At 39.1% G+C, this 144,179-nt stretch overlaps 1 protein-coding gene across 9 annotated transcripts; it reads left to right on the top strand.

Moving 5' to 3' along the window:
- The first annotated feature begins 25,333 nt into the window (after positions 1-25,333).
- LOC101428600 (zinc finger protein 596-like) lies at positions 25,334-142,270 on the top strand. Of its 9 annotated transcripts, none has more exons than XM_071211877.1 (8): positions 25,369-25,458; positions 30,530-30,704; positions 46,828-46,892; positions 53,957-54,042; positions 56,544-56,670; positions 57,417-57,509; positions 58,033-58,124; positions 58,573-60,758. In XM_071211877.1, exons 4-8 carry the CDS (start codon positions 54,010-54,012, stop codon positions 60,067-60,069), a joined length of 1,842 nt encoding a protein of 613 aa, XP_071067978.1. In that variant the 5' UTR covers positions 25,369-25,458; positions 30,530-30,704; positions 46,828-46,892; positions 53,957-54,009; the 3' UTR covers positions 60,070-60,758. The 9 variants fall into 9 exon arrangements, with proteins under 9 accessions (XP_071067977.1, XP_071067982.1, XP_058143836.1 ...); XM_071211878.1 differs by lacking the exon at positions 30,530-30,704 and adding an exon at positions 27,346-27,418 and having other exon boundaries at positions 25,377-25,458; XM_071211876.1 differs by lacking the exon at positions 30,530-30,704 and having other exon boundaries at positions 25,334-25,458.
- Positions 142,271-144,179: the final 1,909 nt, after the last annotated feature.

Here is a 144,179-nt window from a genome sequence, read left to right as displayed (position 1 = left end):
AAATATTATTTTGTATGATTTCAATGTTTCTGAATTCATTGACCCTTTCTTTGTGGCCTAGCATATGGTCTATCTTGGAGAATGATCCATGTGTGCTTGAGAAAAATGTATATCCTGCCATATTTGGGTGTAATGATCTGTATATGTCTATTAGGTCCAGCTCCTCTAATATACTGTTCAAAGTTTTTATTTCTTTATTGATTTTCTTTTGAGATGTTTTGTCCAGGGTTGATAGTAGTGTATTAAAGTCTCCTGCTATAATTGTAGAGGCATCTATTCTTTCTCTTAGTTTTTCCAGTGTTTGCCTCACATATTTGGAGGCACCCTTGTTAGGAGCATAAATATTTATGATTGTTCATTCTTCTTGAAAGAGTATCCCTTTCACTAATATGTAGTATCCATCTTTGTCTCTCACAATTTTTTCACATTTAAAGTCTATTTTGTCTGATATTAATATAGATACTCATGCCTTTTTGGTTGTTGTTTGCTTGTAAGATTGTTTTCCAGCCATTCACTTTCAACCTCCTTGAATCCCTGGGTCTAAGATGTATTTCTTGTACACAGCATATAGATGGGTCTTATTTCCTCATCAAATATTCCAGTCTGAGTCTTTTGACATGTGAGTTTAATCCATTGACATTCAGTGTTATTAATTTCAAGGAATTATTGATGTTAGCCCTATTTTCTTTGGACTTGTGTTTGTCATATTTTGTCTCTTTTTTCATTCTCTTTTTGTCTTTTTTGTTGCTCTTACACTCTCCTCCAATTCTGCCTCTACTGTTTTTCTCTTTCTTCCTGCAGAACTCCCTTTAGAATTTCTTGAAGGGCAGGGTTCTTGTTAGCATATTCTTTTAGTTTCTATTTATCTGTGAGTATTTTGAACTCTCCATCATTTTTGAATGCTAGCTTAGCTGGGTAGAGTATTCTTGGTTGGAAATTTTTTTCTTTTAGTACCTTGACTATATTATATCACTGCCTTCTTGCCTCCATGGTTTCAGATGAGAAATCAGCAATTAATCTTATGGAGCCTCCCTTGTATGTGGTGGCTCTTTTTTCTCTTGCTGCTTTTAGAATTTTCTCTTTGTGTCGAGCATTGGATAATTTGACAAGTATATGTCTTGTGGTAGGCCTGTTGGGATTTATTTTGTTTGGAGTGCATTGTGCTTCCTGGACATGTACATCCATCTCTCAGTAGAATTGGGAAGTTTTCAGCCATTTTTTCCTCCAACACACCTTTTGTCCCCTTTCCATTCTCTTCTCCTTCTGGGATGCCTAAAATATGTATGTTTGTGCATTTTGCATTGTCTTTCAGGTCCTTAAGTCCCAGCTGGATTTTTTCTATCTTTTTATTTATCAGTTCTACTGCCTTTTTGATTTCAGATGTACTGTCTTCCATGTCACTAATACTCTCCTCTGCCTCTTCTAATCTGCTGCTATTTGTTGAGAGTGTATTTTTGATTTCTTGAACTGTGGTATTCATCACCATCATATCCATTATCTTTTTGCATATGTCTGCAATTTCCTCTCCAAGTGTTTTCTTCATATTGTTAATCTCTTCCTTTACTTCATTAAGTTGGTCTTTAATATATGTTTTGAGATCTTTAATTACTTGTCCAATGTTCTACTCCTCTTCCTGGTTTTTAGTTTGTTCATTTGATTCGGCCATGTTTTTGTGGTTATTGGTTTGTTTTGTAGTTTTTTGTTGCTGTCTGGTCATCATTTTATCTTGACAGGTTTAATCAGTTCCTTGGCTTCTTTGTCTAGTCTTGGGTCTTAATTAGTTGTTGTTCATGTTTGTTATGTCTTCTCTTTGTCACTTTCTTCTTACTCTATTTTCTTGTTGCTGGCTAAGTTCACTTTGAAGGAGAATATTAGGGCCAGGGAAAGCAAAATGAGTAAGAAAAGAAAATGTATAGAGTAGTATTGGTAATAAATGTTAACAGAGCAACAATGTGAGATCTGGGAGAATGGATATTAGACTCATGTAAGTTGTGTCAATTTATAGCAGTAAGTAGACTACTTATAATGAGAGAGTCAAGTGAATATGGGGAGGATTATAGTATGAATTAAAAGGCCAGCATTTTCACGAGAGAGAGAAAGAGAAAAGAAAGATAATAATATCAAGAATGGATAAAAGACAGAAAACAGAACAAAAATATTAGAAATAAAAAGTCAGACAGTGTGGGGGCCAAAGAAAGGGAGGTGGAATATAAGAGAGACAGTAGATGATGTAGGATAGAAAGATGTAGGGGAAAGGGTGCGGTCACCCCTCGGGCTGAAGTGTGGTTTGCTGGCCTGGCAGGGGAGCGGCCGCGGTAGGCCTAATTCCGCTGCCCCCATAATAGGGTGGTTGGTCGGGCCCACCGCCACCCCTGAAGGAAGCTCGGCATGGGCGCAGAGTGCCCTCGGGTCTCCCCTTCTCGGCAGCCATGCTTCCGCGGCCACCCCTCCTCCCAGATGGCGCCGCCCGATGCCTTGTGGGGCGGCACCCTTCTTCTTCCTTCTCCCTGCACAGGCGCAGGGCAGAAAATTCCAGTCTGCCCTTTTCCCCTCCCCCGACAGCAGCAACAGCCAGGTGTGGGCGGAAAAATCCAGCCCGCCCTTTTCCCTTCCCCAGACAGCAGCAACAGCCAGGCGTGGGCGGAAAAATCCAGCCCGCCCTTTTCCCTTCCCCCGACAGCAGCAACAGCCAGGCGTGGGCGGGAAACTCAAGTCTGCCCTCCACCCCAGCAACAGCAGCCACCAATCCCTAAACCCTGCCCCTTCCCCCAGCAACAGCGACAGCCAATCCCTAACCACCACCCCTCCCCCATCCAGTACCGCCCACTGACCTTTTGCCGGCAACCAATCAGAACAGGGCGTGGCTTTGACCAATCAGCCTTCCCCAGCCCCTATAAAACTGTTGCCTCTCCCTCAGTAAAGTGGACTTGCGTGTTTACCTTGTCTCCGCGGTAGTTCTTCTGCTGTGCGCCCTCCAGTCCTGAGAGCCCCCGACAAGGGCCTGGCCTCCCTTGTCCCCAGTTCGTCGCCTGCTTCTCCGGGTGACCCCTTCGTCACCGGCTTCTCCGGGCGACCCCTTCGTCGCCGGCTTCGCCGGGCGACCCCATCAGCCGAACCGTGCAACCCCTTGTGAGACCGATCCCTCGTCTGCTGCCGGACCGACCCCTCGTCCCAAGTGGGACCGACCCCTCATCCCAAGCGGGACCGACCCCTCGTCCAGAGCTGGACCGACCCCTCATCCGCAGCCAGACCCCACCTCTACCGACCGAGCAAGCCGCCGCAAAAGGGGATAGTGTAGGTCGCTAAAATCAATACACACAGAAAAGCAGAAATGGAGGAAGAGGAAACACAGCAAATGTGAAGTGCTCTCTGCAGCACGTGTTATATAAAAATAAAATAAAAAAGAGGAAAAGATTGAAAAGAAAAAAAAGAGAAGAGAAAAAAGGGGGACAAAGAAAAGGGGGAAAACAAGCAAGAAAAAGAAAAAGAGAAAAAAAACCTAAATAAATGAAAAAGAACCTTGGGGGATAAAATGGGAGAAAAGTTCAGGAGACAATGCAATATTAGCAACCACGACAAAAAGAAACAAACAAAAAACCAACGTTTCAAGCTAGGAATCCTCTTTGAAGTTAAATAATATACTTAGGGATCTGACCTTCCCCCTTTCTCCCTTCCTCACTTCTCTCTCCCAGGGCAGCAGGAAAGCTGCCTGAGAGGTCCAGTAGCAGATTCAAGTAGGTCCTTGTTGAGCCAACTCAACACAGAAGACTATGATTCTTTATTTCCAGTGTGAGAGCACCTACACCTCACCAGAAACCACAAATATGCTACTGGAAGCTTGGATAGCACCTCCTACAGTCCCTCCCCCTTGGGTGTGCTATGGGAGTTCTAATTGATTTTCTGACTCCACCTTCTCCCAGACCAAGTTTCCTATCCCAAGACGTTTAGGTTAATTGGGCTTTCTCAGAAGATTCGCCACTCCTTTCTTCCCAGACTCTACCCAAGTCAGCTGTACATTCCTCCAAGCTCCAGGAAAGAGAGGGGGGGGAGAGCAGAGAGAGAGAAAGAGAGAGAGAGAGAGAGAGAGAGAGAGAGAGAGAGAGAGAGAGAGAGAGAGAGAGAGAGAGAGAGAGAGAGAGAGAGAGAAACAACACTAAACATGGGGTGCTAGGGTAATCAAGGACCTCAGATGGACCTCAGGGCATGGTGGATTCAGGGATGGGAAGTCTGTGATATTGCAGACTCAAGGTGTGTGAGTTTCTGGAGTGTGGGCTACCAGGGTTTAGAGGACAGACCTGGGAACCACACATCTAGTTAACATGGGACCTGGGAACACCGCAGCACAACAAAGCCTTCAGGGATTACCACAGCTGGGCCCCCAGCCCTAGGGGGAGGGGTCCTGCCCACAACTTCTGATCTCTGTGTCAGAAACCCAAAATTCCACCTCTCACAAGAATCTCTTCTGCCAGTGTCTCACCAAATCGACATCCAGACACTTCCTGCCCTGCAAGCCTCTGAAACAGCCCACTCAGGGTTTGGGAACACCCCAGCACAACAAAGATCCTAGGGATTACCACGGCTGGGCTGCCAGCCCTAGGGGGAGGAGCTCCACCCACAAACTCTGACCTCCTTGTCAGAAACCCAAAATTCCACTTCTCGCAAGAATCTCCTCCTTCACTGTCTCACCAAATCGACATCCAGACACCTCCCACTCCACAAGCCCCCAAAACAGCCAGCTTAGGGCTTGGGAACACCCTAATCAACAAAGCCTTCAGGAATCACTGCTGCTGGGATGCCAGCCCCAGGGAGATGTGTCCTTCCCACAACCTCTGACCTCCATGCAAGAGACTAATAAGTCTACCTCTTGCAAGAATGTCTGTCACTGTCCCACCAAATCGACATCCAGACACCTCCTGCCCTGCAAACACTCAAAACAGTCCGGTCCAGCAGGACTCTGACCCTACTCAGCTGCTTCTTTGCAGAAGAGATTATGAGGTGCGCTCACTCAGATGCCATCTTGCCCCACCTCCAGCCTTCTTGTAGAATTTGAAGGCAATGTTGGACCAAGTTGCTGACAGGCAAATATCTATTAAACCAGGGGCTTTGTGGGTGCAGAGCTAACAAACTTGATGCTGCTGTAATTTGACCAGAGCCAGAACCTAATTAGTAGAATTCGAGCCCCAACTAATGGCAGCTGAATGTCAAATCTCCGAACAGTCCAATGTTTTGCTCAGATATGTGATGAGGGGTACTCTGTTGCAAAAAGGTTTTAAATCATATGGCCAAATTTGGGAGCATGGAGCTAATAACATGTCAGTTTGTTTAGTGATTAAAATATTTGTGCCTGATATTGGAGCTGCAGAAGTCACCTGTAGTCAGCTCCTCCAATTTGTCCAATTCCTATCGGCTATTTGCCTCAATTGTTCGTTCAACTGGAGATAGTCAAGCCAGCAAGGTATTTGTACAACAGGGCTTGTATTAGCCAAATTTGATGGCATCTGGCTCTCAGCATTTGACATTTTTGTTTGAAAGAATGGCTTATTTGGAGGATTTGAGCCTCTGGATTACAAATCAAGGAAAACACCAAGAACAATAACAACAACAACAAAAAGTCAACAAAATTGTGTAGGTCTCCATTCAATAGGCTTTTTCTTGGTTTATCCTGCTTCCCTTCTTGGCATGAATTATTACCAATAATAACATTACAAATAAAAATATTTCTAATATTGTCTGGTTTCATCATGCTGGGAGAGGGTTTTTGCTTCACATTATTTTCCAATATGATTATCTTTTACCAAATGGAGTTGATAATCTCCCTTCTTGGTGGCACATACTTTATGTAAATAGTCCTGGAGCACTAATTTAAATTTACTGAAGGATATTCATAGGGAACGAGTGATCATCCATCTCACATATGCTGAAAAAGTGGAGCATTCCCAGGTGGTGTGAATTTAGGTTTAAATGTGTCCTATAACAAATAGTCCCATAATAGATCCTGGACTATAAAATAATCTGCCCGTAATGGGCCCAGGAGAGTATCTGTTTCAATGTGTTCTCCAGTCCTGATGGGTTAGAGGTAAAATAGAAAATCCATTTTCATGAGGAAAGATATGTAATGGTCACATGTATACAGGATCCTCATAAACATGAAAATGAGACATGCCCCTTTTAAGTATATAAAAGAGCAATGGAAATGTTTGTAAAAACTATTAAGTGATGTGAGTCTTCCCAGAGGTTTAGAATTAAAAGAAATTAAAATTTTGGCAAAAGTGAAACCCAGGCAAGAAGAATCAATGGTGAGAGTTCTGGGAAAATGGCACCAGAGTAGCTCATACAGGGTGCAGCTCTCATAAAAAAAAAAATAGGGAGAAAGCATAGACATCCTCCCAGAGAGCTAGTTTGGGGACCTGGAGGAAAAAAGAATGCCACCTTCATCACTGAAGAGAACTGGGGATGGAGAAATTAAGGGCCCAAAAGGAAAACTGAGCTGACACCGCAGCTGGGAATCACACCCATCCCCCACCCTCAGGGAGAACAAGCTCCATAAAACCTGCAGCTAAGTAGCCAATAGAGAGGGAAAAGGACATATTTTTCCCAGGGAAAGTGAGGGTGTGGCAGAGGCCTGACTGGTTTCTGTTAAGGGAGTTTAACCAATACAAGTTGGTTTTGAGTCTATGGTACAGAAGTAAAAGGAAATGGAAGGATTCATTACAGTGGAAAGACTTGACAAAGAGCACCATCTGATGGCTACCCAGGAAAGTGAAGACAGACAGGCTTTGTTGCCCCTGATTCTTTCCCAGTCACTTTGATCTATTCTATGCCACATTATTGGATCCCTGACCCTGTTTTGATAACTTAAACTGGGAAAATTTAAAGTTTTAGAAAAAATTGAACCAGAAATCAAAAAAGAGCTGTGGAAAAGAAAACACTAGGCAAGAGAAGCAAATTGATGAACAGAGAAAGATCACCAAAATGATTAGATGCCTAGATATCAACAACAACAAAATAAAAAACATACAAAGAGGAATATATGGCCAAGCAAGGAAACAAACCAAGAATCAAGATGAGACACAGGAGTAAAAATAACCAGTGATGTTAACACAAATCTCCTTAATCAATTCCAGAAGTTGAAGGAAGATATGACAAATGAGATGAAGATATTAAAATGACACTGTTAGGTGCATAAATGTTTATTATTGTTCTTTCTTCTTGAAAGATTATCCCCCCTTTTTTTTTTTAAAAAAAGATGATCCCTTTTACTAATATGTAGTGTCCATCTTTGTCTCTCACAAGAGTTTTGTATTTAAAGTCTAATTTTGTCTGATATTAGCCTTTTTTGTTTTTGTTTGCTCATAAGATTGTTTTCCAGGCATTCACTTTCAACCTCCTTGAATCTCTGGATCTAAGGTGAGTTTCTTGTAGGCAGCATAGAGATGGGTCATATTTCCTTATCCATTGTGCCTATCTGTGTCTCTTGACAGGTGAGTTTAATCCATTGACATTCAGTGTATTACTTCCGAGGAATTATTTACATTAGCCATATTTTCTTTGGATTTCTGTATTGCATATTTTGTTTTTATTTCTCTTTTTGTCTTTTTTTTAAGATTTATTTTTTTATTTCTTTCCCCTTCCCTCCCCCCCGCCCTGAATTGTCTGCTCTCTGTGTCCATTCTCTGTGTGTTCTTCTGTGACCACTTCTATCCTTAATCAGTGGCACCAGGAATCTGCATTTCTTTTTGTTGTGTCATCTTGTTGTGTATGCTCTGTGTGTGTGCAGCACCATTCTTGGGCAGGCTGCACTTTCTTTCATGCTGGGCAGCTCTCCTTACGGGGTGCACTCCTTATGCATGGGGCTCCCCTATGCGGGGGACACCCCTGCGTGGCATGGCACTCCTTGAGTGCATCAGCACTGCTCATGGGCCAGCTCCACATGGGTCAAGAAGGCCCAGGGTTTGAACTGTGGACCTCCCATGTGGAAGGCGGATGCCCTATCCATTGGGCCAAGTCTGCTTCCCTCTCTTTTTGTCTTTTAGTTGTTGTTTTTACACTCTCCTCCAACTCTGTCTGTCCTGTTTTATTCCTTCCTCCTGCAGAACTCTCTTTAGTAATTCTTGAAGGACAGGTTTCTAATTGGCTTACTCTATTAGTTTCTGTTTATTCATGAATATTTTGAAATCTCCAACATTTTTGAATGACAGCTTTGCTGGATAGAGTATTCTTGGCTGAAAATTTTTTCTTTTAGTACCTTGACTATGTCATATGACTGCATTCTTGCCTCCATGGTTTCAGATAAGAAATCAGCACTTAATCTTATTGAGCTTCCCTTGTATGTGATGGTTCTCTTTTCTTTTGCTGCCTTCAGTATTTTCTCTTTGCCTTGAGCATTGGAAAATTTGACAAGCATATGTCTTGGGCTAGGGCTGTTGGGATTTATGCTATTTGGGGTGTGTTGTGCTTCCTAGACATGTACATCCATCTCCCTCAATAGGTTTGGGAAGTTTTCAGCCATTATTTCCTCCAACACCCCTTCTGTCCCCTTTCCCTTCTCTTCTCATTCTGGCGTGCCTATAATACGTATGTTTGTGCATTTTGTGTTGTCATTCAAATCTCCATGCATTTTTTCTCTCTTTTCATCTATCAATTCTACTATTTGTTTGATTTCAATGTACTGTTTTCCAAATCACTAATTCTTTCCTCTGCCTCTTCAAATCTGATGTTATTTGCTGGGAGGGTATTTTTATTTCTTTGATTGTGCCATTCATCATCATCATATCTGTTATCTTTTTGTTTATATTTACAATTTCTTTAGTATGCTCTCCAAGTATTTTGATATCCTAATCTCTTCCTTCACTTCATTAAGTTGGACCATGATATTTGTTTGGAGAGCTTTGATCAGTTGTTCGATGTTTTGCTCCACTTCCTGGTGTTTAGCTTGTTCATTGGATTGGGCCATGTCTTCCTGATTATTGGTATGGTTTGTAATTTTTTGTTGCTGTCTGGTCATCATTTTATGTTGATGGTTTGTTCAGTTGATTATCTTCTGTGTCTAGTCTTGGGTTTTATTAAGTGCTGTTTTTTGTGCATGTGTTAAAACTTCCTTTTGATACTTTGCTCTTTATTTTCTATTTCTTTGTTGTTGTCTAAGTTCCTTAGACTTATCAAAAAAGATTAGGGCCAGGGAAAGCAAAGGAGGTAAGAAAAGAAAAAGTATAATAGTAGTATTGATAGTAAATGGTAGCAGAGGAACCATATACGACCTAAGTGAATGAATATTAAAATCATGTAAGCTCTGTAGAGTTACAGGAATAAAAAGTGGAATTCCTACAATGAGAATGGAAACTGAATATGGAGAATAATACAGTGTGAATTAAAAAACCAGTGTGGTCAGGAGAGATGGAAAGAGAAAAGAAAGGACAATAACGTAAAGAGTGAATAAAAGATAGAAAACAGAGTAGAGGAGTTAGAAATAAAAAGCCAGAAATTTGGTGGCTAAACAAAGAGTGGTAGAAGTAAGAGCAACAACAGAAGATGGAAGATAGAAAAATGTAAATGAAAGGAGATAGTGTTGGTAGCCAAAATCAGTACACACAGAAAACTGAGGGAGTGTTGAATTCCCACTGGAGGAGCCCTGCACAAGGGAAAAGTGAAGTGAAGAAGGATGATCCAATGATGATCCCTTGATGCTGATGAGCCTATCATTATGCACCTGTGTACTTAAGATTTCTAGGTGGCCTAGAGCTGCTGTGTGCCTATGAGTTACCTACTGGGAGCCTCAATGTAGCTCAAATGTGGTCACTTTCTAAGCCAAACTCAGCATATAAATACATTACTTTCCCACCTGTTTGTGATATGACTCCCTGGGATGAGCCTCCCTGGCACTGAGAGATTACTACCAATCACCAGTTGGTAATGCAATGAGAAAAAGACCTGGAGTACGAGGGGTAAATGGTAAAGACAAATGAGTTTATTTGGCTAAGAGACTTCAAAATGAGTCAGGAGGTCATCAGAGGGGCCACATTTATGTCTCAGCAGGATCCCAGAGATAGCCAAAGTAGATACAATCCACGGTAGTTCTGCTCCTGAGGGCTACAGAGACACACAGGTTCTACAGTCATGGCAGATGACTCTGGAGTTCAGTGCCTTGCCAGTGGGCCCTACTTTGGAATTTGTGCTCCTGAGTGTGAAGGAGTTGGACTGAGAAGAGACTTCTCTACACATGCCTCCTCTGTCACATTTACTGAACTTGTGGTTGTCACTGGAGTTGGTGTATGCTCACCATACATCATTCATGCTTGAATCTCTGGACTGTGGAAATACCAGCAGGGCCCTGAGGCTCAGCAGAGTTGCAACACCAACTCTCTTGTTTGATGGACTTACCCAGGTTTGCAGAGAGGGAGGTGAGGATAGTCAACCACTACACCAGGGAACCAAGAGTGTTCTCAATTCCAAGCAAGAGAATCACTTCCATCAGCCATATGGGCCCTGAGCCCCCTCTCAATTTAGAAGTAGAGTGGACATCCTGAGGGTCCTCAGGATGGAGGAAGAAAATATGAATTAGAGTGAACTTCCTGGCATTCTATTATAGAACTATTGTGACTCTAGCAATGGAAGAAATTCCATCACTGATGTGGGACAGTGGCCATGGGAGTTGCTGGGGGCAGGGAGAGGGAAGAAGAGGTGTGATATGAGGGGATTTGGGGGACTTGAATTTGTCTTGAATGGTATTGCGGGTCCGATGCAGGACATTATATATCCTGCTATAGCCCACTGAATGGACTGGGAAGAGTGTAAACTACAATGTAAAGTATAATCCATGTGGTGTAGCAGTGCTCCAAAATATATTCACCAAATGCAAAGAATGTGGCACACTGATGAAAGAAGTTGTTGACGTGGGAGGAGTGGGGGTGGGAAGTCAAGACTATGGAAAACTCATGTTTTGTAATGTAACATTTTGTGTGTTATATGTATCTTTTTAAAAAAGAAAAAAGGAAAGGAATTTTGAGCCAAAAAAAAAAAAAAGACACTGTGTGAGCATAAGGAACAATTTGAAAGCCTGTAAAGAAAAGTACATAACTTATAGAAATGAAAGACACAGTAGAATAGATAAAAAACACATTAATGTTATATAATAGCAGATTTTATTTGGTTGAGGACAGAATTAGTGAAATAGATGACAGAGCATCTGAACTTTAAAAGACAGAAGAACAGAAAGTGAAAAGAATGGAAAATATTTAACAGGGTTTCCAGGAATTGTATGATAGCATGAAACACACAAACAAATGCATTATAGGATTCCAAGAAGAAGAGAACAGAAAAGGGGCAGAAAGAATTTTTAAGGAAATAATGGCTGACAATTTTCCAAGCCTTATGCAAGACATGAATATCAATATTTCAGAATAAAAACACACCTTAAACAGAATAAATCTGAATATATTTAATCTGAGACATATTTTATTTAGAATTGAAAATGCAAGAAATAAAGAGAGGTTTCTTAGAGCAGCAAGAGAAAGGCAATTTATCACTTACATGGAAACCTCATTAAGTCTAAGTGCTGATGTTTCCTCAGAAACAATGGAGGTAAGGAAACAGTGGCACAATATTTTTAAGGTACTGAAAGAAAAATCTTCCAGCCAAGAATTCTGTCTCCAGCAAAACCATCCTTAAGAAATAATTTAAAGCCTTCACAGACAAAGAAAATCTGAGAGTATGTCACCAAGAGACTGGTTCTACAAAACATTCTGCAGTGTATGTTACAGCCTGAAAGGAAACAACAAGGGTGAGAGACTTGGAGAAGAGTTTAGTAATGAAGATAATAAATAAGGGTCACTGGAAGGGTTAAAAAGACAGAAAATAGTAAGATATGACAACAGAAATCCAAGGGATGAAATGGACAAGATAAGTAAAGCTTTATAGTAATATTGAATGTTAAGGTACTGAACTCCTCAATCAAAAGACATAGAATGACAGAATGGATTAAAAATATGAGCCATCTGTTTGTTAACTACAAGGGGCTCACTTTATTTATTTTTAGTTTTTTAAAGAGGTACTGGGGATTGAACCCAGAACCTCATACTTGGGAAACAGGCACTCACCCACTGAGCTATACCCACTCCCGCAAAGATTCACTTTAAATACAAGGACACAATCGGCCTGGAAGTGAAAGTTTAGAAAGAGCTTTTCCATGCAACTAATAATCAAAAAAGATCTGGAGTAATGACATTAATATCAAACAAAATAGATTCTAAATGAAAAACTGTTATAATGGATGAAGAAGATAGCTATATATTAATAAATGGGAAATGTAAAGAAGAATAAATAACAGTAATAAATATTTATGCACCTAACTGTTCACCAAAGTACATGAGGCAAACACTGGCAAACCTGGAGGGAGAAATTGGTGTTTCTACTTTCAGAATTGAATAAAACACTTGGATAGAGAATAAATAAGGAAAAAGAGAGCTTGAATAATATGTTAAATGAAATAGATCTAACATACATTTATAGAACATTACAAAGCAACATGATATACATTCTTCTCAAGTTCTCATTAGCCTTTCTCCAGGACAGAATTTTTGTTGGGACATGAATCAGATCTCAATAAGTTTAAAAAGATTGAAATTAAAGAAAGAGCTGTCTCTGAGCATAATGGAATTAAGCTGGAAATTAATAATAAGTTGAAAAAAAGGAAAATTCACTAATACATTTAGATTAAACAGTACACTCCTAAATAATCAGTGATTCAAAGAAGAAATTGCAAGCAAAGTCAGTAAATATCTCAAGATGAGTTAAAACAGAGACATAATATATAAAAACTTATGACAGGGAAGCAGAAGTAGTTCATACAACTGGGCTCCTGCCTACCACATGGGAGGTCATTGTTTCAGATCCCCATGCCTCCTAAGGAAGACAATGACCTGGCATGATAGGTGGGCATGGCAAGCTGACATAACAAGAGATATAAGAAGAAAAAACATGATGAGAGACACAAAAAAGCAGCGAGCAGATGTTCCTGGTGCCTCCTAAAGAACACAGTGAGCTGATGTGATGGGAAGGCATGGTGAGCTAATACAACAAGATGATGCTACATGAAATATGGGGAGGAAAAGTAGAATAAGAGACACAACAAAGCAGGGAGTAGATGTGGCTCCAGCAATTAAGCACCTCCCTCCCACAGCAGAGGTCCCGGGTTTGGCTCCCAGTGCCTCCTTTAGAATCAAGGAAGATGAACAGGCACAGTAAATGAAAAACAACAAGGGGACCAGGAGAAATAAGTAAATTAAGTAAATTTAAAAAAAACTTATAACAGGGGAGCAGATGCAGCCCAATTGTATGAGTATCTGCTTCCCATGTATGAGGCCCTGAGTTCAATCCCCTGTACCTCCTAAAACAATTATAGCAGTGCTCACAATGAAATTTATATCCTTCAATGTTTATGTTAAAAAGAAGAAAGAGCTAAAATTAAAGACATAACTGTACATTTGGTGGAACTAGAAAAAGAGCTGCAAACCAACCCAAAAGCAAGTAGAAGAAAAGAAACAATAAAGATTAGAGCATGAATAAATAAAATGGCTAATAAAAATAGACAAAAGATAGAATCAACAGAACCAAAAGATGGTTCTTGGAGAAGATTAGCTAGTTTAAACAAAGGAAAAAGAGACAATGCAAATAAATAAAATTAGAAATGAGATGGGGGCATTAATGCTGCCTGAGCAGAAATTAAAACATCAAAAAAGGGTAATATTAACTGTATGCAAACAAACTTTGTGGGAAACAAAGGCATGGGGGTCTTGCAGGAAGAGACATGCTGTTTCCATGGCTATGCTTTTAACATAGGAATGCAGCAATTAACCCTTTCAGGTCAACAGGACAAAGCTGTATGGGGCAAGGAGAAATATGGCAAACACACTTTGCAGTTTGAAAGGAATACTAAATCTTCATACTCTGAGATAACTTCTTTAATTTATGAGTATTGTTAATGTGTAGCTACACTGCTTGTTATCATGATAACTTGACTATATATAACGCCACTTGTAGATAATAAAGTTGGCTGAGGAGTCTCTACTGGCAGATCCCCTGATCCCATCTCTCTCTCTCTCTTTCTCTTTGTTTCATTCTCCCTTTCTCTGTTTCATTCCTGATACCCTTTGGGCCCAAATCTCCAACATCTGGTGCCCAATGGGGGCCCCAAAGAAGTGTCTTCCAAAACAGTATCAGGAACTGTGGAAATGACTCTTATGATGGTCATGAATGACGTCCAAAGAAGTTTGACTCAAGTCTTTTTGGTATGTAATATTTCCACAGATCATCAGGGTAAGCAAATGGGATGTGTGGAAGAATATTCACAAGTGTTAAAAACCTTGTTGAAAACTACTGGGCTGCCTGTAAAAAGCTGTGAGTTACTAGAATTGTTTGCTTTAATGCAAAAGCATTGTTGGTTTCAGCCTCAGGAGCATAATGTTTTAAATTTGAAACAGTGGAGACGTGTAATGAAAACTTTATGAAGAGCATATCAAAAAAGGGAATTCATTCTATTATCAGTATGGGCCTTATGCCACAAGATAGTGGCAACTTTAGATCCTTTGCAGTCTGAAGAAGGAGAGAAAGATGAAACTACTATATTTTCTAAGGCCATAAGTAAATTTGAAATAAAAGAAAGTAAATTTGAACATGAACAGGAGCTTGAGGTGAATGGGGAGCTGTCAGCTTTCCCCCCTCATCCTGATACTAACCCTTTCATCAACAAAAGCTCAATGAAGTGTCTTAATGAAATATCTTCTATGTATTCAGTACAACTCTCTGCACCTACTGAATTACCTTCTGTTACTAAGCCTAAGTTAGAAATGTTTTCAGATGTTGCTGATGCTTTGCCTTATGTTAATAAGATTGTTGTTCCTAATCCAACTCCACAAACACCTTTGATGCAATGCTTATTGCAGGTATCTAGAGATATCTGCAATATTATCTGCTTTCCTGTTAACAATACATGTGATACCACCAGATATAAATAATCCACAGGGGGTGTTGAGTTTCATCCTGAGCCAATACCTTTTAAACTATTGAAAGATTTAAAACAGGCAAAAATACTAAATAAAGTCCTTGTTAGTGAAATCAGACTTGTAAGAAACCTTTCTTTTAAAGTGTTAACTAAGATAAGGAAACTATTCTGGCAGCAACTCTGCAAAACCCTGCTGTCTACATGACAATGTAGCTGTGGGCTAGTGGGGGTTAATAGAATTAAGCTGCTGGAAAAGGAGTAAAACATGGCAACACTGGTGTTGTTTTGTTTCCATGCTAATTCTGATTGGGCCTATTTAACCAAACTAATAAAATTAGTACAAAATTTTTTATCAATATGCTAAAAGGAATTTTCAGTTTTAAATCAATAGTTTACTCCTGAACTTCAAGTCTCAGTGTAGTCTTAAAGAGTGATAATTCAAAAAAATGTGTGTTAACGGTCTGTCTAAACTACTAAAAAAGAGCTTAATTGCATTTATGCCACTCAAGTTATCTTAACTGATTGCTGATAACTAAAAAAATGTTTCCAAGAACAAGCTTGCATGTTACAGGCAACATGGATTCCAGAAGAAATCTTAAAAACAGTAAAATCTAAGATGTGAAATGATGGAGAATTTAAAAACAGCTATACTGAAAAAGTAAGAAAGTAAGAATTATGAGTCAATTGTAAACAGTATGCTTCTGTTGGTGTGTTGTAATTGTTCTGTGTTTGTCTCTTTGTTCAATGTCAGTGTATTTTTTGATACCTCCAGATGGTGATATAAATTAATAAATAAAAATTTCTAAAAGAGCTCTATTCAAATGACCAAAAATTAAATAAGTGCTTACATTAATACATAAGTTTAAATGTTAATAAGTTCTCTACAATGATAAAAATTGTAAGTCTTGATTAACAAAATTACTATGTCTTTTCATAAAAAATAGTTCTTGCCTAGATTGAAATGAATAGTTCATTTTTTCTTCACAGGATAAAATGAAGGATGTAAAACTTAAATGAATATTAAAGAAGGTTAAAAGTTTGTAGGAATGCTGACTGAAATTTAATAAGTTTTTTCAAAAAGGTGTGCTTTGTCCTAAAATAGGACAGCGAATTCTAAACTCATGGAACTTAAATGCATATGGGAAGTTGTAGAAGATACTGTGGTAACTTTATTTTTTTAAAAATTTTTTAAGATTTATTTATTTATTTCTCTCCCTGCCCCCCACCCTGGTTGTCTGTTCTTTGTGTTTATTTGCTGCATCTTCTTTTTTTTTTTTTTTTTTAATTTTTTTATTTTTTATTGACTTTGTAATAATATTACATTAAAAATATATATGTGAGGTCCCATTCAACCCCACCCCCCCACCCCCCCTCTCCCCCCCCCCAACAACACTCGTTCCCATCATCATGACACATCCATTGGATTTGGTAAGTACATCTTTGGGCACCTCTGCACCTCATATACATTGGTTCACATCATGGCCCATACTCTCCCCCATTCCATCCAGTGGGCCCTGTGAGGATTTACAATGTCCGGTGATTACCTCTGAAGCACCATCCAGGGCAGCTCCATGTCCCGAAGACACCTCCACCTCTCATCTCTTCCTGCCTTTCCCCATACCCTTTGTCCATTATGTCCACTTTTCCCAATCCAATGCCACCTCTTCTATACTATACTTTCAGGGATCATTTCTATAGTTGTTGCTGCATCTTCTTTGTCTGCTTCTGTTGTCATCAGCAGCATGGGAATCTGTGTTTCTTTTCATTGTGTCATCTTGTTGTGTCAGCTCTCGGTGTGTGTGGTGCCATTCCTGGGCAGGCTGCACTTTCTTTTGTGCTGGGTGTCTCTCCTTATGGGGCACATTCCTTGAGCATGGGGCTCCCTTACACAGGGGACACCCTTGTGTGGCACGGCACTCCTGCACACATCAGCACTGTGCATCGGCCAGCTCCACATGGGTCAAGGAGGCCCGGGGTTTGAACCGGAGACCTCCCATGTGGTAGATGGGTGCCCTAACCACTGGGCCAAGTCCCGCCACCCCCTGTGGTAACTTTAAATAAGGGAATGTGTTCTGTGAGGGTAAAATTTGCCTTAAAATAATATAATTATAGTCTATATGGTTATAAATAATTATAAGAAGTTTAATGAAGCATTATTTAAATTAAGGTATTTAAATGGCTAATTCCAAAAAGTCATTATTAAACAAAACCTGAACTGATAATAATAATAAAAGGTAATTTTATAACAGGAAAACTTGTCAACAGCCAGCCTCCCCTGCCAACTTGCTTCTGAAAGACTGTTTCTGGTATTGCATGCTACTAAGTATTTAAAGTGAAGAAAAGTTCATTATTAACAAGCTTGTTTAGTGTTGATGGTAATTATATGTTGTAAGAAGTTTGCTTTGTAACTTATGTATGTGGGATGTATAAAATGTGTTTTTACTATTAATAAAACAGAAAATAATTTTGTCTTAAAATAAAATAATTGGTTACTAAGAAAAAGTAAAATGTGGGACTAAACCTGAATAAATACAGAAAGTGTAAATGGTTTGTGAAAAAGTAATTTTTATAGGTTAAAGTTAAATAAAATTTTATGGGTCTGTCTATAAAGATTTAAAAGGTTTAGTATCAAGTAGTACTAATGCAAAGTTAAAATTTTGTTCTTTCTCAAAGTCTCTCAAATCATTAGTCTGTTTTAGTAAAAGCTTATGAAAAGTTTTTATCCTGAATAATCAGTATACAAAGAAAGCCTGTTTTATCACAATAGCTTCTTGTGCTTTAACCTCATTTCCTCAGTGTTTGAAGAGGAAAAGGTCTTATCTCTTTTAAAGGAACATAACGTTCAAACATGCTTTCTCAAAATCAAATTCTGAAAAGTAGCCTTTTATTTTAAACTAATTACAAGAGATTTGTTCTTTTACCTTGAAAGAAAAATTAAAGTAAAAGTTGGGTTCATTTAATATGTTTTAAGTTGAATGGAAGGTGTTTAAAAGTGTTATAAAATTAACAAGTTTTTTTAACCCTCTGTTAATTAATGTTGTATGAGTAAAAGATTCAAATGAATCCTTAAGAGTGTATAAATTTACCAGTATTTCAGCATAATATTAAACAGAAGTACAATGTGGTTAATTATGGTTTTAATTATTATAAATAGATATGTGTCACATAAACAACCTCTTATCATAAATAAAAGTAACAACACTGTAGTATGCAGCAGTCCCAAATATTGCTAATTTTTTGCAAGTTAATGTCCAGCTGTTTAGCTATCACTTTGTTTTAAAACTTGCTAAGACTTTCTTTAGTGTCTTCTTAGACAGGTCAAGCCAGTCTGCATTCCTCTATCTGTGGAAAACCCAACAATGGACTTTTGCAGTGCTTCCCCAAGGTTGTGTGCAGAGCCCAACCATCTTACCTGCCCTGGTGGCAAAGAATCTAGCTGCATAGATGATATCTTTGTCTAAAACCCTGTTGATGACATTACATTAGCAAGTAATCCATTTTGGGAATTAAAAGAAACATCAGAGACAACAGTATCTTATCTTAAGAGCCTGAACTAGGCAAACAATTGGGACATGCTGCAAAGTCCCTTCTGCTCTATCAAATTCTTAAATGTTGTTTGGTTAGGTAAAGCAAAACTATATGTTCAGCTGTAATTGATAAGTACATTTTCTCATGTTAGCAGAATTTGTAATATTGCTAAAATACTAAAAATCTTTCATCCTTCATTTAGCACAAATATTAAAACCATTGTATGTATTAATTGGGAAAAGTCACTCATGGAAGTAGGAAAACCTCCAGCAGGCTGCTTTGAATAATAATAAAAGGGAGGTAAATTGTGGACATTAACTTAGCCTGTGAATTGGATGTGGCAAGCACCAATATTGGCTTTGAGTGGGATTTGTGGCAAAGGCAAAATTCTAAACAGGTACCCCTTGGTTTTTAATCACATTTCTGGAAAGAGGCAAAAAGTACAATATAAAAAAGCAATTGTGTGCAGTATGGGAGGTCCTGCTAAAAGTGAAAGACTTAACCCAATAGTGTCTGGTCACTCTGAAGACTGCCATCCCTATCCAGGGGTGGATTGCAAATACTAAAAAGCAAGACAGAAATGATGGTCTGTTGTAAATCACCCTCAGATCTATGAAAAAACATCCAGAATACCTGCTAGTAGTAACATGACTGTCTGTCATGTACCTGTCCATGCCACTAACATACCTTTTAGGACTGTTGATGCAGGTGCCTTTGTGAAGATCCAGGGCCCTACCAATGAAACCTGAGAAAAGGCAGAGTGGTTCCACCAGAAAGGTGAACATCATGGGTACCAAACCTTGTGGTGCCTAGCCCAGCAGTGCTGGCTGCCTGTCACTTGCCAGCAGCTCATGGACTTCACCCATGAGTGTCCATTGTGCTTACTTCAATGACTGTGACATTGGTCCCCTCCTGCTCTTGGGAGGGATGAGGTATGCTTTCACTGCTGCAGACACTGCACTGGGACTCTTACAACAAGACAGTTACTATTTTCTGACTAGAAAATGAATTCTCACAACAATGAACTAAGTTTAAATTCAACATTGAGTTGTGGCCCCAGGTCCAATAAAGATGCTAACAGTGAGACCAACAAAGGCATTGAAATTTATGAGTTAAAGTTCCAGGTGTCCCAAAACCCCAAATGGGGGAGTAACAATAATTTGTCACTGCTTATGCCTCAAACTATACAAAATGGGGAAAACTGAAGTCATTTTTTATCGAGTACTGGCCTATATAGCCTTGACTAGATGGAACGCTGTCTGGTCAGCATGAAAATTGTTTGTAATGTGGAGACATTTGAATTTTGTTATGGCCTGCTCCCTAGCATTGCCAGTGCTACAGCTTTAATAACAAGCAGCCTTGAAAATTAACATAGATAATTACTGCTTTGTAATTTCTAATAAATACAATGCGGGAATATGGCCAGAAGTTAAAATACTTCACTGAGACCTGTGGCAATTGCTGTCACGTATCACATTAACTTTACAAATCCTGGAACTGTGAATTTGCAGCCTGTGTCTGCCTATGAACTTTGGGCCTGTGTGCCCTCTCCTTATGCTATTGTGGCAGGAACTGTTAACATTACAAAGGAAAAGGGATACTGGCCCCTTGGATTGATGACACCCATACTCATAATTATACAAAAGAATTTGTGAAAAATATTTCTTGGATTTCCCCCTACATATGAATGGCTGGAAAACAAATATAAGACAGGACAGCATTTGACCCTTAATCAAACATATCATCTTAAAACCTGTGTTAAAGATCCATTTGTTTTCATAACTGGTAAGATAACTATTAAGAATGACTCACTGTTTTATGAAACTGGTGATGAAAATGGTGCCTTGTATGCATGTTTATCAGAAAGTGTGTTGCAAGATGGAGAAACAATAGTGATGGCCAGAAGAAGAAAAGGCATCTGGATACCTGTGAGAATGATGTGGATTTGGCAGTCATCTCCTGAAAGTCAGTTATTGCTACACATGGCACAAGAATTCTTGAAACAGATTAGATGCTTTATTGGACTGCTTATTATAAGCATTTGGGACTAATTGGAATCATTACAGCTGCTTCTACTGCTGTGGTAGCTTTACATGAAACAGCATAAACATAGCAATATGTACGTGATTGGCATAAGAATGCTAGTGATTTGTGGCATAGCCAAGAACACATTGATGAACAGTTGGATAATCAGGTTAATGATTTAGAATTGGCTGTTTTGCATATTGGAGATCAATTGTAAAATTTAAACTTGTTAAGAGGATTGAAATGTGATTGGAATAAAAGCAACGTTTGTATTACTCCTCTTGCCTATAATTCATCAGATATAGTATGGGAAAAAAATAAATCATCTGTTAGGCCATAAAAGTAATATCTCTCTGGAAATAATTGAATTACAAAGAAAAATATTAGAGATGTCTCATAAACAAATTCATGTAGCAAATGATAAGGATATTTTTTTCAGACATAATTTCACATATTACAAAGTTTAATCCAGTTAATTGGTAGGAATCACAGCATTTCCTGTCAGCTTTAGGAATAGGGCTAATCATATTTGTCCTGTTGCTCATAATTTTCACCTGTGCCAGGCAGTGCTTTTGAAGACAATTGCAAAGCATAGCATCTATGGGACATGCAAATAATCTGGTGCTGACAAAAGCACTTCAGTAACTTCCCCTAGTTGAAGAGCTTGGCTGGTAGTCAATGATGGGTAAGACTTTTAAGAGAAGAACAACCTAAGACAGGCACAGCCACCTTGACTAAAACAAAAAGGGGAAAATGTGGGAAACAAAGGCATGGTGGTCTTGCAGGAAGAGACATGCTGTTTCCATGGCTACACTATTAACATAGGAATGCAGCAATTAAGCCTCTTGGGTTAACAGGACAAAACTGTCCGGGGCAGGGAGAAATATGAGCAAACACACTTTGCAGTTTGAAAGGAATACTAAATCTTTGTACTCTGAGTTAAGTTCTTTAATTTATGAGTATTGTTAATGTGTAGTTACACTGCTTGTTATCAAAATAGCTTGAATATATATAATGCCATTTGTAGATAATAAAGTTGTCTGAGGAGTCTCTACTTGCAGACCCCCTGTTCCCAACTCTCTCTTTCTTTCTTTCTCTTCATTTCATTCTCTCTCTCTTTGTTTCATTCCCAATACCCTTTGGGCCCAAATCTCAAACAAAACTTGATGAAGTTCATGAGATGGATGAATTCCTAGAAATCCATGAACAACCCACACTAACCATAGAAGAAATCAAAGACCTCAACAAGCCAATCACAAGTAAAACAAATGTAACAGTCATCAGAAATGCCCCCAAAATGAAAGGCCCAAGACCAGTTGGCTTCACAGTGAATTCTGCTAAGCATTCAAAGATGATCTAAGACCGATATTTCTCAACCTCTTCCAAAAGTTGAGCAGGAAGGAACACTATCAAACTCTCTCTCTGAAGCCATCCCCTCAATACTAAAGCCAGACAGAGATATTATGAAAAAAATTACAGACAAATATCTCTAATGAATATAGGTGCAAAAATCTTCCAAAAATACTTCCTGACCAAATTAAAAAATACATTAAAATTATGCATCATAATCATATATTTTTTTGAGGTACTGGTGCCAGGGATTAAATGTAGGACCCTGTATATGAGAAACCAGCACTTAACCTCTGAGTCATGTTGGCTTCCCTGAGTTAGTTTTTTTAAAATTTTTTGCTTGTTTGTATTACTTTTAGGAGGTACTGGGAACTAAACATGTGGGATGCAGAGGCTCAACCATTAGACCAACATCCACTCCCTGATCATATGGGTTTTATAGCAGGTATGCAAGGATGGTTCAGTGTAAGAAAATCAGTGTATTACACCTCATTAATAAATTGAAGATAAAAAAAATTACTTGATTATCTCAATTGAGCTGAAAAGACTTTTCACAAAACACATCACTTCTTGATAAAAACTCTCTGAAACATAGCAATAAAAGGGATCTTTATCAACAGGATAAAGGCCATATATGAAAAAAACCAAGACATACATGGTAGTGAATGGTGAAAGATCATTTTTTTCCCAATGAGACGGAAAAAACAAGGATGTCCACTATTTCTGCTGTTAATCAATATTGTGCCAGATGTTCTAACTAGAGCAATTATGCAAGAAAACAAACAAAAGTCACCCAAATAGGAAAGGAAGAAGTAAAATGTTCACTGGTCCCTGATGATATGGTCCTATCTTAGAATATCCTGAAAAATCCACCACAAAATTACTAGAACTAATAGACATTTTTAGCAAAGTGGCAGAATAAAAGATTAATATGCAAAAATATTATACACTACTAAAGAACAAACTGAGGAGGAAAGTAGGAAAAAAATTCCATTTACAAGAGTGACTAAAAGAATCAAATACTTAGGAATGACCAATCAAAGACATAAAGGGTCTGTATTCAAAGAACTACAAAACACTTTTAAAAGAAACCAAGGAAGTCTTCAATAAATTGAACAACATTCCATGTTCATGTGTTGGAAGACTAAACATCACTAAGATGTCAATTTTACACAAACTGAACTATAGATTTAATGCAATGCTGATACAAGTTCAAAAGTCTTTTTTTGTAAAATTGGAAAAGCCAATTATCAAATTTATCTGGAAGGACATGGGCCCCTGAATAACCAAACCTATCTTAAACTAGAAGAATGAAGTTGAAGAACTCTCTCTTTCTGACTCTAAAGCATATTATTTACCTAAAGTGGTAAAAAACAGCATGTACTGGTATAATGATAGATTGATGGGATCAAATCAAGAGTTCCAAAATAGACCCTCATATCTATGGTCAAGTGCTTTTTGACAAGGCTGTGAAACAAACCCAGCTGAATCAGAACAGCCTATTCAACAAATGGTGCTGGGAAAACTGGATACTCATATGACAAAGGAAAGGATTCGTATCTTAAGCCTTATACAAAAATTATCTCAAAATAGGTCAAGGACCTAAATGTAAAAACTAGAACCATAAATCACCTAGTAGAAAATGTAGAGAAACAACTTTTAGATCTTGTGGTAAGTGGTGGTTTCTTGGCTCTTACACCCAAAACACAAGCAATGAAATAAAAAATAGATTTAAAGGATTTAAGACTTCCTCAAAATTAAACATTTTTGCATTTCAAACATTTTTTCAAGAAGGTTAAAAGGCAGCATATTCAATGGGAGAAAAACCAACAAGGATTTTATTTCCATGTTTTATAAATAGATCACAGAAGTCAATGACCATAAAACAACCAAATTTAAAAATGGGCAAAAGAATTGAATAGACATTTTTTCCAAAGAAGAAATACAGATGGCCAAAAGAGCACATGAAAAAATGTTCAACATCACTAATTATTAGAGAAATGATGAAAACTGCAATGTAATAGTGTTTCATACCATACAGAATGGCCATTATTAAAAAGATAGAGAATTACAAGTGCATGAGAGGATGTGGAGAAATATGAACACTCCTTCACTGTTGATGCCAATGTAAATGCTGTTGCCTCTGTGGGCAATGATTTGGTGGTCCCTCAGGAAGCTAAATATAGAACTACTCTATGATCCAGCAATCCTACAACTAGGAATATATACAGAAGGACTGAAAGAAAGAATGCTAACAGATATTTGCACATCCATATTCATAGTGGCATTACTCACAATTGCTAAAAGATGGAAACAGCTTAAATGCCCATGAAACAATGAATGGATAAACAAAACGTGGCATAAACTTGCAAGATAATACTCTTCACTTGTAAGAAGAAATGAAATCAGGATGCATTTGCCAACAAGGATTAACCTTGAGTGAAATAAGGCAGAAACAAAAAGATGAATATTGTATGTTCTCACTGATATGGACTAAATACTATTAGTAAGTTTATGTAATTACAGTACAGAGTACAGGTGAGTAGGAGATAAAATGCTAGCTAAGAAAGAGGAGGTGATATGAAATGTATGTAAAATGTTTAATAAAGTCAGTTGTGAATATGTTGCAATGGAGAGAGTTGAAAGTAGCACATCATTATGACTATTACATACACTGCTTATTTATAACTTGTGATTGTAGTTGAAAGATGTAGTCTAGGGAGGTCAATGTTAATTGAAAGACAGCTAGAGGATAGTCTACATAGTGATTTTGGTGGTAGATGAGGATTCTGTTAAAAAGTATAAATACAAGAATATTCTTCAACTACAAGATGTTAAGAATTTGGTGATAAATAAGAAAAATACAACCAATGTAGACTATAATTACCAATAATATTGTGATATTTTTGTAGGAAAGGCAAAGAAGGTACTATATCAATGCTAAAAGTTAAAAAAAAATGAGTTCAGTTTTATGAGAAGTGAATATGATTAAACTTTTTTTTCTTCATTTCCTTCATTAAGAAGGAGATGTAGATAATGTCATTTAACCAATCTCTGCGCATTTATGTATCTTTCTGAACACTGGAGAAATAACTGAGTTTGCTTTTAGGATTAAATATGATAAATGTGACCGGACAGAAATTTTTAGATTAATGTTTTCATAATTAGTTAAGCCGCCTTTGCATATTATTTTATTTTTGGAAGTTGAGATAAAGTCAGAAAAAATCAATGAGGGAATAGATGTAGCTCAAGTGGTTGATTTCCTGTTTCCCATGTATGAGGCCCTGGATTCAAAATAAAAACAAAATAAAAAAATGAAATAAACCAACTCTCATTGGAGAGTGGATGTAACTCAGTGGGTGAATTACCGCTTCCCACGGAAGAGGTCCTGAGTTCAATCTCTGGTACCTCTTGAGGAAAAAAAACAGTGGTGGCGGGGTGACGTCATCAACCAGCGCCGGAAGCCATACCCTGAAAACACCTCCGCGATCCTCAGGAGGATGGTAGAGACTGGAGAGGGGCTCCACAAACGAAGAATTGAAGAAAGAGAAAAGTATCAGGTGGGAAACTTCTATCCGGGACCCACTGGTCCTCTTCGCTTCCCTCTGAATGGGGGCCCTGCAAAGCTTCTGGGTTCTGCAGCAAGCAGCCTGGACCCCTCTCACTGGGGAAACGGGTTTTCGAGGAATGAACAGCAGTGAGTTGGGACCCCGTGCATATCCAGGCACAGAGACCCAGTGCTGAAAACAATTTGCTGCGGGGTGCTGGAAGCAAAAGGGCCCCCATTTTAGGGGTTTGGGGAATAAAATCTCAGCAGATTGGCTGTGGCTGAGCGGCGCAGTCACCCATCCAGTTTCTGCCGGTTGAATTCCCTAAATGTAGAATGGACCTTTCCGAAGGTCCCACCTTTCTGCGAGGACGCTGTCCGAGTATCCGAGGCAGGATAACCTGGCAGGGAAGAAACTTTAGGCAGAAAAGCCTCACACAGAGAAATGGAGAGGGAGGATTAAACTGAATTCCTGCTAGACTGGAGAGTTCCAGAAATGAAAAGTGTAAGGAAAATGGGGGACTGAGTGAGGAAGAGACTTTAAACAAATCATAGGAGCAGGGGACAAAATTCTACACAGAAACAAAAGGAACAGATCAAGATTCCTGAAGAAGTAAGAGAGGAAAAACTGGCAAGTTATGGCAGGCTGTTATGTTGTACTGGGGAAAGGAGGGCTTACAAGAGATAGGAATTAAGTTAAGCTTCAGTTTGCTGATGTAGGGCTTAGCATAAAGGTCTCCATCTAGGGTCTGCTTAATTTCTTTAACTTACCCCGGTTTGATCTGGCTGTCAGCCATTGAGAGTTGTGATAAAAATTTAAGGTGTTGAACCCATTTTCACTTACTGCCTAAGGCCTTGGGGTGATATTTGCTAGTTGTTTTCATGTTGGGCTCATAGATGATCATGATGTCAATTTAAACATGATCATAATTTTTAGGTCATCCCAGACATAAAGAAATCATTTGCTGGGTCACAAGTGGTTGGTGACACACATTCAAATCTTTGGGAAAGCAGTCCACCAGGGAGATTATAATGAATACTATGAGTGATAAAAGGTCCAAATGCCCACCTCACAGTATATGCCTAAGCCCAGTTCCCATGTTTTGACCCAAATGAAATCAAAGTGATCAAAAGAAAGGCCTTACCCATTTAAATCATGTAGTGCATTTAATTATTTCATTCCGTTTTACCTTAACTTCCATAGAAGTATGTACCCAAATACAACAGGTGGTGTTGGCAATGACAAAAATGCTTCTTTGTTCAGCTAATCAATAACAAGTAATAAGTAACAGATCTAAAGACTTGTTGTGCAGCTATAGCTTTAGCAGTAGATTCAGTAATTTCTCCTATTGTGATTCTAATCCTGTTTTCATTTGTGTTAGCCCCAAGGCAAGACAGCAGCAATCTGCCCAAAGATCCAAACGCAGAATCATTACCTCCCTGGGTAAATTCTCTTTCCCCTGAGACTGTAGCTTGAAGGGAATAGTCCAATGAGAAGTTTCAGATTTATTATAAATTCCTAAAGGACTGTGAGGTGACCAAATGCATATTGCCCAGGCATTTTATCAACTATAAAGGTAATTTACAACCCAGTCAACTATCTGATAACATTTCCAAAATAAAAATATTGCCTGGGGAAATGAATGTGGCTGAAGTGATCAGGCTCCCATCTATCATATAGGAGGTCCAGCGTTTGATTCTCAGGGCTACCTGTTGAAAGGCAAGCCGGCCATAATAGTGACCTGGCCAGAGTGGAGTGCTGAGAGCTGGCCCATACAGAGAGCTGGCCCAGCAAGATGATGCAACAGAAAGAGGCACAGAGGAGAGACAATACGAGATGCAGCAGAACAGGGAACTGAGTTTGCACAAGAGTTTGAGCACATCTCTCCTTCTCTGGAAGGTCCCAGGATCAATTCCCAGTGCCACCTAAAGAGAAGACAAGCAGACATAGAAGAACACACAGAGAGCAGACAGTGAGTGCAAGGCAATGGGGTGGGGAGAAATGAATAGATAAAATCTTAGAAAAAAATTTTTAAAAGTTATTGCCTGGCAGTGATGTAGGCTATGGGTGGGAGGCTCTTTGTCTCTTCAGAGATAACCTAAGTTGTCTGTGACTTGTGAGTGTGAGACAGTAAGAGGCTGCAGTCCTGCCCTTGGTGACCATGGCAACGACTCCAGTCCCAGGAAACAGTTTATCAATGCAAACTCTGTAGACTTTGAATATTCAGGGGAAATGCAAACCAAATGTGCGAAAAGCTTATCTGGAATATATGAAGTCTATGCTAAAAGCTTACCTAGGGTGTGGAAGATATATATGCTAATTCAAGCCTATTGAGAACTGAAAGAAAAGAACCATTTAGGCTTTCCTCTCTCTATATAAAGGACTCAAAAATCTTGTTCAGGGCTTGGGTTTGCAACAGAAAGTTCCTGAGTCTGGCCAGCTATCAATTAACCATTTTTCCTTCTCAAAATTATTCCTGAGTCCTGGCCTTTCTATACGCAAATAATTGAACCTCTCTCAAATTCTACAACAGCAGAACAATGTAAATACAGTCAATGTGATGTTGTTTGTAGATTTATTAGTAGGAATACTATCACTTGTCCTTAGTATCCAAGGGTCTGTCTTATTGAGACTATGAATGAAAAGCTTACCAAAATTTATTTGTATTGTGAATATTTTGCAGATCCAATAACCTAAACCTGAAAGTGGACATGCATTGTTAATTTAACTTGTAGTTTGTGGAAGTATATGGACTATTATGGCAAGTTTTCCAAACTCTTCTATGATATCTTTAAAATTCTCTTAATCAGTTGTGTCTATTGTGTGGTTTACACTGAGCAAAACCAGGTTCTTTCCTTCCAATACACTTTAAAGGCCAATTCCTGAGACAGTGGGTTTCCAAGTGAGAAAGTTTATTTGCTAAGCAAGCAAAGCGATCATTGGTCTAGCAAGGGCCCAAAAATCTGCCTCCTTGATTTTGAGGAGTTTAGGGATTTTATGGTTTCAAACAGGGGAGGGTGGAGTGGTTATAATCACAGTAGTAAATACACACAAACCTATTTTTCAAATAACCATAAACAAAAGTAAGATCAGACTGGAATAACCATCACGATAGTATGTGTACACAAGGGTGTGCCTCATTTGAAATAACCGTAAAGAAAGGTGAGGTTGACCTAGCCAGTTTCAGTAATTTCAGGTATTAGCTTTGGACTATTCTATAATATAGTGAAAAAATAAGGGGAAAAAACATCTTTATAATGATTCAGTAATCATAAACTTAAGCTATTTCTTAATTCTTAATTACAAGGTTCCAGGTCCAAGAAATTTTAAAGCAGAATAAAGAAGAATTGGGTCTAGTATTCATATTTGATATGAAACAAGTGGTACAGTTTGATGTGAAGAGACTGAACCATTTGGGATAAAAAAATTCGTTATAGGTAGAACTATGGGGTCCCTTGCAATATGCATATATCAGGGTTTATGGTGACAATTCAAACAGTCTATAAGGTTATATTCCTTTGAAAAGTCCTTGTAGAAACAGACAATGACATTGTCTTTCCAAGTCAGTGCAAAGGCAAAGCATAATGAAATATAAAGATTTTATATATTACGAGTATTAGTAAGGTAGAGTCTATGTGAGGACTTGTTTATGCTAGGATTTGATCTGTCACTTTGGGAATAAGTAGTCTACTTTGTGACATTGTCTACTTCCCTTCCTGGCTAGTTGGATTTTTAACTCTCCATAATTAGTCCAGGAGTCTGATGGAACATTTTTTTGTTGAGTAATGTGGACCCATGGCTCAACACGCTGAAACTAATTTGCATTACCAGAAGTTAGGAGTACTTGGCAGGGTTCCTTTTAATCAGGATCAAGGGCTATATTTGTATGTGTCATTTCCAGTAGATCCATTATCCTGGTGTCAGATTATGATTAATGGAGTGTCTGTTATGTGGGACAGGAAAAGTGTCCTTTACTTGTTGAAGGTAATCTTTGGCATAATGCATTAAGGATTTGCAAATTGGGTCATGTCATTGTCTGACAATGTTCTCAGTTTATTCTCAGAGATAGGTCTGCCAGGAAAAATTTAATATGGGGAGAATTTGAATTTCATAAAATAAATGCTATGAATAAACAGAGGGCCTAAGGTAAAATTTGGGGCCTGTAAAGGCTAGGTTCTTCAATTAATTTAGACACTATTTATATAAGTTTATAATTATACCTGTTTTACTAGTGGCTGTTTTTGCATGAAAATATGCAAGTGCATTTTTAAAATATTCACGCTCAGTCCTTTTTGTGTAAGCCTTTATCTTAATGATAGCAACTGTAGATGGGAATAAAATGACAGAAAGGAGATAATTTACTTGTCCATAATTTTCAACGGGCATACCAGATGTGAGTAACCCTCTTTGCTTCCAGAGCATGCTGAAATCACTGTAGATCAGGGGTTCCAAACCAGGGTCTGTGGAGATTTCAGGGGCAGGTTTTCAGGGGGTCTGTGAGTATGAATTGAAAATTTTAATTTAAAGCCATGCTGATGTTGAGTGTCATAAAATTATGTGTGCCTACATTCTGAGTGTGTTCACCTGACTGGCAAAGGGGTCCTTGGGAAAAAAATGGTTAAGAACCCCTGTTATAACTGTTCACTGAATTTCCTTCTGATAGAAAACAGGGTTGGGTAAGAGTACAGAGTTCATTCTTTTTGGTGGAAGAAAATTGTGGATGGCTGCCTTATTCAATCAGTATGTGGTTGATAGTAAAGTATACACACTCTAGAACCATAAAAATTTTCCTTGTTTCTTCAGCACAAATATTTCTACTTATATAGTCACATGGGTGACTCAGAAAATATTGGTAGATTTCCATTCCTCTTAGATACACAGATTAGTAAGAAACTTTTGTTATAGGCACTTTAGAGTACTTGCACAGGACAACCAAAATCCATAAAACTGTGACATATCTTTGAAAAAGCAGAAAGGTTCATTTTGAGAATTTTAGAAGGAAGTGAATGACACAAGGTGTACCTTAAGTAGATTTATCTTAGCTAACATCTGTGTTAATCTAATTTTGTCTTTTGAATTATAGGACTGATGCTGTTACAACTACATTAAAAGAGAGTTTGCCATCAAAGTGGTGGTATTTCTAGATAGAAAGAAGCTCTGAACTACACTTGTGATGAAAGCAGCCTCATTAAGACTTGGGTTCCTTGCGTTCTCAGGCCATTTGGATTCTCATGAATAAGGGAGAGAATTTTAACCAGGTGGGAGAGTCCTCATTTATTTTGTAAATGATTTACTTTTTTTCCCCCCAAATTCTGCTCAATTTATTCATTTTTTAAAAAGATATTACATTAAAAAAAATATGAGGTCCCCATTCGCCCCCACCGCCCCCACCCCACCACTCCACCCACAATAACACTCTCCCCCATCATCACGTCACATCCATTGTGTCTGGTGAGTACATCTCCGGGCATCGCTGCACCCCATGTCCTGTGTTCCACACCATAGCTCACACTTTCCCACGTTCCATCCAGTGGGCCATGGGAGGACATACAACATCCGGCAGTTGTCCCTGGGGTACCACCCAGGACAACTCCAAGTCCCGAGAATGCCTCAACATCTCTTCTCTTCCTCCCATTCCCCGCACCCAGCAGCCACCATGGCCACTTTTTCCACATCAATGCCACATTTTCTCGATTATTAGCCACAATAGTTCATGAATAGAATATCATTAAGTCCACTCTGATCCTTAACTGTATTCCTCCTTCCTGTGGACCTTGGCTTGGTTGTGTCCATTCCACATCTATGTCAAGAGGGGGTTTAGATTCCACATGGATAGTGGATGCAATCCTCCTGCTTTCAGTTGTAGGCACTCTAGGCTCCATGGTGTGCTGGTTGACATTCTTCAACTCCATGTTAGCTGAGTGGAGTAAGTCCAATAAATCAGAGTGTAGGAGCTGAAGTCTGTTGAGGCTCAGGGCCTGGCTATCATATTGTCAGTCCAGAGATTCAAATCCCCTAGATATATCTTAAGACCCAGCACCAACTACAATTCCAGTAAAGTAGCATGAAAATCTTGTGAAAAGAGATCCCATCTGAGTCCAGCTCCATCACGCAGAAGCACCAGCTCCAAAGAAGGGCCAACTGGCATGGCAGTGAACCCCATCTGCCATGACCATAGAACCTGTGGGTCTCTTTAGCCTTCAAAAGGACCAATATCTGGGGTTGTACCTACTTTATCTGTCTCTGAGACTCTGCTCAGGTGTGCATAAGGGCAATCCTTCTGACAACCACCAGACTCTTTTTTAGAAACTCATAGCCATATGAACTCATTTGTCTTTTCCATTTCCCCCTTATATTAGGTCAAACAGCATTTTTAACTCCTGTTATTATATGTAGACAGGAATATTCTGCTGGTCTGTGTTGAACCTTTAATTTAAGGTCATTTTCTAGTTATGTCATCAGCTGGTACTTGGTAGTGATCTCTCGGTGCCAGGGAGGCTCATCCCCGGGTGTCATGTCCCACACTGGGGGGAAGGCATTGCATTTACATGCTGAGTTTAGCTTCGAGACTGGCCACATTTGAGTAACATGGAGGCTGTCAGGAGGGAACTTTAGGCACAGTGCTGCTCTAGGCCTTGTTCTTATTTCAGGTGTATAGGCTCACAAGCATAGTCATTAGTATCAGGGGCTCACTGTTGGACGCTCATTCCTTCTTGGTCCTTACCATTGCACCTGGGAGACTGCCGCTGCTCCCCTAGGGACCATGACAGAGCCCCCCTCTGGCCAGGAACCCAGTACCCCCCCAGCTGTTGTTTTTAATTGTTTCCACTATGAGTATATCCAAATATTTCCATGCACCCTGGACACATGCCCTGTATAACTCCCTGTCAACCATATATCGCCTGTCAATAGCATCCCATACCAGTATTCCTCCGCTGCCATTGTTGAACCACTCTGTGACCAAAACTTCCTGAAAATTGAAGCCCAATATAATGTCAGGTTCCCTTACTAGTAAAATGGAATATAGCGATGAGTTTAAAGGTTAGATATAGAATACATATTGATTTGGAAAAATTCTACATCCTATCTTTTTTTTTTCTTTTTTCCTAATTATTGAGCTTTTCTTCACAAGAGCCCTAGATCACAGTAATTCATATATACAATATACAGTACTCCCACACATCCACCATAAAACTTTTTCCCTTCCACAGCGATAATCTTTTAACTTATTCATATCATATTTACTGAAACTGATGTAGAGACTCTGAGACAATAGCTTTCAAACAAGGTGACATCTGTGCTTACATTGTGGTCCATACTTTAGGCTATACAGTTTTCTAAATTTTTTAGTTATCCTATGTTTTACATTATGGTTTACATTATTAGTCTGTCATCCCCTATATGCTTTTGGTGTAATATTACATGTTTTGTATCCATCCTTGTGTACTCTAATGAAACTCCTCCCTTGTCCCCACATTTACCTTGGTTCCATCCATTCAACATCCATTTTCCCCTCCCCTTGGGGCCCACAGCAACAGCCAATCTCCATTAACCGAGGAGCCACGTCCAGAGATACTTGCAACAGTGTTCAGGGCCTGACTTGCTCAACTGCCCTAATGCCCTGGGAGCCACCCTTTCTCTCGAGAGATACAGTTCCCTCTATTTCATAGCGTTAGTCCTCCCGAGGATGTGGTTCCAGCCCCACTCTCACTACTTGGGTCTCTACCCAGTGGTACAACCCACCCTGGCAAAATGAGCATTCAGACATTCCCCAGGAGTCCATCCCGCGTCAGACCATCCCCTCCGAGCATCCTAAATAGGTCACCCTCCTAATTATATTTTGATACAGTTTTCTCAGCATTTTACTTTCAACCAACACCTGACACTCTCCTATGTTCGTATGTTGCCCCTCCCTCCCCCCGATTTTTTGGGCAATATTACCCATCCGCCCATCCACAGCCCCCCTCAAACCCACAAAGCCCCACCCAAAGGCAATCCCTTGCCCCCATTTTATCTCTTCTTTGTGCTCATACTTACCGCCAGCTCATCATAGATTCCACCCCTGCAGACGTCGGCTCACATCCTTCCTCCACCCCCCGATTTCCTGTAAGCCTATCTTCCAGTCTCTAGCTCTCTGAGGCAGCTTGCTTATTTCATATCATTGAGGTCATGTAGTATTTGTCCTTCAATGCCTGGGTTGCTTCACTCAACATAAGATTCTCAAGATTCATCCATGTTATCACGTGTATTTGTAGTGTATTTGTTCTTAAAGCCGAGTAGTATTCCATTGTATGTATATACCACATTTTATTGATCCACTCATCTGTTGATGGGCATTTGGGTTGATTCCAACTTTTGGCGATAGCGAACAATGCTGCTATGAACATTGGTGTGCATATATCGGTTTGTGTCCTTGTTTTTAGTTCTGCTGGGTATATACCCAGCAGTGGTATTACTGGGTCATATGGCAAATCTATGGTTAGTTTTTTGAGAAACTGCCAAACTGTCCTCCAGAATGGTTGGATCCTTCTGCATTCCCACCAGCAGTGGATGAGTGTTCCCATTTCTTCACATCCTCTCCAGCATTTGTATTCTTCTGCTTTTTTCATAGCTGCCAATCTTATGGGAGTAAGATGGTATCTCATTGTAGTTTTGATTTGCATTTCCCTCATAGCTAGAGATTTGGAGCATTTTTTCATGTGCTTTTTAGCCATTTGTATGTCTTCTTTGGAGAAGTGTGTGTTTAATCTTTTTCCCATTTTTTAAATGGGTTATCTTTTTATTTTCAAGATATAGGAGTTCTTTATATATGCAGGTTATAAGTGTCTTATCAGATATATGGTTGCCAAATATTTTCTCCCATTGTGTAGGTTCCCTTTTTACTTTATTGACAAACTCCTTTGAGGTGCAGAAGGCTTTAATTTTGAGGAAGTCCCATTTATCTATTTGTTCTTTTGCTGCTCGTGCTTTTGGTGTGCTATTCATGAAGCCATTTCCTATTACGAGGTCTTGTAGATGTTTCCCTATACACTGCTTTCCAAGGTCTTTATGGTCTTGGCCCTTATATTGAGGTCTTTGATCCACTTGAGTTGATCTTTGTATAAGGTGTGAGATGGTAATCCTCTTTCATTCTTCTACATATGGATATTCAGTTCTCCAGGCACCATTTGTTGAATAGGCCATTCTCTCCCAGTTGAGAGGGTTTGGGGGCTTTATCGAATATTATGTGGCTATATATATGAGGTTCTATATCAGAACTTTCAATTCAATTTCATTGGTCTGTGTGTCTCTCCTTATGCCAATACCATGCTGTTTTCACTACTGTAGCTTTGTAGTATGTTTTGAAGTCAGGTAGTGTGATTCCTCCAATTTTGTTTTTCTTTTTCAATATGTCTTTGGCTATTCGGGGCCTCTTTTCTTTCCAAATAAATTTCATAGTTAGTTTTTCTAGTTCCTTAAAGAAGGCTGTGTTGATTTTTATTGGGATTGCATTGAATGTGTAGGTCAGTTTTGGTAGGATAGACATCTTAATAGTATTTAGTCTTCCTAACCGTGAACAGGGAATATTCTTCCATTTATTTAGGTCTTTCATTTCCTTGTACAGTCTTGTATAGTTCTCAGTGTATAAGTTTTTTACATCTTTAGTTAAATTTATTCCTGAATACTTGATTTTTTTATTGACTATTGTGAATGGTATTTGTTTCTTGATTTCCTCCTGATCTTGCTCATTATTGGTGTACAGAAATGCTACTGATTTTTGCACATTGATCTTATAACCTGCAACTTTACTAAACTCATTTATGAGTTCTTGAAGCTTTGTTGTAGACCTCTGAGGGTTTTCTATGTATAGGTTCATGTTATCTGCAAATAATGAAATTTTGACTTCTTCCTTTCCAATTTGAATGCCTTTTATATCTGGTTCTTGCCTCAGTGCTCGAGCAAGTACTTCTAAGACAATGTTAAATAGAAGGGAAGACAGTGGGCATCCTCGTCTTGTTCCTGAGTTTAGAGGGAAGGATTTTAGGATTTCTCCATTGTAAACAATGTTGGCTGTAGGTTTTTCATATATACTGTTTATCATGTTCAAAAAATTTCCTTGTATTCCAATCTTTTGGAGTGTTTTTATCAAGAAAGGGTGCTGTATTTTGTCAAATGCTTTTTCTGCATCTATAGATATAATCATGTGATTTTTTCCCCTTCAATCTCTTTATATGGGGTATTACATTGTTTGATTTTCTTATGTTGAACCATCCTCACATGCTTGGAATGAATCCCACTTAATCGTTGTGTATAATTCATTTAATGTGTTGTTGAATACGATTAGGAAGTGCTTTGTTAAGTATTTTTGCATCTAAGTTCATTAGGGAAATTGGTCTGTAATTTTCCTTTCTTGTGTCTTTGTTTGGCTTTGGTACTAGGGTAATGTTGGCATCATAGAAGGAGTTAGGCAATGTTCCTTCTGTTTCGATTTTTTGGAATAGTTTTAGCAGGATTGGTGTTAGTTCTTTCTGGAATATTTTGTAGAATTCACCTTTGAAGCCGTCTGGCCCTGGGCTCTTCTAATTGGGAGGTTTTTAATGACTGATTCTATCTCTTTACTTGGATTGGTTCGTTGAGATCATCAGTTTTTTCTTTTGTCAATATAGGTTGCTTATGTGTTTGTAGGAATTTGTCCATTATCTCTGAATTGTCATTTTTGTTGGAATATCGTTTTTCAAAGTATCCTCTTATGATAGTCTTTATTTCTGTGGGGTCAGTGGTGATATCTCCTTTCTCATTTCCTATTTTGTGTATTTGCATGTTCTCTCTTTTTTTCTTTGTTAGTCTTGCTAAAGGTTTGTCAATTTTATTGATCTTCTCAAAAAACCAGCTCTTGGTCTTGTTTATCTTTTCACATGCATTCCTATTTTCTATTTCATTTAGTTCTGCTCTTATCTTTGTTATTTCCTTCCTTCTTCTTCCTGTTCGATTACTTTGTTGTTTTTTTTTCTAATTCCTCCAAATGTGCAGTTAGTTCTTCAATTTTTGCTCTTCTTTTTTGATATATGATTTTATGGCTATAAATTTCCCTCTCAGTGCTGGTTTTGCTGCATCCCATAAATTTTGGTGTGTTGTTTTATCATTATCATTTGTTTCAAGGTTGTCATTGATTGCTTTTGAGATTTCCTCTTTGACCCACTGTTTTTCTAAGAGTGTGCTGTTTAATTTCCAGATCATGGTGTGAAATCTGGGCCTCTGTTCCTTGCAAATTTCCAGCTACACTCCACTGTGGTCAGAGATATTATTTTGTATGATATCGACCTTTCTGAATTCAGTAAGTCTTTCTTTGTTGCCTAGCATATGGTCTATCTTGGAGAATGATCCATGTGCACTTGAGAAAAATGTATATCCTGCTGTGTTTGGGTGTAATGATTTGTATATGCCTATTAGATCCAGCTCCTCTAATATACTGTTCAAATATTTTGTTTTTTTAGTGATTCTTTTTTGAGATGTTCTGTCCAGAGTTGATGGTGGTGTATTAAAATCCCCCACTATAACTGTAGATGCACCTATTCTTTCACTTACTTTTTCCAGCATTTGCCTCACGTATTTAGAGGCACCCTTGTTAGGATCCTAAATATTTATGATTGTTCGTTCTTCTTGAGAGATTGTCCCTTTCACTAATATGTAGTATCCTTCTTTGTCTCTCACAATTGTTTTGCACTTAAAGTCTATTTTGTCTCATATTAATATAGCTACTCCTGTCTTTTTTTGGTTATTGTTTGCTTGTAAGATTGTTTTCCAACCATTCACTTTCAGCCTCCTTGAGTCTCTGGGTCTAAGATGTGTCTCTTGTAGAAAGCATATAGATGGGTCATATTTCCTTATCCAATGTCCCAGTCTGACTCTTTTGAGAGGTGAGTTTAATCTGTGACATTCATTGTTATTACTTTCAAGGAATTATTTATGTTAGCCATATTTTGATTGGACTTGTGTTTGTCATATTTTGTTTGTTTTTTTCTTTCTCTTTTTGTCTTTTTTGTTGCTCTTACACTCTCTTCCAACTCTGCCTGTCCTTTTTTTCCCTTTCTTCCTGCAGAACTCCCTTTAGAATTTCTTGAAGGGGAGGTTTCTTGTTGGCATACTCTTTCAGTTTCTGTTTATCTGTGAATATTTTGAACTCTCCATCATTTTTGAATGCTAGTTTAGCTGGATAGAGTATTCTTGGTTGGAAATTTTTTTTCTTTCAGTACCTTTACCATATCATTCCACTGCCTTGTTGCCTCCATGGTTTCAGATGAGAAATCAGCACTTAATCTTATGGGGCTTCCCTTGTATGTGATGGTTTTCTTTTCTCTTGCTGCTTTTAGAATTTTCTCTTTGTCTTGAGTGTTGGATAATTTGACAAGTATATGTCTTGGGGTGGGCCTGTTGGGGTTTATGACGATTGGGGTGTGCTGTATTTCTTGGATATGTACATCTGTCTCTTTCAGTAGATTTGGGAAGTTTTCAGCCATTATTTCCTGCAACACTCTTTCTGACCCCTTTCCCTTCTCTTCTCCTTCTGGGATGCCTATAATACATATGTTTGAGTGTTTTGCATTGTCATTCAGGTCCCTAAGTCCTCGCTGGATATTTTCTATCTTTTTATCAATCAGTTCTACTATCTGTTTGATTTCTGATGTCCTGTCTTCCACATCACGAATTCTCTGCTCTCCCTCTTCTAGTCTGCTGATATTTGCTGCAAGAGTATTTTTGATTTCTTGAACTGTGGTGTTCATTCCCATTATGTCTGTTATCTTTTTGCATATGTCTGTAATTTCTCCTCCAAGTATTGTTTTCACGTTGTTAACCTCTTACTTTATTTCATTAAATTTGTCAGTTATAAATGTTCTGAGATCTTTAATTACTTGTGCGAAGTTCTGCTCCCCTTCCTGGTTGTTAGTTTGTTCATTGGATTCAGCCATGTTTTCCTGATTACTGGTTTGGTTTGTAGATTTTTGTTGCTGTCTGGTCATCATTTTATCTTGACGGGTTTAATCAGTTCCTTAGCTTCTTTGTCTGGTCTTGGGGATTAATTCATTGTTGCTCGTGCGTAAGTGTTATGTCTTCTCTTTGTCACTTTGTTCTTCTTACTCTAATTTCTTGTTGCTGGTTGAGTTCACTTTAAAGGAAACTATTAGGGCCAGGGAAAGGCAATTGTGTAAGCAAGGCAAATGTGTAAAGTAGTATTGGTGATAAATGTTAACAGAGCAACAATATGAGATCTGGGAGGATGGATATTAGATTCATGTAAATTGTGTAGATTTATAGCAGTAGGTAGAGTACCTATAATGAGGTAGTCAATTCAATATGGGAGGAATATGGTATGAATTAATAGGCTAGTGTTTTCATGAGAGAGGGAAAGAGAAAAGAAAGGCAATAGTTTCAATAGTGGATAAAAGACAGAAAACAAAACAAAGGTATTAGAAATTAAGAGTTAGACACTTTGGGTATTAAAGAAAGGGAGGTGGAATATAGGAGAGACAGTAGATGATGGAAGATATCAAGTTGTAGGGGAAAGGGGATAGTGTAGGTAGCCAAAATCAATTCACACAGAAATGAGGCAGTGGAGGATGAGGAAACCCAGTAAATGTGAGGTGTTCCCTGCAGCACCTATTGTATAAATAAGATAAAATAAAATAAGAAAATGAGGGAGAAGAGAGAGAAAAAAGAAAGAAAGAAAAAAAAAAGAAGTAAGAAAGAAATAGGGGGTGGGTAAAGGGAGGGGAACAAGTAGGGAGAAGAAAAAAAGATATAGAACAACCACAACAGCAACAACAACAACAACAACAAAAAACCCCTAAATAACTGAAAAAAATAATACTTTGGGGGATGCGCTAGGAGCAAAGACTAGGAGATAATGCAATGTTAACAATCAGGTCATTAAAAAATAAAAAAAATAAAACCAAAATCAAATCAAAACAAAACAAAACAAAAAAGAAAAAATGCAAACATTGATGGCTAGGACATTGAAGGACCTCAGATGGACCTCAGGGTGTGATGGATTAAGGGATGGAAAGTCTGATATATTGAAGACTCAAGAGTTGTGAGTCTCTGGGTTGTTGGTCACTAGGTTTTAGGGGACTCAGATCTGGCAACCTCAAATCTGGTTAACAGGGAGCCCGGGAGCACCGCAGTGCAACACAGCCTTCAGGGATCCCCGCAGCTGGGTGCCAGCCCTATGGGAGAGGTCATCCGCAGACTCTAACCTATGTGTCTGAACCCCGCAATTCAGTCACTCACTGGGGTCTATTCTGTGGCTGTATCACCAATTTGACTTGAGGACCCCTCCCACCCTGTAAGTCCCCAGAACGGCCTCCTGGGGGCGCCTCTACACTGCAGCCAATTTAATGATGCAGATCAGTAGCCAGGTCTGGGGGGTGGGGCTCCAGTCAGAAACGCCGATAACAGAGTCCAAAACCGAAATTCCCACGCTTCACAAAATATTCTGCTAATCGGCTTCCGGATGTCTCCCACCCTGCAGGCCCTGAAACAGTCTCATGGTGATGTCTCTTTATTGTGACCAATTTAAGGCTGCTTCAGATCGGCAGCCAGCCTTGGGGGGGCGGGTCTCTAGGCGGAAGCGCTATTATTTGTGTCCGCTATCAAAAATTCCCCGCTTCACAATAAAACTCCCATTTGTCTCCCCAAATCGGTCTGCGAAGGCCTCCTGTCCTGTTAGCCCCCCAATAGCCCACTCAGGGCTTATGAATTCCCCAGTACTGCAGAGCCTCCAGAAATCGCCGCTGCAACGCCGGTGCTGCGGCTCCGCCCACCCCAGGAGGGAGCATCCCGTGTGCAGCTCCCACCTCCATGTAATAGAGTCTCAATTATATCTTATACACAACTTTTCTCTGTTACCTTCCCACCAAATCGATGTTCAGACACCTCCTGCCCTGCAAAATCCCAAAAAAGCCTGGTCCCGAAGAATTTCCAATGCTGCCCAGCCGCTTCTTTGCAGGAGAGAATCTCAGGTGCACTCACTCAGGCACCATCTTGCCCCACTCATCTGATTTACTTTTTAATCAGAATGTTATTTAATTTGACTACAGGCAGTTATATAAAGGCTGTCTGAAGTCAGGTAAAGTTATTGTGGATATATAATATTTCTGGATTTATAATTATTTGCTCATTTGAAAAGTGAAACTCATTTAATATATTACCACTCAAGGACTGATTTTATGCATTTAGACCAGGGGAGACACCAAAATCTGAGCAAACAAGTGAATAATAGTACAATGAAAAATTGTACAAGTTATCTGAAGGAATAGTAGAGTTTTAATATAGTCTGTAGGAAGGGCAAAGGATATTTTGGTTGGGGTTCAGTGAAGAGATCTCTGAGGAAATGACAAAAAAAAAAAAAAAGACTGAAAAAAAACATGAGGATGATGTGGGAAGTTTTTTGAGGGGATTTCCATGGAAAAGAAGGGTGGTTATAGTGTTTAGTGCTGAAATAATAGCTAATATGAATGTGTTTGAGTGTTTTTGAGAAATGAATTCTTATTAAATCCTTGGATGCCTTAAATTTAAAATTTAATTAATTTCAAGGAAATACTTAAAATTACTTAATTTGAAGGAAATACTTTGTTAAAGTTGCATATCTTTTTATATTCATCTTGAGTGACATCTAGGTTAATCAGAGAGTTAACTCTAGAAAAGGAGAATTTATTTTAGATTTCTGGACTCACTGTGGTAGTGTTGTCTTGAGTTATGTTGGATTTTTTGCCTTTACATATGAAAATAGAGATGTACACTCTCAGTTTTGAGCCAGCAGAGGAGTAAATTGAAGAAATTGAATAGATGTGTGATTGTCATGATAGTGTTTAGAAGTGGGAGAGAAAAGGGGCTACATACAATTTAGCCTTGAGATGTTCTAATATACTGTTTCAGTATGGCCACGCAGAACACAAGAAGAAGGAATACACTCAGGGGACTGAGATGTCAGAGAAGTCTGGGAAAAAGAAAGTTCCCAAAAGGTCCAATTCTTTACTTCCAAGTTATAGACTGAAGCACACACAGTGGATTTATTCATGGAGAACTTATTGGAGATGGTAGCATGATTTACTTAAGAGGAAGCCTGTCATGTTACTAACGTTCATTAAAGTGTGTGAGTAAAGTATAAAAGTGCTCATGTAGATTGATTATGAAAGAAGGAAAAGGAGATCAGGCACAAGAAATGAAATAGGCACAAGGGGCATTTTGATTCATAAAAGAAGAGAAACAATAAGGTTAAATGATAAGGTGATTGAGTGTGATAAGAGAGAGCAGTTGCTGGTAATGACTTCAAAAAGAAACAGGAAAGCCTGTAATTCAGTTGGAGATATTCAACTTAAAACAGGTGACAAGGCTCTTCAATGAGAAAGAAGGAGTAACTAATGGGTATGAATGCAGTAATAACTGTAGACATTGTGCCAAGTTGAGGTGATTTTTAAAAATAACATCATTCACCTAGTTATTATGAGGTTAGTCTCATCTGGTAAAAGTAATATGAAATGTGAGAATATGTGGATTCAAACTATGGGACTTGAAGTGATTATGGGAGATGAAAGAATGACTCAATTATCAAGATACAGTCTTTTTCCCAGATATATTTGAAAGCACTAGGAGTTGGGATTCTGTATTAGTCATAAAGCAAGAGCTTAGTAATGTGCTGTGTCACATGCAGTAATAAATGTGATAGAAAATTAAAGTCACCTCCTATGTGGACAGATATGGAAAATAGTAAGTTATCTATTGACACACTGGATAAACACAGTGACCTCAGAAATGTTCTTGGAAAAAGACCTTGACCAAAAGGGGGAAAATGGAAAAGACAAATGAGTTTATATGGCCAAGAGACTTCAAAATGGTTTGGGAGCTCATTCCAATGGTTATGATTATGCATGTCTCAGCAGGATCTCATTAACTGCCAAAGAAAATACTTTCCCAAATAGCAGGGCTCCTGAGGTCTCTGAAGATATCCAGACACTACAGTTGGGTCAGATAGGTCAGGAGTTTGGTGTCTTGCCAATGTGCCCTATTTGGAATTTATGCTCCCCAAGGTGATAGAGTTAGACTCAGTTGTGTTTTCCCTACACATGGCTCTTCTGTTCTTGAATTTGAACCTATAATTAGTATTAGAGTTGGTAGGTGTACATCCAAGAGACTTAAATCTTTGGGCTGTCCTTGTGCCAGCTGGGCTCTGAATCTCAATGTAGTTGCAACACTTACTCTCCAGTCCATTGGTCACACCCAGGACAACTAACAAGGAGGTGAGAATGGACAATTTCCATACCAAAGAACCGAGAAACTCTACAACTGCAAGCAAGAAATTTCCATTCATCAGCCCTAATGGATCACAGCCCTCTCTTAATTTGAAGTGGAATGGACATCACCATCCCAGAATCCTCAGGATAGGGGATGACTTATGGACTTAAGTAGACTTACTGGTATTCTACTGTAGACCTGTTGTGATCCTAGCAGTGGAAGAAATTAGATCATTGATGTGGAGGCAGCGATCACTGGAGGTCTGAGGGATGGGAGAGGGAATACCAGTGTAATATAGGGCCATTTTTGAAATTTGGGAATTGTCCTGAATGACATTATAATGACAGAACAAGCTATTATATATCTTGCTATAATCTACAGAATTGTGTGGGAGAGAGTATAAATAAACTACAATGTAAACTTTAATCCATACTTATTGGCAGTGCTACAAAATGTGTTCCTCAGTTGCAATGAATGTACCACATTAATGAAGGATTTTGTTAATGTGAGAAGATGTGGATGTGTAGGGATTAGGGCATATGGGAATCACCTATATTTTTTATGTAACATTTATGTAATCTAAATATCTTTTTAAAAAAAAGTGTAATATGGTGACATTTTGGGGACATTGGAATTGTCCTAAATGATGTTGCAGTGATGGATACAGACCATTATATATCTGTGATAACTTACAAAATTGTGTGGGAAAGAGTTTAAACTATAATGTAAACTATAACCCACACTTAGTGGCAGTGCTCCAATATGTGTTCATCAATTGCAACAGATGTACCACACTAATGAAGGATGCTGTTAATGTGGGAAAGTGTAGGAGGGATAGGGAGTGGAGCATATAGGAATCTCCTGCCTTTTTTTTTAAGATTTATTTTTTATTTTATTTCTCTTGCCTTCCCCCACCCCCAGTTGTCTGCTCTCTGTGTCCATTTGCTGTGTGTTCTTCTGTGTCTGCTTGTATTCTTGTCAGTGGCACTGGGAATCTGTGTCTCTTTTTGTTGCATCATCTTGCTGCTTCAGCTCTCTGTGTGTGTGGTGAATCTCCTGGGCAGGCTATAGTTTTTTTCACATGGGGTGGTTCTCCTTATGGGGTGCACTCCTTGCACATGGGGCTCCCCTTTGCAGGGCACACCCCTGCATGGCACGGCACTTCTTGCCACTGAGTGTGGGCCAAATCATCACATGGGTCAGGAGGCCCTGGGTTTGAACCCTGGACCTCCCATGTGGTAGATGATACTCTTATCAGTTGAGCCAAATCTCCTTCCCTCTCTTATATTTTTTATATAACATTTATATGATCTAAGTATCTGTTAAAGAATTAAAAATTAAAAAATTAAATATTCTCATTAAACATATGCTGAAATATGCATTCTTGGAATACATCTGGCAGTAAATATCACATAAGTTGGGAGGTAATGTTTGGGAAGTAGGTTTGAAGGAGGCAAGTTAAGGAATCAATAGACGGATCTGGAACCTGGCAGAAAAACCACCACCATTGAACATGTGGAAATTGGTACTCCCAAGATGACTGCTGGAGAAACTTGCAAGAATCCCATTCTGAATGAGATTTCCTCTGGAAGCCAGGAGAAGCCCTAGATATTCTCCAGGGGCCTTATCATAGGTCCCTCCTGGGGGATTGATTGGTGGGGGAGTCAATCAAAACAGCAAACAGCTGGGACTACCCCGTCATTAGCAAAAGTGTGTGATAATTAATGTTTCTAAATGCAAGTGTGTTGCTGTTCTCCCAGAATGCTGCGGCCAGCATGTGTGGGGAGAGGGCAACGGGGATGACTGAGGAGGCTTAAGCCTGGGTGAGTGATGAACAGAGCAAAGATTCACACACAGTGACCACTCTGGAGATGCAGGCTCGTGGTGCCGGTCTGGTTTATTGAAAAAGTGCAGTGGTATATATGGGTGAGTGAGGGGAGGTAGGATGGTGTGTAAGAACTGGATTGGTTATGTTAATTTGATAAGGCTGATTGGCTCCAGAGGTTTTGTTACTGAGGGCAGGGGCAGTTTAGGTGGGCTCAGTGGTTGTTTACTTGAGCGCTTCAGCGCCATCTTTGAGGAGTGGGTCTTTTGTCTCACAATTCCTCCATTTTTGTTTTTTAAAAGGGGTAAGGTAGTGGCATTGGAACTTGTGATTGGGTAGACGTCAGGGTGACTGTGCCTGTCTTAGGTTGTCACCATCTAAAGAGAATCTTAGGTTGATTTCTCTTGCAGGTGATCTTACCCGTCATTGACTACCAGTCAAGTGCACTGACGTGAATATCAAGGGTGACTGCACCGGACTTAGGTTGTCACCATCTAAGGAGAACCTTACCCGTCATTGGCTAATGGACAAGTTAAATGGCTGTGCCTGTCTTAGGTTGCTTCTTCCTGCAGGTGATCAACCTGTTACAGACTGCTAGTCGTTGCATTGATGCTGCTCTCCAATCATGTTGATAGGCTTGCTATATACGCATTATATTGTCTTCAGTGAAGTTGTGGAGCACTTATTACAGCCTGTTATGAAGGTTGGGAAGTACACAACTTGTGAGGGGAAATGGGGAGCGGGTGTATGAGGGGAGAGAGTGCGAGGTAGAATGAATGCTTGTGGTGGGAGGGGACGCTCTTCACATAGTGGTCTCGCATTTGGGGTCTGCTTGTGGGAGTCGCTGGTAGGGAGCGATCTATAACTGAAAAAAGGTTAGTCTGGAGATGTTTTGCAGCTTCTGTTGAAGGAATTTAATGATACAGGGTGCTATAATGAGAAGAAACATGATTAGAATGAGGGGACTGAGTATGGGGGCAATCCATGCCATGAGAGGGGAGGAAACCCAATCGAGGAAGGAATTTTGACTTCACTGTCATTTGATTAATTCATCGTGTAGATTATTTAATTTATCAATATTTTGTTCTATGATTCCAGAATCATTAACATAATAGCAGCACTCTTCTTGGAGGAAAAGACAGGTTCCTCCTTTTTTAGCTGTGAGTAAATCTAAAGCCCTTCGGTTTTGTAGGGTAACTTGGGTGAGAGAGGTTAACTGGCGTTGCAAGGAATAGAGACAATCTGTTGTGGTTTCTATTAACAATTGCAACTGACTTTCAAAGTTTTGGGAGGTGGTAATGTTATGGCCTAGGGCGCCTCCAGCAGTTGTCGTGGCTGCAACTGAGGCAGTGAGGCTTAATCCTACTAATATAGGGAGGAAGGCAGCTCTCTTTGACACAGTTGGGGATAGTAAAATTTCTAGTTCGCCTTCTCCATAGTATGTTAGTTGCTTGGTAATGGCTACTAGGATGCAAGGCCCCACTTTTATAAAATAGAGCATTTTTTGTTATAGTTAATTTTCTGACTATAAACACATAAGGATTTTTTACACATGATTGAAAATGATGAATTTGATTTAAATGCAGATATTGACCATTCTTACTATTATTTTCAATCTATTCTATAGTAGGAGCTATTCTTAGAAAAACTTTACACAAATTTTTTTATATATAGATATAATGTTACATCATGGAGAAGGGATCTATTTCCTTTTATATTTCCAAACACTATTATTTTTAGTGAAAATTACTTTTTGTTGTCCTTTACTATTTAGACTATGCCAAATAAATCTGTTATTATATTCAATGGGACCCCCCATAGGGACACTTTCCCACACTATTCCATAGGAATCATTAAAAATGACAGATCCTCTTCCTATATGGCACTCTTGCCATCCTTCTCTATCCCTACTGTCTTTTTGCAGACAATCATAAGTAGGATTTTTGGTTATGATTAAATTGTAAGAGGGAAATAAAGTTACAATAAACTGAGTAGTATTATTTTTGAAGATACTTATGGTCTGATTTTTAACATACATACAGGAAGGATGGTTACTAATGCATAAGGGTCAATAAGCAAATGGTAATACGAGATTATCGATTCTTTGTCTTTCCTCATAGGGTTTAATTGGCAATCCATCATCAATTGGTCCAGGGAATATATGGGTCTTATTCAGATATATATGAAAGAATGGATCTTTCCAGGTTAACACTCTAAGTAATGGGGGGTGGGGTTAGGTATATAGGCCCAATAAGTGTAATTACCAGCAGCTTTCTCATTACTTACAGATCATCATCATTAGAAGTTGCAAAAGACCCCACCTCTTCATTCCGTGGTTTAATCCTCTTCGCAGGTAACCAAATTTGTTCTCCATTTTCTGAAATGATAAGAGCATAGCCTCACCCCCATACTTTAATCCTGCCTTTTTTTCATTCATTGCTTAAAATATCTTTCCAGAATATTGGTTAATCCTCATTTCCTGCGTCCACTGTAGATGTTTGACATTTTCCAAAGTGACATTCCGCAGGTGTCAATGAATTATAAACATTAAGAAAATTTAAAGTAAATAAAGCTTTTGCCAGTTGATCTTTTGGTGTTATAATACCATCATCTCCCCCTTTTTGTTTTAAAAGCATAGTTTTTAGGGTATGATGACTGTGTTTAACTATGGCTTGATCTGTAGGAGTATAAGGAATGTTGGTAACATGTTCAATACTATATTTTAAATCGAAAGATTTAAAGGATTTATTAATGTAAGAAGGTCTATTATCAGTTTTAATTTTCAGAGGGCATCTCATTATAGGAAAAGTAGACCATAAGTGTGAGCGAACATGATGAAACCATTCTCCACTTTGAGCAGTAGCCCACATAAAATGAGAATAAGTGTCAATACAAACATGAACATATTGTAGTTTACCAAAGGATGGTATGTGAATAACATCCATCTGCCATAATTGATTAGGAGTCAGGCCTCTGGGATTAGTTTCAGCCTGAAAAGGCACTGCTGTTAGTGGTCCACAAGTAGGACAAGTGTGAATAATTTCTTGCGCCTGTAGTCTTGTTAACTTTTGATATTTATTTTGCAGGCCTTTAGCATTAATGTGAGTTAAAGCATGGTAATCACGAGCACTTTGTAAACACCCTACTAATAAATTAGCTCGAGCATTATTTGCTGTCATAGGACCAGGCAAAGAGGTATGAGAGCGTATATGAGTAATGTAAATAGGATGCTGTCTTAACCTAGTGAGATGTTGTAAGTCAGCGAAAAGTTGAGATAACTCATCAGTAGCAAAGATATGAGCTGTTTCAATATGCTTGACAGTAAGACATACATATTTAGAGTCAGAGACAATGTTCAAGGGCTCTCGAAACATTTGTAAAACCTTAATGATGGCTGAAAGCTCTGTGCATTGAGCAGATGAATAAGGAGTTGGCCAAACCTGTTCTTTCTGAGAAGTAACGCATGTTGCTTTTTTATTACTATTACTATCAGTAAATACTGTACAAGATGGTTGGGCTATGTACATAGCCCTGAAAAGCACTGCAAAAGTTTATTGTTGGGTTTTTTACAGATAGAGGAATGCAGCTGGCTTGATTTGTCTAAGAAGACACTAAAGAAAGTCTTAGCAAGTTTTAAAACAAAGTGATAGCAACACAGCTGGACATTTTCTTGCAACAAACTAGCAGTGTTTGGGATTGCTGCATACTACAGTGTTGTTACTTTAATCTGTGATAAGAAGTTGTTTTTGTGACACATAGTCTTTTATAATAATTAAAACCATAATTAACCACATTGTACTTTTCTTTAATATTATGCTGAAATATTGGTAACTTTATACACTTTTAAGCATTCGTAGGAACCTTTTACTCATACAACTTTAATTAACAGAGGGTTAAAGGAAAAAAGAAACTTGTTAATTTTATAACACTTTTAAACACCTTCTGTTTGACTTATAACATATTAAATGAACTTAATTATTACTTTAATTTTTCTTTCAAGGTAAAAGAACAAATCTCTTATCATTAGTTTGGAATAAAAGGCTACTTTTCAGGATTTGATTTTGAGAAAGCAGTTTTGAACATTATGTTCCTTTAAAAGAGATAAGACTTTTTCTTTTTTAAACACTGAGGAAATGATAAGGTTAAAGCACAAGAAACTATTTTGATAAAACAGACTTTCTTTGTATACTGATTATTGAGGATAAAAACTTTTACCAAAGCAGATGAATGATTTGAGAGGCTTTGAGAACAAAATTTTAACTTTGCATTAGTATACTAGTATACTACTTGATACTAAAACCTTTAAATTTTATAGATCCATCAAATTTTATTCAACTTTAACCATAAAAATTCCTTTTCCATGAACCTTCTGCACTTTCAGTATTCACCTAGGTTTTGTTCCATATTTTACTTTTTCTTAGTGACCAATCATTTTATCTTAGGACAAAATCATCTTCTATTTCCTTAATAATAAAAACACATTCCACATAGCCCACATACAAAGTTATCAAGCAAACTTCTTATAACATAATACCATTAACACTAAACAAGCTTGTTAAAATAATGAACTTTTCTTTACTTTAAAGACTTAATAGCATGCAATATTAGAATCAGTTCCCTAGAAGCAAGTTGGCAGGGGAGGCTGGCTGCCGATGAGTTTTCCTGTTATAAAATTATCTTTTATTATTATTATTATTAATTCAGGTTTGTTTAATAATGACCTTTTGGAATTAGCCACTTAAACACTTTAATTTAAACAATGATTTATAAAACTTCTTATAATTATTTATAGCCATATAGACTATAATTATATTATTTTAAGACAAATTTTATCTTTACAGAACACATTTCTTTACTTAAAGTTACCACAATACCTTCTATAACTTGCCACATGTATTTAAGTTCCAAGAATTTATGAAAATTAGCCATCCTACTTTAGGACAAAACACACCTTTTTGCAAAAACTTATTAAATTTCAGTTAGCATTCCCACAAACTTTTAACTTTTTTAATATTCATTTAAGTTTTACATCCTTCATTTTATCCTGTGAAGAAAAATAAACTATTCATTTTAATCTAGGCATGAACAACTTTTTATAAAAGGACTTATAGTAATTTTGTTAATCAAGACATAATTTTTATCATTGTAGAGATCTTATTAACACTTAAACTTAAGTATTAATATAAACGCTTATTTAATTTTTGGCCATTTGAATAGAGCTCTTTTTAAAAATTTGTATTAATTTATATTACCATCTGGAGGTATCAAAATATACACTGACATTGAATGAACAGACAAACACGGAACAATCACAACACAGTAACAGAAACATACAGTTTACAATTAACTCATAATTCTTACTTTCTTGGTATAGCTGTTTTTAAGTTCTCCGTAATATCACATCTTAGATTTCCCTTTTTAAGATTTCTTCTGGAATCCATGTTGCCTGTAACATACAAGCTTGTGCTTGGAAACATTTTTATTAGTTTAGCTATGATTAAACATTGTTCAAAGTATGGGGCGGGACAACCAGCCTGAACCCTTGGAAGGGTCCATTGTCCATACCCTTTTAAAGTGTCTGGGGGGATGGCTGTTATTCCGTTAGTAATGTTGTGGGTACCTACACGTTTGGCTTCATCATAATAGAGAGCTTTCCAGGTAATATACTCTCCAGGGGTTAAAATAGCATGGGCTAGGTTTTTCCAATCTGTAGGTGTATTGTGTGCATGAGAAATGCTGTTTAATAACATCTGAGCATAGGGGCTATTAAGACCATCTTCTTGAATGGTTTTACAAAGGTGAGTAATGGTTTTATGATCCCAAGGAGCCCAAAAGGGAGGGGAACCGTCATTGTGGTAATTTACTGGAAAGAAGTGAGGAGGAGTAAATGGGTGGTGGTCAGGGACAGTTGCAGTAAGCAGAGCTGAAAGAGGAGGTGTAGAAAGTGCAGCAGTGAAAGAGTCAGTAAGCGGAGCTGAAAGAGGAAGTGTAGTAGGTGTGGCAGTGAGAGAGTTAGGCTCTGGAGGTTTCAGCCAGTGTCTAGCAGGGTGCCAGTAAGGCAGCCATGAATAGCTAAAAGAGCGGGTGTGAGACCACGAGGGAAGGTTTTGACTTCATGGGCCTCAGCAGATCTGACTTGCCTGAGCAATTTAGCCCAAGTGGCAGGATCCCATATTGCAGCAGTGGAAAGCCACAGGTTAAAACGGACAACTATGTCCCTGTACTGACTTAATTCTTTTTCAGTGATTTTAATGAGCTTGCTGGCTAAAAGGGCATGTAGGGCACGGGCTTGAGGTGCCTTCTCTGATGAGGAAAGGTTTCCCATCTGGAGGATCACTCACCAACTACGTGAAGAGTCGATTTTGGACTCGCTGAAGATCGGGCAGGGCCCCATGTTGGGCGCCAATTGTTGCTGTTCTCCTGGAATGCTGCAGCCAGCGTGCATGGGGAGAGGGCAACGGGAATGACTGAGGAGGCTTAAGCCAGGGTGAGTGATGAACAGAGCAAAGATTCACACACAGTGACCACTCTGGAGACGCAGGCTCGTGGCGCCGGTCTGGTTTATTGAAAAAGTGCAGTGGTATATATGGGTGAGTGAGGGGAGGTAGGATGATGTGTAAGAACTGGATTGGTTATGTTAATTTGATAAGGTTGATTGGCTCCAGAGGTTTTGTTACTGAGGGCAGGGGCAGTTTAGGTGAGCTCAGTGGTTGTTTACTTGAGCGCTTCAGTTCCATCTTTGAGGAGTGGGTCTTTTGTCTCACTCACACAAGTGCAAAGGCCAATTGACCCTCTCTTGCCTTTTGACCCCATTCTTGCTTTCTGCCCCCTGTTCTAGCCTTCTTTACCCTTCACCTGGATCAATATACAAGTAAACCTGGGGATTTATAATCTGTAATGGGGAATTGTAGTCTGTCAACCTTCTTTATCACTCTTCATCCCCTTCCTCTTTACTTGGGACCATGATCTGTTATTTTCTCCCATTTCTCTTCTGACAATTCCCTAGTAAGTTACTGGCCTAACTAACCCAGCTTGCTCTTGAAGTTAATTTCTTTCAGCTTAGCCAAGAACATAGAGAAAATCTGACAACAGGTTCAATGAAAAGGAGATTTCCTTGAACAGGTTTGCTGTTCATGGGTATAACTAACAAACTCTATGAAGAGGAAGTTTTGACAACAGGGTGAAGATCTGAATATTGAAATGAGAGGTGACATTCCATGTAATATCTAGGTGTGTTATGTAACCCTTAAGATACTTGAAATTGGGATACAGGAAAAAAAAATTCAAACTCTAGCTGTGTCTTTCAGTGGCCATATAAATCTTCACCCTTCTGAACCTTAATGTAGGACATTTGTTAAATGAGTAAATTAGCCTTTATCAGTTGGGTTACTGAGAAGATTAAATTTTTAAAAATATGTAATTCTCCAAACATGTTTAATACAATAATTTTCTTCCTGGAATTGAGGTACAAATGATTAAGCTAATATTGGGTCTGATCAGCCTCATTATATATATATATATATTTTATTATGTATGTATTCTTTTTTTCTTCTTTTATTTTAATAATATATATTCTTAAGTTTTTTAGTTGATTTCCAAATATATTTGGGTGGGATGTAGAACTCAGTGTTGAGTGGGCTGAATTATGCATATGGAAGAATAAAGATGTTTTAGGACAAATGTATCCAGAAGGTCAGGTTCACGGTAGAGCAGGAAAGGAGAATCCAGAAATCAGAAATGCATGTGGGAGAACCAATGCTATTGTAAAAAAACAGTAATACTTATAAGGAGAGAGATTCCAGTCTGCTTCATCTTATGGTGAGGACCTAATTACAGATGTGATTTTGGTAAGGGATACCTATGTTTTGGAATCAGCAATGAATTAAAAGCCTCCAATGAACCAGAGAGCAAGTGTTGCAACTCTGTTGAGGTTCAGGGCCCAGGTGGCACATGGACAATTCAGAGATTCAAGTCTCCTGAGCATACACCAACCCCAGCACCTACCACAGGTTCAGTATGTGACAGAAGAGGCATGTGTAGAGAGGTCACAATGAGCCCACCTCCATCACATTCAGGAGCACAAGTTCCAAAGTAGGGCCTACTGACAAGGCACTGAACACCATCTGTCGTGACTGTAGGACCTGGGTGTCTCTGTAACCCTCAGGAGCACCACTAACTGGGGTTGTATCCACTTTGGCTGTCTCTGAGATCCTGCTGAGATGTGCATAAGTGTGATCCCTCTGATGATCTGACTCATTCCAAAGTCCCTTAACCATATAAACTCATTTGTCTTTACCATTTCCCTCTTTTAATCAGGGTCTTTTCCTAGTTGCATCACCAGCTGGTGTTTGGTAGTAATCCCTTGGCACCAGGGAGGCCCATCCCTGGGAGTCATGTCCCATGGTGGGGGAAGGTAATGCATTTACATGCTGAGTTTGGCCTCAGCAGAGATGTAACACCTGCTCTCAGGTTTGTTGGACTTACCCAGGTCAGCTAACAGGGAGGTGAGAATGTCAACCAGCACACCAAGGAACTGAGAGTGTCTACAACTGCAAGCAGGAGAATCCCTTCCAACAACCATGTGGGATCTAAGCACCCTCTTGGTTAAGAGGTGGAGTGGACATCTCCATCCCAGGGTCCTCAGGATGGAGGAATAAAATATGTATTAGAGTGCATTTATGTATTCTACTATAGAATTGTAACTCTAGCAATGGAAAAAACTACCATTGATGTGGAGACAGTGGCTATGAGAGTTGTTAAGGGCAGGGAGAGGGAAGAAGAGGTGTGATAAGGGGGCATTTTCAGGACTTGGAGTTGTCCTGAATGATATTGCAAGGACGACGCAGGACATTATATATCCTGCCATAACCCACTGAATGGACTGGGAGAGGGTGTAAACTACAGTTAAACTCTAACCCATGCTGTGTAGCAGTGTTCCAAAGTATATTCATCAAATGCAGTGAATGTGTCACACTGATGAAAAAGGTTGTTGATGTTGGAGGAATGAGGGTGGTGGGGAGTGGGAGTATTTGGGAACCTCATATTTTTTACTGTAACATTTTATGTGATCTAAGTATCTTTAAAAAAAGCTGTTACAAACAAGAGTAAAACTGGCATTATATTTTCAAAAAAAGTCTCTGAACATCATGGGCTAATTAATACATGCAATTCATGGATTTTCATCTTTTTATGTATAATATGAAGATAATCATATCTTTATTAGCCAGAGAAGACAAGATCTGCAACATCCTGACCCTGGGAAAGGAGAGTCCTTCCTTATTTCTCTTGACCATACCTTATGTTCCATTTTGTTTGGGCAGGGGATAATCCTAGGTGAAAGTTTTGGCATTTATAATGGGGGGACCTAGAAAATTGTGGTGAAGACTTGAATCTTAAGACTTCTTTCTCCATTCTCAGCTTTGTTTTCCTTCTACTTATCTGGTTGTGAGTGAAAATCCAGAGGAAGATAGATGCCACCTAAGGTTTTGGCAATGCAATCACATGTGAGTAGGTAATTCTTCTTTGCACCTCTGTTGCCAGCAGATGGGAAGATTTCTCCTATTGGTGTGAATATTCCAGGTGTATTCAGGAATTATTCAAGGATCTTAAGTTTATATATGACTCTTTATTAATTATGGTAAGTTAGGTATGGATCTATGAGTAATCTTCCAAGGTAATTACAAGTGTTGGTTAAAGCTACCATTAAGACTGTGTATTCTCTGAGAAGATTACAGAAGTTTTCGTTTTCTCACCCATCCATGGCCTCATTGAGTAAATAATGAAGGCATGGATCATGTTAGTGCCTGAGATTGGCTTGGCCATATGATGAATAATGGTGACAGAGGTGAGTAAGAAGAGATGTTTACAGTCAGAAGGGATGCTGAGTTTTCAGCTGTGCATTCAGTCAATCCAACATTACAGATACTGGGGTGTAAGGGTAGATATATTTGTCAGAAAAACATGAGAAGTTTTGTAAATTAAATGAAATTAGAAATAATGTATTTGTTTCCTCCAATTTTAATTTTCTTAAAGTTTTGATGGAATATATTTGTACATTTTCAAATACTTTTTAAAAAGATTTAAAAAATATATTTATTATCTCCCCCTCATTATTTGCACTCACTGTCTGCTCTCTGTGTCTTTTCATTATATATTCATCTTCTCTTTAAAAAGAACCAGGAACTGAACCCAGGACCTCCCATGTGGGAGGGAGGCAACCAATTACTTGAGCCACCTCTTATCCTGCTGGTTGTGTCTTTCACTGTATTTCCTATTTGTGTCTCTTCATTGCATCATCTTGTTGCATCAGATTGCCATGTGAGGCCATCACATCATTGTCTCTTCATTGCATCATCTTGTTGTGTCAGCACACTCTGCCAGCCCATAATGACAACTTGCTGACCTGCTCATCTTCTTTAGGGGGACACCAGGAACCAAACACAGGGCCTCTTATGTGGTAGGCAGGAACCCAACTATTTGAGCCACATATACTTTCCTTGAAATAATTTTTATTTTTTAAAATTTATTTCTCTCCCCTTCTTGCCCCACCCCAGTTGTCTGTTCTCTGTGTCTATCTGCTGTGTCTTCTTTGTCCACTTTCTGTTGTTGTCATTGTTGTCAGCAGCATGGGAATCTGTGTTTCTTTTTGTTGTGTCTTCTTGTGTCAGCTCTCCATGTGTGCAGCATCATTTCTGGGCAGGCTGCACTTTCTTTCGTGCTGGGCAGCTCTCCTTACAGGGTGCACTCCTTACACGTGGCCTCCCCTACGTGGGAGACACCCCTGCATGGCATGGCACTCCTTGCACGCATCAGCACTGCGCATGGGCCAGCTCCCACATGGGCCAAGTAGGCCCGGGGTTTGAACCACGGGCCTCCCATGTGGTAGACGGTCACTCTAACCACTCGGCCAAGTCCACCACCTGAAATAATTTTTAAAAAACTACAATTCTCCTTACCATTCTTGCTCAAATTTTCCAACTTCAGTTTTCTAAATTAAATTTATTCAAATTTTATAAGTGGGTGCCATGTATAGGAATTATTTTTTCCTTCATTTTGGCTGTGGTTTCAAAAGCTGTATAATAGGTAGAATAAAATTTCTCTCTCAGGGAAAATTTTTGGAAATTAGTAAAGGCCAGAAGCAATGAACAGGATTGTTTTAATCTTAGATGAGATGAAGATAAAAGTGAGACAATGAAACTGGTCTTTATACACCCCTAGAAAAAGTTGAGATTGGGAGGTCTCCTACCACAGGAGTGGTTAGTCTAAGGCCATATATCAGTACAACTCTCTCAGATGTCCCTGGCTTGTGAAACTGAACCATCTGTATTTATACATTACAATGAATACCTGAGCTATGTAGCACTGAGGAAAGCAGGACTTACTGATCTGAAACCTATTCAGTTCTGCAGAATTCTGGTTATGTTTTCAAGGGTTGCTGCCATTTTCGTGAATAATAGACCTGTGAATTGAATTTAGATAGAAAGCAATTGATACATTAACTTGCATTTGCCAAAATACATAACAAATTCTTAAATGATTTTATAAATGAAAGGAAAGTGAGCTCATCTATATAGGGGAGTAACCTAACCATACCCATTTTTAAAAATGATATATATAATAGATATTGCTCGCCTTATAATATCTGTAAATTTACTTAAAATTGTTGACAAATATTGATTTAGTTATTGCTCAGAGGAAAACTGAATAATTAGTAGAAAGAGGCATAATGACAAATTTATTGGGATATTTCCAGATATATGTCATACCCTATGTCATGTGATTTTCTTTTACAATGGGGTATTTTGGTTCAGAGCGTGTATGTGCCTGTGAGTGCATCTGAAAGGCAAACGGAAGTTCAGCATTGATAATGATGTTACTGGAACCCCGATACCTTTTGAATTTTATATACACAGTTTCTGCTTCTTTAGTGCTGTTTTTTGTACATCTCACTCAAGACATTGGTAAGGATAGCCCTGTGTGAACACAGATTTCTGTGATTATTTAGGAGTTAGTGACCTTCAAGGATGTGGCTGTAGACTTCACCCAGGAAGAGTGGAACCTGTTAGACACAACCCAAAGAAAGCTGTTCAGAGAAGTGATGCTGGAGAATATCAGTAACCTGGTCTCAGTAGGTGAGACTCTCAAACTTTACCAGCTATATCTATTTATTTTCTAACATCTATCTAATCTACCTATATATTTATCATAAATCATTTTCCCTTTTTAAATTCAGATATCTAAATCAGCTTCTCCAAACTGTATAATCTTTCTTACATTATATTTTTATATTTTATAATTTTGAAACATTTATATTGTGCTAACAATCCCTAAATGAATTTGTTTCTTCATTTTTTATTTACATCTAGTTTACCCCAATAGAATTTAATCTTCTTGACCACAATTTAATGTCTTTCTTGAATTTCAATTTCCAGCACTCAGGGCTGTGCTGAAATAAGTATTCTCCTCCAAGTGCTATACTGAGGCTTCAGAACACAGTAGTAGAAACATTGCATATATCCTTTTCCTTATAGAATTTAGATCATTTTTTGGGAATTTATGTTAATTGGATTATTTTTGAACATAATGTTCAATCACTTTGAAAACAGAGACTTCTCACCGTTTAGAATATAGACAGTTCTGCAGTCTCTCTCTTTACTAGTACATGGGTAGCAACAAACAGTGGTCCTCATTGAAATGGGCAAAAGATCAAGAATTACAGTTTCTGTTGGAATATTGTCAATAATCTAAGTTCAAGTTATTGCTGCATTGCTGACCTTCAGTGCTTACCCTATTCTTTGGTAACTTGTGATGTACATCATGATCATGCCCTGTTACTGTCATAACTCAAAATGCAGGTAAGTTTTTTTCATACAAACAGGATATCAAGTCTGCAAAAGAGATGTGCTTTCCCAGTTGGAAGAGGAAGAAGTGTCGAGAGAAGGAATAGCTTGTCCTCAATCTCAGAGTCCAGGTGAGCTGTAAAGACCTCTGCATTAGAAGAGGGGTCTCATGATAAAGTATGTGCTTGAATATTTTAACTTCAGGATTCCTTAAATGTGTAATGATTTCTTCAGTTTTCTTTATATGAGTTATGATTTCTAAAATGTAGCTGAAAATATTGGGGAAATTTTAGTCACATGTGTTTGTTCCATACATTTCTCAAGCTTTAATGAATGTCATTGGCATTGGGAAAGGGATATTCATTTGTTATTGTAATTAAACTGTTACATAATAATCTTTATCCAGTTCTTATTCTTGGAAGATTTTTTCCTCTTTTTTACCTCACCAACATGCCAGCTTTTTTTTCACATTCCATGTCTCAAAATCCTTTCTGACTGTAATGTCCTAGAATTATCTTACTTATGAGTTTGATATTCTTTCCCAGCTAGTTGTGAATGTGGGAAACATACTGAAAGGGATATTTGGAACTTTTAAAATTTTTCTTCCCCTAATACTACTGTAACAATTTATTCTGTTTTTTTCAATCACAACAGGGAGGAAATGTGCCTTTAAAACATGGGAAATGATAGAAATGGTATTCAGTAAACCTACCTTTAGGAAAGACACTTCTAAAATCATGTCATTGGTAAGTTCAATTTTGTAAATCCTAGTGTTTTAAATAGATACCAAAGGATGGAATAAATTAGAAATTCTATAAATCATGAAATTATAATTAATGTTAGAATTAAGTGCTAATCCAGCAGAAATTTGTGATAGTTTGAATTTTCGGTAAAAGCCTAAACACAAACTCTAATTTGAGTTTACATAAAAATCAAATTGCCTAAACAGGTTTCATGAATGTAATCTTTGAAACATCATGAAGCTCAAAATTGATGAGATAACTGCAATTAGATTTTTATAATAGAGAAAATCTACGTGTATGGATTAGAATACTTTATATATGAAACCAACATGGCAGATATTTTAATTGGAGACTACCACTAGTGGATTAGCCTAGGTTTCATATATAGGGAAATGCAGGAATTCATTTAAATGGACAAAAGTTTTACAGTCTCTCATCTAATTCCTCACAGCACAGATCTCACACCCAGAAGAATTCCTTTAAATATATTTCTTTGCAAGAAGATTCCTCTCTCACATTCATAGTGAACCAGTATGCATTGATTCACTTAACAAAGAAATCCTATTTCAGAAAACCACCTCCAGCAGTCCTCAGTGACTATTCATATTTTAAACAACATAAGCATCTTCACCATACAAGTAAATCATATGAATGCTACCAAAATGATAAAAATTGTATCCAATGCTCTGAACTCAGGCAATACAATGTCACTCCCATTGGAGAGAAAACCCATGAATATCACCTAGATAGGAAAGCCTTCACTACATCCTCTTCCCTTAAACAGCATGAGAGATGTCACACTGGAGAAAAACTGCAAGAATGTCATCTTTGTGGGAAAGCCTTCATTCAATTATCTTCCTTCAAAAAACAGGAAAGAACTCACACTGGAGAGAAATCTCATGAATGTCGTCTTTGCAGGAAAGCTTTCAGTCAACATTCTCATCTTCAACAACATGAGAGAACTCACACTGGAGGGAAAACTCATGAATGCCATCTCTGTGGGAAAGGCTTCACTACATTATCTTCCCTTAAACAAAATGAGAGATGTCACATTGGGGGAAAACCACATGAATGTCAACTGTGTGGAAAAACCTATAGTCATTATAATTCCTTTAAATATCATGAGAGAAGTCGCACTGGAGAGAAACCCCATGAATGTCATCTTTGTGGGAAAGCCTTCATTCAACTGTCTAACCTAAAACGACATGAAAGAACTCACACTGGAGAGAAACCCCATGAATGTCTTCTATGTGGGAAAGCTTTCAGTCAACGTACCTCTCTTCAGCAACATGAGAGAACTCACACTGGAGAGAAACCCCATGAATGTCATCTTTGTGGGAAAGCCTTCATTCAACTATCTAACCTAAAACGACATGAAAGAAATCACACTGGAGAGAAACTCCATAAATGTCATCTTTGTGGGAAAGCCTTCATTCAACTATCTACCCTAAAACGACATGAAAGAACTCACACTGGAGAGAAACCCCATAAATGTTGTGTTTGTGGGAAAGCCTTCATTCAACTATCTAACCTAAAACGACATGAAAGAACTCACACTGGAGAGAAACCCCATAAATGTCTTCTATGTGGGAAAGCTTTCAGTCAACATAGCTCTCTTCAACAACATGAGAGAACTCACACTGGAGAGAAACCCCATTTATGTCATCTTTGTGGGAAAGCGTTCATTCAACTATCTACCCTAAAACGACATGAAAGAACTCACACTGGAGAGAAACCCCATAAATGTCATCTTTGTGGGAAAGCCTTTATTCAACAAGCTACCCTAAAACGACATGAGAGAACTCACACTGGAGAGAAACCCCATGAATGTCATCTATGTGGGAAAGTTTTCAGTCAACGTAGTTCTCTTCAACAACATGAAAGAACTCACACTGGAGAGAAATCCCATGAGTGTCATCTCTGGGAAAGCCTTCTGTCAATACGTTAATCTTCAACAACATGAAAGAACTCACACTGGAGAGAAACCCCATGAATGTCATCTATGTGGGAAAGCTTGCAGTCAACATAGTTCTCTTCAACAGCAAGAGAGAACTCACTCTGGAGAGAAACCCCATGAATATCATCTTTGTGGGAAAGCCTTCATTCAACTGTCTAACCTAAAATGACATAAAAAAACTCACACTGGAGAGAAATCCCATGAATGTCATCTGTGTGAGAAAGCTTTCAGTCAACATTACTCTCTTCAACAACATGAGAGAACTCACACTGGAGAGAAATGCCATAGATGTCATCTTTGTGGGAAAGCCTTCAGTCATTATGCTAGTCTTCAAAAACATTTGAGAATTCACACTGGAGAGAAACCCTATGAATGTAGTCTATGTGGGAAAGCTTTCACTTTTAGTTCTGCCCTCAGGAAACATGAGAGAATTCATGCTGGACAGAAATCATAATATATGTATGATGAAACATTTATTCTAATCTTGGTCAACAGCAGATTACTTAAACTGGAGAGAATCCCTATGAATGCCATAAATTTGAGAAAGCCATCAGTCAATATTCTTACATTAAATGTAAAAACTCATAATAGTTTTGGGTATGAAAGAGACTTTAGCCATAGATTTAACCTTTAAACATAACAAAAAACTCACATAGTGAATAAACAGTGTTTTTAATCTGTTCAGTTTTTCCTGTAGTCATCCATACTACTTCAATAGCTTGCATGTATATTATAAGCCTCTGAGCCCCACCATTTTTTACTTGTTATCTTTTATATATTTGTGCATTGAGTGTACCAAAGGCTTTATTTATCGCTACCTATTTTACATTTGCATTTAGGCACTTGTAGGAAGCAAGATGTAGAGTTACACACCAAACAATAAAATACAATAATGCTGGCATTTACAATTACCCAAATGGTTACTTGTACTGAAGATCTTTAGGCTGTTTTGAAGTACTACCCAGTGTATTTTCATTTCAGTCTGAAAAACTCCCATTAGCATTGCTTGCAAGGTAGGTCTAGTAGTGATGAATTCCCTCAGCTTTTGTTTAACAGAGACTGTCTTAATTTCTCCCTCATATTTTTCTCTCCCCTCTCCCCTCCACCCTGCTTTTTTTGCTGTCTGTGTCCATTTGCTCTGTGATCTTCTATGTCTATTTCTCTTTTTTGTTTTTCCTTCTCATTTTTCCTCTAGGATCCACTGGGATTTGATCTGGGAGACCTCTGATGTGGAGAGAGGTTCCCTATCACTTGTGCCACCTCAGTTCCTAGTTTCTGTTGTTGTCTCGCCTTGACCCTCCCCTTCATTTCTCTTTTTGTCACATCATTATCCTACATGGCTCACTGTGTGGGCACTTGCTCACCACATGGGTGCTGGCTTACCACACAGGTTGCCACATGGGCACTGGCTCACTGTGCAGGCACTGGCTTACTGTGCAGGAACTGGCTCAATGCTTAGGTTGCCACACAGGCACTGACACGCCATGTGGGTCAGTGCACAATCACTGGCTTGCCACATGGGCCTGGCTCACCACATGGGCATGCCTTTACCAAGAGGCCCCAAGAATCAAACCTGGGTCCTCTCATTTGGTAGATGGAAGCCCAATCACTTGAGTCACATCTGCTTCCCTCTCCCTCATTTTTGAACGAGCAACTTGCTGTATTAAATTTTTGTCTGGCATTTGTTTTCCTTCAAAACTTTTAGTATTTCAACCCTCTGCCCTCTTGCCTCCACTGAGTTCTGATGAGAAATCAATCACTTCTCAATCTAATTGGGACTCCTTGTATGTAAAATGTTGCTTTTCTCTTGCAGCTTTCAGAACTCTCATTGTCCTTTACATTTGGTAGTATAATCAATATATGGTAGAGTATATTTTTTTCATGGTTATCCCATTTGGTGATCACCGAGCTTCTTGGATTTGTATATTCACACCTTCTTAAAAGTTTGTGAATGTTTCTGTTATTTTTAAAATAATCTTTCTGGCCCTTTTTATTTTTCTTCTCCATCTGGCAGAGCCAGATATATTGGTATGCAATAAGCGTTTTAGGCTATTTTTTACTTTCAATATTTCTTTTCTCTTTGTCTTCCTCAGCCTAACTCACTTCCAGTGTTTTTATTCAAGATCACTGCCAGCTCCAGTCTACTCTTGAATCCCTCCTGAAAAATTTTCATACCAGTTATTGTGGGCTTCATCTCCAGTACTATTGTTTTGTTACTTTTATTTAAGTTGTTTACATTTTTCTCTTTACTTAAACATTTATATTGCTCATTTATTGTTTTTCTGATATACTTTAGTTCTTTACCTGGACTTTCATTCACCCTCTTTAGAGTTTTTAAGACCTCTCTTTAAAATACTTTGTTCATTATGTCCACATTTTCATTTTCTTCATTAGAATTTTCTGTATTTTTATCTGCTTCCTTTGGATGGACCAACATTTCCTGTTTCTGTTTGTATTTTGTTTTTTTCTTGCACATTCTATGTGTTAATATTTTAAATGTCAATTCTTATATTTATGCCTGGGATAGATTCTTTTCATTTTGTAATGAGCTGGTGAGAGGACAAACATTTTCTTGGGCTTCAGCCCTCTTATCAGGAAGTTTTGTGAAGGCAAATGCACTCTGCAGGGTTTTCCTTGTCTTTCTGGGCCTTTGTTTTCCTGTGGCTTTGTTTCTTAGTTGTTTCGGAGTTTCACTGTTTACAGGAGTTTGGTTTTCTGCTCTTTTCCTAGCATATAGACTGCCCTCTCCTGAGTATTTGAAGCTGCATGCCTTTGCCTCAGACTGTCCACTTTTATAGTTTTTTACAGTCATTTCATTGTCTCATGCTACTTTTTTGTAGAGTGAATTTCCCAAGTTATTGTTTCCTAGGTATAACAGAGCCAGGGACTAATGAAGGGTTGCAGACTTGCTCCAAAGTGTCCTATGGAGGAGGACAGTAAGGACAACAAAACTTGAATGCCTTCCTAAAGCTTAGCTTTTCTAGCCTGGAAAGCAAATGCAGCACTTCAGCTTGCTCTCCCCCACAACCCTGGGGAACTACTGCTCCTTTAAATCACCACTGCCTCTGCCTCTGTCCAGGAAAGTTTGGTAGATGCCACCATCTTTGTGCAGAGCAGGTTGAAACAATAACTTCCTCCAGAGCCATTTCCCAGTGATATGAACTCAATAATCAAAAGCTGTGGTCAGTGATCAGCTGTTACTCTCCTGTTCTTGGGGAATAGGATTTTTAAATACCTTTCTGTCAGTGGCAGCTAGCCAGGGTCTGTACCCCATGGGGAGGCCTTTTGTGAGATTGTATGATGGGCACTAGTAGCTGCCACTCAAAGACTGTAATTACAGTTTTATATGGTAGTTTATTGGCCTCTTCCTCCTGCTCCTCCATGGATGTTGTACAGTGTTATAATGGACCTAGACATTTGAAATAGATGTTTCAGGTGTTCCCTGCCTGTTTTATAGTTGTGGAAGGATTGAGTTCTGGAACTCCCTACTCTGTTGTCTGACTTATGTCTCATAATTTAAATTTCACCTGCAGGTCTCTATTTTCAATTCTCATAATCTCCTAAACAATGAGTGGCCTCACACTCACCACAATATTATTCTTGGAAGCCTGATTGTAATCTTGGTTCCAGAATGAAAAGAGATATAAGAAACAATGGGCCAAGCATTTGTAGCCCCAACCTCATTGATCTCAGGATTAAACTAGTTTGACAGCTCCCTGGTATTCAAGGGGGTCTCTTAAAGTCCCATTTATTGATACCTTTCCTCAAGAGGATGTAGACATCATGTCATAGGTACCTGAAATGTGGGGCTTTCCCTTTACCCAGGATTGTAGACAAGGTTGAAACGTGGGCTGCCACCAACTTTGTGCAGAGCAGTTTGAAATAATAACTTCCCCCAGAGCCACTGAATTCAATAATCAAAAGCTGTGATCAGTGATCAGCTGTAGACAGTTTACTACACAAATGCTTCAGTCCTGTATTGCTTAAGACACCACCATATGAAAGGTATGAAAGAAAGCTTAAAATAATTGCCAAAAAGTCAACCAGTTCCATTCCATAATTTGCAAGGTACTCTGCTTGCAGCCTCCTAAGTCAGTGGAACAAGTTGCTTTGTAGTGCAGCTTGGGAACATAGGCTCAGGCACAACAAATCTTGTAGTAAATGAATAGTTCATTAGGACAAATGGCCAAAAGAGGAGGGGAAAAGATTCAATCATGGCCAGTCTCCCAGGCAGGCCTGCTAACTCAGGCCAGAGTTGGTAGATGCCTGCTCTACATGCTTCATTACGAGAGCAGTGACTCTGTACTTTTTCAGTGTTGAGTATTTATACACTCAGAGGGAATAGGACAATAAATCTTGACACGTTTAATCTTATTTCACAATTTGGGATGTTGTGCAATTACAAACACTGGAAAACTGGCATTATGGTAAATCACTGTCACCTTGATGGTGCTTTATTTACAACAGACCTAATTAAATTCCAGAAAAGATAGCCATTGTTTCATGCAATGATTTGAAGGAATCAAAAAGAGAATTTTCATCTATAGACTTTGATTAATAACAATGCTTCAATATTGGTTCATCAGTTTTAAAAAATGGACCACACTAATCTGCAATGTTAATAGTAGTGGTAGCCATGTATGGGTGCCAGGATGTTGTGTGGTACTTCCCTATATTTTTATTGTAATTTTTTCTGTAAATATGAATCTAAACATCTCTAAATATAAAGTCAAAACAATCACACTAAAGAAAAAAATTTAAAAAGACTACTATGATCACTAATAAAGTATAGATGGTTACAGAGCTATCCTTTCATGTGAGGAGATAAAGTGACCTTCAGGCTTAGTTAGAATTTGAAGGAGGCAGCCATTCAAAGTGCTAAGGAAAGAGCTTTCCTGACAGCAGTCACAGGAAGGGCAAATGCTTTAAATGGGGAAAGAAGTCCCCCAGTTCAAGGAACAGAAAAGAGAGTGGGGAAAATTTGGAATGCAATTGGAGAGCTGAGAAGAAAGCGGATCACATGGGACTTTGAAATCTGTATGGATAGTGGTGGGAGCAGGGTAGAAGCAACAGGAGGAACATGGCATGTTTCTGGGCAAGTTAACCCTTATTTTTTCTAACCTACTATGGTAAGGAATAGTCAAATGGGTAAGAAGATGTTTCTGCCTAACTTAGTGAATCTATCCTAAGCATTTGGCTGTAGGGAAATATGCCAATTGATGAACAATATACTTGAATAAGCAAATATTAATAGACCTATTTCAGTTGGCCTTGACTATGTTGCTTCTCATCTTACCCCAACAACCTTGCTCAGTTCCTTCAGGTGTCTCCCCTCCCTCTCTCTGGCTTTCCCTTGGCACATAAGCATTCTCTCCCCTCTTTATGTATCATCCAAAACTGAGAGATCAGCTTTGCTGAAGGCCTTCACCACTGCAAGTACTGCTCCCTCAATCTCCTCTCAGAGCTAAGGTTCTTAGATGAGTCTTAGGTCATTACTTGACACTAACTCATTTCCAATTCAACTAGCTGTAATCTTGTCACACTTCAGCCAACAACTCCACTGAAACTGTTCTTAGGACTATTTCATTCAAGTTCTCAACTGTAATGGACACATTCTTTTATCTTCTTGATCATTTCTTCCTGATTTCTCATCCTTGTTTATAGGTTTGATTATGTTTTTCCCTACCCCCACCTTGGCTTACCCATATCATCCTTTTCAACTTCCTTCCTACCCCTTGGTTTTTTCCTTCTCAGTGTAGTCTTCCACCATTTATCCCTTTCCTGTTGATGCCTAAAGTTTCAAACTCCTGCCCATATACCCCTTACTCTAATATAATTTGGAGTGACCACTTCCAAATTATGGATTCAACTGAATCAAAATACAAGTGAACCCAACTCTTCACATCTAATGAGAACTGTCTCCTCAGCCCCACATCTGAATTTCCATTTGAATTCTCATGGACACCTCAAACTAAAGCTCTTCATACAATGTTCTTCCCCCTCTTCCTTGTCAGGGTTCAGTCACCACCAATGCTCTAAGCCAGAATATGGAAGATTTTCTTGACATGTCCTGCTCTCTCATTCATTAGTGCACTTAGTGATATGTCAACTTTACTCCCTAAATACATTTTCTTAATTTCCCTCCTCTTCCCTGCCTTTCCTGCCATAGACCTTGCCCAAGTGTTCATTACTTGTAGACTGCCTCTCTATCACAAGATTTCTACTAGTTCCTCTCTCTCTTGATGGGACTTTCTCCAATTCATCCTCTATATTGATGCTAGTAAAAATATAACAACCTTTTCAAAAATCTTTCACTTCTTTATGTAGTCTCCACAGTAAAGTCCAAATTCCTCAACACTTCATACCAAACATCTCATGATCTGGACACAGTTCATCTCTCCAGGCTCTCCTCTACCATCTCATCAGAGTTACATTATACTAGAGGTCAGGATATTCTAAAAAGGGTTCTGAGGAGAAATTCACAAGTTAATAAAATTTTGAACAAATAATTTTAATTTGTGAAAGTGGGAAAATTGATTTAAACACAGTAATGGGTATTAAGAATATCCATGAAAAGAGCAGAAATGTAAATTTTGAGTACTGAACTGCTTTTCATTGAAAACTCATTAACATCCTTAGGAGTTCAATTTAGAAAATGCTACTGAAGGCATTTGGAACAACTTATAACAGTTCCTAGAATATGCTATGCTCCCTTGCTTCTCTATCTCTGTGTAGGATACCATCCATTCATTCATTTATTCCTTTGTTTTTAGTGCAAAAACGTTCATTGTGCATCAACTGTATATACTAAAACTAGTATAGGTTGGACATTCAGAGGGAGAAAATGGTCTACATAAGCCAAATTAGAAAACATTTGCTTTAAAAAAAACCAGGCTGAATGTTATGAACTTGGCAGTATAAAGTATAAGGGACTGAATTGCAGAAGATCATGAGACAGTAACCTTGCCCCATCTCTCACAGGGTACTATCTCTGAGGTAGGTGTCAGGGCTTTATTTTAGGTATTTTGAGGCATAGGTATTAAGTATGCATATATTTAAAGTTACATTTTCTTTGTGTATTGATTCTTTTGTTATGCAATATCATTGTCTCTAGTAATATTTCTTGTAAAGTCTATTTTGTCTGATACTAATATAATTACTCTAGTTCTCTTTTGGTTTCTGCTTGAATGATATGTCTTCTCCCATCATTTTATTTTCACTCTATTTTTGTCTTTAAGGTGGGTCTCTTATAGACAGTACATAGTTAGATCTTGTAAGTTCATCCAGTCTGATGATCTCTAAATTTGATTGGGCTGTTTAGGCAATTCACATTCAATGGGTTGTTGGCATTTCTGGAATTATAAATCTATATTAGTAGTTATTTATTTTCTATGTCTCCTTTTTTGTTTGTTCTTCTGTTTTGTGTAAGTTATTATTTCTTGTGCCAATTAAATTGATTTGTTTACTTTTAACATTTCCTTTAGTTATTCCTTTTGGATTCTAATAGAAAGATTGGAGTACAGCTTATTTTATACAATCTACTTCAGGTCGATCCAGAAATACAGACACTTTTCTCCAATGTACCTCCATTTCTTTCCTCTTTTCTTTAGGTTGTTATGAGATATTTTTTATATGTTACAAGTGCTCCATGTAATAATTACTGATTTATACAATTTTCCATTTCATAAATTAAAAAATAAAATTGATACCTATAGAAGCTTTTATATTAACCCACATTTTTATCATTTCTTGTGCTCTTCATTGCTTCCCAAATAGAGTAAGTTCTTTTCAGTCTGGAGTACTTTCTTTCAATTTTCTTGTAAGGCATGGATGGTAGTTGAAATTATTTGTCCCCAGAAATGCCAAGTTCTTATTCTTAATCTCAATTAATTTGGGTATGAACCTATTGGTAAATAGAATCTTATTACTGGATCCTCTATAAGCAGAGTTAATTTGACAAACACCAGCAGGCGAAAGTCAGAGGCATAGATATAAGACATTATCATGTGATATAGCTCTGCTAAGACCAGAATGACTGACTTGAGAAAACACAGCCTTGCTGACATCTTCATTTTTGGTGGCTAGTTTCTGAAATTGTGAGTCAATAATTCTTGTTATTTAAGCCAGCAATTTAAATGTTTGGTATTTGTCTATCTTGGATCATCTTTTTTTTGACTTTCATTTTGCTAGATATGGAATTCATGCTTGACAGTGTTTTTCTTGCAATGCTTTGACAATGTCATTCCACTGCTTTGTGGCTGCTGTCCATTGATTTTATTGATACTCCACTTTATGTGATGCATCATTTTTCTCTGGTTGCTTTCATGATTTTCTCACAGTACTTGATTTTGTTTAATTTTCTTTTTCTTTTGAATTAGATTTTGAGTAAGTGTGTCACATAATAAAGGAAGGGAGAAGACAGAATAATTCTACCCAAGTAACCAATATTTAAATGATCTACCTATTAAAATAATTAACATTTTGTATGAATGATTAGGCATACTGGATAATTAAAAAATATATCTTATATGGGGACAGTAGCAGGGGAGGCTTTTGATGTGGCAGAATCTGTTTTGAGATTAATCTCATTGGTCCTCACATGGCAGTGATATGTAGAAGACTGCAGTAGCTTCTCTGATACTCTCATGAGCTCATTAGTTTGTTTGCAGGACTTTTCACATGTGCTGTACTTGAAGGGCTTCTCTACTTTGTGAATCTTTGGTGCACATTGAGGTCTTATGTCTGGAAGAAACCTTTCTGACACATGGCACTAACAAATGATCTCACATTCTTGTGTCTTCTCTGGTGGGTGTCTAGCTGAGCTGGTACCTAAGGATCCTGGGACAGTTCTCATACTTATGTGATTTTGGGTAACTGTGGACACTTTCTTGGTTTATTCCACATCTGTATATTCCATCATTGCTTTGGTTGGTAGGGAAAGGCTTAGAGATGGCTAGATCTATCCTGGGGAGAAACTGTGGTTCCACCTCCATAAGGACATCTTGAGAAGATCATCCTAGGGATCCTTTCTGGGATATGGAGGAGCCAAGCTCTGCTCTTCTGGAGTTATGCAGGTTCTCCCAGGTTCCACACCCTTCTTCAGGCTTAGGGTATTATCTTCCTGAATAATAACCAGGGTAGGTCATTGATTGACTCAGTTAGTAATACCGTCATTTACTTGATTGGAATATCACAGAACTGTTGATATTCCTCTGCTTGTCCTGTTCGAAGGGGACTATTTTGGGGACCATGGAAAGGTGTCCTCCTGCTCCCTTCTCTTGGGGTTCCTGCTGACATTTTTTTGCCATGAGATGAATAGTTCCCTTAAGGTCATATTTTCTGAGAAGTGGGCTTCTTGTCCCTGCATGTAGACATGAACAAAATCAGGTGACCGCATGCAGTCAATGGTCAGATCTTCCATGAGTTTCTCCAGGATTCTTCCACTTGAATCCCAGTTCCCTCTCAAAGTGGACCCATTTTTGTAGTATCCATTCATCATAAAGTGTTCCAGGAGCAATTGAGAAATAATTTCTTCCTTCCTGTGATTATCTGGCTGCAGCCACAAGTGAAATGCCTTACAGAATATTTTTAATTCCTGCTTTTCAAATGAGCCATTGTTGGTTTGATATAGGCCGAGCTGAGAACACTGAAACTTAGAGTTCACATCTCTCTTCTAGACATTTGTTCCTTGTATGGGTCCTTATATTTGTTTTTCATAGTTTCTCTGTGATGTGTGGATCTCTTTGTATACATCCTAGCAGGGTTTGTTTTTTAACTTCCTGGATATGAATATTGTTTATCATTAAATCTAGGTCATTGTTGGTCTTTATTTCTTCAAATATTTTTCTTCCTCTTTCTCTTCTCTGCTTCTAGGAGTCCTATTACATGAAAGTTGGTATATTTGATGTTTCTTACAGATGACTGACATTCTCTTAATTTTCCTTCAGTAATTTTTAGTTGAGTTCTGAAGAATGGGCTATATTTGTTAGTTCGAGATTCATTCTTTCATTCTTTTGCCATCTGGAATTATTTGTTGGCATTCCTCTACAGAATTTTTCATGAGTTATTGTTTTACCAACACTAAAATTTCCTTTTTTAAAATAATTTTTATCTCCCTCTTAGAAATTCCTTTTCTTGCATCATTGTAGCCATACTTCTTTTCATTCATTAAATATGATCTTCTTTAATTTTTGGAGCATATTTATAATAGCTGTTTGATATCTTCATTTAAAAGACTTTTGGGGATAATTATGGACCAATTCTCTTCACTGCATTTCCTGATGTGCATGAAACACTTTCATCTTCTGAAAACTGATCACTCTGGATGAATTAAAATATTTTACCATGTTTTTAATTGTTATGGTGCTTACTGTTGCTGCTGTTGCTAATTTTTTAATTCATATTTTTATTTTGGTCTTGCTTGGACTAAATCTATGACTTCTCTGTACTATACAGCAATATATGTCTCTTCTTGATATATGTGTGTGCATATATATGCATAAACACAAAAATGTAATATATTTTATATAACATATATTACATGATTCTTGCTGACTTCCTGTGGGTTGCACCTGTTTCTGTGTAGATTAACTGTCAACTAATAAATAGGCAGAGGTGGTTGTTAACCACATTGGACCATTAAGGATTCAGTCCTTTGCTCATCAGTCTATGTGGGAAGAAGATTATTGAAAGTTCCCTGAGATTACTACCAGTCACTAACTGGTGATGCAACTAGAAAGAGACTTTGAATAAAAGGGTCAACTCAGACCAGCAGAATAGCTCAGTCTACATGTTGGATCATATATTAAAAACTGCTTTTTGACCTTGAATAAAAGGGGGAAATGGCAAAGACAAATGGGTTGATATGGCTAAGAGTCTTCCAAAAAGAGTCAGGAGGTCATTAGAAGGGTCACACTTATGCACACCTCAGTAGGACCCCAGAGAGAGCCAAAGGAGATATAACACTAGGTGCTGGTTCTCCTGAAGGTTACAGAGATCCACAGGGTCATGGCAAATGGACTTGGAGTTCTGAGCCATGTAAGAGGGCCCTACTTTGGAATTTGTGCTCTTGAGTGTGATGGAGCTGGACTCAGATGTGGCCTTCCTATGCATGCCTCTTCTGTCACTTCTACTCAACCTGTGTTTGGTGCTAGGGATGGTGCATACTCAGGAGACTTGACTCTCTGGACTGCCCATGTGCCAGCTGGGCCCTGAGCCCCTGCATAGTTGTAACTCCTACTCTCTGATTCATTGGACTTACCCAGGTCAGCAAACAGGGAGGTGAACCAGGTCAACCAGGGAATTAAGAGTGCCAACAACTGCAAGCAGAGGAATTACATCCATCATCCATATGGAATCTAAGCCCCGTCTTGATCTAGAGGTGAAGTGGACATCACCATCCCAGGGTTCATAGAATGGAGGAATAAAATATGGATTAGAGTGGACTTACTGGTATTCTACTATAAAACTATTGTGACTAGTAATAGAAGAAATTGTAGCATTGATGTGGAGAAAGTGGCCACAGAAGTTGCTGAGGGCAGGAAGAAGGAAGAAATGTGATGTGGGGGTATTTTGGGGACCTTGAGTTGCCCTAAATAATATTTCAGGATCAGATGCTGGACTTTATATATCCTGCCATAACCAACTGAATGTACTGGGGAGAGTGTGAACTACAGGGTAAACTATTATCCATGTGGTCCAGCAGTGCTCAAAAATGTGTTCACCAAGTACAATGAATGTGCCACAATGATGGGGGAGGTTGTTGGTATGGGAAGAGTGGGGTGGGGAGGTGGGGATATATGGGAACTTCATATTTTTTTTGTGATGTATATATCTTCAAAAAAATGCAATTTGCAAAAATGATGGGGTGGGGGTGGGGAGTGGGATATATGGGAACCTCTTATGATTTTTTATGCTTTTTAATGTAATGTTCTTTGTGATTGATTAAATATAAAAAAAAACCAAAAAAATAATAAATCTGAGATATCCAAGAATGAAAAGGTTATACAGGAAAGGGAGAGTTCTGTGTTATTAGAATTAGTTATAACATACTGCAAGTGATCATCTTCATCTTCTTGATCTTAATACTATTACACAGTAGTATTAGAAAGAATAGGAGGAGACGTAAATAAGCAGATCACCATGTAATTGAGGTAGAGATTTATTACCAGCAAGCCACCACAAGAACACTGCAGATTTTGGAAAAAGGATGGCCTACTGGTAACTTGGTTTAGTACTCTAGCCTCCAAAACTGAGATAGCAATTTCTTGTTGCTTAAGCCAGCCATTATATTGTACTCTTAAAGCATCCCTGGAAAACTAATATAATATTGATGAGTCCAGAATGATATCTGTCATTCAACATCCCCCAATGACTCAGGCAAGTACAAGAGATGAAATTTAATGAAACAAAGGATAAAAAGTTTAGAATAGTTTCAGAAACTTTATCTTGGAGACAATTGGAGGCAATAATCCTTCATAACCTATATAAATGATTTCCAAAAATTTTGCTTCTGTACTTAAACAAAGGACATTTTAAAATTATATAATTCTGGCACACATTTTTACGTTGACTTCCTAACATCTTTTTTCATAAATTTACATAGCTCCAAATGATATATCTAATATATGGCATTTACTGCAGTTTTTAAAATAAAATTTCTATATCATTCTTTTAAATGAATCCACTGTCATTTAAATATATACTGAGTTCATATTACTCTTTATTTGTTTAAAAATACACAAACTGACTTTTTATCACTAAACAGAAATGTGTTCCTATTTTTTTTTGGTAAGGGTTTAATTTTTTTTTTCTTTATTTTCTTTTAAATGTTACATTAAAAAATATGAGGTCGCAATATACCCCCCACCACACCCACCCTACCCCTCCCACAGCAACAACCTCTTCCATCATTGCAGCACATCCACTGCACCTGGCAAATACATTCTGGACCACCACTGCACCACATGGACAGTGGTCCACATGGTAGTCCACACTCTCCCCCAGTCCACATAATGGGCCATGACAGGACACATAACATCTGGTATCCATCCCTGCAGCACTACCTAGGACAACTCCAAATTCTGAAAATGCCCCCACACTATATCTCTTCTTCTGTCTCCCTACCATCAGCAGCCACTGTGGCCACCATCTCCACATCACTACTACAATTTCTTCCCTTACTAATCACACTAGTTCCCCAGCAGAACACCAGTAATCCATACTCTATTCCTCCATCCTGTGGACCCTGGGATGGTAATGTCCAGTCCACCTCTACATCAAGAGGGGGCTTAGATTCCACATGGATGATGGTTGCAGTTCTCCTGCTTGCAGCTGTAGGCACTCTTGGCTCCCTGGTGTGGTGGTTGACCCTCTTTGCCACCCTGTCAGCTGGCCAGGGTAAGTCCAAGAAATCAGAGGGTAGAAGCTGCAAGTTTGCTGAGGCCCAGGGCCTGGCTGTCACATGGACAGTTCAGGTATTCAGGTCTCCTGAGTATACACCAACCCAAACACCAGTCACAGGTCTGGTAATAGTAACAGAAGAGCCATGTGTAGAAAGGTCATATCTGAGTCCAACTCCATCACTCAGGAACACAAACTCTAAGGTACATCCAACTGACATGGCCCTGAACTCCAGAGCCATCTGCTGTGACCATAGAACCTGTGGGTCTCTGCAGCCCTCAGGAGAACCAGCATCTAGGTTTCCATCTACCTTGACTGTCTCTGGTACCCTACTGAGGCATGCATAAGCATCACCCCTCTGATGACCTCCCAACTTTTTTTGGAGACTCATAGACATATAAACTCACTTGTCCTTTCCATTTCCCCCTTTTATCCAAAGTCAAAAAGCAGTTTTTAACATCTGATATTACATGTAGCCTGATATATTCTGCCAGTCTGAGTTGACCTTTTTATTCAAGGTCTTTTTCTAGTTACATCATCAGCTGGTGCTTGGTAGTAATCCCTCAGTGCCAGGGAGGCTCATCCCTGGGAGTCATGTCCCATGCTGGTGGGAAGTCAGTGCATCTACATGCTGAATTTGCCTTAGAGAGTGGCCACTTTTGAGGAACATGGAGGCTCTCAGGAGGTAACACTTAGGCATTCCACAGCTCTAGGCCTAGTTCATATTTTAGGCACACAGGCTCATAATCAGCCATCAATATCAAGGGTTCATCATTGGACCATCCATTTTGTTGGTCTTTGCCATTGCACTTGGGGGATTGCTGCTGTTTTCTTGGGGAATATGATAGAACTCCACTGGTCAGGAACTCAGCACTCTCATCTGTTGTTTCCAACTGAAACCACACTATGAAAATATCCAAACATTTTTATGTACCCTGTATACATGCCCTGGAGAACTCCTTCCCAACCATGTGCCCCGCACCAATAACACCCCATACAAGTGATCCTCCCCCACCATAGTAGAAACTCTCTGTACTCCAAAACTTCTTCAAAAAGAAAGCCCAATATATAGTCAGGTTCTATTAATAGTAAAATGGAATATGGTGATGGGTTTAAAGGTTAGATATAGAATACATAGTAATTTAGAAAAATTAAATAAAGGAAAAATAAATTGGCGTATCGAAAAAATGAAAAAGCTTTTTTTTTTTTTGACATTTTGCCTTTCATCACTGCTATAGGTGTTGCTCTTTATGTAGAGTGACAAGGCAATTTCTTCCATTTCTTCCTCAGTGTCTACCTCCTTTCTTTTTTCCTAATTATTAAGTTTGTCTTCACATAAGTTTTAGATCACAGTAATTCACATATATAATATTTGATACTCCCACATATCCAACATCCAACCCTTTGTCCCTTCCCCAACAATGATCTTTTTACATGTTCATAGTATATTTGCTGCAGCTGATATACAGATATTGAAACAATAGTTTTCAAACATGGTTCCATTTGTGTTTATGTTATGGTTTATATTTTAGAATAAACAATTTTCTAAATTTTTAGTTATCTTATGTTTTACATTATGGTTTACATTTTAGCCTATAGACTTTTATACATTTAACATGTCCTATATCCATCATTGCATCATCTTCCATTGCCCCACAGTTACCCTGATTCCATGTATTCAATACCTCTTTCCCCCTCCCCGGGGGCCCACCATGACAATCTTTATTACTTGAAGGACCATATTCAGAGATACTTGCAAAAGTGTTGAGGGCTTGACATACCTGACTGACCTAACTCATTGGGAGCCACAAATTCTCAGGAGAGATACAATTCCCTCTGTTTGAGACCACCAGTCCTCCTCAGGATGTGGGTATACCTTCACTCTCATAGTATGGGTCTCCACCCAATGATATAACCCACTATAACAAAATGAGCACCCACACATTCCCTAAAAGCTTGACCTATGTCAGATGCCCCCCCTTAATCATCTTAAACAGGTAACCTTCTGTATTATATTTTCTAAAGAGTTTTCTCTGCATTATAATTTCAATGACATACATGACACTCTCCTATGTTCAAATGTTCCCACCAACCTCCCTGCAATTTCCTGGGCCATCTGACCCATCCTCACACCCCTAGCTCCCATCAAGCCCACAGAGCCCCACCCAAAGTTATCCCTATGCCCTCATTTTATGCCTTCCCTTTACAAATACTTACCTCCAGCTTATCATAGATTCCCCCCAAGTAGGTGTCAGCTTGCAGCCTTCCTCTACCCCCCAACTTCCTTTAAGTTTATCATCCAGTCTCTTGCTCTCTGAGACAGATTGATTTACTTATTTCATATCAGAGAAGTCATGTAGTGTATTTGTCTTCAATGCCTGTGTTGCTTCACTCAACATAAGGTTCTCAAGATTTATCCATGTTATCACATGCGTTTGTACTGTATTTGTTTTTATAGCTGAGTAGTATTCCATTGTATGTATATACCCCATTTTTTTAATCCATTCATCTGTAGATGGGTATTTGGGTTGATTCCAACTTTTGGCAATAGTGAATAGTGCTACTATGAACATTGGTGTGCATATATGTGTTTGTGTCCTTGTTTTCAGTTCTTCTGGGTATATACCCAGCAGTGGAATTACTGGGTCATATGGCAAATCTATAGCTAGTGTTTTTGCAAAACTGCCAAACTGTCCTCCAGAATGACTGGATCGTTGTGCATTCCCACAAGCAGTGGATGAGTGTTCCCATTCCTCCACATCCTCTCCAACAATTGTAGTCTACTGATTTTTTGATAGCTGCCAGTCTTATGGGAGTAAGATTGTATCTCGTTGTTTTAATTTGCATTTTTTCATGTGTTTTTTAGCCATTTGTATATCTTCTTTGGAGAAGTGTCTGTTCAAATCTTTTTTCCATTTCTTAAATGGGCTGTTTGTCTTTTTATTTTCAAGATATAGGAGTTATTTACATGTGCAAGATAAAAGTCTTCTATCAGATATATGGCTACCAAATATTTTCTCCCATTGTGTAACCTCTCTTTTTACTTTCTTGACAAACTCCTTTGAGGTGCAGAAGGCTTTAATTTTGAGGAAGTCCATTTGTCTATTTGTTCTTTTGCTGCTCATGCTTTTGGTGTGAAATCCATGAAGCCGTTTCCTATTACAAGAACCTGTTAATGCTTCCCTACATTATTTTCCAAGGTCTTTATGGTCTTGGGTCTTATATTTAGGTCTTTGATCCATCTTGAGTTGAGTTTTGTGTAAGGTGTGAGTTGGTAATCCCTCTTCATTCTTTTACATATGGATATCCAGTTCTCCAGGCACCATTTGTTGAAGAAGCCATTCTCTCCCAGTTGAGAGGGTTTGGTGGCCTTGTCACATACCATATGGCTGTATATATGAGGATTGATATCAGAATTCTCAATTTGGTTCCATTGGTCAGTGTGTCTCTCCTTGTGCCAATACCATGCTGTTTTCACTACTGTAGCTTTGTAGTATGTTTTGAAGTCAGGTAGTGTGATATCTCCAATTTCATTTTTCTTTTCAATATATCTTTGGGTATTTGAGGCCTCTTTCCTTTCCAAATAAATTCCACAGTTATTTTCTCTAGTTTATTAAAGAATGCTGTGTTGAATTTTATTTGGATTGCATTGAATGTGTAGATGAGTTTTGGTAGGATAGACAGCTTAATAATATTTAGTCTTCCTATCCATGAACAGGGAATATTCTTCCATTTATTTAGGTCTTCTTGATTTCCTTGAAAAGTATTGTGTGCTTTCCTATGTATAAATCTTTTACATCTTTAGTTAAATTTATTCCTAGGTATGTGATTTTCTTATTTACTATTGTGAATGGTATTTCTTTCCTGATTTCCTCCTCAGATTGCTCATAACTGGTGTAGAGAAATGCTACTGATTTTTGTGCATTGATCTTGTATCCTGTGACTTTACTGAACTCATAAGTTCGAGAAGCTTTGTTGTAGACTTCTCAGGGTTTTCTATATATAAGATCATATCATCTACAAGTAGTGAAATTTTGACTTCTTCCTTTCCAATTTAGGATGCCTTTTGCATCTGTTTTTTGCCTCAGTGCTTGAGCAAGTACTTCTAAGACTATGCTAAATAGAAGGGGTGGTAGTGGACGTCCTTGTCTTGTTCCTGCTCTTAGAGGAAAAGATTTTAGGATTTCACCATTGTGAATGATGTTAGCTGTGGGCTTTTCATATATAATATTTATCATGTTCAGAAAGTTTCTATTCTGATCTTTTGCAGTGTTTTCATTAAGAAAGGGTGCTGTATTTTGTCAAATGCTTTTTCTGCATCTGTAGATAGGATTGTGATTTTTTTCCCTTCACTCTGTTTATGTGATGTATTACATTAATTGATTTTCTTATGTTGAACCATGTTTGCATACCAGGAATGAATCCCACTTGGTTATGGTGTATAATTTGTTTAATGTGTTGTTGAATATGATTTGCAAGTATTTTCTTGAGGATTTTCACATCAAGTTTCACTAGAGAGATTGGTCTGTAATATTCCTTTCTTGTGGCATCTCTTTTTGGCTTTGGTACTAGAGTTATGTTGGCATCACAGAATGAGTTAACAATGTTCCTTCTGTTTTGATATTTTGGAAGGGTTCAAGCAAGACTGGTGTTAGTTCTTTCTGGAATGCTTGGTAGAATTTAACTGTGAAGCTGTCTGGCCCAGGGCTCTCCTTAGTTGGGAGATTTTTAATGATTGATTCTATCTCTTTACTTGTGATTGGTTTGTTGAAATCGTCAACTTCTTTTCTCAATGTAGGCTGATTATGTGTTTCTAGAAATTTATCCATTTCCTCTAAATTGTCATTTTTTGTTGGAATATAGTTTTCAAAGTATCCTCTTATGATAATCTTTATTTCTATGGGATTAGTGTTGATATCTCCTTTTTCATTTCTTATTTTGTATACTTGCATCTTCTCTTTTTTTTCTTTGTTAGTCTCACTAAGAGTTTGTCAATTTTATTGATCCTCTCAAAGAACCAGCTCTTGGCCTTGTTTATTTTTCTAGTGCTTTCTTATTTTCTATTTCATTTAGTTCTGCTCTGATCTTTGTTATTTCTTTCTTTCTTCTTCCTTTGGGGTTAGTTTGTTGTTTTTTTTTAACTAATTCCTGTGAGAGTGCAGTTCATTCTTTATTTTAACTCTTTCTTCTTTTCTCATGTATGTACTTATGGCTATAAATTTCCCTCTCTGTATGGCTTTTGCAGCATCCCATAAGTTTGGATATGTTGTTATCATTTTCTTTAGTTTCAAGGTAGTTATTAATTTCTTTTGAGATTTCCTTCTTGACCCACTGTTTTTCTAAGAGTGTGTTGTTTAACTTCCAAATCTTGGTGCCAAATCTGGGTCTCTGGCCCTTGCAGATTTCCAGCTTCATTTCACTGTGGTCAGAGAAATTATTTTGTATGATTTCAATCTTTCTGAATTCATTGAGCCTTTTTTTGTGGCCTAGCATTTGGTCTCTCTTGGAGAATGATCCATGTGCACTTGAGGAGAATGTATATCCTACTGTATTTGGGTGTCATGTATATGTATTCTGTATATGTCTATTAGGTCCAGCTCCTCTAATATATTGTTCAAAGTCTTTGTTTCTTTATTGATTCTCTTTGGAGATGTTCTATCCAAAGTTGATAGTGGTGTGTTAAAGTCCCCCACTATAATTGTAGAGACATCTTTTCCTTCAGTTAGTTTTTCCAGTGTTTACCTCATGTATTTGGAGGCACCCTTGTTAGGAGCATAAATGTTTATGATTGTTCTTTCTTCTTGAAAGATTGTCCCTTTTGCTAATATGTAGTGTCCATCTTTGTCTCTCACAATTGTTTTTAATTTAAAGTCTATTTTGTCTGATATTAATATAGCTACTCCTACCATTTTTTGGTTATGTTTGCTTGTAAGATTGTTTTCCAGCCATTCACTTTCAATCTGCTTGTATCCCAGGGTCTAAGATGTGTTTCTTTTAAACAGCATATAGATGCATCATAATTCCTTATCCAATCTTCTAGTCTGAGTCTCTTGACAGGTGAGTTTAATCCATTGACATTCAGTGTTATTAGTTTCAAAGAATTACTTATATGAGCCATATTTTCTTTGGATTTTTGTCATATTTTGTTTGATTTTCTTTCTTTTTTTGTCTTTTGAGTTGCTCTTACACTCTCCTCCAACTCTCTCTCTCTTGTTTTTTTCTTTCTTCCTGTAGAACTCCCTGTAGCATTTTTTGAAGGGTAGGATTCTTGTTGGCATACTCTCTTAGTTTCTGTTTATCTGTGAATATTTTGAACTCTCCATCATTTTTGAATGCCACTTTGCTGGATAGAGTGTTCTTTGTTGGAAATTTTTTTCTTTCAGTACCTTGACTATGTCATACCACTGCCTTCTTGCCTCCATGATTTCAGCTGAGAAATCAGCACTTAATCTTATGGAGCCTCCTTTGTGTGTGATGGTTCTCTTTTCTCTTGCTCCTTTTAGTATTTTCTCTTTGTCTTGAGCATTGGATAATTTGACAAGTATATGTCTTGTGGTAGGCCTGTTGGGATTTATGCCGTTTATGGTGTATTGTGCTTCTTGGACATGTACATCCATCTCCCTCAGTAGTTTTGGGAAGTTTTCAGCCATTATTTCCTCCTACACCCCTTTTTCCCCCTTTGACTTCTCTTGTCCTTCTGGGATGCCTACAATGCATATGTTTGCACATTTTACATTGTCATTCAGGTCCCTAAGTCCCTGCTGGTTTTTTTCTATCTTTTTATCAGTCAATCTACTATCTGTTTGATTTCAGATGTACTGCCTTCCACATCACTAATTCTCTCCTCTGCCTCTTCAAGCCTGCTGTTATTTGCTGAGTGTGTATTTTTGATTTTTTGAACTGTGCTGTTCATCACCATAATATCCATTATCATTTTCCATATGATTGTAATTTCTTCTGTATTCTAAGTGTTTTCTTCATATTCTTAATCTCTTCCTTCACTTCATTGAATTGGTCCCTAATATATGTTTTGAGAGCTTTAATTACTTGTTCGATATTCTGCTCCTCTTCCTGGTTTTTAGTTTGTTCATTGGAATGGGGCATGTTTTCCTGATTATTGGTTTGGATTTTAGTTTTTTGTTGCTGTCTGGTCATCATTTTATCTTGACAGTTTTAATCAGTTGCTTAGCTTCTTTGTCTAGTTTGGGGTTTAATTAGTTGTTTATTTTGTGTGTGTTTTAAGTGTTTTCTTTGTCACTTTGTTCTTCTTATTCTATTTGTTTGTTGTTGTCTAGTTTCACTTGAAGGAAAATATTAGGGCCAGAGAAAGCAAAAGGAGTTAGAAAAGAAAATGAATAATAGTAGTATTGATGGTAAATATTAACAGAGGTACCATGTGAGATCTAGGAGAATGGATATTAGACTCATGTAAGGTATGTATAGTTATAAAAGTAAGAAAAGTAGAGGATGTATAACTGCATATGGGGATGAATATGGTGTGAATTAAAAGGCCAGTGTGTTCAGGAGAGAGGGAAAGAGAAAAGAAAGGACAATATTGTAAAGAGTGAATATAAGACAGAAAACAGAACAAAGTTATTAGAAATAAAAAGTCAGAAAAATAAGGGGGCAAACAAAGAAAGGTGTAATGTAAGAGAAAAAATAAAAGATGGATGATAGAAAGATGTAGAGGAAAGGGGATACTGTTGGTGGCCAAAATCAATACACACAAAAAAGAACAAATGGAGGATGAGGAAACACAGCAAATGTGAAGCACTCCCTGCAGCACCTAATATCAAAAGAATAAAAAAGAGGAGAAGGAAAAGAAAATTTAAAGGAACAAAAGGTAGTGGGGGAGGAAGCAAGAAAAAGAAAAAAGAGAAAAAAGGGGCGGCGGACTTGGCCCAGTGGTTAGGGTGTCCGTCTACCACATGGGAGGTCTGCGGTTCAAACCCCAGGCCTCCTTGACCCGTGTGGAGGTGGCCCATGCACAGTGCTGATGTGCGCAAGGAGTGCCCTGCCATGCAGGAGTGTCCCCCATCTAGGGGAGCCCCACGTGCAAAGAGTGTGCCCTGTAAGGAGAGCCGCCCAGCACGAAAGAAAGTGCAGCCTGCCTAAGAATGGCACCACCCACACGGAGAGCTGACACAAGATGATGCAATGAAAAAGAAACACAGATTCCCGTGCCGCTGATGACAACAGAAGCGGACAAAGAAGACGCAGCAAATAGACACAGAGAACAGACAACCGGGGTGGGGTGGGGGGGAAGGGGAGAGAAATAAATAAATAAATCTTTAAAAAAAAAGGGGGCCTTGGGGTGATAAAGAGGAAGGAAAAACAAGAACACAAACCAGCTAAATACCAGACAAATTTCAAGCAAGAAATCCTCTTTGCAGTTAAATAAAATGCCTAGGGATCTGACATTCCCCCTTTCTCCCTTCCTCACTTCTTTCTCTCCCAGGTCAGCAGGAAAGCAGCGTGAGAGGTCCAGTAGGAGCTACAAGTGGGTATTTGTTGAACCAGCTCTGCACAGAAAACAGTGACTCTTAATTTCCAGAGAGAGCACCCACACTTCACTGGGAACCCCAAGTATGATATTGGAAGCTTGGAAAGCACCTCCTACAGTCCCTCTCCTTTAGGTGTGCTATGAGAGGGCTAGTTAATATTCTAACTCCACCTTTTCCCAGGCCAAGTTTCCTATCCCAGGGTATTTAGGTGAATTGGGCTTTCTCAGCAGATTCACCACTCCTTTCTTCCCAGGCCAGCCGGTATGCTCCTCCAACCAAAAAAATAAAAAATAAAATAAAATAGAGAAAGGGGGCGCACCAGAAAATTGAACCTGTATAGCCAGGCCCCCCTGCTGTATCACCTGCCAAATTCCTCTCACCCATGGAATCAGTACAAAACTGGAGGGCTAGGGCAATCCCAGTCCTCGGGGAGTGCTGGACTCAGGAAAGGGTAGTCCGGGACACTGCAGACCCAGGGTACATAGATCTGTGGAACAAGAGCTATGGGGGCTCAGGGGACAAGGACCTGGAGACCACACATCTGTGGATCATGGGGCACAGGAACACTGCCACACACCAGACAGTTCTTAAAGAATACTGTGGCTGCCAGCCCCAGGGGGAAGGGTCCTGCCATCCCACAGCTTCCAACCGCTGTACTTGTAACCCACAATTCTACCTTTAGCAAGCACCGCGTCCATCACTGTCTCTCTAAATCAACGTCCATACACCCTCCACCCTGCAAGACGCAAGACAACCCACTCTGGCAAGACTCCAACCCTACTCGGCTGCCTCTTTGTAGGAGAGACCGTAAAGTGCACTCACTCAGATGCCATCTTGCCCTGCCTCCTTTCTCTTCGTTCAGGTTTTGTCCCACATTTTCATCTTTCTTAATAACTGGTCATTTTCATAGGACAAAATTACTTTGTTTTTCCACAGTAAAAAAAAAAAAAAAAAAAAAACTAAACAAAGCACATTTTATATACCTAACATGCTTAAGTTACCAAAATGATTTTGGAAATTGTCTCCAAAGAAATCTCTTACAACATTCATTACCACCAAAATTTAAAAAATTTTTCAAAATAATGATTTAATTTGGTTCTATGCAAACATAATTTCTCTTTATTTCAAATACACAATAGTAAGCAATACTGGAACATTGGTAGTCCACAAGGGATGGTTTTCAGAAATACACATTTTCTTTAGTTTATTATTTTATCACTATTTCAGAGAGCTATATTATGAAACATTTATAAGAACACATTTTTGAGACAGTTCTCTGGAGGATTTCATGGCTAAACCATGATTGATCTGCAGGCTTAAAAGCAGATAGATTTTTCTATTTTTTTTCTCTTTTAAAGTGCCACCCAGTTCAAGAGTTATACAACTTTAACAACACCAATTTTATTTTATTTTATTTTATTTTATTTTATTTTATTTTATTTTATTTTAAAAGTACCTCATATATGAAGCAGGCACTCAACCACTGAGCTACACCCACTCTCCTGCACCAATTTCCTTAATGTGACCTTCCAGATTCCATTAAAAATAACATGGAAACAGGACAGAGAACATTAATGTTACTAAGTTTTTCCACTTCTGCAGTAGGTAAACGCATTCCATTTGTGGTTTTTTTACAAAACAAATCTAATTGCAAGATCATATTGCCAAGACTCATTTTTAGGTTACTTTTCACTGTCATCTAATTTATACTATGTTCAGGCAACATTGAAGAAAATCATTTTCCTTTTCATAAGATTGTCTCCTCTAGATTTAGACCAATTTTCCAACTTACAACCCACAGGAGATGTAGCTGGCACATTCTGTAAGATTCCCATGGCTAGGCAACACCAACAGAAATGAACATGATAGAACATGAAGAACAGGAGCTCCTCAAAGTCAACAGGTTTCCCAACTTCAAAGTACAAAATCAATAGGCAAACCCTAAATCTGATTTATGAGGTCCTAGGTGTGAGCAAACTGAAAAAGTGAAAGTATATGCAGATCAGAATGAGAGAATTTTACACACTTACCTAGGAGAGGGGAAAATCCAGCTTTAGAATCACCATCACACAAAGCACCCAGTGAGTGCCCAGGTGGAAACCTCACCCAGAATCTCCAGCCTCAGTCCTCCCAGGAAATCCCCAGGCAGCTCTTAGGCACAGAGATGGAGATTCAAGGAAACCCCATGATTGATAACACATGAATCAGACTGCACCACAGACTAGTATGGCTTCTGGCTGGCTCACCAAATTGTTCTCATAAGCATCACTCATTTACAATAGAAGGGTCCACCTGATCTAGCACCACAAAGAAGAAACATGTCTCTCAGTGAAAAGGTGATTGATTGTGAGTGCACAAGTAAGGGAAGAATCTTCCCCAAACCAGGTCAAAGTGAAAACGGAGGCAAGCATATTTATAGACAAAAAGGAGAAAAGGGATAGGGGAGAAGAAGTACAAGTAAAAAATAATTGACACCAGGGGTCTTGTGAGGAGAGTACATGAAATTATCAGTCCTGCATTGTGTCAGGCATGCTCAAGTTGTCCTTGGTTTCAGTAGCTAATAAACTACAGTTTAGATATTGTGCCAAACCTTTCAAGGATATCAAGCTTTTTGTCTCTGAGAAAAATTAGAGATTTACTGGGTCATAAGATGCTCCTGACATTAGTCTGCCTGACTTTGCTTTGAGACATTATCTTATTCCTGTAAACAAAACAGAAGGTTTGATTTATATCCTTCCGAGAATGAAGAACAAAGAGAAAATTTCTAAAAATAGATGAATAGAAAACTAACTTAACTGGTGTATTAGAATTTTCAGAGTTGCTCAAGTGAAATTTTCAGTAAGCAGTTTCCTGCTCTCAGGAGCAGGGTTGGAAACTCAAAAAGGAAGCTCTGATGTGATCAAAGTGTGAATCTCCAAGGGCAAGGTGAGCCATGAATCAGCAGTGCACCCTTCAAAAGATATCAAAGGGGCCCACAGTGCACCCACCACATGTGATTGTCCTGGTTAGCTAACACCTTTAGGTTCCAGTCCCCACCCACTCCCTGAAGCCATGGCTATTCTTTTCATGGCTCCCATGTATCTTAAGCACCAGAGTAAGAACTTTGATGGGTTTTCCAAGGACTCCAAGGACATTCACAGGAAGGGCAAGTGCCAGGAAATAAGAATATCAGAAGGGAAGTGGATTTTGCTCAACTGATAGTGTCCACCCACCACATAAGTGGTCCAGGTTCAATCCTAGGGCCTCCTGACCTGTGTGGTGAGCCGGCCCTCATGCACTGCTGATGTACACAAGGAGTGCCATGCCATGCAGGGGTGGCCCCCACATAGGGGAACCCCATGCACAAGGAGTCCACCCCACAAGGAGAGCCTACCCACGTGAAAAAAGCACAGCCTGCGCAGGAGTGGTGCCACACACACAGAGAGCTGACACAGCAAGATGATGAAACAAAAAGACAGATTCTTGGTGCTGCTGACAGGAATGCAAGTAGATGAAGAAGAACACACACAACGAATGGACACAGAAAGCAGACAATGGGGGGGGAAGGGGAAAGAAATAAAAAATCTTTAAAAACAATATCAGAAAACACAGAAGCAGAAGTAAAGCTGCAACGCAGGCTCCAAGGGGTTGAGAGGGTTGGGTCTAGGGTCCACTCTGGGGAAGTGGCTGCTAAGGCTTCTATTTGAACAGCAGCCCCTCCTCCTCACAGAACCTTAACTCCAAACCAGGCTCTCCAACCCTGCTTCTCCTCCCAAGACTCTGGAAGAAGTTCAAGGATATCTCTGCTTTTTCAGGGGTGCCTGGAGCACCAATGCCTTTCCCATGTCTCCCAGTGTCTCCTTTTTCTGTTTCTGTAGCATCTGGCCCTGTAATGTGACTCCACTCTTCCTACCCATAGCTTCCCTCTGCCTCTTGGTCAGGTTGTCCTTGGAGTGAAAAAGGGCAGAATTGGGTCAAAATCAGGAAGGCAAGGCTGGACTTAAGAGTTGGCAGTCTCAAATAACCAAGTAGTGTCAAGGTGGGAGGGAAACAATGATGCCAGCCATGTACAGGGAAGGATGTCAGCAGAGGGGTCCTCAGCAGTCTGTGGACGCAGCCTCTGAGCAAGCTGCACCTTCCTCTGTATGATGTGTGCCATGTGCTTTATCCTTCTGATGCACAAAGTGTGTTCAAAGAGCCACAGGAGTTGCTGAGGTCAGGGAGAGGGAAGAAGAGGTATGATATGGGGGCATTTTTGGGACTTGGAGTTGTCCTGAATGATATCACAGGGACAGATGCAGTACATTACATATCCTGCCAGAAGCCACTGAATGGAATGTGGGAGAGTGTAAACTAAAATTTAAACTATATGCAGTGTAGCAGTACTCCAAAACGTATTCATCAAATGGAATGAATGTGCCACACTGATGAAAGAGGTTGTTGATGTGGGAGAAATTGGGGTGGGGTGGGGAGTGGGTATATGGGAAACTCATTTTAATGTAACATTTTGTGATCAATGTATCTTTGAAAAATAAGAAAATAAAAAAATTGCTAAAAATAAATATATATATGTATATATATAGAGAGAGAGAGAGAGTCAGAGAGAGAGAGAGAGAACCAGGCAGAGTACCCTCTGAGAAGTGGAGGCAGAAGGAGCAGGAAGACATCTGAGACAGATGGAAATACTGATGTGTCAGTTGGGAAATCATCCTCCAGAAAGTAAATGTGTACATTTCACAGGGCAAAGCTTTATGTAGGCCTTATATTAAGTAGGTTGTCAATAGCCAGATGTTGAATTCTGGACTTCCAGGTCTCTATCTCCCTCTCTTAAGATCGATCTATCTATCTATCTATCTATCTATCTATCTATCTATCTATCTATCTATCTATCTATCTATCTATCTATCTATCTATCTATCTATCTATCTATATCATCTATCTATCATCTATCTATCACCTATCTATCTCTCTATCATCTATCTATCATTTTTATTTCTTTTTCTCCCCTTCTGCTCTCCCCACCAATGTCTGCTCTCAGTGTCCATTCACTGTGTGTTCTTCTGTGTCCGCTTGCATTATTGTCAGTGGCACCAGAAATCTGTGTCTCTTTTTGTTGCATCATCTTGCTGCATCAGGTCTCCGTGTGCATGGCACCACTCCTGGACATGCTGCACCCTTCTCATGCAGGGTAGCTCTTCTTGTGTGGTGCACCCCCTGTGCGTGGAGCTCCCCTACACGGGGTTACCCCTGTGTGGCACAGCTCTCCCTGTGCACATCAGCACAGCACATGGGCCAGCTCACCACATGGGCCAGGAGACCCTGTGTTCAAACCCTGGACCTCCTATATATTAGGTGGATGCTCTATTGGTTGAGCCAAATCTGCTTCCCCCAGGTCTCTTAAGTGCACCAAGAGCTGAGCATCAGGGTCACCCTGACACAGGGCTCATTGATCAGGTGTCCGTGAATGAAGGACCCACAGATTCCTACACCAGAACCTAGCATGTAATTCCACCATGATGTATAAACTTTGCCAGCTTAAATACTACCTCATGACTGAGTTGCAGGGAGTTTTGTAATTAAGTGGTTCCTGAACTGACTCTCTGTTATGCAATAGCACAAATGAGAAGTAAAAACCAAAATTTGTTCATAGACACCTAGTACTATTCTCTATGAATGGAGTGATTCGTGATGCTAGGACAGGGGATTCCCTAACTGGTGTGTCCAGCAAAGCACCCAGCTGCTCTGAGTATAGGCATGGTCTCCCTTTGTCCCATGACTCTGCTCACATGGGATGACCTGACCATTCCACTCTAGTTCTTGGGTCTTCAGGAAATATGTGCAAAGGATTTTCTCATGGTCTCGTGAGTGTTATTCCAGTCTCCCCATTCAACTCCTCAGCCTCTGAATCCCAGTGACTCTATATTTCTGACATATTTATGCATTGGAAGATGATGCTCATTCCCCCACTGCAATTTTTCAATTGCTTAACTCATTGCATTTATGCCAAAAGTTTTTATATGTGTTTTGAAAAATGGCCTAAACAGTCTACATTTAGCTAATAATACAATAAGGGCCCAATAATGAGTAATGCTTTTCATTATTCTATTATTTTATCATTAATAATTCCCATGTGAAGTTCTTATTAGTAGATGCAACATAAAGCAAGCACAGTCCAAGCATCAAACTAAATAAAACACAAATGTGAACCATGGAAGAATTTGACCTCATGGATCAAAATCCCTGCTTATTTCCCCTATTCATCTCCTTGACTCAAAATCTTCACGGTTGTCAGAGTTTGGAGTGGGAGACTTTTTAGTGAAAGAAAAATTGAAAAAAGTAAAATATTCCCTGAATTTGAGAGGAAGTAGAAAGCAAAGTGCTGAGAAGGAGGGCAGATCTGGGACAACATGGATATTTGGTGGGCACTGAAGGTGGGCAGGCACAGACCTGCATGGATATGAGGCAGGATTTTAGATACCCCAAGGGACCCAGTGGCCCATATCGGCTGGTGGTTTTTCCCATCCAGCACTCATTGCTCTTCTGGCTCAGCCGCCATCTTCCTGGCAGTCTTGAAGGGCTCCTGGACACAGCTGGTGTGCCAGTTTCAGCTGAGGTCACCTTCACAGGCTGGGAGTCCTGCCTACATCTCTGAGATGAGATGCAGTCCCAGATTAAGAGTAAAGTCTGGAGTTGTATGTGTGGGTTGGAGGTGTGTGTGTGGAGGAGTCATGGATGAGCTCCACTGAACCACAGAAGGGGGCCTGGAAGCATCCTAAAGGCCCACCCTTCCTCTTAGGGGCTGCGCCTGTCAAAAGTCCCAGGAAACCTCCTGGATGAAGGGGCTGGATTTGTTTCATTTATTTTCCCTCAGGAGACCCCTGCAGTCCCATCCCCAGCACAGCTCAATGGGTAGACACACTACTATCTCTAGCTACCTCTCCAACTTTTGCTGAGGCTGAAGGCTGAGATCCACCCACTTCTTCTGAACGTGACCCGACCCCATGCCCATCTCAGAGCAGGAGGATCTGGAGGTAAGCAGGTGTCCTGAGAAAGAAGGAAAGTGACAGTCTGAAGGAACATTCAGGACTATGGCTTTCCATGCATGTGACAATAGGTTGGAAGAATAAAGGACCCCAGCCAGGGTGGAAGTCAGGAAGGGGTCCTGCTGGTATTGGAGAGGGGTGGTCACTGTTTGTCTGAAGTGGAGCAGGAATCTTTGAGCTTCTGTGGTGTGGTGGGCAAGGCACAGCCTCCGTGGGTCTGGTCAAACTGTGGGAGCACTAGGCAAATTGCCCAGGCCAGATCTGCCTTCTGTCTGGGCCCATGCATGATGTCCCCATCTCCTGGCCCTTCCCACATGCTCTTGCTGTCACTGGTAGGTACTGGAACATTTGTGGACTGTTCAGGTGGTTCCATCATTCGCCTTGGCCTGAATCCCCTTGCAAGAGTCAAATGCCTGCCTCTCCTTGTCCTGCTCCCTTTGTGGCTTTTGTGGACCCCATGGCCAGAGATTCAGATCTCAGGCCTGGACCTTTGATGACCTGGCCACAGTTGGGCACACCCTGGTCTCCCTACCCAAGTCTCCAGCCCCTTCCTTTTGCCCCCACTCTAGGTTGAGCCCCAATTGTGGAACTAGCACTTCTGGTCCTCTTGTCCAATGAGGCCATGCCCCTTTGTGGCCTAAGTCAGAGGTTCACACTATGTGCTACATGGATTCAAACTCACATGATGCAGTGTAAATGGTACCTAGGTCAGTGCACAGGGTCAGATTCTTCATGTGCTCTCATCAGGTTACTTGAAACTATCTGGGTGTTGAGGTTTGGGTCAATACAAGTAACCCCTCCCTTGGTGGGGTTACAGTATGTCTGGGGGTGACTCAGGCCTTGCAGGTAGGTGTCTGGGCCTGGGGAGATGGCAGTATGGGAATGGGAAGTACTAAGGACAAGGAAGCCTGGGGTACTGCAGCATTTGTCAGGTCCTTGGCAATCCAGGACAGGGACACCAAGGCCTTGGGTGTCAGCTCCACCTTCCCAGGCTCCATCCTGGGAATGGAGCAGTGACATTCAGTGTCTGGGAATTTGATACAGATTATGCACAGATGCCCTTGGAGAAGCCCTAGAATCAAGTCCTCAAGTTGGAGGGAGCGAAGTGACTAATCTCTCTGGCTCTGGCCATGACTCCTGGTACTACAATGGCAGGTCAGACCATGAGTAAGAGAGACCTAAAGAAAAGAAAAAGAAGAAAAATTCAGAGAAGACAAAGGATCTTGATGAAAGTTAAGAAGTGAAAGATAAAGAGCAGGGGTCTGGTTTGTTGGCCCTGCCACCACTGGGGAGAACCCCAAGTATGGGTCTGCTTTTTCCATAGGAAAACCTGGAATGTAGCAAAAAGTAAACAAGCATGTTAATTGTTTCTGGTCTGAGTTTATTAATTTTCTTTTCTAGGCCAGCCCCTTATGAGGTAACTTGTAAGTTTCAGAAACCTGGAGTAAGAAAATTCTCTGGAAGAGGATTTTTGTCTCATAACTTCATTTTGCCACTTAGAAACTGAGGCAGGAGTATTTAAATCCCTAGCTGTTTCCAGTCTGGGGTGAGAATCCAGCAGCTCCATGGCCCTCATTACCTTGATGCTGCCTCATAGGAAGATACGAAAAGGAGCCCTAACTCAGATAAAGACACCACGGACTTTGATCCTGAGAAGACAGAGGGCTATCAGAGGGAGCCAACCTCAACCAGGTCAGCTTCAGGATTTCATGCAGACATTTCTAGATCATCATAGCTTGTCTTTTTAATATAAGATTTGACAGAGTGCACTTTAGCTTTTAGGGAGAAGTACAGAAAGGAAGACAATGGGCATTTTATTTTCTCTTTCCAGGCCTCATCAAGTGTCACACTGCATCACAGTTTCCTGCCATCATACTTTTTGATTTTCTTTTTTACAAGTCACAAGCTAAGAATTATTTATGTATTTTTAAAGACTTGCTATAAAAAGAAAGAAAGCATGACACAGAGACTAACCACACCAAAAAAGTCTAGACTATATTCTATCTGTCCTTTACAGAAAAAAAAATCCAATCACTTATCTAAAAGTTTGTATATATCTGGACTATCTCAAATAGATCAAATTTAGAAGAGTGTTCCCAGTTCAGTCAACCTCCTAAGAGATAGGCCTGTAAACCAAAGTGCAGATAATTCCATTTGTGAAGAAGAGAGGTCTCACTTATGTTCAGGTCATTACTACCTAGTGTCAAGTCCACTTAAAGACCCAAAAGACGACTCTGAACTTACTCTAAGTATGCATTTGGAGCAAAGAAAGTTGAATATTCTTGATGAAGTTTCTGTCATGATCTCTGAAAGAGATCACTGTCTGCAAGGGATGGTGTTTGACTAGTATTCCCAACTAAAAATTCTTTTGGTCTGGTGCCCCATTACATATCACACGCACAATTCAATGCAGTTACAGTATAAGTGGGGATATTTGTATTTACCATGAGAGTGCTTCTTCCTAGTGACCCAAATGTCCTGTGTTTAGGGTGCATCTCACAGATTGCAAGGAATTTTAAACAGTAGGGCCCATATGTGCAACATCACAGACAGGTTGGGGGTTCTGAGATCAGTTACTCAGACCACCAAAACTCACATAGCCATGCTGGTTTTGCCAAAGGAAAGACTTAGAATACTCATGTGTCTTGTTATCCATGTGTGGTGTTTTCCTGTCTGACTCTCTAATAGTCAGATAGACAAGGTCAGTGAAAATTTTGCTTTTTGACAAGGTTGATTTTAGGTTTGAGCATCTCCAATTAACAGGGGTGTAAAAGATGCTATTGTATTGCAGTAATTTTTGACAGGAGTGCTCTTTCTGGCAATGCTTCCCTCCCTTATTTAGAGACATTGTCATGGTGAACAAGTAGGACTTGGATGATTAAGGCCTTAGCTCTAAGCCCCAATGGCCCACAGAAGAAGACTGCCTTCAGATGGCCAAGAAACAGGAGGAGGGATTGGAAGATTTTTCCACTGCCCCAGGTGGCCTCAGCCACTTGGGGAATTGCAGGGAGTCTCCAGAGCCCCACCTCTCATCCCAGAGTCTCTGTGATCTGTAGGAACAAGGACATTCACAGTTCCCATCTCAAAGGGAATCTCCTCCCAGGTGAAGATGCCTTCAGATGGCCTGTCTCCAAGCTCATGGTCTCCCAGTCTCCATTGGGGCTTATGGTTGGGGTTTCTTATGATAGCATATCTGATCTGAGCCATGATTTGGTTCTGACTGCTGAGTTGAGAGGAAATTCCCAATAAAAGTGAGTGTGTCTTGCATGAAGGCAGAAAGTTGGGCCAGGTGGGACCTTGGTGCCACAGCTCCTGAGGCCCAGTCCTCAGGGCAGATATCAGCTTTCTGCCTTGGGTGGTTCCCAGTTGGGTTCTGAGGGCCTAGGATGGAGCCTGTCAAGTGACAGGTACTGTGCTCAATCAAGGGTGACCAATAGCAGGAATGCTGCAGCCACACTTGTGGGAGGATGATGGGTGGGATGGGTGGACATGATGGGAGGGGAGGGGAGGGGGAAGCCCAGTTGGGGCTCTCTAGATGTCCAGATCAGGCTCACTAGAGGACAGAAGTTCCTGTGTATAGATGAAAAATAAAGCCTCTGGCTTCCTCCCTTGTCTGCTGATTCAAGCATGCTGTGTAGATGGGGCCCTGGCCAGGTTTGGTGGTAGACAGCATCTAAAGGAAGTCCCGGAAGGGCAGGACACCTCACTGCTGGGTGAGATGGCAAGGGCGAAGGCAGCTCCACTTGAGAAGTTGAAGAAGCTCGGGTCCAGGCAGGGGCCAGCATAGGCTGGTGATGGGGTTGGGCATGTATTTCAATGGAATTGGGGCACCTTCCAGAGACTGAGCAGGGCTGGGCAGGGTTGTGTAGTGCTGCAGGACTGAAGGCACAAAACCCTGAATACCTGACCTGGTGGTGTGTTGGAAGTCAAGGGGAGCCATGCCTCCTTGGAACCCTTATGGTGATTGTGTGTGACTGGGGGTAGGGGCCTAAGCCTCTAGTCTTCCTGAGAGGGAGATGGACACTGCTGGGCCTGCTCACCTTTAGCCTTGTGGCCACTGCACTTGCACTTGGAGTGTCAGTACTAGCAAGACTGGAAGTCTACCACAGCAGCTTGGATGTCTGGCATAAATTCCTGTTATTTAAGAAAGAAATAAGTAATTTATTTTAAATTTGTGCTTTTTTTATAGCCACATTTCTTAGCACATACCTGTCACCTGGTGAACTGTGAATCATGGTGAAGAATGAGTGTTTTTAGGTACTGTCCTGGTCCACACTGACTCAGATTTGTATTGAGGTCCTTATCCTGTCATTTTTCCTGGGTCCCACTGTTTGCAGTATGCCACAGTGTCCCCAGACCTGAGAGGCCATGATATGGTCAATACACATCCTAGTTGTTGACACACGATAGAGGGGATGCCACCCCTTCAGAGGAATAAGGTCACAGGTTCTGCCTGGTACTCTGACTTGACTTCTTCTGGTTCTCATGTGTCACTCTCCTCCTCTCCCACCTACTATCAATCTGCCAAGTTTCACTGGAGTCAGCAAAGTTTCCCCTTCACATGACTATGTCCTTTTTTCTCTTCCAGTTCTCCCTAATTTCTGGGTTCTGATGCCTTCACATTTCTTTCTAGAAATGTTTTAATTGTAGTAAAATAAACATAAAATTATTTTAACCATTTATAAGTTCATAATTATGTGACATTAAGTACACTGACAATTTTGTATAATATTTACCACTGTTTTTTCCAGAAACTCACTATCCTAAACAGAGACACACATTAAGCAAAATCCTCCCCACCCACCACCCACGGGTCACCACTCATCTGCTTATAGTCTTTACAAATTTGCTTATTCTATGTATTTCATATAAAAATCATGCAATGTTTTTCTTTTTGTATCTGGCTTATTTCACTCAGCATGGTGTCTTCGAGCTCATCCATGCTATAGCACATATATTTTTTAAAAGCAGTTTTAGGGATTTTGGGAAGATGACACTGTACTAGCAGGCAGAGCTAAATTCTCTCACAAAAACAATGGAGAAATAGCCAGAAGATGCCTGTGGTAACAGCTTTGGGGGTCAGCAGAGTAGGACAGTGCTACAGAACTCACAAGAGGGGGACAGAGAGAGAGAAAAAAACCTCAAAACAACAAACATGAGTTACCAACTCCCTGCAGTGGCTGGGGAGGGTTTGTCTGCCATCCCCAAGATATTAAGTTGCGTAAAACCCTTGGCTCACTGAAGCTGACAGAGATGGGGACAGAAATCTTCCTCCATGTCAGCTGTTTCAAGGGAAACTGGGGGAGGAGTTGGAAAGATTTCTTTCGGTGAATTTGGCCAGCAGAGCCTGCTTTAAATCTCTGTTCTGGAGATTCAACAAAGGAACACAGGAAAGCTCAGACTGAAACAGCACTGTGGAAAGGTGCACTGATGAGCAACACTTGCTCACTAGTCCGGAAAATGCATAGACAAAAACTGTTTTTGGTTCTCTCTCTATCCTAACACTTGAGGGAAAATCTGTGCCCTATTAGTGAGTCCCTGGACTGATTTTCATTATTTAAACTAGGCAATAAAGATTTAGAATAAGTTGAATGAAATATTAAAGAAGTGCTGTGAAACAAAATAGGCAAGAGAGAGAAATTCACCAATAGAGAAATTAGTGAACATATTCAGATGCCTTGATATCAGCAAAAATTTACAAGTCATATTAGGAAACAGAAAGAGATGGCCCCATGAAAGGATCAAACTAAATATTCTGAAGAGATAAAGGATTTAGGACAATTAATCAGAGATAATCTCACAACTCTCCTGTCATTTCAAATAATTTAAAGAAGACATGACTAAAGAGACTAGTAATGGAAGGAATTGTAGCATTGATGTGGAGAAAGTGGCCATAGTAGTTGCTGAGGAGAGGGAGAGGGAAAAAGAGATGTGATGTGGGGGCATTTTCAGGACTTGGCATTGTCCTAAATGATATTGCAGGGACAGATGATGGACATTATATAACCTGCCATAACCCACTGAATATACTGTGGGAGAGGTAAACTACAATGTCAACCATTATCTGTGTGTACAGTAGTGCTCCAAAATGTATTCACCAGATGAAATTAATGTGCCACAATGATGAAAGAGGTTGTTGATGTGGGTGGAGTGGGGTGGGGGTGTGTGGATATATGGGAACCTCATATTTTTTTAATGTAACATATTTTGTGATCTATGTATCTTCAAAAAAATAGAATTAAAAATGATGGGGTTGGGGGTGGGGAGTGGGATATATGGGAACTTCTGATGTTTTTTAATGTAATGTTTTGTGTGGTCTATTACCTTTAAAAAATAAAATAAAACAAATAAATATTTTCCTATCCCTTCCCCTCCCTCCCCCCAAAAAGAAGATACTGGGTGAGCATAAAGAACAATTTGAAAGCCTGTGAAGAATAGTAACAGATCTTATGGGAATGAAAGAAATGATGGATGAGATTAAAAAGATAGTAGAGGCACATAAGAGCAGATTTGAATTGCTCAAAGACAGAATTAGTGATTTTGAAATTGGAACATCTGAACTGGAAAAGACAGAAGAACTGAAGGAGAATAAGAGAATGGACAAAATGGAGCAGAATCTCAGGGAATGAATGATAATGCAAAATGCACAAACATTCACATTATCAGTGCCCTAGAAAGATAAAAGAATGGAAAAGGGGTAGAAAGAATATTTTAAGAAATAATTACTGAGAACGTCCCAAATCCTTATGAAAGACATAAACATCAATATCCAAGGAAGGCAATGCACAACAAACAGAATAAATCTGAATAGACCTACCCTGAGACAACCCCTATTCAGAAAGACAAATATCAGTGATAGAGGATTCTGAAGCAACAAGAGGAAATTAAAGCATCACATACAAGGGAAATTCAATAAGATTAAATGCTAACCTTCATCAGAAACTATGGAGGCAGGAAGAAATGGTATGATGTATTTAAAGTACTGAAAGAGAAAAACTGTAGTCAAGAATTTTATATCTGGCAAAACTGTCCTTCAAATATAAGGGTGAGTTCAAAGTCTTCACAGACAAAAACTTGATAGAATACACTACCAAAAAAACAAGAATTACAAGAGATACTAAAGGGAGTGCTGCAGACAGAAAGGGGGAATAAAAGGGTGAGAGATTTGGAGAAGAGTATAGAAGTGAATATTATTAGGAAGGGTATATTAAAGGGTAAAAAACAGATAATAGAACAGTATTACAACAGAGAGCTAAAGGACAAAATGGATGAAGTGACAAGTACTTTTACTGTAATAGTATTGAATACTAATGGATTGAACTTCCTCATCAAACGACATAGACTGATATAATGGATAAAAAACTATGAGCCATCTATATGTTGTCTACAAGAGACCCACCTCATAAGGTCACAACCAGATTAAAAGTGAAAGGCTGGGGAGCTGATGTGGTCATTGGTGGAGCACTGGCTTTCCACACTCCCACATAAGAGGTCTTGGGCTCAATCACTGGCCCCGGCACCTAAAAAACAATGTTAAAGGTTGGAAAAATATATTCCATGCAAATAGCAACAAAAAAGGACTGGAGTAGTTATACTACTAATGGACACAATAGATTTCAAATGTAAAACTGTTATAAGGGATGAAAGTTATTATATATTATAAAAGGGACAATTCACCAAGAAGAAATAACTATACTAAATATTTATGCACCTAACCTGAATTACCAAAGAGACATGATGCAAACACTGAGAAAACTGAAGGGAGAAATAGATATTAATATTTGGAGTGTTCAATATACCACACTCAGTATTAGATAGAATATCTGGACAGAGGATAAATAAAGAAATAGAGAAGATTAATAATATGATAAATGAACTAGACCTAACGGATATCTATAAAGGAAAGTATCCCAAAAAAACAGGATATACATTCTTTTCAAGTGCTCATGGATCCTTCTCTAATATAGACTATATTTTGGGTCAAAACACAGGTCCAAATAAATTTTAAAAGTTTGAAATTATAGAAAACACTTTCTCTGATCATAACAAAATGAAGCTGGAACACAAGAATGGATGGAAAAGGGGAAAGCCATAAATAAATGGTGATTAAACAACACACACTTAAATAATCAGTGGGCCAAAGAAAAATTACATGAGAATCCAGAAAATATCTTGAGACAAATGAAAATGAGAACACAACATATCAAAACCTATGGGACTCCATAAAGGCAGTACTGAGATGGAAATTTATAGGCCTCAATAGGTTACCTTAAAAAAGAAGAAAGAGCTAAAAATGAAGATCTAACTTCAAACCTGGAGGACCTAGGAAAAGAACAGTAAACTAATCTCACAGCAAGCTGAAGCAAAGAAATAGTAAAGATCAGAGCAGAAAGAAATAAAATTGAGAACAAAAAAACAGATACTTAACAAAACCAAAAGTTGTTTCTTTGAGAAGATAAACAAAATCAATAACACTTAGCTAGACTGACAAAGAAAGAAAAAGATACAAATAAATAAAATAAGGAATGAGAGAGGGGACAATTCAACTGAGCACAGAAATAAGAGAGATTATAAAAGGATACAATGAACAGCTGTATGTCAAAAAAGGAGACATTGTAGATGAGATGGACAAACTTTTTTTTACATTTTAAAATATTTTTATTAGAGAGGTTGTACAACTCTTATAAATATATGAACCACCTACATTGGCTCTAGAAGAAACAGAAGACCTCAACAAACCAATCATAAATGAAGAGATTGAAACAGTCATCAAAAACCTCCCAAAGATTAAAAGCCCAAGACTAGATGGTTTCAAAGGTGAATTCAGTCAGTATATAAAGATGATCTAATGGCAATCTTGCTCAAGCTCTTCCAAAAATTGAACAGGAGAGAATGCTACCATACTCATTCTAGGATGCCAACATCACCATAATACCCAAATCAGGCAAAGATAGTACAAAAAAAAAAAAAAACCCACACAAAATTACAGACCAATATCAATGAATATAGGCAAAAATCCTCAACAAAATTCTTGCAAACAGAATCCAAAAGCACATTACAAGAATCATACAAATCATCAAATGGGTTATATTCCAGGTATGCAAGGGTGGCTCAACACAAGAAAATCAATTAGTGTTAGAGTTTCCCCCTTACAAGGTTTGCAATAATTAACAGGTCATAAGGTTGTGACTCCATTATGATTGATTAAATCAAGAAGCCAATGTGCAGAGTACAGCATATTTCCCCCCAAGGATGAGCCATATCACAGTGGGAATGGAGCAGATAAGGACCTTCATCAGGCCACCAGACCCTGCATGCCAAGAATACCCTACCTCCTGGCCCACTACCCCCAAGTCATGCATGAGAAGAATTCACTTTTACAACCCCTACAAACCCCCTCCTCATGGACTAGTGTTTCTCTGCCTATTGTTGTACTGTATAAAGTCATATCCACCATATTTCATGAGCAGGCTGAAGCTTAATCTTCAGAAACCCTCTAATGGAAGAGTTTCCCAGTAAACTTGCTGCCTGCCTGCAATCCTTAGTCTCTGTCTCCCAGTGAGCACTGTTTTTTCTCTAATATTTGGTGCTGAAAACCCAGCTCTGGGACAATGTTGAGACTGATTGATTGGTGAGGAATTTCCACTCTGCCACTGTTGAATGCTCATCCAACCCCAGACATTGAATCTCATCTGGGTGAGTTAAGGATTTCTCCACTGGACGATCCTGCTGTCTCTCTCTCTCCTTTATTCATTGTCCAGAACAACCCACTGATTAAAAACCTAGTGTTAGGTCAGGATCCTCAGTGGTCCCTGAGGGCCCAGCAAACAAAAGACCGTGTTTTTAAGGGAAGAGACCCGTGGCTCTGGAAACATCCAGTCCCAAGTGCAGTCTCCTGTTTCCTTGGAGATATCTGACTGATTCAGGGATGCCTGTCTCAGAATCTCCCCTATCCTAGATCCCTAGTCTCACCCAGGCCACCTAAAATGGGGAAATCAATTTTGCCACACCCACAAAACCATGCCTCTGGGCTGTCTCCTTCAAAACCTTAAAATGTTGTACCCAAAAGGAGACATCAGACCCAAAAATCTCATTTTCTGTTTGACCTCTGCATGGCTGCAATACCAATTGGACAATGTAAGTCAATGATGAGAAAAGCACTTAATTCTCAAGTTCTCTGAGATTTAAAGGACTTTATCCAGCATAGTGGCAGGCCTGTGAGATTCCTCACACTCAGGCCTTCTCTCATCTTTGTATCCATCACTCCTTCTGTCAATCCTGTTCTTTTACACCAAAAACCTCCTCAAAAGCTTTCTTCTTCCTCCTTTCTGCCCCTTAAATCCCCCAAAAACTTCGACTGTAATCCAGCTGGCCAGGATCCCCCTTCAACTCCTCCATATATACTTTGGACATCACCTCCACCCCACCCTCCTCATCCTCTGACTCCCCTTCCTCATAGTCACTGCCTTCTGCCCCAACTTTTTCCTCTCCTCATTCAGGCACCAGGGTTGGAGCTCTTCATAAAAAACTAGTTCTTGACTAAATTGAAATGAATAGCTTGTTTTTCTTCACAGAAAGAAATGAAAGATGTGAAACTTTAATAGAAAGTTTGTAGCTGATTGAAATTTGATAAATTTGTTCAAGAAAAGTATGATTTTTCCTAGGATGGGATGGCTGGTTTTCATAAAATCCGAATGGAAGTATGTAGGACAAAACTTGAATGCATATGGCAAGTTGTGGAAGAAGGTATTGTGGTGGCATTAGATAAGGGAATGTGTTCTGTGAAGGTGGACTTTGTCTTGAAATGAAGCAACAATGCTCTATGTGGTTATAAATAGTTATAAGAGGTTTGTAGATCCATTGCTTAAACTGAAATATTCAAATAGTTAATTACAGAAAGTCTTTAGTTTAATTGATACAGAACAGGAAAACCTATCAGGGGCCACTTCAATCTGAATATTAAAGTGGTGATAGGGAGAAGATAATTTTGATTCCCTTGGGAATCTTAGGTTTTCATAAAATAATGGGGAAAGTAGTTTTTCCTTCACTGCTAAAATAAAATTCCTGTTAACTAATGTAATTATGGTAATCGTATGTTGTAAGAATTTGCTGTAAGATAGTTCCCAAAATCATTTTAATAACATATGTATGTAGGGTGTATAGAATATATTTTTATTATTAAGGAAAGAGACAGTTATTTTGTCCTAAGATCAAACTGGTTATATGAAGAAAAGTTAAAATATAACACAAAATCTGAATGAATACAGAAATTTTTTGTAGTTAAAGTTGAGTAAAATTTATTTGGTCTATCTATAAAGTTTCAAAAGCTGTAATATCAAATAGCATACTGATGCAAAGTTAAAATTTTGTTTTTTCTCTGTTAAAATAACAAAAACCAAATCAGTGGTCTGTTTCAGCAAAAGTTTGGAAAAAGTTTTTCTCCTGACTAATCAATAAACAAAAGAAAAATCTCTTTTTATCAAAATAGCTTTATATACTTTAACCCTGTCATTTCCTTGGCTGTTAAAAAATAAATAATTACCTTTATTTATTTATTTATTTTTATTTTATTTTATTTTTTTAAAATATTACATTAAAAAAATATGAGGTCCCATTCAACCCCACCGCCCCCACCCCCTCTCCCCCCACAGCAAAACTCTCCCATCATCATGACACATCCATTGCACCTGGTAAGTACATCTCTGAGCATCACTGCACCCCATAGTCAATGGTCCACATCATAGCCCACACTCTCCCACGTTCCATCCAGTGGGCCCTGGGGGGATCTACAATGTCCCGTAATTGACCGTGAAGCACCACCCAGGACAACTCCACGTCCCAAAAACGCCTCCCCATCTCATCTCTTCCTCCCATTCCCCGCACCCAGCAGCCACCATGGCCACTTTCTCCACCTAAAAGGAGTTCTTTAACTCTGTTAATCAAAGTAGTATCAGTAAAATGCTCATATGAATACTGAAAAGAGTGCATCAAATTCCTGAAAACCTAAAAAATGTTTGGCATAATATTAGATAAAGTATAATGTTGCTTATTTACTACTTTGAAAAAGTTTTAGGAGGTTCAGGAGTTGAACCTGGGACCTTGTATGAGAAGCAGCTGTTTAGTCAACTGAGCTACACCTGCTACCCTGTTTACTATTTAAAACCATTCTAAGCAAAGAAAAAAGAAAATTTAAATTATTTGAAGGAATTTTATTGTTCATTATATTTATATTTCACTTTTAAATAGAAGGCTAAGAGCATTTAATTCATACGTGGAATATAATTACACAATTCCTATTACATAGCTCTTATTTCATTGCACATGTATTTTATTTTTTGAAACTGTGCAAAAATAACACAACTGTTTTTATTTTGCTTTTTTAAATTAATTAATTTTTATTACATTCAGAAAATATGAGGTCCCCATATGACCCCACCCCCCTCACCCCCCTCCTCCCCAATAGCAACAATCTCTTCATGAGACATTCATTGCATTTGGTGAATACATCTCTGAGCACCGCTGCACCTCATGGTCAATGGTCCACATCATAGTCCACACTCCCCCACATTCCACCCAGTGGGCCATGGGAGGACATACAATGTCCAGTAACTGTCCCTGCAGCACCACCCAGGACAACTCCAAGTCCCAAAAATGCCTCCACATCTCATCTCTTCCTCCCATTCCCCATCCCCAGCAGCCACCATGGCCACTTTCTCCACACCAATGCCACACTTTCTTCGATTACTAATCACAATAGTTCATGAATAGAATATCAGTAAGTCCACTCTAATCCATATTCTATTCCGCCATCCTGTGGACCTTGGATTGGTTGTGTCCACTCCACATCTCTGTCAAGAGGGGGCTTAGATTCCACATGGATCCTGGGTGCAGTCCTCCTGCTTTCAGTTGTAGCCACTCTTGGCTCCATGGTGTGGTGGTTGACTTTCTTCAACTCCATGTTGGCTGAGTGGGGTAAGTCCAATAAACCAGAGTGTAAGGACTGAAGTCTGTTGAGGCTCAGGGCCTGGCTATCATATGGTCAGTCCAGATATTCAGATCCTCTGGATATATATTAAACACCAGCACCAACTACAGTTCTGGTAAATGTAACAGGAGAGGCTTGTGAAAAAAGATCACATCTGAATCCAGCTCCATCACACAGAAAAAAACTCCACAGAAGGGCCAACTGACATGGCACTGAACTCCATCTGCCATGACCATAAAACCTGTGGGTTTCTGTAGCCCCCAGAAGAACCAATACCAGGGGTTGTATCTACTTTATCTGTCTCTGGGATTCTGCTGAGGTGTGCATAAGGGCGACCCCTGTGATAACCTCCCAGCTCTTTTTTGCAGACTTATAGCCATATAAATTCATTTCTCCTTTCCATTCCATTGATTCAGGTCAAAAGGCATTTTTACTCCTATTATTATATGTAAAATGAGATATTCTGCTGGTCCAATTTGACCCTTGTATTCAAGGTCATTTTCTAGTTACATCATCAGCTGGTACTTTATAGTAATCCCTCAGTGCCAGGGAGGCTCATACCCGGGAGTCATGTCCCATGCTGGGGGGAAGGCAATGCATTATTAACATGCTGAGTTCAGCTTTGCGACTGCCCACATTTGAGCAACACAGAGGTTCTCAGGAGGTAACTCTTAGGCACCCTGCAACTCTAGGCCTTGTTCTTATTTCAGGTACACAGGCTCAAAGCATATTCATTAGTATCAAGGGCTCATTGTTGGACCTTCATTCTTTTTTGGTCTTTGCCATTGCACTTGGGCATTGTTGGTGTTCCTTTAGGGAATGTGATAGAACTCCCCTGGCTAGGAACTCAGCACTCTCTCAGTTGTTTTTGATTGTATTCACTATGAAAATATCCAAATATTTTTACGTACCCTGGATATGTGCCCTATAGAACTCCCTGCCAACCAAGCGTCCCCTGTCAATAACATCCCACACCAGTATTCCTCCGCTGCCATTGTTGAAACTGTCTGTGATCCAAAACTTCCTGAAAAGTGAAGCCCAATATATTGCCAGGTTCCCTTATTACTTTACACTTTCTTGACACACTCCTTTGAGGTGCAGAAGGCTTTAATTGTGAGGAAGTTCCATTTATCTATTTGTTCTTTTGCTTCTTGTGCTTTTGGTGTGAAGTTCATGAAGCCATTTCCTATTACAAGGTCTTGTATATGCTTCCCTACTGCTTTCCAAAGTCTTTATGTCTTGCCTCTTATATTTAGGTTGATCCATCTGGAGTTGATTTTTGTATAAGGTGTGAGATGGTAATCCTCTTTCATTCTTCTACATATAGATGTCCCATTTTCCAGGCACCATTTGTTGAATAGGCCATTCTCTCCCAGTTGAGAGGGTTTGGCAGCTTTATCGAATATTATATGGCTATATATATGAGGATCTTTATCAGAACTCTCAATTCGGTTCCATTGGTCTGTGTGTCTTTCCTTGTGCCAATACCATGCTGTTTTCACTACTGTAGCTTTGTAGTATGTTTCAAAGTCAGGTAGTGTGATTCCTCCAATTTCATTTTTCCTCTTCAATATGTCTTTGGCTATTTGGGCCCTCTTTCCTTTCCAAATAAATATCATAGCTAATTTTTCTAGTTCCTTAAAGAATGCTGTGCTGATTTTTATTGGGATTGCATTGAATGTGTAGATCAGTTTTGGTAGGATAGACATCTTAATAATATTTAGTCTTTCTGTCCATGAACAGGGAATATTCTTCCATTTATTTAGGTCTTCTTTGATTTCCTTGAATAGTGTTGTGTAGTTCTCTGTGTATAAGTTTTTTACATCTTTAGTTAAATTTATTTCTAGGTATTTGATTTTTTAATTTACTATTGTAAATGATATTTGTTTCTTGATTTCTTCCTGAGCTGGCTCATCATTGGTGTACAGAAATGCTACTGATTTTTGTTCATTGATCTTATAACCTGTGACTTTACTAAACTCATTTATGAGTTCTAGAAGCTTTGTTGTAGACCTCTGAGGGTTTTCTATGTATAGGATCATGTCATCTGCAAATAATGAAAATTTGACTTCTTCCTTTCCAATTTGAATGCCTTTTATATCTTGCTCTTGACTCAGTGCTCGAGCAAGTACTTCTAAGACAATGTTAAATAGAAAGGGAGAGAGTGGGCATCCTTGTCTTGTTCCTGATCTTAGTGGGAAATATTTTAGAATTTCACCATTGTAAATGATGTTGGATGTGGGTTTTTCATATATACTCTTTATCAAGTTCAAAAAATCTCCTTGTATTCCAATCTTTTGGAGTGCTTTTATCAAGAAAGTGTGCTGTATTTTGTCAAATGCTTTTTCTGCATCTACACATATAATTATGTGATTTTTTTTCCTTCAATCTGTTTATATGGTGTATTACATTGATTGATTTTCTTATGTTGAACCATCCTTGCATACCTGGAATGAATCCCACTTTGTCATGGTGTATAATTCTTTTAATGTGTTGCTGAATATGGTTAGCAAGTATTTTGTTGAGGATTTTTACGTCTAGGTTCATTAGAGAAATTGGTCTGTAATTTTCCTTTCTCATGGTGTTTTTGTTTGGTTTTGGTGCTAGGGTAATGTTGGCATCACAGAATGAGCTAGGTAATGTTCCTTCTGTTTCAATTTTTTGGAAGAGTTTCAGCAGGATTGGTGTTAGTTTTTTCTGGAATGTTTTGTAGAATTCACCTGTGAAGCCGTCTGGCCCTGGACTCTTCTTAGTTGGGAGGTTTTTAATGACTGATTCTATCTCTTTACTTGTGGTTGGTTTGTTGAGATCATCAATTTCTTCTTTCGTCAATATAGGCTGCTTCTGTGTTTCTAGGAATTTGTCCATTTCCTCTGAATTGTCATTTTTGTTGGAATATAGTTTTTCAAAGTATCCTCTTATGATAGTTTTTATTTCTGTGGCATCAGTGGTGATATCTCCTTTCTCATTTATTATTTTGTGTATTTGCATTTTCTTTCATTTTTTCTTTGTTAGTCTCACTAAGGGTTTGTCAATTTTAATGATCTTCTCAAAAAACCAGCTCTTGGTCTTGTTTATCTTTTCAAGTGTTTTCTTATTTTCTGTTTCATTTAGTTCTGCTCTTATCTTTGTTCTTTCTTTCTTTCTTCTTCTTGTTGGGTTACTTTGTTGTTTTTTCACTCTTTCCTCCAAATGTGCAGTTAGTTCTTCAATTTTTGCTCTTTCTTCTTTTTTGATATATGAATTTGTGGCTATAAATTTCCCTCTCACACTGCTTTTGCTGCATCCCATAAATTTTGGTATGTTGTGTTATCATTATCATTAGTTTCAAGGTAGTTATTAATTTCTTTTGAGATTTCCTCTTTGACCCACTGTTTTTCTAAGACTGTGCTGTTTAATTTCCAAATCATGGTGTGAAATCTGGGCCTCTGTCCCTTGCAAATTTCCAGCTTGACTCCACTGTGGTCAGAGATATTGTTTTGTATGATTTCAATCTTTCTGAATTCATTGAGCCTTTCTTTGTGGCCTAGCATACGGTCTATCTTGGAGAATGATCCTTGTCCACTTGAGAAAAATGCATATCCTGCTGTATTTGCATGTAATGATCTGTATATGTCTATTAGGTCCAGCTCCTCTAATATACTGTTCAAATATTTTGTTTCTTTACTGATTCTCTTTGAGATGTTCTCTTCCAAATTTGATAGTGGTGTATTAAAATCTCCCACTGTAATTGTAGAGGTATCTATTCTTTCACTTAGTTTTTCCAGTGTCTGCCTCATGTATTTGGAGGTGCCCTTGTTAGGAGCATAAATATTTATGATTGTTCATTCTTCTTGAGAGATTGTCCCTTTCACTAATATGCAATATCCATCTTTGTCTCTCACAATTGTTTCGCATTTAAAGTCTATTTTGTCTGATATTAATATAGCTACTCCTGCCTTTTTTTGGTTATTTTTTGCTTGTAAGATTGTTTTCCAACCATTCACTTATAACCTCCCTGAATCCCTGGGTCTAAGATGTATTTCTTGTAGACAGCATATAGATGGGTCATATTTCCTTATCCAATGTCCCAGTCTGAGTCTTTTGATAGGTAAGTTTATTCCATTGACGTTCAGTGTTATTACTTTCAAGGAATTATTTGTGTTAGCCATATTTTGATTGGACTTGTGTTTGTCATATTTTGTTTGTTTTTTTTCTTTCTCTTTTTGTCTTTTTTGTTGTTCTTACACTCTCCTCCAACTCTGCCTGTCCTGTTTTTTCCTTTCTTCCTGCAGAACTCCCTTTAGTTTTCTTGAAGGGCAGGGTTCTTGTTGGTGTACTCTCCATCATTTTTGAATGCTAGTTTAGCTGGATAGAGTATTCTTGGTTGGAATTTTTTTTCTTTTAGTACCTTGACCATATCATTCCACTGCCTTCTTGCCTCCATGGTTTCAGATGAGAAGTCAGCACTTAATCTTATGGAGCCTCCCTTGTATGTGATGGTTTTCTTTTCTCTTGCTGCTTTTAGAATTTTCTCTTTGTCTTGAGAATTGGATAATTTGACAAGTGTATGTCTTGGGGTGGACCTGTTGGGGTTTATCATGTTTGGGGTGCATTGTGCTTCCTGGACATGTACATCCATCGCTATCAGTAGATTTGGGAAGTTCTCAGCCATTATTTCCTGCAACGCCCTTCTCTCCCCTTTCCCTTCTCTTCTCCTTCTGGGATGCCTATAATACATATGTTTGTGCGTTTTGCACTGTCATTCAGGTCCCTAAGTCCTAGCTGGATTTTTTCTATCTTTTTATTGATCAATTCTCCTATCTGTTTGATTTCCGATATACTGTCTTCCACGTCACTAATTCTCTCCTCTGGCTCTTCTAATCTGCTGCTGTTTGCTGAGAGTGTATTTTTGAATTCTTGAACTGTGGTGTTCATTCCCATCATATCTGTTATCTTTTTGCATTGTCTGCAATTCCCTCTGCAAGTGTTTTCTTCATATTGTTAATCTCTTCCTTTACTTCATTAAGTTGGTCTCTAATATATGTTTTGAGATCTTTAATTACTTGTCCAATGTTCTGTTCCCCTTCCTGGTTTTTAGTTTGTTCATTGGATTCAGCCATGTTTTCCTGATTATTGGTTTGGTTTGTAGTTTTTTGTTGCTGTCTGGTCATCATTTTATCTTGACGGGTTTAATCAGTTCCTTAAGTTCTTTGTGTAATCTTGGGGATTAATTAGTTGTTGTTCTTGTTTAAGTGTTATGTTTTCTCTTTGTCACTTTGTTTTTCTTACTCTAATTTCTTATTGCTGGCTAAGTTCACTTTGAAGGAAAATATTAGGGCCAGGGAAAGCAAAATGAGTAAGAAAAGAAAATGTGTAAAGTAGTATTGGTAATAAATGTTAACAGAGCAACAATGTGAGATCTGGGAGATTGGATATTAGTCTCATGTAAGTTGTGTAGAGTTATAGCAGTAAGTAGAGTACCTCTAATGAGACAGTCAACTGAATATGGGGAGGAATATAGTATGAATTAAAAAGCCAGTGTTTTCATGAGAGAGGGAAAGAGAAAAGAAAGACAGTAATATCAAGAGTGGATAAAAGACAGAAAACAGAACAAAGGTATTAGAAATTAAATGATAGACAATTTGGGAGCCAAAGAAATGAAGGTGGTATGTAAGAGAGACAGTAGATGATGCAGGATAGCAAGATGTGGGGGAAAGGGATAGTGTAGGTGGCCAAAATCAATTCACACAAAAATGAGGAAATGGAGGATCAGGAAACACAACAAATGTGAAGCGCTCCCTGCAGCACCTATTATATAAATAAAAGAAAATAAATAAAATAGGAAGAAAAAGAAAGAAAAGAAAAAAAGAGAAGATAAAAAGGGGGTGGGCAAAGAAAAGGGAGGGAAACAAGTAAGAAAAAGAAAAGAAGAATAAAAACCTAAATAAATGAAACAGGACCTTGGGGGATAAAATGGGAGAAAAGACCAGGAGATAATGCCATATTAGCACCCAAGACAATAAAAAAAAAAAAAAAAAAAGAAAAAAGAGAGAAAAAAAAAAAAAGAAGAAAAAAACCCACAAATGCTGAGGGCTAGGATAATCAAGGACCTTAGATGGACCTCAGGGCACAGTGAATTCAGGGATGGGAAGTGTGTGATATTGCAGACTCAAGGTGTGTGAGTCTCTGGAGTGTGGGACACCAGGATTTAGGGGACAAAGATCTGGGAACCATGCATCTGGTTAGCAGGGAACCTGGGAGCACTGCAGCACAACACAGCCTTCAGGGTTCCCCGCAGCTGGGCACCAGTCCTAGGCAGAGGGGTCATGCCTGCAAACTCTGACCTCTGTGTCAGAAACCCAAAATTCCACCTCTCACAAGAATCTCTTCTGTCACTGTCTCACCAAATCGACTTTCAGATAGCTCCCACCCTGCAAGCCCCTGAAACAGCCTGCTGGGGGTGCCACTGCACTACAAACAGTTCAGGGACCACCGCAGATGGGCTGCCAGCCCTAAGAGGAGGGGCTCCAGCCAGAAGCTCTGACCTCCGTGTCAGAAACCCAAAATTCCACCTCTCACAAGAATCTCTTCTGTCACTGTCTCACCAAATCGACTTCCAGACACCTCCCGCCCTGCAAGCCCCCAAAGCAGCCTGCTCAGGGCTTGGGAACTCCCCAGTGCAGCAAAGCCTCCAGGAATTGCCACTGCTGGGCTGCCAGCCTCAGGGGGAAGGGACCCATGTGCAGCACTGAGCTCCATGAAAGAGACCAAAATTCTACCTCTTATAAGAATCTCTTCTGTCACCATCCCTCTAAATCAATATCCAGACACTTCCTGCCCTACAAACACCCAAAACAGCCCAGTCCAGCAAAACTCCAATCCTACTCAGCTGCTTCTTTGCAGGAGAGATTATAAGGTGCACTCACACAGATGCCATCTTGCCCTGCCCCTATTTTGCTTTTTGATATGCACACATTTGATCTACACACTCTTTCTTTTGCTTAGTGATGAATAAGAAAAAACTTAAGGAAAAGAACTATTCGTTGCCCTATCTTTCCCTTTCATTCTGTCATCATTTTCATTAGTGTTTGACTAACAGAGTAAGAAATATATGATAGGGTTTATTGGTTGTTTCATGGTTTTAGAAGGACATTCCCTTCCTTCTACTTTGGAAGTAAGCTCTAATTTGAAACGAAAGTGTGGCCTCTTGAAACTGTTGGCATCCCCTTACTCACAGAGGTAACATGCTTGTCTTTATACTCAATTGAGCCTTGTTGATCTCTCACCCACAATAGCTTCACTGTAATCTTGTGCTGCTGGGATGTTGTTAATACTACATGCTAATAGAGTGGCAAGGAGTGGTTGATAAGCATTTTGTGTATATCTCCTCTGCTTCACTCCCTTTCTGTATTAACTTATAGAACACAAGTTCAAAGGTAAAATGGTTAAGAATTTCAGGATGATGAGAGCAAAGCATTAAAAAAAAAAAACACAGAGTTCTTATGAGAATGAGTCCGTGTGCACCTGCAACAGGTCACAGGTCCAGGAAGTTGGCTTTGGCTCTGACTTCTTGCAACTGAAATAAAATCCAATCAAAAGCTGTCATTGAAGATGTCATGGTTTTGGTAATAAAACTGGGCATCATAGATGTGTAAGTAGTGATGCATGTCAAAATGCTCTCTTTTCATAATGTGATAAATTTGGGTAGGGTATTTACCCAGGCACTGTTGGAAAAAGGCTCCAAATAGGAAAGCTTGAATTTTCTCTGAAGTGAGTTACTAAGGCAAACAAACAAATTTGAATTTTCAATGATCAGTTCTCCTCTTTCTTCAATGAGAGCTTTTGTTTAATGTTCTAGTTCCAAATCCTTTCCTTTGGCTTACTTGTTACCATCATGCCATACCCAGTTTTCAGACATTTGAATGTTGAGAAATATTGTGTATGGATGCCAGTCATGATGTTGCATGTTTATTTTATTTCTTCTACTGCCTGACAAGGAATTTCTTTCCACAAAAAAGTAATCAGATTTGTGTAAGTTATGTTTATCAATTTCTGCTTCAAAAATATTTCAATAATTCCTTTCACCTCTTTCTCATCCAGAGCATCCTCTTTTGGTTTTCGATGAAATGGTACCTCTTCCTGACTGTCCAGGAAAAATTGGGCTCTCCCTCTGTGCTGTTCTCTGCTCCTCTCTCTGTGTGGAAATTATTGGATTATAATACAATGATAGATTTCTATGTCTGTTTTCTCCCCTGGGATTTCAAATTTCCCCAGTGTAGGAATAGGATAATTTTCCTTTCTATGTACCTGCTGCTTATGAAAGAGTCAAGCACATGGTCAACTTAAAAGGGAAACACTTAACATCTCTTTATTCTTTTGGACATTTTCTCACATTTTAGTCAGAGCATTTTTCTCAGATGTGATGGCATATATATTTAGCTGTTGAAAATGAAATGTAAAGACTGTCTCTTCAAAAGCTGATATGCCATTTTAAAGGTCTCTTGTTAACCACTCTGCATAGTCATTTCAATGAATTTAAGCTCTTAAGAGTTAAAAGGTTTAAAGACATTTGAGTTTCCCAAATTTAAAAAAAATTATCATCACTATTATTATTTTACTTTAATGGCACATATAGCTATTGATAAAATACATTTAAAGCATCTGCCTGGTGAAAACTAGCATAGGGAGATTTATCCTTTATGTCCTCCACCAGGACTCTAAGTGTCCATTTGTCTGTGGTTGAAATGGGCCTAGAATTTTCCCCAAGAGAAGTTATTGTCTCCTTCTGCTCTCCTGGTCATCTATACATATAGGCAATGACCTTCTGTTTATGCATATTTTAGTTCATCCTACAAACTCTACCTGAACTCAATTCATGATCAAGGGATATGAACTGCCCATAGTTTGCAACATGGTATTTGCACTTTGCATAGTTGTCAAAGCAAAACTCTAAATGTTCTTCTGACCAATACTTATCAAAATCAAGAAATAATATTTATAGAAGTTGATCTGAAGAAAGACAGTTTTGCACTTCCCATGTTAATCCTTCAATAATTAATAGAATTTTCCTTTTCACTGTCATCTGCTTTCTTCCTCTTTATTGTTAAATTGTTGTTGATACATTATGTTAAAAGTAATGTAGTCAATTTGTTCTCTAGTTCTGCTGGAAAACACTAAAAATCCTTCCTAGTCCAGACCATTAGATTGCTGAGTGTATGCACCTCATTATTGTGATATTTCATAGACCTGAATTTATGGACTGGGTAAATGGCACAATTTGGAGATTGAGAGCTTGGAGTTTGGAGATAGATATTCATGATTTGAATCCTGCTCTAGTCTGAGATCTTCCGCTTGCTCTCTGTATGACCACTGTCACTTCCTCTGACAACTCTAAGGCTCAGCTCTCCCTCCCATCTGTAAAATAAGGTAAGATGATTCCTGAAAGGATTGTGAAGACCGTTGAAAGAATAATTTATATATTGCAGTGAACACAGTGCCTCACCTAGTAAGTGCTCAACATAAAACTAAGGGCAACTTGGTGTACTATCATTGTTCTGCATGGGGTAACACTATATGACAGAGCTCCCCTAGTCATGGTAGAGATGTTGCCAAGAATATTCATTCATTTGTTTATTCAACAAGCATTTTGTGCCAACATAATTCCTCTCACCAGCCATAGAGCAATGAAAAAACATGAAGTAATCCCAGCACTGAAGGAGCTTATATTCTAGGTGAGCTGGGTGGGATATACTTAATGTATTAGTAGATTATTTAATACAGGAGAAGGTGAGAGGGCTATGGAATTAAAAGTGAGTGCAGTGTAGTGGGTGTGGGTAGTGTTGGGGAGGAGAATATATTTTTAAAGATTGTCATGCAGGGCATTACCAAGAAACATCACTTGAGGAATCCTTGAAGGAAGAAAAAAGCAGGCATGCAGATTTCTGGGGAAGAGAATCCCATCAACAACTTTGATGTGGGAGTGAGTTCCTGGTGTGTTGAAGGAATAGCCAGGGCACTAGTGGGACTGGGGAGCAATTGGCTGCTTGGTCAGTGATGAGGTTGAGATTAGGTGTGGGGGAAGATTTGGACTGGGGCAAGATAGGAAAAGCTTATGGGCCTTGGGCTCTCCTTTGAGTGGAAGGGGGGCCGCTAGAAGATATGAGTGGGGAGTAAGTTGTTCAGTTTGTATATCCTATAGTTTTTCCTTCCTTCCTTCCTTCCTTCCTTCCTTCCTTCCTTCCTTCCTTCCTTCCTTCCTTCCTTCCTTCCTTCCTTCCTTCCCTTCCTTCGCTTCCTTCCTTCTCTCTCTCCCTCCCACCCTCCTTCCCTCTCTCCCTCCTTCCCTTTTCTCCCTTTCCTATTTTTCCTTCCCTTCCCTTTTTTATATTATCTCTCTCTTTCTCTTAAAATCTGAGATAATCTCATCTGTGCCATTCATTGTTGGCATCTATTGTTTGTCTTTTCTCATTCAAGTTGAAAATTACCTGATTCTTGGCATGACCATTGGTTTTTTATTGTACCTTAGACACTGGGGTTATGAGACTCTGGATCCTATTTAATTTTCTTCTTTGCAGGCAGTTACCCTTTTGAAGCACAGGATGCTTGTCCAGATGGAAGTGGAAGTTTATTTTTCCCTACCGGGATCCAATAGACACTACCCAGCAAAAATGAAGCAACAAATGACCTCACCTCACCTTGTCAGTTTCCACCCCATTTTGTACCTTAAGGATGGGGTAGATATTCCGCTCCTGGCTTGACTTCACAGATGTCAGGAAGAGTGGGTGCAGATGGAGGGAAAGCAAAGTGTTGACTATCACCAACTTGCTTTGAGTCATTCCGCCTCACTGCTGCTTAGTGAGGGAGGAGTTTCAGCTGCCTGATACATCCTGTTCACACCACCCCTGCAAAAGCAAAGCACCAATTTGCAAAACGCCACTGTGGCTTGTTGCTTCCAGCTGGAGTGGGCATTCAGCTGCCTGTTTAGTTCCACTGACACCTTGGACAGTTTTCCTTTGGAGCTTGAGTGGATGGGTGGACATTATAATGAAAAACAACATTATAATAAAAAACTTTTTATTATAATGTCCACCAATTTTTTCTGGTCCTTTGGTTGGGGTAGCAAGCTCTTTTTCTTCAGCAGTTGGTTCTGTGTTGTGGGCTTCTCTAGCACTCTATTTGGGATATATAGGAAGCATGGAATATTTACTGACACATTTTCCTTTAGGTTCTTAACCAACTCACTATTTTCCTTCCATTCTTGAGAGTCTTCCTGTGTTTTTGTATTATGTCCAGAGATTTTTGTTGTAAGAGGGGAGACTAGCAAGGAATGTGGTTAAACCCTACTGACTTAGCCAGAGTCTGATACTTGAATTTATCAGACAAATTGTGTCACTTTTGAGACTGAGTGTGATGTCTGGATGTCTGAGCAAAAGGCACAAAGTAGAATATATGGTCACTACATCTATAATCCTTGTTAGTGGCATCTCAAATAGGAATCACTTTGTCACTTTTACTCAATCTGAAGCCATATTTTAAAGATGGTGTGGAGGGTCTTGATTTCTTGTCTCGACTAATACCAGAGGGATTTTCCCCCAGCACTTGTCCTTCTCCTCTCTTTATTAAAAAAAAGTTCAGTAATGGTAACACTGGATGTAGGGAGGGAGGATGCCCCCAGCCTAAGCTTTCTCTCATCACTTTGGGGGATGTTTATTTGACCTCCCAGTAAGGTCACTAGCTGATAGGAGTTTGTGTATCAGTGTCTCCAAGAATATTTGCCTTTGGTGCTCACTTTGTGAATCAAGAAGATACTTCTGGCTGTGGGTCTCCTGTGTTTCCAGGGCTCAGAAGTGTCTTTCCATTTGTTTAGGTCTTCACTGATTTCTTTTAGCCTTGTTTTGAAGTTTTTTTGCATATGGATCCTATACTTCTTGAGTTAAATTGGTTCTTATATATTTGAGTATTTTTATTGCTATTGTAAATGGAATTTCCCCAGTGATTTCCTTCTTAGATTGTTCAATGCTAGTGTACAAAAACATTACTGATTTTGTATGTTGATCTTGTATCCTGCCACTTTGCTGAACTCATTTATTAATTCATGTGGCTTAGTCGTACACATTTCAGAATTTTCTAAATATATGGTCATGCCATCAGCAAATAGTGGAAGTTTTACTTCCTCTTTACCTCTTTGGATACCTTTAATTTTTTTCTTGTCTAATTGCTCTGGCTGGAACTTTTAGTAAAATGTTGAATAACAATGGTGATAGTGGGCACCCTTTTCTTGTACCCAATCTGAGAGGGAAAGCTTTCAGCCTTTCCCCATTGAGTACAATGTTGGCTGTGGGTTTTTCATATATGATTTTATCATATCAAGGAATTTCATATCAAGAAATTTCCCTTTTATTATATTTTGAAGTGTTTTTATCAAGAAAGGATGCTGGGTTTAGTCAAATGCCTTTTCTGCATCAATTGAGATAATCATTTTTGTTTTATTCCTCCAATTTTTATATGTGGTATATTACATTGATTTTCCTATGTCGAATCAGCCTTGCATACCAGGAATAAGTCCCACTTGGTACTGATATATAATTCTTGTGATATGCTGTTGGATTCAATTTGCAAATATTTTGAGAATTTTTGCATTTATGTTCATTATAGAGACTGTTCTATAATTTTCTTTTATTTTTGTATTTATCTGACTTTGGTATTATGGTGATGGCTTCATAAAATATGTTGGTAATTTTGCCTTCTCCAATTGTTTGGAAGAGTTTAAAAAGGATAGGTGTTATTTCTTTTCTAAATGCTTGGTAGGGTTTACCTGTGAAGCCATATGGTCCTGGACTTTTCTTTGTTGGAAGATTTTTGATGATGGATTCAATCTCTTTAAATGTGATTGGTTTGTTAAGTGATTGTATTTCTTGTAGTATTAGTTTAGGTTGTGGCTTTCTAGGTATTTGTCCATTTCATCTAGATTGTCTCATTTGTTGGTACACTGCTTTCTCATAAGTATGTTATACTTATTTCTGTGGAGTCAAACATAACCTCCCTCTTTTCATTTCTGATTGTATTTATTTGCATCTTCTTTCTTTCTTGTTTTATTACTCTGGCAGGGTAGGGGTTTGTCAATTTTACTGATCTCAAAGAACCAGCTTTTGATTTTGTTGATGTTCTCTATTTTTTTTTTTGTTCTCAATTTCATATAATTCAGCTATCTTTATTATTTATTATTGCTGACTTTGGGATTGGTATGCTGTTCTTTTTCTAGTTTTACAGTTAAATGTTTAAGTTTATCTCTTTTCTCTTTTAATATAATCATTTAGGGATATAAATTTCCCTCTCATGACTGCCATCACTGCATCCCATTTGTTTTTTTTATTATTTTAAAATTTATTGAAATATATCACTCATACATAAAGATACATAAACGATAAGTGTATAATAGTTGTGAACTTACAAAACAAATATATATAACATCAAATGAATATATATATAACATCTCACCCTACCACCAATAAATTGCATTATTTTTAAACCTTTTTAATAATTAAAGAGCATTGTCAAAATATTACTACTAAACAGTATTTTTCCACTAACCAATCCTATTATTATCTTTATGCCATTTACAATGAACATGCATAAACAATTAAGTGTATAATAAAAGTTGTGAACTTACAAAGCAAACATGCATAACATCATACAGGGGTCCCATACATCAACCCTCCACCAATACCTTGCATTGTCATGAGATGTTTGTTGCAAGTTATGAAAGAATATTGTCAAAATCTTACCACTAATCATAGTCCTTATCTAACATTTGGTGTGTTTTTCCCCCAACTCACCCTATTATTATTAAAAAAATTTTTTTTGTAACAGAAGTTGTAAACTTATAAAACAATCATGCACATGTGCAGAATTCCCAAACAACACCCCTCCATCAACACACCATAATGTGGTGTGTCATTTGCTACAGATAAAATAATATCATCTGATTGTTACCATGTCCATACTGTACATTTGCCTCACATTTTCCATGCTGGCTCAGTATCAACACAGTACATCTTTCGCATAGATGCAAGAATATTATATTATTACTACTAACCACAGTCCATAAGTCACTCCAGCTGTATTTTTCCCATGCTTCTCCACATTCACAACACCCTGCAGTAGTGATATACATTTGTTCTAGCTCACAAAGGACACTCTTGCATCTGTACCATCAACCACAATTCTCATCCACCTCTTGGTTTACTGTGCTATCCAGTTCCTAGATTATTCTCTAGCATTTTGTCAATTGGCATTTACATAACTAGACTCCATTTTCCGTCATAACCCCATTTATAAACTAGCTGTTACTGTGTGTTACCATCCACTCTATACATTTCCACACTTTTACAATAAAGCTAATTAAAACTTCTACATACATTAAACACCAGTAGTCCACTCAGTCCTTCTCTTATCTCCTTTAAGAACCACCAACTACCACCTGGTCTTGAAAGTATTTTCCTACATTTTTTCTAGAAGTTTTATGGTTCTTGCTTTTATTTTTAGTTTTTTTTTTAATCCATTTTGAGTTAATTTTTGGATAAGGTGTGAGATCGGGGCCCTCTTTCCTTCTTTTAGCAATGGATGCCCAATTTTTTCAGCACATTTTATTGAATGGATTGTTCTGACTGAGCTGTGTGGTCTGTTTCTGAACCATAAATTTGGTTCCATTGGTCTATTGTGTCTATCTTTAGGCTAGTACCATATTGTTTTTACCACAAAACATAGGTCTTATGATTTAAAGTCTGGAAGAGAGGGTTCACTTTTCTTTTTTATGATGTTTCTGGCTATTCAGAGCTCCTTACCCTTCCAAATAAATTTAATGGTCGTGTTTTCAATTTTTTCTTTAATGCTGGTAGAATTTTTATAGGGATTGCAGTAAATCTGTGTATCAATTTGAGTAGAATTGACATCTTGTTGATATTCAGTCTTCCAATCCATGAGCATGGGATGTTCTTCCAATTATTTAGGGCTTTTTTGATTTATTTAAACATTGAGTTGCAGTTTTCTGAATATAAGTGCTTTACATAATTGGTTAAGTTTATTCCTGACTATTTGAGTTTTTTCTGTCATATTTTATTTTCACCACTCTTTTGACACTTTTAACTACTTTTATTGATATCCTCATTTCTAGACTCACTTCCAGGCCCCTCTCTCCTGTCTTTCCTTTTCAGGCTCTAGCACATCCTTTAGTATTTCCTGAAAATCTGGTTTCTTGCTTAGGAATTCCCTCAGTTTCTATTCTGTGAATATTCTAATCTCACCCTCATTTTTGAAAGACAATCTTTCTGAATATAAGATTCTTGGTTGGAAGTTTTTTCCTAGTAGTATCTTAAATATTATCAAACAACTGTCTTCTTGTCTCCATGGTTTCTGGTGAGAAATCAGCACTTAATCTTATTGGATATCCTTTATATGTTATGCATTGCTTTTCTCTTGCTGCTCTCAGAATTCTCTCTTTGTCTTTGGCCTTTGACATTCTGATAAGTATGTGTCTTGGAGTTGGTCTGTTTGGATTTTTTTTCAGATGGGAGTACATTGTGCTTCTTGGACAGGGATATCTATGTCCTTCAATAGGATTGGGAAATTTTCTACCATTATTTCTTTAAATATTCCTTCTGTCCCTTCTCCATCTGGGACACCCATGACACATATGTTTGCATACCTTTTGCTGTCATTTATTTCCCTGAGACCTTGTTCAATTTTTTCCATTCTTTTCTTCATGTCTTCTTCTGTACATTCACTTCCAGAAGTCATTTCTTCAAGCTCACCAATTCTTTTTTCTGCCTCCTCAAGTCTGCTATTATGATTCTGTTTTAAAAGTTTCATTTATTGCACCTTTCATTCCCATAAGATCTGCTATTTTTCTACATATGCCTTCAAATTCTTCTTTGTGCTCATCTGGTGTCTTCTTAATATCGTTAGTCTCTTTAGCCATCTCATTTAATTTATTAAGGAGATTTGTTTGAAAATCTATAATTAGCTGTCTCAACTCCTTTATGTCATCTGGAGGCTTATCTTGTTCCTTTAACTGGGTCATAGCTTCCTGTTTCTTGGTGTGGATTGTAATTTTTTTGGTGTCTTTGATTCTGGCTTACTAGAGTATTTGTTCTGGGTGCAGTCTTTCTCCTTAGTTTAGGGCTTCCTATCATGTCTTCCTTGCTGGTTGTGCAGTAGGAGCCAAGCATGTAGTTGGTGCTGCAAGCTGTGGAGGCTCAAGCTGCCCTCATTGTGCCAAGGACCAATGGAGCTTTTTCCAACTTTCTCCTTTGCCAGGGGTAGGGACAGAGTCACAGCTATGTGGAATAATCCAAGTCATGCTGGCTTAGACTGTAGTTGCCCAGAGAGACTGATGAAGTTTCACATCCCTTTCTCTCCTGTCTGGGGTGGGAATGGAGCTTCAGGTATGGGCAGCAATCTATGCAGTGTGGGTACAAGATGACCACAGTTGCCCTGGTAGACTTCTGATTTTCAGTCTATGCCAGCCAAAGTTACCTGCAGTTACCCGTATAGGCTGATGCAGGGCTCCTCAGGCTCCTCCCCACCAGAGGTGGGATTGAAACCTAGGCGGACCACAGGATGATCTGTATGAAAGAAACTGGTTTCTGCTGACACTGAGAGTTTCAGTCAGCCTGGCTTCCCCTCAGGCTGGGGGTCGAGTCAGAATGGTGGCCCCTCTTTCTGATTTGGGCTGGTTCACACCCCACCATTCCCAGGGTTATCTCTTAGCCAGCCAAGTCTCCCAATCAGTAGCTGAAATCAGCAGCCAACCTTCTCCTCCTCCCATGTTTCTGGAAAATGGAGCTTCCAATTCCAACCACAGAATAGCTCCTGGGGTGGCTCGTGCCACCAGAGTAGGATAGTCAGTGGCCTCTGTGGTTTGGCTGATAATTTCCTGGAGAGGCTGGCACAGGTCCCCACAGCCTCCTCCCTCCTGGAGGTGGCACTGGGGCCTAGGCTGGAGCTGCAATATGATCTGGATGGAAAGAAACAGGTCCCCCCCAGCACTGAGATCCTCAGTCCACCCTGCTTCCCTTCATGCCATGGGCAGAGTTGAGATGGTGGCTCCTGGCCTCTTTCTGACTTGGACAGCCTCAAACTTTAGCTATTCTCAGGATTATCCTGTAGCTGCTGAATTTATTCATCAGTAGCTGAAATTGGTGCCTAACCATTTCTTTTTCCACAGTTTCGGGGAAGTGGAGCTTTCAATTCCAGCCACAAAACAGATCCTGAGACTGCTTGTACTTCCAGTGGAGGATGGACACTGGCCTCTGTAGCGTGGAGCACTCTACTTATGAGTCTTCTCTGCAGATGGGCAGTCTCCTCCTTACACTTCTTCAAGAACTTTGCCGGATGCTTTTCTGGTCTCCCGGAGCCCCCAAACAGGTGCTTCAGCAAGCTCCAGAGCACTCTTAGTGTTTGCTAACTGCCCTGTAGCAGGATCTGAGTCTAGGAGCTCCTTACTCCACTGCCATCTTGTTGGTTCCATCCCATATATTTTGACAAGTTGTGTTCTTGTTTTAATTTGTCTCAAAATATTTACTGATTTCACTTGCAACTTCTTCTTTGACCCACTAATTATTTAAAAGTATGCTGTTCAGCCTTCACACATTTGTAAATTTACCCCTTTCCTATTATTGATTTCCAGTTTCATTCCTTTATGATCTGAGAAGGTGCTTTGTATAATTTCAATATTTTTATATTTATTGAGAGCTACATTGTGACCTAAAATGTGGTCTATCTTGGAGAAAGATCCATGGGTAATTGAGAAAATATATATATACTGCTCAGTTTTAATGCAATATCCGTTATATGTCTGTTAGGTTTAACTTATTTACCATGTTGTTCAAGTTCTCTGTTTCCTTGTTGATCTTCTGTCTAGTTGTTCTACCTAATATGAGTGGTGTGTTGAAGTCTCCAATGACTATTTTAGAGATGTCTATTTCTCCCTTCAGCTTTGTAACTTTAACTCATGTATTTTGTGGTACCCTGGTTAGGGGTATAGATATTTGTGACATATCTTCTTTGTGGATTGTCCCTTTTATTAATATTAATGGCCATCTCTCTTTCTAGTAACATTTTGTATTTAAAGTCTGTTTTATCTGATAGTGGTATAGCTACCTCTGCTTTATTTTTTGGTCACTCTTTGCATGGAGTATCTTTTTCCAAGCTTTCACTTTCAGATATTTAGTATTAGTGTTCTATAAGTCTCTTGTAAGCAGCATATGGATGGTTCATGTTTACTTTTTATTCATTCTGCCAGCCTATATCTTTTGATTGGAATTTGAATTCATTCACATTCAATATTACTGTAAATTCATTATTTACATCCACCATTTTATTCTTTTGTTCTCATGTCACATCATATTTTCATCTCCCTTTTAGTCTTTTGGTTATCCATTTTGCTCTTTTTTCTTCTATACTCTCCTCCAAACCTCTCCCTCCTGTCTTTTTCTTTCAGAATCTAAGGCTTCCTTTAATATTTGCTGCAAACTTGGTCTCTTTTTGACAAACTCTGCTAGTTTCTGTTTGCTTGTAAACATTTTATACTCAATTTCATATTTGAAGGTCAATTTTGCTGGATAAAGAATTCTCAACTGGCAGCTTTTCTTTCTCAGTATCCTAACTGTATCATTTCACTGTCTTCTCACCTCCATGATTTCTGATGAGAAACCCACATTAAGTCTTACTGGGTATCCCTTGTATGTGATTGTTTGCTTCTCCATTGCTGTTCTCAGAATTTTTTTTAACTTTGACATTCTGAGCAGTACATGTCTTACAGTAGGTCTTAGTCAAATTGATTCTAATTGGGGTACATTGTGCTTCTTGTAGAGGTAAGTTCATTTCTTTCAAGAGCATTGGGAAAATTTCAGCTATTTTTCCTCAAGTGCTCTTTTTGTCCCTTTTTTCTTCTCTTCTTCTGGAACTCCCATGACGTGTATATTGTTGCATTTCATGTTGTCATTTAACTCTCTCGATTTTTTTCATTCCTTTCTTTCTCTATCTTTTGTTCCCTTTGATTTCATCTGTTTCATCTTTGGTATCACTTATTCAATCTTCTGTCATTTTGAGTCTGCTGTATGTGGTTCTAATGTGTGTGGTTTTTTTTTTTTGTTGTTGAAGATTTATTTCTCTCCCTCTCCCCCCAGTTGTCTGCTCTCTTGTGTCCATTCATTGTGTGTTCTGCTATGTACACTTGCATTCTCAGTGGCACCAGGAGACTGTGTCTCTTTTTTGTTATGTCATCTTGTTGTGTCAGATCTGTGTGTGTGTGTGGTGCCCCTCCTGGGCAGGCCACACCTTTCATGTGGGGCAGCTCTCCTTGTAGGGTACACTCCTTGTGTGTGTGGACATATCTATGTGGGGGCCATCCCTGTGTGGAATGACACTCCTTGCTCACAGCAGCAGTACCCATGGGCCAGCAGGCCCTGGGTTTGAACTCTGGACCTCCTATATGGTAGGCAGATGCTCTATCAGTTGAGCCACATCTACTTCCCTCTAATGTGTTGCAATCTCATGTATTGCCTTTCATTCCCATGAGCTCTGTTACTGTTCTATTCAAGATTTCAAATTCTTCTTTGTGATCATTCAATATCTTCTTGATATCATTTATCTCTTCAGTAATATTGTCTTTCAACTCTTTGTGATTTTGGAAATTTGTGTCCATCTCATTAATTATTTGTCTCAAATCCTGCATCTCTTTAGGGGCTTTGATATTCCTTTTTCTGGGCCATGTCTTCCATTTTGAGTATAGCTCATAATTTTTTGCTCATGTTTAAAAATCTGATTAAGACTGTAGTTTACTCAGGTGCTCATTTTCTCTTCCCTTTTTAGGGATTTAGTGGAGAAGGTTATGTGTTACTGCTGTTCTTTAATTCTTGGTTGAACCTGTGTCTTTAGGATTATCCTTGTTAGTTGAATAAAACTGGGCTCTGAACCCAGAAATGAGTTGCAGAACTGCTTCTTAGGGCTTTGGGGAGGGAGGCTATAAAGGTCAGCAAAAGCTTCTTTTACTTATTTGCTTTTAATATCCTCACTTGTACTTTCTTGTTCTGCCAGAAGATGGCATACTTTGGCAGCCTTCTCAGTTCAATGTGTAGTGAGAGTGTGTTCTGCAACAAATGCTGAACCAAAGTGATTGAGGTTCCTGTCTGGAGGCTAAGAGCCTTGTCATTCAATCTTTCTCTGAGAGAAATTTCCAGCGTTCACTGGCAGACCCCTCCCTTTCCCTGGGCAGGAAATAATTCTACTCCCTTTGCATCCACAACAATCAGTCCCAGTTAGTAGAGGGGGAGATTGGGAGGGTTTGATTTTTAGTCCTGGAATTCTTTAGTTCTGAATTGGCTCCCAATCCAAACAATGGCATGGCCTAACCCAGCATGCAAGGGTTTGTGAACAGAGCAGACCAATTTTGTGGGTCGGAAGCTGAGTCTGCCTTAGGCTGTTTCCCTCTCTCTCCCCTTTCCCAGGGTGGTGGATCCCTGGAGCCCCCTTTGTCTGTAGCCAGCCTAGAGGCCTGAGAATTCAAAAGTGTATTTAGTGTGAGGGGGGTGCTGGGAGTAGCAGCTGCTGGTTTAAAATCAGATTTGCAGCTGTACTCTTACCTTTGTCCCTCTCTCTTCCAAGTGGTGTCCAGCTTTTGCCTGGTATCCTAAACCCTAGAAGATTTTTTCCAGGACATTTCAGCCTGTCTTATAGCTAAGAAGAAAAGAGGGTTCTGTGTCTTTCTAGACTGCCATCTTCCCAGAAGTCAGAATTTTTAACAACTCACAAAAATCAGCAGTGTCCTCTTCAAATTTCTGGTAATGTGTTAAAAGGTTGTGGTAACTGAGTGTGTGCTGAATCAAGAAATTACAGATTTAAACATGTTAGCAACCTATGGCACCTTGCTGGCACATTTTCTCTGAATTTCCTTGTGTGACAGGGAGCTGAACTGTACTCGCGTTGTGAATCCCTGGTCATGTTTCAGAGGGATTAAAGTAACCCTTATGCACATACAGGGGGTGCCTGCATGTCAGCACCAGTTCATCAGGTGGCAACATGAAAAACTGAATGAGGGAACTCGTCTCTGCTTGGCTTCCCAGAATTTGCCTTGTAAGCAGAAGCAGCTGCACACAGTTAATACAGTGTAAGAAGCAGTTAAGTCAAAGTGGCTTGGGAAAAGTATCAAGTTTTTAGGCATATAATAGTGTGTGAATGGGGGGGAGGCTATTTCAGAGGGTATGTCAGAAACATATGGATTCCTGTAAATGGGAGAATTCCTAAGGTCATGGTTGAGCATAAGTCTGGGTCAAGACATGGGCTCAGAAAATATAGAGAGGAACCTCCATTCCATTTTTGCCTCAGGGTGATCTTTTTGATGGGAAGATAATACCTTGAAGGAAAGCAGCACCCAATGCAGAGTCAATTTGCAAAGACTGTGAAAAGATGTTCTTTTGAGTTGACTAGTTTGTTTTTGTTAGCTCCTGGCAGTCAAAGGAATCTGTCATATCACTAGCTAGATACAAACTTAAGGAACAAACACCTCAGGGGATAAATTTCAGAAGTAATTCCTTAAAATGTACAATGTGCAACAAAATAGTTCCAAACAAACAAACAAGATATGATGGCTCACTCAAAGGAAAAAGAGAAGTCTGGAAAACATCAATTAAGAATAGGCTACATGTGAAGAAAGTGCAGCCTGCCCAGGAATGGTGCCGCACACATGGAGAAATGACACAACAAGATGACGCAACAAAAAAAGAAACACAGATTCCCATGCTGCTGACAACAACATAAGTGGACAAAGAAGACACAGGAAATAGACACAGAGAACAGACAACAGGGGTGGGTGGGGTGAAGGGGAGAGAAATAAATAAATAAATAAATCTTTTTTAAAAAAGTAAGTGGTATCTCATTCCTTAAAAAAAAAAAAAAAAGAATAGGCTATGAATATACCAGGAAGAGAATTTTATAAAATGATCTTCAATATGGTCAAGGAAAAAATGGAATACATAGACAAGAATAGTACAAAAGATATCAGGAAAACAATAAATGGGCAAAATGTGATCTCAATAAAAGAATAAAATTAATTAAAAGTAACAAAAAATTCTGGAGTTGAAGACCATAATAAATTAAATAAAATATTCCTTAGAAGTGTTTTTTGGTCCTTATTTATTTTTTTATTATTACATTAAAGAAATATGAGGTCCCCATATACCCCCACCCCACTCACCCCATTTCTCCCCCATAACAACAATCTCCTCTATCATCATGAGACATTTATTGCATTTGGTGAATACATCTCTGAGCATTGCTGCACCTCATGGTCAATGGTCCACATCATAGCCCACACTCTCCCACATTCCACCCAGTGGGCCATGGGAAGACATACATTGTCCAGTACCTGTCCCTGCAGCACCACCCAGGACAACTCCAGGTTCCAAATATGCCCCCACATCTCATCTCTTCCTCCTACTCCCTACCCCCAGCAGCCACCATGGCCACTTTCTCCACACCAATGTCACATTTTCTTTGATTACTAATCACAATAGTTCATGAATAGAATATCAGTAAGGCCACTCTAATCCATATTCTAGTCCTCCATCCTGTGGACCTTGGATTGGTTGTGTCCACTCCACATCTCTATCAAGAGGGGCCTTAGGTTCCACATGGATGCAATCCTCCTGCTTTCAGTTGTAGGCACTCTTGGCTCCCTGGTGTGGTGGTTGACCTTCTTCTCCATGTTAGCTGAGTGGGGTAAGTCCAATAAACCAGAGTCTAGGAGCTGAAGTCTGTTGAGGCTCAGGGCCTGGCTATCACATGGTCGGTCCAGAGATTTAGGTCCCCTGGGTATACATTAAACCCCAGCACCACCTACAGTTCCAGTAAAAGTAACAGGAGAGGCTTGTGAACAAAGATCACTTCTGAGTCCAGCTCCATCACACAGAAACACAAACCCCAAAGTAGGGCCAACTGACATGGCACTGAACCCCATCTGCCATGACCATAGAACCCGTGCATCTCTGCAGCCCCTAGAAGAACCAATACCTGGGGTTGTATCCACTTTATTTGTCTCTGGGACTCTGCTCAGGCATGTATAAGGGCAACCCCTCTGATAACCCCCTGGCTCTTTTTGGAGATTCATAGCCATATAAACTCATTTGTCCTTTCCATTTCCCCCTTTTATTGAGGTCAAAAAGCATTTTTAGTTTGTGGTATTATATGTAGATTGAGATATTCTGCTGGTCCGAGTTGACCCTTTTACTCAAGGTCATTTTCTAGTTACATGATCAGCTTGTACTTGGCAGTAATCCCTTGGCACCAGGGAGGCTCATCCCCAGGAGTTATGTCCCATGCTGGGGGGAAGGCAATGCACCTACATGCTGAGTTTGGCTTTGATACTGGCCACATTTGAGCAACACAGAGGTTCTCAGGAGGTAACTCTTAGGTACCCTGCAGCTCTAGGCCTTGTTCTTATTTCAGGTGCCCAGGTTCACAAGCATAGTCATTACTATCAAGGGCTCATTGTTGGACCTTCATTCTTTTTTGGTCTTTGCTGTTGCACTTGGGGGATTGTTGCTTTTCCTTTAGGGACTGTGATAGAGCTTCCCTGGCTAGGAACTCAACACTCCCTCAGTTGTTGTTTTTAATTGTATCCACTATGAAAATATCCAAACATTTTTATGTACCCTGGATATATGCCCTGGAGAACTCCCTGTCAACCTTGTGTCCCTTGTCAATAACATCCCACACCAGTATTCCTTGCCTGCCATTGTTGAACCTCTCTGTGATCCAAAACTTCTTGAAAAGTGAAGCCCAATATATTGCCAGGTTTCATTAATAGTAAAATGGAATATAGTGATGAGTTTAAAGGTTAGATATGGAATACATATTAATATAGAAAAATTAAGGTAAAAATAAATTGGGGTATCAAAACATTTAAAAATGCAAATCTTTGTTTTTGATGTTTTGCCTTCCATCGCTGCAATAAGTGTTGCCCTGTATGCAAATTGGGAAGGCTACAGCTTCCCTCTTTTCCTCAGTGTTTAAGTCCTATCTTTTTCTTTTCTTTTTCTAATTATTAAGCTTATCTTCACAAAGGTTTTAGATTACAGTAATTCATATATACAATATACAGTATACCCACATATTCAACATAAAACCCTTTTCTTAGGAGTGTTTTAACAGCAAAGTGGAACTGGCAGAAGAAAGAATCAATGAAATTGAAGATAAGACTATTGAAATGGTTCCAGAAGAGGATCAGACAGAAAAAAATAAGAAAAGTGAACAGAACATAAGAGAGCTGAAAGATGCCATCAAGCAGATCAATACATATTATGGAAGTCACAGAAGGAGAAGAGAGAAAGGAGCACAATGACCATTCAAAGAAATAATGGCATAAAACATTTCAAGTTTTACAAGATACAAGAATGTATCCATTCAAGTAACCCAAACTGGATGAAATTTAAAAGAGCCATGTCCAGAGAAATTACAATGAGTCTGATGAATGCTAAAGACCAAGAGAGATTTCTGAAAGCTGCAAAACAAAAGCAACATGTTAAATACAAGGGAGCCCAATAAGACTAAGTGCTGGTTTTACATCAGAAATAAAGGAAGCAAAAAGGTAGTAGGCAGTGTGATGAAATATTTAAAGGGCTGAAAGAAAGTAATTGCCAAACAAGAATTTTATATCCAGTTTGTCATGGTTAGGAATATGTGTCAACTTGCCCATGATTTCACTAAAGCAAACAGTGGCCTAATTTTTACTGTGAGATCATTTTGGGGACATAAATCATCAGTGAGTTGATTACATCTTTGCCTGATTAACATCTATAATCAGCTAAGAATGCCTTCAGCAACGAAAGACATCTCATCCAATCAGTGGAAGGCTTTCTTTTTTTTTTTTACCTTTTAATTTTCTAATTCATTTTGTAAAAATATTACATTCAAAAAATATGAGATCCCATTCAACCCCACCACCCCCACCCCACCACTCCCCCCCCCCAGCAACACTCTCTCCCATCATCATGACATATCCATTGGATTTGGTAAGTATATCTCTGGGCATCGCTGCACCTCATGGTCAATGGTCCACATCATAGCCCATACTCTCCCACGTTCCATCTAGTGGGCCCTGGGAGGATCTACAATGTCTGATAATTGTCCCTGAAGCACAACCCAGGACAACTCCAAGTCTCAAAAATGCCTGCACATCTCTTCTCTTCCTCCCATTGCCCGCACCCATCAGCCACCATGGCTACTTTCCCCACACCAATGCCACATTTTCTCTGTGGACATTGGATTGGTTGTATCCATTGCACATCTATGTCAAGAGGAGGCTTAGATTCCACATGGATACTGAATGCAATCCTCCTGCTTTCAGTTGTAGGCACTGTAAGCTCCATGGTGTGGTGGTTGACATTCTTCAACTCCATGTTAGCTGAGTGGGGTAAGTCCAATAAATCAGAGTGTAGGAGTTGAAGTCTGTTGAGGCTCAGGGCCTGGTTATCATATTGTCAGTCCAGAGATTCAAATGCTCTAGATATATCTTAAACCCCAGCACCAACTACAATTCCAGTAAAGTAGCATGAAAGTCTTGTGAAAAGAGATCCCATCTGTGTCCAGCTCCATCATGCAGAAACACCAGCCCCAAAGAAGGGCCAACTGACATGGCAGTGAACCCCATCTGCCATGACCATAAAACCTGTGGGTCTCTTTAGCCCTCAAAAGAACCAATACCTGGGGTTGTATCTACTTTATCTGTCTCTGAGACTCTGCTCAGGTGTGCATAAGGACAATCCTTCTGACATCCTCCAGACTCTTTTTTAGAGAATCATAGCCATATAAACTCATTTGTCCTTTCCATTTCCCCCTTAATTTAGGTCAAACAGCATTTTTAACTCCTGTTATTATATGTAGACAGGGATATTCTGCTGGTCCGCATTCAACCTTTAATTCAAAGTCATTTTCTAGTTACATCATCAGTTGGTACTTGGTAGTGATCCCTCGGTGCCAGGGAGGCTCATCCCTGGGTGTCATGTCCCACGCTGGGGGGAAGGCATTGCATTTACATGCTGAGTTTGGTTTTGAGGCTGGCCACATTTGAGTAACATGAAGGCTGTCAGGAGGAAACTCCTATGCACAGTGCTGCTCTAGGCCTTGTTCTTATTTCAGGCATATAGGCTCACAAGCATAGTCATTAGTATCAGGGGCTCACTGTTGGACCCTCATTCCTTCCTGGTCCTTACCGTTGCACCTGGGGGACTGCCACTGCTCCCCTAGGGACCACGACAGAGCACCCCCAGCCAGGAACCCAGTACCTCCCCAGCTGTTGTTTTTATTTTTTTCCACTATGAGTATATCCAAACATTACCATGCACCCTGGACATATGCCCTTTATAACTCCCTGTCAACCATATATCACCTGTCAATAACATCCTATACCAGTATTCCTCCACTGCCATTGTTGAACCACTCTATGATCCAAAACTTCCTGAAAAGTGAAGCCCAATATAATGTCAGGATCCCTTACTAGTAAAATGGAATATAGCGATGGGTTTAAAGGTTAGATGTAGAATATGTATTGATTTGGAAAAATTCTACATCCTATCTTTTTCTTTTCTTTTTTCCTAATTATTGAGCTTCTCTTCACAAGAGCCCTAGATCACAGTAATTCATATATACAATATACAGTACTCCCACACATCCACCACAAAACCTTTTCCCTTCCACAGCGATATTCTTATAATTTATTCATATCATATTTACTTAAACTGAGGTACAGACTCTGAGACAATAGCTTTCAAACAAGGTGACATCTGTGCTTACATTGTGGCCCATACTTTAGGATATACAGTTTTCTAAATTTTTAGTTATCCTATGTTTTACATTATGGTTTACATTATTAGTCTGTTGTCCCCTATATGTTTATGGTGTAATATTACATGTTTTATATCCATCCTTGTGTACTCTCATGAAACTCCTCTCTTACCCCCACATTTACCTTGGTTCCATCCATTCAACATCCATTTTCCCATCCCATTGGGGCCCACAGCGACAGCCAATCTCCATTTCCAGAGGAGCCACGACCAGAGATACTTGCAACAGTGTTCAGGGCCTGACTTGCTCAACTGCCCTAATGCCCTGGGAACCACCCTTTCTCTCAGGAGATACAGTTCCCTCTATTTGATGGCAATAGTCCTCCCCAGGATGTGGGTCCACCCCCACTCTCACTACTTGGGTCTCTACCCAATGGAACAACCCACCCTGGCAAAATTAGCATTCAGACATTCCCCAGGAGTCTGTCCCACATCAGACCATCCCCTCCAAGCATCCTAAACAGGTAACCCTCCTAATTATATTTTGATACGATTTTCTCAGCATTTTACTCTTAACCAACACCTAACACTCTCCTATGTTCATATGTTGCCCCTCCCTCCCCCCAATTTTTGGGCATTATTACTCATCTGCACATCCCCAGCCCTCCTCAAACTGACAAAGCCCCACCCAAAGGCAACCTCTCGCCCCCATTTGATCTCTTCTTTGTGCTCATACTTACCGCCAGCTCATCATAGATTCCACCCCTGCAGACGTCGACTCACATCCTTCCTCCACCCCCTGATTTCCTGTAAGCCTATCTTCTAGTCTCTAGCTTTCAGAGGCAGCTTGCTTATTTCATATCATTGAGGTCATGAAGTATTTGTCTGTCAATGCCTGTGTTGCTTCACTCAACATAAGGTTTTCAAGATTCATCCATGTTATCACGTGTGTTTGCAATGTATTAGTTCTTACAGCCGAGTAGTATTCCATTGTATGTATATACCACATTTTATCGATCCACTCATCTGTTGATGGGCATTTGGGTTGATTCCAACTTTTGGTGATAGTGATCAATGCTGCTATGAACATTGGTGTACATATATCGGATTGTGTCCTTGTTTTCAGTTCTGCTGGGTATATACCCAGCAGTGGTATTGCTGGGTCATATGGCAATCTATGGTTAGTTTTTTGAGAAACCGCCAAACTGTCCTCCAGAATTGTTGGATCCTTCTGCATTCCCACCAGCAGTGGATGAGTGTTCCCATTTCTTCACATCCTCTCCAGCATTTGTATTCTTCTGTTTTTTTCATAGCTGCCAATCTTATGGGAGTAAGATGGTATCTCATTGTAGTTTTGATTTGCATTTCCCTGACAGCTAGAGATTTGGAGCATTTTTTCATGTGCTTTTTAGCCATTTGTATTTCTTCTATGGAGAAGTGTCTGTTTAAATCTTTTTCCCATTTTTTAAATGGGTTGTTTATCTTTTTTATTTTCAAGATATAGGAGTTCTTTATATATGCAAGTTATAAGTTTCTTATCAGATATATGGTTGCCAAATATTTTCTCCCATTGTGTAGGCTCCCTTTTTACTTTCTTAACAAACTCCTTTGAGGTGCAGAAGGCTTTAATTTTGAGGAAGTCCCATTTATCTATTAGTTCTTTTGCTGCTCGTGCTTTTGGTGTGATATTCATGAAGCCATTTCCTATTACAAGGTCCTGTAGATGTTTCCCTACACTGCTTTCCAAGGTCTTATATTTAGTTCTTTGATCCATCTTGAGTTGATCTTTGTATAAGGTGTGAGATGGTAATCCTCTTTCATTCTTCTACATATGGCTATCCAGTTCTCCAGGCACCATTTGTTGAATAGGCCATTCTCTCCCAGTTGAGAGGGTTTGGTGGCTTTATTGAATATTATATGGCTATATACATGAGGTTCTATATCAGAATTTTCAATTCAATTCCATTGGTCTGTGTGTCTCTCCTTGTGCCAATACCATGCTGTTTTCACTACTGTAGCTTTGTAGTATGTTTTGAAGTCAGGTAGTGTAATTCCTCAAATTTCATTTTTCTTTTTCAATACGTCTTTGGCTATTCGGGGCCTCTTTCCTTTCCAAATAAATTTCATCATTTTTCTAGTTCCTTAAAGAAGGCTGTGTTGATTTTTATTGGGATTGCATTGAATGTGTAGATCAGTTTTGGTAGGATAGACATCTTAATAATATTTAGTCTTCCTATGCATGAACAAGGAATATTCTTCCATTTATTTAGGTCTTCTTTGATTTCCTTGAGCAGTCTTGTATAGTCCTCAGTGTATAAGTTTTTTACATCTTTAGTTAAATTTATTCCTAAATATTTGATTTTTTAATTTACTATTGTAAATGGTATTTGTTTCTTGATTTCCTCCTGATCTTGCTCATTATTGATGTACAGAAATGCTACTGATTTTTGCACATTGATCTTATAACCTGTGACTTTACTAAACTCATTTATGAGTTCTAGAAGCTTTGTTGTAGATCTCTCAGGGTTTTCTATGTATAGGATCATGTCATCTGCAAATAATGAAATTTTGACTTCTTCCTTTCCAATTTGAATGCCTTTTATATCTGGTTTTTGCCTCAGTGCTCGAGCAAGTATTTCTAAGACAATGTTAAATAGAAGAGGAGACAATGGGCATCCTTGTCTTGTTCCTGACTTTAGGGGGAAGGATTTTAGGATTTCTCCATTGTACACAATGTTGGCTCTAGGTTTTTCATATATGCTTTTATCATGTTCAAAAAATTTCCTTGTATTCTAATCTTTTGTCATGTTTTTATCAAGAAAGGGTGCTGTATTTTGTCAAATGCTTTTTCTGCATCTATAGATATAATCATGTGATTTTTTCCCTTCAATCTGTTTATATGGTGTATTACATTGATTGATTTTCTTATGTTGAACCATCCTTGCATACCTGGAATGAATCCCACTTGGTTGTGGTGTATAATTCATTTAATGTGTTGTTGAATACGATTAGCAAGTATTTTGTTAAGTATTTTTGCGTCTAGGTTCATTAGAGAGAATTGTCTGTAATTTTCCTTTCTTGTGGTGTCTTTGTTTGACTTTGGTACTAGGGTAATGTTGGCATCATTGAAGGAGTTAGGCAATGTTCCTTCTGTTTCGATTTTTTGGAATAGTTTCAGCAGGTTTGGTGTTAGTTCTTTGCAGAATGTTTTGTAGAATTCACCTGTGAAGCCGTCTGGCCCTGGGCTCTTCTTAGTTGGGAGGTTTTTAATGACTGATTCTATCTCTTTACTTGTGGTTGGTTTGTTGAGATCATCAATTTCTTCTTTTATCAATATGGGCTGCTTATGTGTTTCTAGGAATTTGTCCATTTCCTCTGAATTGTCATTTTTGTTGGAATATAGTTTTTCAAAGTATCCTCTTATGATAGTCTTTATTTCTGTGGGGTCAGTGGTGATATCTCATTTCTTATTTTGTGTATTTGCATCTTCTCTCTTTTTTTCTTTGTTAGTCTCACTAAAGGTTTGTCAATTTTATTGATCTTCTCAAAAAATCAGCTCTTGGTCTTGTTTATCTTTTGAAGTGCTTTCTTATTTTCTATTTCATTTAGTTCTGCTCTTATCTTTGTTATTTCCGTCCTTCTTCCTGTTGGATTACTTTGTTGTTTTTTTTCTAATTCCTCCAAATGTGCAGCTAGTTCTTCAATTTTTGCTCTTTCTTCTTTTTTGATATATGAATTTATGGCTATAAATTTCCCTCTCAATACTGCTTTTGCTGCATCCCATAAATTTTGGAATGTTGTGTTATTATTATCATTTGTTTCAAGGTAGTCATTGATTTCTTTTGAGATTTCCTCTTTGACCCACTGTTTTTCTAAGAGTGTGCTGATTAATTTCCAAATCATGGTGTGAAATCTGGGTCTCTGACCGTTGCAAATTTCCAGCTTCACTCCACTGTGGTCAGAGATATTATTTTGTATGATTTCAATCTTTCTGAATTCATGAAGCCTTTCTTTGTGGCCTAGCATATGGTCTATCTTGGAGAATTATCCATGTGCACTTGAGAAAAATGTGTATCCTGCTGTGTTTGCGTGTAATGAACTGTATATGTCTATTAGATCCAGCTCCTCTAATATACTGTTCAAATGTTTTGTTTCTTTAGTGATTCTGTTTTGAGATGTTCTGTCCAGAGTTGATAGTGGTGTATTAAAATCCCCCACTATAATTGTAGATGTATCTATTCTTTCACTTAGTTTTTCCAGTGTTTGCCTCACGTATTTAGAGGTGCCCTTGTTAGGAGCATAAATATTTATGATTGTTCGATCTTCTTGATAGATTTTCCCTTTTACTAAAATGTAGTATCCTTCTTTGTCTCTCACAATTGTTTCACATTTAAAGTGTATTTTGTCTGATATTAATATAGCTAATCCTGCCTTTTTTTTGGTTATTGCTTGCTTGTATGATTGTTTTCCAACCATTCACTTTCAACCTCCATGAGTCTCTGGGTCTAAGATGTGTCTCTTGTAGACAGCATATAGATGGGTCATATTTCCTTATCCAATGTCCCAGTCTGAATCTTTTGATAAGTGTGTTAAATCCGTTGACATTCAGTATTATTACTTTCAAGGAATTATTTGTGTTATCCATATTTTGATTGGACTTGTGTTTGTCATATTTTTTCCCTTCTCTTTTTGTCTTTTTTGTTGTTCTTACACTCTCCTCCAACTCTGCCTGTCCTGTTTCTTCCTTTCTTCCTGCAGAACTCCCTTTAGAATTTCTTGAAGGGGAGGTTTCTTGTTGGCATACTCTTTCAGTTTCTGCTTATCTGTGAATATTTTGAACTCTCCATCATTTTTGAATGCTAGTTTAGCTGGATAGAGTATTCTTGGTTGGAAATTTTTTTCCTTTAGTACCTTGACTATATCATACCACTGCCTTCTTGCCTCCATGGTTTCAGATGAGAAATCAGCACTTAATCTTATGGAGCTTCCCTTGTATGTGATGGTTTTCTTTTCTCTTGCTGCTTTTAGAATTTTCTCTTTGTCTTGAGCATTGGATAATTTGACAAGTATATGTCTTGGGGTGGGCCTGTTGGGGTTTATGACCAGTGGGGTGCACTGTGCTTCTTCGATATGTACATCAATTTCTTCCAGTAGATTTGGGAAGTTTTCAACCATTATTTCCTGCAACACTCCTTCTGACCCCTTTCCCTTCTCTTCTCCTTCTGGAATGCCTATGATACATATGTTTGAGCATTTTGCATTATCATTCAGGTCCCTAAGTCCTAGCTGGATTTTTTCTATCTTTTTATTGGCCAATTCTACTATCTGTTTGATTTCCAATGTACTGTCTTCCACATCACTAATTCTCTGCTCTGCCTCTTCTAGTCTGCTGATATTTGCTGCAAGTGTATTTTTGATTTCTTGAACTGTGGTGTTCATTCCCATCATATCTGTTATCTTTTTGTGTATATCTGCAATTTCCCCTCCAAGTGTTGTCTTCATGTTGTTAACCTCTTCCTTTACTTCATTAAATTTGTCGGTGATAAATGTTCTGAGATCTTTCATTTCTTGTGCAAAGTTCTGTTCACCTTCCTGGTTTTTAGTTTGTTCATTGGATTCAGCCATGTTTTCCTGATTACTGGTTTGGTTTGTAGATTTTTGTTGCTGTCTGGTCATCATTTTATCTTCACGGGCTTAATCACTTCCTTAGCTTCTTTGTCTAATCTTGGGGATTAATTAGCTGTTGTTTTTGCATAAGTGTTATATCTTCTCTTTGTCACTTTGTTCTTCTTATTCTAATTTCTAATTGCTGGTTGAGTTCACTTTAAAGGAAAATATTAGGGCCGGGGAAAGTCAATTGTGTAAGCAAGGAAAAAGTGTAAAGTAGTATTGGTGATAAATGTTAACAGAGCAACAATATGAGATCTGGAAGGAGGGATATTAGATTCACGTATGTTGTGTAGAGTTATAGCAGTAGGTATAGTACCTATAATGAGGTAGTCGACTGAATATGGGAGGAATATGGTGTGAATTAAAAAGCTAGTATTTTCGTGAGAGAGGGAAAGAGAAAAGAAAGGTAGTAGTTTCAAGAGTGAATAACAGAAAACAAAACAAAGGTATTAGAAATTAAGAGTTAGACACTTTGGGGATCAAAGAAAGGGAGGTGGGAATATAGGAGAGACAGTAGATGATGGAGGATATCAAGATGTAGGGGAAAGGTGATCGTGTAGGTAGCCAAAATCAATTCATACAGAAATGAGGCAGTGGAGGATGAGAAAACCCAGCAATTGTGAGGTGTTCCCTGCAGCACCTATTGTATAATTAAGATAAAATAAAATAAGAAGAAAATGAGGGACAAGAGAGAGAGAAAAAACAGAAGAAAAAAAATAGAGAAGAAAGGAAGAAAGAAAAAGGCGGTGGGTAAAGGGCAGGGAACAGGTAGGGGAAAGAAAAAATAAGATATACACTAACCACAACAGGAACACCACCACCGCCAACAAAAAACCCTAAATAACTGAAAAAAAAAAAAAGATTTTGGGGGATACGCTGGGAGCAAAGACTAGGGGATAATGCAATGTTAGCAATGAGGACATTAAAAAAAGTAAAAAATAAGATAAAATGAAAATAAAAACAAAACAAAATGAATCAAAGAAGAAAAAACGCAAATGTTGAGGGCTAGGGTATTCAAGGACCTCAGATGTTCCTCAGGGCATGATGGATTCAGGAATGGAAAGTCTGAGATATTGAAGACTCAAGAGGTGTGAGTCTCTGGGGTGTGGGCCACCAGGGTTTAGGGGACTCAGACCTGGCAACCTCAAATCTTGTCAACAGGGAGCCTGGGAGAACTGCAGTGTAACACAGCCTTCAGGGATCCCCGCAGTTGTGTGCCAGCCCTATGGGGGAAGTCAGATCCGCAAATTCTATCTTATGTCTGAACCCCACAATTCACTCGCTCACTGGGGTCTATTCTGTGGATGTATCATCAATTTGGCTTCAGGATAGCTCCCACTCTGTAAGCCCCCAGAATGGCCACCTGAGGGCATCACTACACTGCAACCAATTTAATGACACAGATCAGAAACCAGGCCCAGGGGTGGGGCTCCAGCCGGAAACCCGGACAACAGAGTCCAAAACCAGAATTCCCAAGCTTCGCAAAATATTCCCCAATCAGCTTCCAGACATGTCCCCCCTCTTGCCGCACCCTGTAACAACCTCCCCATTACGTCCCTTTATTGCCAGCTATCTAATTCCGCTGCAGATCGGCAGCCGGGCTTGTGGGCGCGGGGCTCCAGGTGGAAGTGCTATTACTTGTGTCCGCAATCAAAAATTCCCTGCTTCGCAACAAAACCTCGTTTGTCTCCCCAAATCGGTCTGCAAAGGTGTCCCGTCCTGTCAACCCCCTAACAGCCCACCCAGGGCTTGCGAATTCCCCAGTACCGCAGAGCCTCCAAAAAGCGCAGCCACAGGCGCCGGTTCCACAGCTCCACCCCCCCCCACCAGGAGGGAGCGTCCTGCGCAGATCTCACCTCCGTGCAATAGAGTTTCAATTATATCTTATAGAATAATCCTGTCCATTACCTTCCCACCAAATCAATGTCCAGACACTTCCTGCCCTGCAAAAATCCCAAAACAGCCTGGTCCTGGAGAACCTCCAACACTGCCCAGCCACTTCTTTGCAGGAGAGACCGTCAGGTAAGCTCACTCAGCCACCATCTTGCCCCGCCCTCTGGAAGGCTTTCAATGAGGAGTGATTCCAGCAGTCAGTGAGAGAATTCCCATCTGTACTTCAGACAGACATCTTCTCCAAGGGAAATAGTTAATCAAGAACTTTCATCGGAGTTCTAGGCTTGCAGCCTGCTCTACAGAATTTAGACCTGTGCATCACTGCAGTCATGTGAGACAATTTTATAATATCTCATATTTATAGATATCTCCTGTCCTGTATCCCTCAAGAATCTGACAGAGTTGAAATTAAATTTTTATAAAAAAAGACTTGATTGTCATAGATTTGGGATGTTAAATTTAACCTCCTATAAACATAAAACAAATATCTGAAAACGTACACAGATAGAAATGAGAAGGGACTAAAAATTGTTTACTACAAAAAATCAAATCAATATGGAAGTAGGCAGTAAAGGAAGAATTGAGATATATGAAAGATTTAAGACCTACCAAATTAAATGGTATACCTATACTATATTTCAAAGAAGGTTTAAAAAATCATTCCCTCCCATGAATTGTCATTACCATGTCTACCTCCCAGACACCAACACTATGCTGAATATGAGGAACACAGAGCACATAGATGGTTGGCATAAAGAATAAAGTGTAGAAGACTTGTTTTCCATTGTTTTGGAACTCCTACACACTATATATTTATAGAAAAGAAAGGAAGGTAGTGAGATCCTAGTTTTTGGAAGGTATAAATTATTCCAAAGAAACTGGGAATACCATAAAAACTATGAATTATCTTTCCCTCAGCATTTTAAATACTAATAATAGTCCTTATGCTTTAAGCAACAGAATACTTTTATGTAAAACCATGGCATTACTTTAGCTGTGACATCATTTCCACTCCAATCATGTAGAGCTATAGAAAACAAATTAGATATTTTCAGTGTCAACATTATGAACACTTTCAAAGCCATATATTTTTACTGGTTATTAAACTAGAAATGTAGAATCCACTGGAGCATTCTAGGTTTTATTTTCTGATAACAGAAACATAGCTAGATACAACCCACATAAACACCAAGCCCTTTGGGATCTTGGACATTTCTGTTAAAAGTGTAGTGAGTTATTGAGACCAAAAAGTCAGAGGAGACCACTGAGTATGATCTACAGACCTTGCAAGGAACCATTGTTATCGAACTCCAAGCCCCTATATAAGTCCTATGATCTCAGATTTGTGGTCCAATATCCCAGAAAGCTCTTTTTGGTGACCTGTTTGACAAAGACTGTTATTAGCTTGCTTATTTCTCATTCTTGTGGATTATTAGTTTATTTTGTCTGTTTAGTATATGTTTTTTCTTTTTGTACTTATTTTTTCCCAGATTTTCTTTTCTTTATTCTTTATATCCAAATATAATAAAGTCACTTGAAATCATTGGGAATGAGTAAAAACTATCTCATTATGGAGTATGCTAGTGGAGGAAAACTCTTTGAACACCTTGTGGCTCAATGCCCTCTGCAAGAACAAGAATTCTGAGAGAAATTTCATCAAGCAGTATCTGCTCTGTAGTATTGCCACCAAAATTGTATTGTGCAAAATATTTTAATCAACAGTTCTTCAAAGAGGAAATGGCCAAAAACAACAGGAAAAAAATGTTCTCTAACTAGCTATCAGTGAAATGCAAATCAAAACAACAATGAAATACCATCTCACACTGCATAGAATGGACATTTAAAAAGTAACAGAAAACAATAAGTGCTGGAGATGATGTGGAGAAATAGGAACAATCCTTCACTATTGGTGGGATTGTAAAATGGTACAGTCTCTGTGGAAGAGAGTTTGGCAGTTCCTCAGGAAGCTAAATAGAGAACTTACATATGATCCAGCATTTCCTCTATTAAGAATATGTCCAGAAGAACTGAAAACTGTGACACAGACAACTGCACATCGATGTTCATAGTGGCATTATTCACAATTGCTAAAAGGTGGAAACAACCCAAGTGTCCATCAACCAATGATTGGATAAACAAAACACGATATATACATATGATGGAATACTATGCTACAGTAAGAAGAAATGAAATTTGGACACATATATACCTTGGTTGAATCTTGAAGACATTATGCTAAGTGAAGAAAGCCAGACACATAAGGACAAATATTGTATGGTCTCATTAATATAAACTAAATACAAAGAATAAATGCATGGAGGTAAAACTTAGAGTATAGGTTATTAGTAGATAAGAGGAAAGCTAAGAAGGACTATTAATACTTAATGTATGTAGAAGTTTTAATTAACTGGACTATGAAAGTGTGAATATGGATAAAGTTGATGGTAACACATTATAGTGAGTAGCAGCTGGTTTATAAGTGGGATTGTGGCCAAAAAGGGTAGTCTAGGGAAAAGGGTAGTCTAGGGTGAATGAAAGCTAGAGAATAATCTGAGAACTGAATGGCACAGTGAACCCAGATGGATAAAATTTGTGTTTGATGGTACAGATGCAAGATTGTCCTGTGAGCTAGAGCAGATGTATGCCACTATTGCAGTATGGTGGGAATGTGGAGAAGCATGGGAAAATACAATTGGTGTGACCTATGTCATAATATGGTGTGACTGTGATTAACAACAGTACTGTAATATTCTTGTTTCAATGCCAAAGATATACTGCATTGATAATGGGAGGTATGGAAAAGATGTGCCAAATGTATGCTATGGACCATGGTCTGTGGTAATAATATGTAACTACTGTTCCACCACAGTGTGGTGTGTTGATGAGGGGGAGTTGAGTGGTAATTCTACACAAGTGCATGATTTTCTTGTTGTTTCACAACTTCTGAAATAAAAACATATTTAAAAAATAATAGGGTGGTTTGGGGATAAAATACACGAAATGTAAGTTATGGCCTAATATTTTTATGATATTCTTTCAAATTTTGTAACAAATGTTTCACAATGCAAGGTGTTGTTTTTGGGGTGTTGTATGGAACCCCTGTATGATGTTATGCATGTTTGTTTTGTAAGTTCACAACTTTTACTATACATGTATTGTTTATCCATGTTCATGTATGAATGACATACTTCAATAAAATTTTTAAAACGATAAAAAGTCAGAAAGGCAGAAAATTCCAGTTCTCCAACTTATAGGAAATGAATTCTATGAGTAACAGTCAAGCCTCCAATTGATAAGTCAGTTTTTAATTTTCATGAAGACAACCTCATAGATATGATATAGATATCATCTTCTATGAATCCCACATTCATGTAATATAAAGTAAATTTTTGCCTAGCCAAAGTCACACAAACTTTTCCGGTATTTTCTCCTGATAATTGTATAGTTCTACTTCTTTTTAAAGATGTTTTTACTTTTTTCTTTTTTTTTAAAGATTTTTAAAATTTCTCTCCCACCCACCCCCCTTTGTCTGCTCTTTGTGTTCATTCACTGTGTGTTCTTCTGTGTCTGCTTGCATTCTTGTCATGCAGGACTGGGAAACTGTGTCACATTTTTGTTGCATCATCTTGCTGTGTCAGCTCTCCATGTGTGCAAGCACTACTCTTGGGCAGGCTGTGGTTTGTTTTTTTTTTTTTTTTGCATGGGGTGGCTTTCCTTGCAGGATGCACAGGAGACACCCCTGCATGGCATGGCACTGCTTGCACATGGCAGCACTGCACATGGACCAGCTCACCACATGGGTCAGGAGGTCCTGGGTTTGAACCCTGGACCCTCCATATGGTAGGCAGATGCTCTAGCAGTTGAGCCACAACCATTTCCCTAGTTCTACTTCTCACACACAGTTCTTTTTTCCAATTTTGTGTTGATTTTTTGCATGAGGAGTCATAGGGGACTACATTCATTTTACTATTTATTCTTCATTTATTAATGTCATTAGGGATGCATATGTGTATGTGTATATGTATATATGTAGTTTTTCATGGATATCGAGAATGGGTGTAGCATAGGGTGCCATGAGTGGGGACCTACCTTTAAATTCACTGAAATCCAGGACCTGTGGAGGACTCATGGCCTGTGTAACTTATCAAAAAATCAATGTAAAAATCTTAGACATTTGTAAGAGAACACTACAGCATATAATGAGTGCTCCCTGGGTAAATGTGGGCTATGAACATCAAGAATTGAAGCCCTATATGGCACCCCTACTGGATTACCAGGACCCTCAACAATTATCATTGTTAGTATCCATGAGATACAGCATAGAGTGAGTAAAGGAATTACTCGTGAAAAAGCATGATGATGTCATGGCAACCTATCTGTTGCTGAGCTACAACAGATGGAAGCAGGAGGCCTCCACCACTGATCTGCAGCTAGAGCCCTCACAGATCAGAAACACAGCTGCAGTCTTTCCCCATATCATGTGGAACAACACGGTGTGGCTTCCAAGCCAATGCTGCAAAAATACAGTGAATCCACCTTTCCTGCTCCTGATTCCTTATCTAAAAACATAAAAGAATAAAGGAAGTTCAAGTGTCATAAGAAGGATCAGAATTCAGGGAGAAAGACCTGGAGCAAAGTCATCATTCCTGCCCACCACATGCCAAGCAAGGAGAAGGAGAAGCACACCCCTGTCCTTCCAGGCACAACAAATCACCAGCATTGGTCAACCATGCAATACTCTTCTTCAGGAGAAGAGCAAACTTAGCCAGGCCTTCATTCAGAAGTACAGAGAAAGGAAAAATGCACCAGAGTCAGGATCTTCCAAGACTTGTGCTTTCCCCATGTAGCCCCAGGCCCTGCCCCACCTGCAGCAACAACTACTGATGGCCTTCGTGCAGCTTAGCCTGGCTGGGCCTGAAGAGTGACACTGGGAGGGACCCCAGCCCAAGTCAGGCTCCCAGCTTTGCCCTATGGCCTCACATCTGTGTATATAAAGTACAGTTAGGATGAAGATCCTGATGGAACTAATTCCCTCCAAGCTGTTTCCAAGGGAAACTCCACATGGGGCAACACCAAGTGATTGGGAAGCAGCAGAAAATTCCTTATGGTGTGAGGTCAGTATCCCCTTCTGGCAACATCCAGGGTCAACAAGGGACCATGACGTAGTTCATTAATTTTATATGACCTAAAGTATGCTTGGGATGTGCCAGCAGGAAGCAAGACAAATGGAAGAGTAAATACCAGGGAGAGATTTTCTGGCCTTCCAGTAGTCCAGCCATGCTCATAAAAATTGAAATGGAGGATGAAAATCATGAGCTCCCTGGATCAGCAAGAAATGATGCAGGAGATCTGTGATGCACTTGAGGGTGAGTGGGACCTGACCAAGTGTTACAGATTGCTGTGCATGTGGTGCAGGAGGTTATCCACAGGGTGCAAGTAAAAATGGCATATGGGATCCATAGCACCTTTAAAACTATTACTATGAAAGTGAGAAAGGAATTTAGCTTAAAAGTGTTCCTAGGATTTGACTGGAAGTGTAAAGGAGGGCTATAGGCCTTTACTGTCAGGCGGCCACTCTGCACACTGTCTGGGTGGACCTCCAGAGATTGGAATGAAATGTTTCCCCTGGGGTGCTGCTTTCTTGGCCTGTCCTTCTCCAAGTCTGGTAGTGATGGCCAGGGGCCGTCATATTGGCTCCCCCACACCACGTGGAAGCCTGTTAAAATAGAATCCCCTTTGTGACTTTTGTGGTAATTTTTTGCAGGATAAGAAGATGCTGGGGTCCTCCTTAGTGGAACTCTACTGAAAACCTGCTATAGTATCTACATATCTCCACATCTACACCCTGCCCTGAAAAATATCTCCCACCCTTGTGTGGCACATAAACAGGGATCAGTTTAGTTTTCACATAAAGGCAATATAAAGCAGTGAGGAAAAAATATTAATGTAACTTGGCAGCCTACTGCCTCAGTCTCCCACTCCCAAGTTTAGCAGGAACAAAGGAAACCAGCTTAAGCCAGTCCTGTAGATGGAAAAAGGATGCACAAGAAAGAGCTAAGTCAACACCAATTCAACACTAAATTCCATTTCTTATGTGGCAAAAGGAGCAGGTAAAAGCCAAAAAGGTTGGAATGTGATGGGGGGAACTGTTAATCTTAAACTGGAGGATTACACTCCTCAGATAGGCTGTAACCTCTGAAGTATTCAATGTATGGAGAAACAGGAAGGGCTTACATGCTAGGCTTAGGAGTATAAATTGTGTCATTTTCCTTTGTTCGGGGTACCAGCCACATTTTCTGGTTATGCACCCCTTCTTGGAAGATTGAGAATAAATTCTTTTCTTCTCCACAATTGTGCGAGCCATATTTTCTTCCAGAAAAAAAGATCTCTTTCTTACAACTTTGGGGGCTCATCTGGGATTCTGAAGCTTCAGAGAGTGGACTCCCAGGGTGGATGGTAGGGAAGTGCACCCCACTATTTAAACTGTCTTAGACTCTACCAGTGGAGGCCTCTCCTCTGATAGCCAAGTGACCCAAGAACAGATGCTTAGATCTGCTGACTGTGGATGAGAAAAAAGAAAGGGAAAATCTACCTCTCATTGACCAGGTAACTCCATGTATGGACCAAGGTAAGCATAAGGGCTATTAAGTATGTCCTTGGTGGTCAGGAATTCTGATGAGTCTGAAGTTGATTGTGCAGGCATGAGATGCATGACATACTGTGCAAAGTGAGTGTGGAGTCCCAAATCATGTTTTCCTTCTCCTGTAAGTGAAAGAACTGGAGATAGATGAAGTGAAAGATTCAAGAGAAAGAAACCCTGACAAAATTTAGAATGGGAAATAGAAGCAGTCAGTTGACTGGGAAAAAGGGGGAGGGGTATCTGTAGGATCCCCCAGAGATATTACTCTGGATAGTCCAATAGGGAGGATGTAAAGCATTGGAATGATAGAGATCAGACCAGGGAAAAGACAAGAAGAAAATGAATAAATACTGCTGTTGTATCTACATCAAAGAAAGTACTTCAGGGCCCAACATATTCTGGCCAAAATATAGGACAGAGGAGGATTGGCTTTGTGTTGACCTTGTACTGTGGTTAATGGGAAAACACCTTACTGAAAAAAAAAAAATCTGAGTATGCCATGTGCTGGTTAAAAGGAAAGGGGGCCACTCTCTGTCCTATGAAAGATGAAAATCTAAATCCCAAGGCTAAGCTTGCAGAAACTAAGGTTGCAGAAACAAAAGCAGCAGACTCTAAAGCCTGTGACCACTTGTTGAATCTCCCTCCTCCTTATGTTCTCCCTCCCCTCCTGGGACAAAAGCCAGTAGACTTGGAGGACTCCAAAGAACAGATTCTAAACCCTGAGGAACTGGAGAATCAAGTGGGGCAATAGCCCCACTGGTTACAGTCTACCAAAAGCTGAAGAAAGAATTTAAACAGTGTAAGAAAGATATACAAAATTTTCCACTCTCCAGAGCATCTTAGGAAAAGAGTTGGTGAAAGAGCAAAACTCCATTGAGCCTTTGTATCCACTGAGAGAAGTACCAATGGGGCCAGGGGAAATTGGCTATGTAAATGCCCCACTGATGAGTACTGAAGTAAAGAATTTCAAAAAGTAGATGAAATCATTAATGGAAGGTCCAGAGGGGCTGGCTGAACAAGTACATCAATTCCTAGGCTCTAGTTTATATACCTGGCCTGAACTTATGTCCATACTGAATATTCTTTCTATAGAAGAAAGAGGAATGGTGTGGAAGGCAGGTATGAAGGAGTAGGAAAGGCAGCATCTGCCCAAACAGGGGGTAATGG

The sequence above is a fragment of the Dasypus novemcinctus genome, chromosome 25 (assembly GCF_030445035.2).
Source record: "Dasypus novemcinctus isolate mDasNov1 chromosome 25, mDasNov1.1.hap2, whole genome shotgun sequence".
NCBI classification, from domain to species: domain Eukaryota; kingdom Metazoa; phylum Chordata; class Mammalia; order Cingulata; family Dasypodidae; genus Dasypus; species Dasypus novemcinctus.
This window is presented reverse-complemented; position numbering and strand designations above follow the sequence as displayed.

Coding starts and splice junctions, on each gene's coding strand:
- LOC101428600 (XM_071211875.1), top strand. CDS start 25,399: ATGGTAGAGACTGGAGAGGGGCTCCACAAACGAAGAATTGAAGAAAGA. Junction 25,459..56,543: donor AAGAAAGAGAAAAGTATCAG/GTGGGAAACTTC, acceptor GTGATTATTTAG/GAGTTAGTGACCTTCAAGGA. Junction 57,510..58,032: donor TCCTCAATCTCAGAGTCCAG/GTGAGCTGTAAA, acceptor CAATCACAACAG/GGAGGAAATGTGCCTTTAAA.